This window comes from Urocampus carinirostris, unplaced genomic scaffold (genome assembly GCF_059441175.1).
Source record: "Urocampus carinirostris isolate Australia breed hairy pipefish unplaced genomic scaffold, RoL_Ucar_1.0 HiC_scaffold_42, whole genome shotgun sequence".
NCBI classification, from domain to species: domain Eukaryota; kingdom Metazoa; phylum Chordata; class Actinopteri; order Syngnathiformes; family Syngnathidae; genus Urocampus; species Urocampus carinirostris.
This window is the reverse complement of record NW_028283149.1, coordinates 65,762-202,518: the sequence shown is the minus strand read 5'-3', so window position 1 is coordinate 202,518 and position 136,757 is coordinate 65,762. Positions and strand designations below refer to the sequence as shown.

The 136,757-nt window shown below is 43.5% G+C and overlaps 7 protein-coding genes across 7 annotated transcripts in view; all 7 read left to right on the top strand.

Annotated features, from left to right (window-relative positions):
- Positions 1 to 2,610: 2,610 nt before the first annotated feature.
- Positions 2,611 to 8,504, top strand: LOC148345447 (uncharacterized). The gene is made up of 2 exons (XM_088325894.1): positions 2,611 to 3,403; positions 6,820 to 8,504. Exons 1-2 carry the CDS (start codon positions 2,657 to 2,659, stop codon positions 6,964 to 6,966), a joined length of 894 nt encoding a protein of 297 aa, XP_088182020.1. The 5' UTR covers positions 2,611 to 2,656; the 3' UTR covers positions 6,967 to 8,504.
- Positions 8,505 to 18,531: 10,027 nt separating this feature from the next.
- On the top strand, positions 18,532 to 31,743 carry LOC148345446 (uncharacterized). Its single transcript, XM_088325892.1, has 4 exons — positions 18,532 to 18,758; positions 20,290 to 20,389; positions 24,999 to 25,802; positions 29,851 to 31,743. The coding sequence occupies exons 1-4, from the start codon at positions 18,748 to 18,750 to the stop codon at positions 29,995 to 29,997; spliced, it is 1,062 nt and encodes a 353-aa protein (XP_088182018.1). The 5' UTR covers positions 18,532 to 18,747; the 3' UTR covers positions 29,998 to 31,743.
- Positions 31,744 to 41,542: 9,799 nt separating this feature from the next.
- Positions 41,543 to 54,095, top strand: LOC148345445 (uncharacterized). The gene is made up of 4 exons (XM_088325891.1): positions 41,543 to 41,769; positions 43,301 to 43,400; positions 48,010 to 48,813; positions 52,156 to 54,095. The coding sequence occupies exons 1-4, from the start codon at positions 41,759 to 41,761 to the stop codon at positions 52,300 to 52,302; spliced, it is 1,062 nt and encodes a 353-aa protein (XP_088182017.1). The 5' UTR covers positions 41,543 to 41,758; the 3' UTR covers positions 52,303 to 54,095.
- An 11,522-nt stretch (positions 54,096 to 65,617) lies between these two features.
- LOC148345444 (uncharacterized) lies at positions 65,618 to 78,165 on the top strand. Its single transcript, XM_088325888.1, has 4 exons — positions 65,618 to 65,844; positions 67,376 to 67,475; positions 72,085 to 72,888; positions 76,226 to 78,165. The coding sequence occupies exons 1-4, from the start codon at positions 65,834 to 65,836 to the stop codon at positions 76,370 to 76,372; spliced, it is 1,062 nt and encodes a 353-aa protein (XP_088182014.1). The 5' UTR covers positions 65,618 to 65,833; the 3' UTR covers positions 76,373 to 78,165.
- A 9,752-nt stretch (positions 78,166 to 87,917) lies between these two features.
- On the top strand, positions 87,918 to 100,997 carry LOC148345443 (uncharacterized). Its single transcript, XM_088325890.1, has 4 exons — positions 87,918 to 88,144; positions 89,676 to 89,775; positions 94,385 to 95,188; positions 99,242 to 100,997. Exons 1-4 carry the CDS (start codon positions 88,134 to 88,136, stop codon positions 99,386 to 99,388), a joined length of 1,062 nt encoding a protein of 353 aa, XP_088182016.1. The 5' UTR covers positions 87,918 to 88,133; the 3' UTR covers positions 99,389 to 100,997.
- Positions 100,998 to 110,632: 9,635 nt separating this feature from the next.
- LOC148345442 (uncharacterized) lies at positions 110,633 to 122,835 on the top strand. Its single transcript, XM_088325889.1, has 4 exons — positions 110,633 to 110,839; positions 112,226 to 112,325; positions 116,935 to 117,738; positions 121,080 to 122,835. The coding sequence occupies exons 1-4, from the start codon at positions 110,829 to 110,831 to the stop codon at positions 121,224 to 121,226; spliced, it is 1,062 nt and encodes a 353-aa protein (XP_088182015.1). The 5' UTR covers positions 110,633 to 110,828; the 3' UTR covers positions 121,227 to 122,835.
- Positions 122,836 to 133,416: 10,581 nt separating this feature from the next.
- Positions 133,417 to 136,757, top strand: part of LOC148345441 (uncharacterized) — an 11,677-nt gene continuing 8,336 nt past the window's right edge. The window contains exons 1-2 of the mRNA XM_088325895.1: positions 133,417 to 133,623; positions 135,010 to 135,109. Coding sequence (XP_088182021.1) covers positions 133,613 to 133,623; positions 135,010 to 135,109 — 111 coding nt within the window. The 5' untranslated portion in view covers positions 133,417 to 133,612. The remainder of the gene's footprint in view (positions 133,624 to 135,009; positions 135,110 to 136,757) is intronic.

Sequence of the window (136,757 nt, the reverse complement as noted above, 5' to 3'; positions counted from 1 at the left end):
GTAGAGCAGCTTGAACAGGGCTATGATCTTGGGTGGTGCTCTGAGAGCTTGGAGGATGTTCCACAGTGAAGAGTGGCAGACGGTGTCAAAGGCGGCCTTCAGATCAATGAATCCGATATATAGATGGCGATCTTTACGGAATTCACGGGTCTTTTCTATCAGCAAACGGACGGCAGAGATGTGGTCCGTTGTGGAGCGGTTGGGCATAAAGCCAGCCTGCTGGGGACGGCGGCAGCTTCTGATTGCTGGAAGGGCACGGCTGAGCAAGATCCTGGTAAAGACCTTGCCCGGGATGGAGAGTAAGGTTATGCCTCTGTGGTTTCCACAGACAAGCCTGTCGCCCTTGCATTTCCAGAAGGGCAAGATGACTCCTCTGGTCCAGTCGGTGGGCAGCTGCTCCGATTCCCACACCTGGTTGAATAGGCGGGTTAGCCACTCCACCATGCCATCACCGCCGGCCTTGAGCATCTCGCCGGTAATGGCACAGATGCCGGGGGCTTTCTTGGTGTTCAGCTTCTTCAGAGCAGCTCTCACTTCCTCGGGTGTTACGGGGTCTGTGCAGCAGGTGTCGTTAGGAGGTGCTGTGCTCGCAGCCCGTAGGAGGGTGGGATCAGCCGGGATGGTGCTGTGCTGCAAGAGGAGGCTAAAGTGCTCCTTCCAGCGCTCGAGGCAGTTGGCTTCTGTCATGATGAGGTTGCCGTCTGAGTCCTTTACCAGGGCTGTCTTTATGTGTGGGCCGCTACGGGCTTGGCGTAGTAGACTGAATACGCGGCTCATGTTGTTGTTGTTGGCCGCGGACTCAAGCTGTTGGGCTTCTGCCTGCCAAAACCTCTCCCTATCTTCAGCAATGGCCACATTGCGCAGGCGATTCAGTCTCCGATACTCTGTGAGGTCGCCTCGGAGTCGGGCCTCACGCCGCTGGTCTATGATGTTTAGTGTCCTCTCTGATATCCAGGGCTTTCTCGGGGAGGATCGCGGGCGTCCGAGGACATTGTGAGCAGACTGGAGGACACTTTCCTTGAAGGCCGCCCAGTCTGTCAGCTTGTCAGGAGCCAGGGTATCAAGAGAGCGGCGGATGGAGCAACTGAAGTCTCTGGCGATGTTGGGGTCGCTGAGTCGGGAGGAGTCGGGGCGAGGCAGAGTCTTGTGCTGGTTGGCTCGGAGCTTTAGCTTGAGCTGGGCCACCAGCAGACGATGGTCTGTGTTGCCAAGCTGTGCTCCTCTGAACACCCGGCAGTTGGTTACAAACGACTTCCAGCGTCGTGATATCAGGATGTGGTCCAATCCCTTCCTGGTTCTGCCATCTGGGCTGTACCACGTCCAGTGATGGATGCATTTCCGGGGAAACCAGGTGTCAGCAACACAAAGGTTGTTTTGGTGGCAGAGGAGGAGGAGGCGGTTGCCATTGTCGTTTGTTGTGCTGTCAACGAAGGTGGTGCCGACAGGTGAGCCGGGGGACCGATCAATGCTGGATAGAGTGGCGTTGGCATCAGTGAGGATGATGGTGACGTCGTGTGGTGGGGCTTGGTTGACAGCCTGGTGGAGTTGGTCAAAGAACGCGTCCTTCGCATCCTCATCAGCGACATCGGTGGGGGCGTAGGCGACGATCACTGTCATCTTGCCGTGATGGTGGAGGAATCGAGCAGACAGTAGTCTGTCACTTATTGGTGTCCAGCTGATGAGGGACCTCCGGAGGGCTTTTGGAATGGCAAGAGCCACACCGTAAAGGCCGGTCCGACTCTCGGGGCCACTCCAGATGTAGCAATGGTTGCCAGCTGTTGTTTCACCATTGCCTTGCCATCGTACTTCACAGAGCCCTGCCATGGTGATGTTATAGCGACAGAGCTCTCGGGACAGCAGGGTGGCAGCTCCGGGGCGAAGGAGTGTCTGGACATTCCAGGTGGCGACACGGGTCTTATGACGAAGATCGATCCGTACTCGTTGGTCGGGGGCAGGCTGGGGTCCGTTACCGTGTTGGTCAGTCCGGCTTCTTTCTCTGGTCAGTTTCGTAACAAAGTGTGTTTCTCCTGGGTGAGTTGTTAGCCCTCCGCAGGATAGTCGGTTGGTGGGGCTGCCACCTCACAGCGTACCGACACGCTGGGGTCTTTGTTTGTCTGGAACCTACCCCGGAGACCGGCCCGCCATGGGTGACCCTACCAGGAGCAAGCTCCCGACGGTATCGCTCTCCAGGGTCACTGGAACACGCAAGCCCCCTCGCCGCATCAAGGCCAGACCCATCCGAGGGGGGCCGACTCAATAAGAACCCCAAAATGTTAATATTATGCGACAAAAGATACCAGGAATAAAAGAAATGGAAATCTTGAGAAATAATTGTAAAAACAAATGATGTTTGTAGTCAATTCATTCAAAAGTGAAAAATAATTTTGCATTGCCGAAAACTCAGCAAAATGTAACACGATGTCAAGTTTTGGACATGTTTGATCATGATTTATTTGCCACACTTGGGATTGCTGTTGCTCACTATTGTTTCAAGCGTTGCTCACCGACTTTGTGTCAACGCTCAGACTCGGGGAAAATGACAGGGAACATTGACCAATGTTCCAACTTGAATGCATATTTTTCTCCTTTCTCATTGCAGACGGAGACCATACCGGACTTTACCGATGACTCTTTAGATTGTTCATCGCAGAACCTAATGAACTTCACGATGGACATAACGAATTCTGATCTGCTGGCACTTGACACCTGGGACACAAAAGGCACCGTTCAATGTCGTCCCGAACGCATTGCGGAGTCCGAGAACCCGAATTCGGAGCCCGTTTTACCTGCATCTCTAGAGAGCGTCCCTCCAAAACCAGAAGAGAAGCCCATCTCCGATGATAAAAGTGTCTCCTTGTTGAGTGGACTTCCGGAACAAGATCCAGAGTCTAAAGCCAATCGCACCACAGACGTCCGGTCGGCAGAATCGAGCCTGGTCTCCCGTCACTGCAACACTTTTGACGCCGAACCGGCGCCAAACATCGCCGTCACTCTATCGGAGACCGGTTTGTCCGGGAGTCGGCACAACACCTTCGAGGCGAGTCCTCCTCGGCTATCGAGGACCTACGACCCGGCTGAAACGTTTATCTTTGACCCCACCTTGGAGCAAAGACCTTTTATCGCTTCCACACCCCTGCCCCGCTGCAAAACGGTGGATTTCTGTGCCAGGACAGACGGCAAATTGCCGGGACCTGAGGAACAGCCAAACCTCTGTTCCGAACCAGAAGCCCGGGTGACGGCTGTCGCGACATCGGACGTCTGCCCTTCAAAAACGCTTCCGTCTCAAGCGCCCGCAAAATCGCTCTTGCCTTTCTTGAAACGGTCGCATTTGACGTCGCTTCCCAGGCGCAGCGAGAAACCGTCTTCGGGTTCCAGCTCCACGCAACGGAAGACACTTGCACAGGTAATGAAAATTTGAGTTTCTCGCCGGCACGGGTGGAAGTGGAAAAGTTGACGTCTGGAAATTGCTGAAATCGGTGGTCGTGATTAGAATAGAATAGAATCTAACTTTATTGTCATTGTTACAACATGGGTTGAATATATTGTGACAACGAAATTGGACGTGGCACTCCAGGTCCACGTTTTACAGTGAGGATAAAGAGAACAAAGAAAACGTTTGTACTGTCCTTGTTGCATGCTTTGTTTTCCTCCGGAGGGGGGTGTATGAGGGGGTGAGGGACAGACAGAGATGTCTGGATCCAACTAGATATTTGATCTTACTGTACGCACGGTCCAGTGTTTTTTCCCCCGGTTGCTCAGTCCACGTATTGAATGAATTTGGGAAGTACAGTCCTTAAACATGCCCGATTAAAGTCGCCGGCGACGATAAAAGCTGCGTAGGGGTGTGCGAGCTGCTGTTTATTGATAGCAGCGGGCTGGGGATTTAGCGCTATGCTAACTTTAGCATCCGGTGGAACGTAAACGGCAACCACAATGACCACAGTTAGATCTCTCGGTAGATAGAAGGATCTACACGATACTGCCAGAAACTCTATATCGAGTGAGCAGTGTGTATCAATGATTCGGCTGTTATTGCAGCGCATAGTCCCCCACCCGTTTTTACCGGAGTCTCCGTCTCGGTCGTGCCGGTGAAGCGTGCGTCCTGCTCGTTGGACTGTGGCGTCGGGGAAGCCAAGGCTCCGTAATGACAAAAATATTGCAATTTCGGACAAAGCTGTTGGTAACGATCCGTTAAGGCTACAAACAATGTACCGTAATTTCCACACTATAATTCGCATTGGACTACAAGATGCACCCTCCCAATATTTCTTTTGTCACGTTTTTCGAGTCAATTCCCATTTTTTTGTGACGCCCTTCATCCGGAAATGTCTCAAAGGACCGCACGGGCCTCAATGACACCATCCCCTGTACTGAAACCGACACGCAGGCGAGGAAACTCTCAAAACCTCAACATGAGGAATGAAGAAACCTTGAGAAGTCTCAACCGTGACCCTTATAAAGTCGTCATAAACCTAAAAAGTATCAAGAAGTCCCGTCAGCTTGCTTAACTATACAGATCCATTCTAAGCTAAGATGTGCTAACAATTAAAACAAGAGTACATTCAAGTCATTGCAATATGTTTGCTACTCTCACACAATGTTTGAAAATGAAGCGATGTCAAATATTTCACTGTACTACCTCATATGCAGATCATTAGTTTTGGAGCGATCGTCGTTGGGCGTCGATCCAAAAAATACGCAGAGAGGAGATGTGGCAAAAAGGGAACGCGCTTTATTGCATTCGGGACACATTCAAAGTTCTAGATGTTCAACATTGGCTTTTCAGTGATCTCAAATAAAGTTAAGATATCTCGTGAAGGTCGTCCGCCCCGGCTCCCTCAATCAGCTTGTGACCTCTTGCAACAACGTCATCCCACGACCTCCACCAGATGGCTACATACTGATCATGAGTTGTTATCCACATTCCACAACATTAGTATATAAAAAGAAGAAAATACTACTTAAAATAAAAAAAGAATGATGTGCTTTGTTTTAATTTTTTACAGCGCTATCTTCAACCGCTTTGTTTAACAAATTAAGTTTTTAAATGGAGTGTGCTACCTCATGAGCGGTCAATTGGTATATAAAAATCTACTGCCACCTACTGATATGGATGACTATTTTTGCGGTCTAAGAAGCAGACCACTGACGTGTGGGAGAGCTATAAATTGGCTAACGGTCGAAAAAAAATTAGGCAAGGACTTGTTATGTTTTTAACCAGCTGCAGCGGGGAGAATAGCAGAGAAGACAAGCAACTGACTCGTCCACACTCACTCACTCTAGCCCCCCTCCCCCCCGTCTGCCTCTGTGTTTTATTGAAAATGCAAGACACGGAAAAGTACTGGTATGTTGAGACAAAGACAAACGACCAACCCCATGGAAAAGCACTGACACCTTTAAACAAAGACTGGAAGTCTAAGAGAATGCCAATAGGAGCATCAACTGATTAGAAATACACACTTTGAGCAAATGCGGTTAAGCCTACTTTAACCTATTGCAGTTCCTTGTCTGAAGATGGCAAAAATACTGAATAATGGCCAGATTTTTTTGTAAAGATAAAATTGGGCAAATTCCAGCGGCACACTGGTTGAAAAACACTGGTCTAAGTGGTTGTGCTTCTTTTGTTTCCCTTTTAGCGACAATTAACCACTATAGGACACTCCTAAACTATGTTTCCCAAAGGTAAAACGGTTACCGTACGCAGTACGTTTCATTGTAGCGATGCGTTTCCAATTTTAGCCACTGTATTTGTCAGTGTGCGTATATAAGGCACCGTTTTAAATTTCCGGGAAATTTGGGGTTTTATAGTTACGCTTTATAGCCCGGAAAATGCGATACGAGCTAAAATCTCGTTCACTGCTAGCAAATTTAAACGGTGTAAACGGTGCGGCCGTTTTGGGGATCAACAATGACTTTTTGTCTTTTCGTTTCTTTTTTTTGGGTCTTTTTAGACGACAGCATTGTCCAGTGCAGCTAGTCTGCATCCGACAACATCGGGTAAGACGTTGAATTCTTGCGATTGATGCTTTGTTGCGCCGGTGTCATTTCCCCGTTTTCCGCGACACCAGCCACCAGGCCGAAGACGGGGGTGGAGAAGCCCCCGTTCGGTGGACCAAGATCAGGTCGGGCTTTAGTACCAGCTAATAAAGGTAATGACTCCACCAGGCCGAAGACGGGGGTGGAGAAGCCCCCGTTCGGTGGACCAAGATCAGGTCGGGCTTCAGTTGCAGCTAATAAAGGTAATGACTCAAGATTAAACTTGGTTTCATTTTTTTCTCCTTAGCGTCCACCTCTTCAGTCCACATTCCCCAGTCAAGGAAGCGTGACTTGAGCAGGGATGCAAAGTTGGAAGCAAAGAAGAGCAAGACTGGTAAAAATGGGAAATAGGACATCAATATGACATTGTCATTTTTCTCAAACTTGGAAATGGGATTAGCTCATGTGCGGCCCCTTCTCGAGGTTTCTTCATTTCCTCAAGCTGAGGTTTTTGAGTTTTTCCTTGCCATCGTGTAGGTTTTAGATCAGGGGATGGTTGCAGTTGATAGTCTGTGGTGCACAGGCGGCCCGCGGGCCAGATCAGGCCCGCTATGGGATTGAATCCAGCCCGCGAGACATCACTCAGAGAAGCGCAAGAGAAAAACAAGCTGCAGGTTGCAGGTTGAAAAATGGCAACTTGATGTTGCCAAAGCCAGGTGCCTCGAACAAAGACACTCTACTTGTATTTCTCTCAATCTCTCTTTTTATGAGCTTATGATTGATGCCCACCTCATATTCTGTTTTGTCCTGTCTCTTTCCGACGCCTGCCTGGCTGATACGAAGGAGAAGGATGATTTGGGATGGGTCAGCGGACCGGCGTCTGACCTGCAGCATGTCAACCCCTGCATTTACCGGCTGGCAGAGACGGGAGGCAGCGTCGTGGCCGTCATAGACTTTCTGGACTGGTTTGCAGGCTGGGGGCGTCGTTGATGTCATGCACTTTCCGGACATTTTCATTATCTTACCTTATGTTTACTATTATGTGTACAGTAATGCTAATTGTAATTCACCCTGGTCAATCCTGGAAGGGGGATTACCACATGTGAGGTCCTTTCTCAAGGTTTCTCTTTTCTCCTCACACTGAGGTTTTTGAGTTGTTCCTTGCCCGCATGCTGGTTTAAGATCAGGTCATTGTGTCATTTTGTAACTGTAATCCTGTGCAGTCCTTTGAGACATTTTTGTGATTAAGGGCTATATAAATTGACTTGACTTGACTTGACAATTTGACTTCACCCCTTTTCTCCCACGCTCTGTCTCTTTCACTCTCTGTGTCTCTCTTTTTCTCTTCCTTTGTTGCTCTTTGTCTCTTTCTCTTTGTGTCTTTTAACCTTATTTTGCTCTAACTTCCTTTTTTTCCTTTTCTCTGTTTTCTCTTTCTCCATTCCTACCCTTCTTTTCTCTCCTTCTGTCTTTCTATTTCTCTTTGGATTTCTTCCTCTCCCTTTCTTTTCCCCCTTTCACGACTTTTTATCTCTCTCTCTCTTTCTTTTTCCTGCCCTCTCTCCTTTTCCCTCCCTCTTTCTCTTATTTCTTTGTCTCTCTTTTTCTTTCTCTTGAATCTCCTCGTCCGGCCCCCGACAGAATGTTTGTTCTATCGTGTGGCCCCCGAGTTCAAATGAGTTTGACAACCCTGCTGTAGTGTGTATAGGCTTTTGAGACTACTTGTCGCAAATGAATGTGACTTCGAATCTCAATATTGTTGACCGTATCCTTCCGTGTGACACAGGTGAAAAAAGAAATTTTCCCTACTTTGCTCCCCGACTAGGCTTCTATTAAAAATGGTGCGTCGCTTAGAGGAGTTAGGCAGAATTTCTTACTCTCCGCCACCATCTACTGGCTTGAAGTCACGATTGCACCCTCATTCATGATGTGCGTGCTTTTCTTTGAATCGCTCGAAAAAAAAACATTTTGGGGGTGGTTGGTGTTTGGACGAGGAGCAGGCCAATTCTTACTTTCACCACTTTCATGCTACACGAGCGAATGTAAAGGAAAAAACAAACCGGCGGGAAGAGCTTGCAGTCACTCACCAGCTCTCCCCTGAGCCCCCTGTCTTGGAACCTAATATGTTCGTACAGCTGCTTGAAATCCTTAAATGCTTGAAATTGAATGTTGTGTTTTCTAGGGTTACAGTGCTTGAATTTGGGTGAAGTGCTTGTAAATGTGCGAATAGGTTGCCATGTTGTTTAACAAATCTGACATTCTGACTTCCGTGACACCAGTTTATTTGAGCGCGTCTAAGAAATGCAAACGCATCATGAGGTGACTGGGCCTTCAATGATGACGCAAGCCAGGAGATGGCAGCATAGAGCAACAAAGTTCTAAATTCTGTACAGCTCCTTTAATTTCAAGAAGAATCGGCTTCCTTGGCTATCACCACCAACCTTAAGTACATTTTTAGTTCCGGTGTGATTAATAATAGTAATGATAATGACAATTGATCTTTTATTCTTCATAACTATATAGTAATGTATTATTCTCGTTAGAATGGTACCGGAGAAGTGGCCAAATTGGCTTTGAAACTCCTTTAAAAGTGCTTGAATTTGGCCTTGCATCAAATTGATGAGCCCTTTAAACAGTGTTTTTGAATGGATCAAACTATAAGGGACCCATTTCCATCTCACAAGTTTGTATTATGTTCCATGTTACCTTCAGGTGCCGCAGATAATGGCGTGGCCAAGCTTGGAGGCCTCAAGCCACAAGTGAATCTCCGTCAAGTGGAAAAAGGCTCAGGTAAGTCAGACGAGTGCTTGGTTCTGACTTCTAAAGGCAGTTGTGTGTTGGTACTGTAAGGTTTTAACATGTATTAGCCTGAAATCTGACTCCGAAGACACTTCACGTGTCTTGTCTAAACCCTTCCAGTTGGTGTATAAAATAGTATGTAACTTCAGTACTGAAAAGACAAATGTAGTGAATGAAAATAAATGTGTAATAAGTACATTAATGTGTCACATCTAAGTCAGTAAGGTCATATTTAAAGCCCCAATGTGTAATATTCGACCACTAGATGGCACTGTGTTGTCTTGTAGAAGCAAGGGCCATTGATGCGCGGGGGGATACCGGACATGCATGGCGCCAGAAATTTTTTGACCTATAATTGTTTTCCTGAAAATGAACATGGGTATGACGGTTCACATATTTTGTCTAGTGTTCAACTTTTTTTTTTTTTTTTTAACTGGATGGAAGTTGGAGACACACTGTGCCTTTAAACACTAAAGACTGGGAATATTTCAAGTGGATAATCTTCAGGAAATTTATATCAATCCCTTTTTTTGCAGCTTGCACTAAATGCGCATCAATGGAACAACAGCTTCAACATCAAGTCGCAGAAATCCAGAGACTGAAAGAAGGTACGTCCGTCTTTGCGATCCATTTCAAAAGTGAAGAAAAACGCATCGGTGTATTTTATACATCTTGTTCCAGAGATCCACCGGCTGAAAGAAAAAATACTTGAAGTTCTGCAAAAACAATTGGACTGATTTCCCTGTAAATGTTCTGTAGTTTGTAAAAGAAATAAAAATGTATTCATTTCGGTGATCGCCTATTTGAATATATTACCCAAATCTCTGAAGAGAATTAGCATTGTCTTGTGATTACAATGTCCAGGACATTATTTACAATATGAGATGCAGCACTCCAGGACAAACGTGTTATATAGGCATGGGTTGGTTAGAAGAGCTAGAATTTCCTGTGGTGTGTCATATTTGTCCATTAAATGGCACTGTATTGTCTAAGTCATGGAAAAGCAAATGAACACAGCGTAGCAGCAAGATCCCAGACAAACGTGGGGGTGTGACTACTCAGATTCTGCTATGTAAAAGTAATGCAAATTTCACCACATCATTGGGAAGATAGTTTATGTATTTTTGCCAATCATTCAAATTTGGATTTTTGTACCATTAGGAGGCTCTCTATAATACTGTTGAGAATTTAAAGCCCCAATGTGTAATATTCGACCACTAGATGGCACTGTGTTGTCTTGTAGAAGCAAGGGCCATTGATGCGCGGGGGGATACCGGACATGCATGGCGCCAGAAATTTTTTGACCTATAATTGTTTTCCTGAAAATGAACATGGGTATGATAGTTCACATATTTTGTCTAGTGTTCAACTTTTTTTTTTTTTTTTTAACTGGATGGAAGTTGGAGACACACTGTGCCTTTAAACACTAAAGACTGGGAATATTTCAAGTGGATAATCTTCAGGAAATTTATATCAATCCCTTTTTTTGCAGCTTGCACTAAATGCGCATCAATGGAACAACAGCTTCAACATCAAATCGCAGAAAACCAGAGACTGAAAGAAGGTACGTCCGTCTTTGCGATCCATTTCAAAAGTGAAGAAAAACGCATCGGTGTATTTTATACATCTTGTTCCAGAGATCCACCGGCGGAAAGAAAAAATGCTTGAAGTTCTGCAAAAACCATTGGACTGATTTCCCTGTAAATGTTCTGTAGTTTGTAAAAGAAATAAAAATGTATTCATTTCAGTGATCGCCTATTTGAATATATTACCCAAATCTCTGAAGAGAATTAGCATTGTCTTGTGATTACAATGTCCAGGACATTATTTACAATATGAGATGCAGCACTCCAGGACAAACGTGTTATATAGGCATGGGTTGGTTAGAAGAGCTAGAATTTCCTGTGGTGTGTCATATTTGTCCATTAAATGGCACTGTATTGTCTAAGTCATGGAAAAGCAAATGAACACAGCGTAGCAGCAAGATCCCAGACAAACGTGGGGGTGTGACTACTCAGATTCTGCTATGTAAAAGTAATGCAAATTTCACCACATCATTGGGAAGATAGTTTATGTATTTTTGCCAATCATTCAAATTTGGATTTTTGTACCATTAGGAGGCTCTCTATAATACTGTTGAGAATAAATGCTACACTACCATGATTATTTCAATAATAATATTTGCGTTTGGACAGGATAGTGTCGACCAGGGGTCTCAAACTTCATTCACTTGGGGGCGCCAGAGGTGAGGTCGGGCCTAAAGGATTTTATACATTTGACTATAAAGGATTTTATACGATTGACTACAAGTTACACATATTCAGTTTAATGCAATGAAGATATTCACTGACTGCTTTGGTTCAGTGTACAAAAACAGGTCAGAGCAGGCTGTTCGAAATGCATCATATTTTGTCTAGGAATTTCGATAACGGGACTCATGGATTTGCTGACGCAGAACGACAGGCGCTGTCGTGGAAGAGCCATACCTCAAGGCGCGCAAACAACTGATTGGCACGCCCATGGGAGGAGCCGGCACGCCATAATGCGAGGAGACGTGAGCCAATAAGAGAAAGCCAATAACGGAAAGAGGCTTCCTGCACACTCCTACATGACTTCAGCGGTCTCCTGTATACACTTAGTTCTGCTGTTTGAAATAATAAAATCCGCCCCCGTGTGAAAATGTCGGCCTTCATGGTCATATTTCTCAAGAAACGAGCGCGCATAATTGTTGGAGGAATGTAGGTCGTATTTGGTTAATGGAGTAAGATAACTAATTCAAACAATTTGGTAACCGGTACATTTTGATAGTTGAATTCCAACAGGCCAAACGAGTGAATCTCGGAAAATGAGAATCCAAGAAATGTTCACTGACTTCTATCTGGAATATTCCCTGGAAGATCCCAACTGTTTTCCCAGGGGCAGGGGCGGGAACCCTTTTGACGCAAAAAGCCATAAATCAAAGTAAATTTTTTTGGGGGGGAGAGAGCCACACCATATATCAGAAGACTGCAAACAAAATCGCCATACCGGCCATCCAAACAAAATAAATTCTTCAGCACATTTTATTTCACTGATTTTTTTTCTAAAATGTTCGAAATAAAAATTCCAAAGCCTGTGTCTCATTAATACAAATATGCCACTTAAAATGTGTCTCAATCCCGCGGTTACTTGAGTATTCAGGCACATTTTGACCGTCACCGGTCAGACGAGGTGGCGACGAGGGGAGTTCCTGGCCCGCCCATGGGGGGGTGGCCGACGCCCCGACTTGTGAAAAGACGGGAGACGGAAGGAGAGAGATGGGGGAGAAGATCGTGAGAAGGAGGCTCGACGAAGACTAATTCGACAATAATTCGATGGAATTCACTTAGGTAAATACTTTAAGAAAATAAATCTGCCCCTGTGTGGAAATGCCAGTCTCTTGCCCATATTTTCCCGAAAAGAAACGAGCATGCATTCTTGGGTGAAAGAAGGTTATGTTTGGTTAATGGAGTCAGATAACTACTTAGAACAATTTGTTAATCAATGCATTTAATATGTTTAGTTCCTAACCATTTGTAAATCATATTTACTCCCCCTGGCATGTTTCATAATTTTTCTCTGTATTTGTTCCCTTGTACAATTTGTTTTAATGTTAAGTAACGTTACAGTGCCATTTTTGTATGGAAGTATGTATGCATTTTGTTCAATTACGCATAAAAAAAGACTTGAAAAAGAAATAAGGAGAAATACTGTCAGGATGCATAGGCAAATATATTTACACCGCACTGCATAGAATAGAATAGAATATGCCTTTTTTGTCATCGTTACAACATGGGATATGCTGTGACAACGAAATTGCATAGAAGTTGGCCAAAGATTAAATTGAAAAAGTAGTGCGTCATAACCATAGTGCTCGTTAAAAGTCGTGCAATAACACTTAATGTACTCCTAAAAACGATGCATGTTAGAACTTCAGTTCAAATATTCAAAATCCTGTTCTCAAAATAAAACTGTATTTCTGGGTTTCGCCAAAGGTGGCCGCTGTCGCGCATCTGTGCTATGTGGTTTTTCCGTGACGTCACTTCCTTTCCCGGCGCGTGTGCACACACTAGTAAACGTCGCACGTTTTCTCTTGTCAGCTTAACAGCAAAACTGGATTTTATAACCGCTCACACGAGACAGAATCAACAAGGAGCATATTTTGCAAGGATTTAGGTGCGTTTGTGGTCATTTTGTGTGTTTTACCGGACGGTACTCGTTGGCTTTCCTCTTGTGAGGCCTGCTCATGGAAGCCGACTTAGCATTAGCTTAGCAATATGCTAGCTAGCGTTCGCGGCTAAACCGATATACGTTAGAATCCTTGTGTTGAAAATAAAATAATATTAAAATAAAAGAAATAGAATATAGAAATACCCAATATAACGTGTTGATATAGAGTATTTAAATAGTGCTACATAAAATACACACTGTCATAGAAATAGGGTCATGCAAATGATGGGGTGGGGTTTAATGTGGGCTTTTACTCCTCCGGGTGGAGTTAAAGAGCCTCATGGCATGAGGAAGAAATGGTCTGTCTGTCCGTGGAACAAGACTTTGACGGCAGTTATGTCAAAGTAGTCAGTATCACGTATTCATGCCAATCTAGCTGATGGGATTGCTTTTGTAATCATACCATGCTACTATAAACCGATTTAATATATACATTTCTAAAAACGAATCTACAGTCTTTATACTGATACGTTTTTCAAGCTACCTTTTCTTAAATGGTCTGCATTTCTATAGCACTTTTCAATTCAATGAAGACCTGAGGATGGATGGATATATAATTTAATATAGTCTTATGTTGTAATTTGTGCCAGTTATGTCTTAATTTGCATTTGTTTTGGAACTTTACATAATGTCATGTATCTCACTACATTTTTAAAACTACATTATCTGCATATGTGCAACACTGTATTCAGTATGTTATTCCTGTACATACATGCTGACATTTCTTGTGTAAATTTGGATAAATTATAACTATCATCTTATCCTCCTTGTTTCATAACCTTATCTTCTCTGTTCCTTTATCTTCTTGGGTTTTTTACCTCACTGTGAATGTGTGATACTGGAGTGTCATGCCCAATTTCGTTGTCACAATATGTTAACCCATTTTGTAACGATGACAATAAAGGTATATTCTATTCTACAGATTTGATCCCCAAAAAATCATGACCAAAATAATTTAATGTTTTCATGTTATTTTTTTGCATTAATAGATGCTGCATTAATGATATACATTTTTTCATGTTCTTTAATTTTCTGGGGGTCAATGTAATATTCACATCATAAACATGAATTAATAAGATAAAAATGTATCTGGTTTTGATGTCATCTGTTATGTTTTTGCATTAAATTGAATCAAATTCAATGCTAAAAATATGAAATTGATGTATGTTCTTTTGACTTTTTCGCCATCTTTAAATTTTAATAGCACTTGACTCCCTGTTGGTGTCTGTGTGTGAATGGGTAAGTGTGAAGCACATTGTAAAGCGCTTTGGGAGGTCTTCATTGACTCAAAGTGCTATAGAAATGCAGACTATTTATTTTATTTATTTAAAGCACTTTACAATGTGCTTCACACTTACACACCAATAGGGAGTCAGCTATGCAAGGCGCCTACCTGCTTATTGGGGGTATTAGGGATTCAGTGTCTTGCCCAAAGACACTTTGCTAATCCGGTAATCAAACCTGCGACTTCTTGATCCCGAGACGAGCGCTCTAAATCCTGAGATAACGCCGCCCCGAACGCACATTTAGTCGACTAATAAAAAACAAATGTTCAAGAGCCTCATGGCTCTTTAAAAATGTTTTTTTATCGAGTGTAACTTTCAAAGGAAAACATTTAATTGTTCCATTTTGTGTTTTTTTTTTTTTTTTTTTTAGATTTTCAAATCCATTTATGTCTGAGCTGAAGACCAAATTGAGGAGACCCAACAAAAACTGAGATGTAGATTTATTTGGGGTGAATATCCGCATAGAATATGATGGATTGTGTGAAGTATGAATCGATGATTTTGTGGACATTTTCTAATAAACTTTACGAAAGCAACAGATTTTTGTCTTTTCTGTCATCAAGAGTCAACTCGCAGGAACCAAATCCCATGCCACCAAAACAAGCACGGTGAGTAATATTTGACCACTTGATGGCACTGTTTTGTCTAACGCGAATGAAAAACGCTCCCAAATGAGCACAGCGAGGCAGCAAGATGCCAGACAAACATGGCAGCGACTTTTAGGGATTCCACTATATAAAAAAGAACTGTTTTTAGACCTATGATTGATGTTTTGTACAATTAGGAGGCACTAAATATTACACACTGTCCTTTTAAGGCACACATTTGAATATCAGGTAGATTTGGAGGTTTCGGGTTGAAGGATTTTATACATTTGACGATGTAATTTTAGAATATACTTTAAAGTAAGTACATGTACTCAGTTTGCAGTAGAGATTCACCGACTGCTTTTCTTCAAGGTACATTAGAACGTTAGGTTGTCTGGAATGCATCAGACTTACTTTGATAACAGAATTCCTGTGAGTGCTGACGGGAGAAGGCCAGACGCAAAAGGACAAACATCACGACGCCCTTCGACGAGGAGGTGGTGAAGCTGGCACCTGGCGCACCCATGGGAGGAGTCGGCACGCCCATGGGAGGAGCCAGCACGCCAGCTTGTGAAAAGACGTGGGAAGATCAGAGAAGATCGAGGGAGAACGAGAGGGACACTAATTTGGCTAATTCGATGGAGTTCACTCAAGTCAAATTATTAAAGAAAATAAATCTGCCCCCGTGTGGAAATGCCGGTCGCTTGTCCCTGCCCACTGCCTGAAGATAGCTTGGATGGGCTCCCGTACCCCCGTGACCCTACTGAGGATAAGCGGTGTAGATAATTGATGGATTGATATCGGTTCCCACTACAAATAGCCTAACGGGCGAAACGATCATAAAACCTTTCAAAATGGGTTGATTAACGAGTATTACTTACACTTCTCCTTGAATGTTTTCCCTCCAAAAATATTCTTCCATCAAAGATGGGATGAGTAAAACAAAAGCAATGAAACAGGCGATAATAGGGCTTGCCGTGTAAAACAGAGATTCGCAGACAGACCGACAAAAGGGGACTGACGGGGCAGAGTTTAAATACTGACAGGGAGCCAATCTGTCAACATGCTAGTGTAGCGACCATCGTTCATGCACGACCCAAGGTTTCACAATCTCTGGTTTATTGCCTGCATTCAGTAAATAAAACAATACAAAAGTCAGGGGTCTCTGTTCTCGACTGCAATTATCTTCAACGCTTACAAAAATCACTTCAGCAACGGCAAGCAGACAACATGCGAGCACATTAATAATGAAACTTCGATAATAACAATGAACATAACTTTCCCACGTACCTGCATTCAGTAAATAAAACAATACAAAAGTCAGGGGTCTCTGTTCTCGACTGCAATTATCTTCAACGCTTACAAAAATCACTTCAGCAACGGCAAGCAGACAACATGCGAGCACATTAATAATGAAACTTCGATAATAACAATGAACATAACTTTCCCACGTACCTGCATTCAGTAAATAAAACAATACAAAAGTCAGGGGTCTCTGTTCTCGACTGCAATTATCTTCAACGCTTACAAAAATCACTTCAGCAACGGCAAGCAGACAACATGCGAGCACATTAATAATGAAACTTCGATAATAACAATGAACATAACTTTCCCACGTACCTGCATTCAGTAAATAAAACAATACAAAAGTCAGGGGTCTCTGTTCTCGACTGCAATTATCTTCAACGCTTACAAAAATCACTTCAGCAACGGCAAGCAGACAACATGCGAGCACATTAATAATGAAACTTCGATAATAACAATGAACATAACTTTCCCACGTACCTGCATTCAGTAAATAAAACAATACAAAAGTCAGGGGTCTCTGTTCTCGACTGCAATTATCTAAAACATTGAAGATACAAAAGAACGGGTCATCACTCAACAGGCCGCACCTCGTGGCGTGTTTGCATCAAAACATGTTGCATTTTCATTTCAAGCTGTATTAACTTCTTATTTAGTGCTTTTTTAATACACATCATTTAGAACAACTTATATATCTTCATATACAAAAATAATTTCGAAAGCAGCTCAAATGTCCAGCAAAATATGCATTTTTTTTTATCCAACTGATATTGGGCACAGCTTACCTTCAACGCTTACAAAAATCACTTAAGCTACGGCAAGCGCTGAAGCCCATAAAGTGCCAAACGAAAAAAAACAGTCGCAGACGCCCATGACTTAACAACTGAATGAGGTACCGGAATATTAACAGTAATACAACAAAAACACAGATTTTGTGAGAATTCAAAAAAACATTCAAAACAATCAAATTTCAACTCTGTTACACCAGCTGGCGCCACATGGGCGGGGCCAGTTGGGCGCCATCATTTTTTTCCCAGGTCCTCAACAAATGCTGGTCGCTTGTCCGATTTTTCACAAAAAGAAACGAGCATGCATTGTTAGGTGAATGAAGGCTATGTTTGGTTAATGGAGTCCGATAACTAATTTGAACAATTTGGTAAACGATACATTTTAATAGTTTATTTCCTAACAAGGTACACACAATTGTCTGGAAAATACGGTACTATGATTCTTAATTTTAAATCAAAACATCTTTGTTTTAAAATTTAGATATTCAGTCAGAGCTCAATATGGAAGCCATAATTCAGTTGTTAAAACGAAGATATCATCAATAAATTCTACATGTTTTTTAAATTTGAGCGCAGTATACTTTTTAGGATGATCTAAATTGATTTGATGCAACTGTGCAAAGTACGTTTTTATTTCAATGTTTTTTTTTCAAATGACATGATTATAAAAAAGTAAACGGCTCCTAAAAGTAAAAACTAAAAATCATTTAAAATATTATAAAGGCTATTTAAAAATGACACCTTTTTTTGAATGGAAATTTCGTTTGAATTTGAATTGAATTGTGGCACTCTTGGGCTGCCGTAGCTCAGGACTGAATTGAGCTAAGCCACCCACTTGTTAAAGGTACATTGTCCTATTTGACCACTAGATGGCACTGTATTGTAAAATGCGAACGAAACCATTGTCAAATGAGTACCCCGTAGTAGCATGGTGCCAGAGAATTAATTATTTTGTACCATTCGGAGGAACTGTCCCTTTAATGTCAACACGTTTGCATTTGATGGTTCAGTCATTGTATTGGCCCAAGCGTTGTATATGATATTTGCAGTACACTCATTTCTCCGCTGAGGCAAATAGCGACGCTGTAGGCAGCTTCCGTGTTTAAAAATACACAAAGAAGACGTACACTTTTATAATTGGTTGAAAGAGTGTTTCAGTATTTTGAAATCGGTGTTTCTGGTAAGCGCTTGTCCTCCATAAAGTCATTTGTATTTTTTATTTATTTGCCATCCTATAAAATAATTGGTGTCATTGTTGATGATTTTATTGGATCTTGATTTAGGTCGTAAATCGAACGAACACTTCAAAAGGAAATGTGTGCTGTTAAATGTCAAGTTCTGGGTTTCGGAACCGGACACACTTTGTTTCGTCTAAAATAGGGGTGTCGAACATACGGCCCACAAGGAGGTTTAATCGGGCCTACAGGATAATTCAAAAGTTGAAAAAAATGCTCCAACGATATGGAATTCACATTTGTAACAGGATGCAATTCACAGATTGTCCACTAGGGGGCAGAGTGATCAGTATCTACTACCTGAGGCGTGTTCAGGAGAGTGAGCGATTGCTATCGCGAGCTATCGCTAGCTTCTGAACGGCCAGTGATTATTGAGCGCTCGCGTGCCCGAGTAATCACGGGAGAAAGACCGCTTACTTTGATTTCCAACATGGCGTCGACAGTGCAGAAGATGGAGGATCTCACCCTGACGAGTGCTGTTGGCGATGTATCGTCTTACATTGCCTGGTAATGTTTGTGAACAATGCAAGACAGGTATGACCCTTCCACTGCGTTTAGGATAACCTTAACTGTGTCAATATGCGAACTGTCGCTCATATCAGCCAACTCGCTCAAAGCAAGCTGTAGAACGAAATCCATTGTACTGTCGTCGGCCATTTTGGATCAGTAAGGCAATCACAGTGAGCGATTACAAAACGTTCAGCAGTGCGCGGCAAGCGATTAACAAGCGACTACATGTCTGATTACTCTCCTGAACACGCCTCAGGGTACCCCAAATGAACAAGGCCGCCTGGCTGCTAGAATTTTGTGCATGTTTGGAGCAACCTACCTTTGTGAACAAATCTTCTCAGTAATGACTATTGTTAGGATTTAAACTACTAAAAATGTAGCATTTAACAAATTGTTCGAATTAGTTATCTGACTCCATTAACAAACTTTATTCTCCTAACAACGCATGCTCCTTTCTTTATGGAAAAATGAACAAGAATAGCCGACATTTTCACATGGGGGCAGATTTATTTTCTTAAAGTCTTTAAGTGAATTCCATCCAATTAGCCGAATTAGTCTTCGGTGAGCCTCCCTCTCACGATCTCTCGTCTCTCTTCTTCTGTCTTCCGTCTTTTCCACACGCTGGGGCATTGGCTCCTCCCCCATGGGGCGGGTCAGGTGCCAGCTTCACCACCTCCTCGCCAAAAGGCGCCGCCACGTCTAAAAAACTCACAACAAGAAAGCTTATCAGCCAAACAATGTCTCCTTTCCCGCGTCACAGGCGTCAGCCCTTGTCCCCGTTCTTGCTGTTTTTCTGTAAACATCATTCTTGTCTAGGCTACAATGACCTCGCCCCACAGCTCAGCCAATTAATATCTTTTGTCAAGTCATTTTTATTTGTGACGCCCTTAATCACAAAGAGTCTCAAAGGGCTGCACAGGTTATTGCACAGACTATTATTTCAGACTATGATGACACCATCCCCTGATCTGGAACCAACATGAGGGCAAGGAAAAACTCAAAAACCTCAAGTCATGTTTATTTGTGATGCCCTTAATCACAAAGAGTCTCAAAGGGCTGCACAGGTTATTGCACAGACTATTATTTCAGATTATTATGACAGCATCCCCTGATCTGAAACCAACATGAGGGCAAGGAAAAACTCAAAAACCTCAACATGAGGAAAATGAAGAAACCTTGAGAAGGGACCACACATCTGGTAATCCCCCTGTATTTGTATTTAAATGTAATTTGTATTTGATTGTAAAAAAATCCCTTATAGTCAAATAAATCAAATATAAAATCCTTAAAGGGAAAGGAAAACCTTAAAAACCTCATCATGATAAAAACGCATAAAATATAGCTAAACTTGAAAACAACTGAAGCGGACGGTGTGCCTCCAATTTTTTTTCATGAAAATAAGTCTGCCTCGTGTCAAAAAACACTGCTCTATACAAAGTCTAAGGACAATGTAGTGTGCCCTGAAACAAAACGCTGGTTAACTTGAAAGTAGCTCATATCATTTGAACAGATTTTGAATTCCAACTCGTCATTTTGTATGAAACGTTTCCTGCAGCATTGTTCCGCCACAAGTGAGGAGGAGGATGGACGAGAAACTTTTCCCGGAGATCACACTTCTCGATCTGCCCATCAGTCCATCCTTCCGTGCGATTGAGGTAAATGCAAACCCCAGCCAATGTTCCTCTGCGTGTGTGCGCAATTGCGCACTACCCAGAGCTTTTCCGCGCACAAGAAAATCTAGCCAGCTCACAAAAATCAGGGTTCCAAATTGCTCATTAAGAAGCCAATTCAGTCAAAGTGACAGTGCACGAAGGTCAAAATACACGGGTTCCCCTGACGCTGGGCGGCAGTAGCTCAGGAGGTAGAGCGCTCGTCTTGGGATCAAGGGATCCCAGTTCGAATCCCGGCTCGTCCGTGTTACATGTCGAGGTGTCCTTGGGTAAGACACTGAACCCCTAATACCTCCAATAAGCAGGTTAGCGCCTTACATGGCTGCAAGGCCGCTATTGGGAAATGTGGAACACATTGTAAAGCGCTTTAGGAAGTCATTGAGTTGAAAAGCGCTATAGAAATGCAGATCATTTCATTTCAAATACAGTATTTTGAAGTCAAGGTTGAAGTTGAGTAACGTCAGTAGAGTTTTTTGAGAGCCGGCTTCTTCGGCTTGGCTCACTAAAAAGGACCGGCTCTTTCGGGTCCCAAACGGCTCTTCGAGTTGTTTTTGCTTCTTTATTCCCTACACGAGCAAATGGGATGTAAAATTCTGCACAAAATGACTTAAAGGAAGGGGGGAAATAGAACAAAATGGAAAAAAATACCAAAATGAAAAAGTAGTGAAAAGCTGAGAAAAAAAGAAACAAAATGAGGAGGAAAAAAAGAGCAGGAAAAAAAGCCAGAAGCAAATAAAGGGAAAAAAGGTAATAGAGAACAAAAAAGCAAGAAAAAAGTAACAGCTCGGAAAAAATAAACACAATGAGATTTATTTTAAAAAGGAATTTAAAAAAAAGAAAAAACAGGGAAAAAGAGGAAAAAGTTTGTGTTGCATTCAAATAATTTCCAATGATATCAAGTGAATCTTGTTGCCAACATTGTACTTCCACTAATAAAAGTAATTAAATACTGTTGTGTATCGTGCAACCGACTCAATAGTTAGTTAGTTATTGCTCCAGCGAAGGTCGGGGGGTCCCGTCCCTGTGCGTTGAGCCGACCAGATGAACCAGGTTTTTCCAATGCTGGCGGTCTTGTGCCAGCTGTTCTGCATCCTCTACGGCAACTCCGTGTTGTTGGAGGTCGCCCGCAACGACGTCGAGCCATCGAGTGCGGGGTTTCCCTCGTGGTCGTCTCCAGCCTGCGGCCTTTGGGTCAAACTGGAGAATGGCTCGTGTCGGATGGTCTGGTGGTAGACGAAGGACATGGCCAAACCAGCGGGTGCGGCGTTGTGCGACCAAGGAAGATGCTTGGGGCTGGCACGTGCGGGCTCTGAGCTCTTTATTGGAGACTCGCTGGGGCCACCTGATGTTCTCGATGGTTCTGAGAGCCCTGCTATCAAAACCATCGATTCTTGTGGCCAGGGTGTCGTTCAGGGGCCATGTTTCTGAGCCATAAAGCAGGATAGGGAGTACGGCGAGGTTGTAAATGCGGAGCTTCGTCTTGCGTGCGATGGTCTGGTGCCGCCAGAGTGGTTTCCAGAGAGACTGCAGAGCAGATGCTGCCAGGGCTCTTCTGCGGAGAATCTCTGGTTTTAGGTCCCCATTGTCTGTCACCATGGACCCCAGATATACAAAGCTCTTGACAGGCTCTACGATGTCGCTACCAATTTGGATGGGAGGTGGATCTGGTCCATCACCGACATACATGAACTTGGTTTTCGTCCAACTCACTTGCAGGCCAAGCCGCGCTGCCTCTTCGCTGTAAATGCCCAGAGCGTCTCTCAGCTGGCTGTAGGAAGTGCTGAGAATGATGGTGTCGTCAGCATACTCCAGGTCAGTCAGGTGGTAGTTGCCGAAAGACACTCCGGGGATGCGCTCACTAACCCTGAACATCAGATGGTCGATGATGCAATTAAAAAGGTCGGGAGCAGCCACACAGCCTTGGCGAACGCCGCTGGAGATAGCAAACCAGTCGGAGTCAATGCCGTTGATACGGACACAGCTCTCTGTGTTGCTGTAGAGCAGCTTGAACAGGGCTATGATCTTGGGTGGTGCTCTGAGAGCTTGGAGGATGTTCCACAGTGAAGAGTGGCAGACGGTGTCAAAGGCGGCCTTCAGATCAATGAATCCGATATATAGATGGCGATCTTTACGGAATTCACGGGTCTTTTCTATCAGCAAACGGACGGCAGAGATGTGGTCCGTTGTGGAGCGGTTGGGCATAAAGCCAGCCTGCTGGGGACGGCGGCAGCTTCTGATTGCTGGAAGGGCACGGCTGAGCAAGATCCTGGTAAAGACCTTGCCCGGGATGGAGAGTAAGGTTATGCCTCTGTGGTTTCCACAGACAAGCCTGTCGCCCTTGCATTTCCAGAAGGGCAAGATGACTCCTCTGGTCCAGTCGGTGGGCAGCTGCTCCGATTCCCACACCTGGTTGAATAGGCGGGTTAGCCACTCCACCATGCCATCACCGCCGGCCTTGAGCATCTCGCCGGTAATGGCACAGATGCCGGGGGCTTTCTTGGTGTTCAGCTTCTTCAGAGCAGCTCTCACTTCCTCGGGTGTTACGGGGTCTGTGCAGCAGGTGTCGTTAGGAGGTGCTGTGCTCGCAGCCCGTAGGAGGGTGGGATCAGCCGGGATGGTGCTGTGCTGCAAGAGGAGGCTAAAGTGCTCCTTCCAGCGCTCGAGGCAGTTGGCTTCTGTCATGATGAGGTTGCCGTCTGAGTCCTTTACCAGGGCTGTCTTTATGTGTGGGCCGCTACGGGCTTGGCGTAGTAGACTGAATACGCGGCTCATGTTGTTGTTGTTGGCCGCGGACTCAAGCTGTTGGGCTTCTGCCTGCCAAAACCTCTCCCTATCTTCAGCAATGGCCACATTGCGCAGGCGATTCAGTCTCCGATACTCTGTGAGGTCGCCTCGGAGTCGGGCCTCACGCCGCTGGTCTATGATGTTTAGTGTCCTCTCTGATATCCAGGGCTTTCTCGGGGAGGATCGCGGGCGTCCGAGGACATTGTGAGCAGACTGGAGGACACTTTCCTTGAAGGCCGCCCAGTCTGTCAGCTTGTCAGGAGCCAGGGTATCAAGAGAGCGGCGGATGGAGCAACTGAAGTCTCTGGCGATGTTGGGGTCGCTGAGTCGGGAGGAGTCGGGGCGAGGCAGAGTCTTGTGCTGGTTGGCTCGGAGCTTTAGCTTGAGCTGGGCCACCAGCAGACGATGGTCTGTGTTGCCAAGCTGTGCTCCTCTGAACACCCGGCAGTTGGTTACAAACGACTTCCAGCGTCGTGATATCAGGATGTGGTCCAATCCCTTCCTGGTTCTGCCATCTGGGCTGTACCACGTCCAGTGATGGATGCATTTCCGGGGAAACCAGGTGTCAGCAACACAAAGGTTGTTTTGGTGGCAGAGGAGGAGGAGGCGGTTGCCATTGTCGTTTGTTGTGCTGTCAACGAAGGTGGTGCCGACAGGTGAGCCGGGGGACCGATCAATGCTGGATAGAGTGGCGTTGGCATCAGTGAGGATGATGGTGACGTCGTGTGGTGGGGCTTGGTTGACAGCCTGGTGGAGTTGGTCAAAGAACGCGTCCTTCGCATCCTCATCAGCGACATCGGTGGGGGCGTAGGCGACGATCACTGTCATCTTGCCGTGATGGTGGAGGAATCGAGCAGACAGTAGTCTGTCACTTATTGGTGTCCAGCTGATGAGGGACCTCCGGAGGGCTTTTGGAATGGCAAGAGCCACACCGTAAAGGCCGGTCCGACTCTCGGGGCCACTCCAGATGTAGCAATGGTTGCCAGCTGTTGTTTCACCATTGCCTTGCCATCGTACTTCACAGAGCCCTGCCATGGTGATGTTATAGCGACAGAGCTCTCGGGACAGCAGGGTGGCAGCTCCGGGGCGAAGGAGTGTCTGGACATTCCAGGTGGCGACACGGGTCTTATGACGAAGATCGATCCGTACTCGTTGGTCGGGGGCAGGCTGGGGTCCGTTACCGTGTTGGTCAGTCCGGCTTCTTTCTCTGGTCAGTTTCGTAACAAAGTGTGTTTCTCCTGGGTGAGTTGTTAGCCCTCCGCAGGATAGTCGGTTGGTGGGGCTGCCACCTCACAGCGTACCGACACGCTGGGGTCTTTGTTTGTCTGGAACCTACCCCGGAGACCGGCCCGCCATGGGTGACCCTACCAGGAGCAAGCTCCCGACGGTATCGCTCTCCAGGGTCACTGGAACACGCAAGCCCCCTCGCCGCATCAAGGCCAGACCCATCCGAGGGGGGCCGACTCAATAAGAACCCCAAAATGTTAATATTATGCGACAAAAGATACCAGGAATAAAAGAAATGGAAATCTTGAGAAATAATTGTAAAAACAAATGATGTTTGTAGTCAATTCATTCAAAAGTGAAAAATAATTTTGCATTGCCGAAAACTCAGCAAAATGTAACACGATGTCAAGTTTTGGACATGTTTGATCATGATTTATTTGCCACACTTGGGATTGCTGTTGCTCACTATTGTTTCAAGCGTTGCTCACCGACTTTGTGTCAACGCTCAGACTCGGGGAAAATGACAGGGAACATTGACCAATGTTCCAACTTGAATGCATATTTTTCTCCTTTCTCATTGCAGACGGAGACCATACCGGACTTTACCGATGACTCTTTAGATTGTTCATCGCAGAACCTAATGAACTTCACGATGGACATAACGAATTCTGATCTGCTGGCACTTGACACCTGGGACACAAAAGGCACCGTTCAATGTCGTCCCGAACGCATTGCGGAGTCCGAGAACCCGAATTCGGAGCCCGTTTTACCTGCATCTCTAGAGAGCGTCCCTCCAAAACCAGAAGAGAAGCCCATCTCCGATGATAAAAGTGTCTCCTTGTTGAGTGGACTTCCGGAACAAGATCCAGAGTCTAAAGCCAATCGCACCACAGACGTCCGGTCGGCAGAATCGAGCCTGGTCTCCCGTCACTGCAACACTTTTGACGCCGAACCGGCGCCAAACATCGCCGTCACTCTATCGGAGACCGGTTTGTCCGGGAGTCGGCACAACACCTTCGAGGCGAGTCCTCCTCGGCTATCGAGGACCTACGACCCGGCTGAAACGTTTATCTTTGACCCCACCTTGGAGCAAAGACCTTTTATCGCTTCCACACCCCTGCCCCGCTGCAAAACGGTGGATTTCTGTGCCAGGACAGACGGCAAATTGCCGGGACCTGAGGAACAGCCAAACCTCTGTTCCGAACCAGAAGCCCGGGTGACGGCTGTCGCGACATCGGACGTCTGCCCTTCAAAAACGCTTCCGTCTCAAGCGCCCGCAAAATCGCTCTTGCCTTTCTTGAAACGGTCGCATTTGACGTCGCTTCCCAGGCGCAGCGAGAAACCGTCTTCGGGTTCCAGCTCCACGCAACGGAAGACACTTGCACAGGTAATGAAAATTTGAGTTTCTCGCCGGCACGGGTGGAAGTGGAAAAGTTGACGTCTGGAAATTGCTGAAATCGGTGGTCGTGATTAGAATAGAATAGAATCTAACTTTATTGTCATTGTTACAACATGGGTTGAATATATTGTGACAACGAAATTGGACGTGGCACTCCAGGTCCACGTTTTACAGTGAGGATAAAGAGAACAAAGAAAACGTTTGTACTGTCCTTGTTGCATGCTTTGTTTTCCTCCGGAGGGGGGTGTATGAGGGGGTGAGGGACAGACAGAGATGTCTGGATCCAACTAGATATTTGATCTTACTGTACGCACGGTCCAGTGTTTTTTCCCCCGGTTGCTCAGTCCACGTATTGAATGAATTTGGGAAGTACAGTCCTTAAACATGCCCGATTAAAGTCGCCGGCGACGATAAAAGCTGCGTAGGGGTGTGCGAGCTGCTGTTTATTGATAGCAGCGGGCTGGGGATTTAGCGCTATGCTAACTTTAGCATCCGGTGGAACGTAAACGGCAACCACAATGACCACAGTTAGATCTCTCGGTAGATAGAAGGATCTACACGATACTGCCAGAAACTCTATATCGAGTGAGCAGTGTGTATCAATGATTCGGCTGTTATTGCAGCGCATAGTCCCCCACCCGTTTTTACCGGAGTCTCCGTCTCGGTCGTGCCGGTGAAGCGTGCGTCCTGCTCGTTGGACTGTGGCGTCGGGGAAGCCAAGGCTCCGTAATGACAAAAATATTGCAATTTCGGACAAAGCTGTTGGTAACGATCCGTTAAGGCTACAAACAATGTACCGTAATTTCCACACTATAATTCGCATTGGACTACAAGATGCACCCTCCCAATATTTCTTTTGTCACGTTTTTCGAGTCAATTCCCATTTTTTTGTGACGCCCTTCATCCGGAAATGTCTCAAAGGACCGCACGGGCCTCAATGACACCATCCCCTGTACTGAAACCGACACGCAGGCGAGGAAACTCTCAAAACCTCAACATGAGGAATTAAGAAACCTTGAGAAGTCTCAACCGTGACCCTTATAAAGTCGTCATAAACCTAAAAAGTATCAAGAAGTCCCGTCAGCTTGCTTAACTATACAGATCCATTCTAAGCTAAGATGTGCTAACAATTAAAACAAGAGTACATTCAAGTCATTGCAATATGTTTGCTACTCTCACACAATGTTTGAAAATGAAGCGATGTCAAATATTTCACTGTACTACCTCATATGCAGATCATTAGTTTTGGAGCGATCGTCGTTGGGCGTCGATCCAAAAAATACGCAGAGAGGAGATGTGGCAAAAAGGGAACGCGCTTTATTGCATTCGGGACACATTCAAAGTTCTAGATGTTCAACATTGGCTTTTCAGTGATCTCAAATAAAGTTAAGATATCTCGTGAAGGTCGTCCGCCCCGGCTCCCTCAATCAGCTTGTGACCTCTTGCAACAACGTCATCCCACGACCTCCACCAGATGCCTACATACTGATCATGAGTTGTTATCCACATTCCACAACATTAGTATATAAAAAGAAGAAAATACTACTTAAAATAAAAAAAGAATGATGTGCTTTGTTTTAATTTTTTACAGCGCTATCTTCAACCGCTTTGTTTAACAAATTAAGTTTTTAAATGGAGTGTGCTACCTCATGAGCGGTCAATTGGTATATAAAAATCTACTGCCACCTACTGATCTGGATGACTATTTTTGCGGTCTAAGAAGCAGACCACTGACGTGTGGGAGAGCTATAAATTGGCTAACGGTCGAAAAAAAATTAGGCAAGGACTTGTTATGTTTTTAACCAGCTGCAGCGGGGAGAATAGCAGAGAAGACAAGCAACTGACTCGTCCACACTCACTCACTCTAGCCCCCCTCCCCCCGTCTGCCTCTGTGTTTTATTGAAAATGCAAGACACGGAAAAGTACTGGTATGTTGAGACAAAGACAAACGACCAACCCCATGGAAAAGCACTGACACCTTTAAACAAAGACTGGAAGTCTAAGAGAATGCCAATAGGAGCATCAACTGATTAGAAATACACACTTTGAGCAAATGCGGTTAAGCCTACTTTAACCTATTGCAGTTCCTTGTCTGAAGATGGCAAAAATACTGAATAATGGCCGGATTTTTTTGTAAAGATAAAATTGGGCAAATTCCAGCGGCACACTGGTTGAAAAACACTGGTCTAAGTGGTTGTGCTTCTTTTGTTTCCCTTTTAGCGACAATTAACCACTATAGGACACTCCTAAACTATGTTTCCCAAAGGTCAAGTCAAGTCAAGTCATTTTTATTTGTATAGCCCTAAATCACGAAGAGTCTCAAAGGGCTTCACAGATTGTTACACTATATTACACAAACTATTTTCAACCGACAAGAGGAGTAGGTTATTCGTATGCAATGGAGTAGAAGTGAGTTTTAAGTTTAGATTTAAACATTTCCACTGAGGTTGCAGATCGAATCTCAGGGGGAAGAGCATTCCACAGCACCGGTGCCCGGATGGAGAACGCTCTCGAACCAGCAGAAGACTTCTTTGCTCTCGGGATCATCAGAAGACCAGCACTCTCAGATCGTAGGCTTCGGCCCGGGACATAGTGGCAGATCAGATCTGAAAGATAAGAGGGAGCAAGTCCATGTATGATTTTGTACAATACTAAGAGAACTTTGAAGTCACATCTTTGGCTAACTGGGAGCCAATGCAGGTTAGCCAAAATCGGTGTTATGTGATCGTACTTTTTTGTCCTGGTTAAGAGCCTCGCTGCGGCATTTTGTACTAGCTGAAGAGACTTGATTCTGGACTTCGGGAGACCGGAGAGTAGTGCATTGCAGTAATCGAGACGGGAGGTAACAAATGCATGAATTAATGTTTCCGCATCAGACTGAGACAGTATTGAACGGATTTTAGCAATGTTGCGAAGATGGAAGAAGGCAGTTCTAGTAATTTGTTTTACATGCATCTCAAAGGATAGTTCAGGGTAAAACGGTTACCGTACGCAGTACGTTTAATTGTAGCGATGCGTTTCCAATTTTAGCCACTGTATTTGTCAGTGTGCGTATATAAGGCACCGTTTTAAATTTCCGGGAAATTTGGGGTTTTATAGTTACGCCTTATAGCCCGTAAAATGCGATACGAGCTAAAATCTCGTTCACTGCTAGCAAATTTAAACGGTGTAAACGGTGCGGCCGTTTTGGGGATCAACAATGACTTTTCGTCTTTTCGTTTCTGTTTTTTGGGTCTTTTTAGACGACAGCATTGTCCAGTGCAGCTAGTCTGCATCCGACAACATCGGGTAAGACGTTGAATTCTTGCGATTGATGCTTTGTTGCGCCGGTGTCATTTCCCCGTTTTCCGCGACACCAGCCACCAGGCCGAAGACGGGGGTGGAGAAGCCCCCGTTCGGTGGACCGAGATCAGGTCGGGCTTCCGTTGCAGGTAATAAAGGTAATGACTCAAGATTAAACTTGGTTTTATGGATGTCCTCTTTCATTTTTTTCTCCTTAGCGGCCACTGCTTCAGTCCACATTCCCCAGTCAAGGAAGCGTGACTTGAGCAGGGATGCAAAGTTGGAAGCAAAGAAGAGCAAGACTGGTAAAAATGGGAAATAGGACATCAATATGACGTTGTCATTTTTCTCAAACTTGGAAATGGGATTAGCTCATGTGCGGCCCCTTCTCGAGGTTTCTTCATTTCCTCAAGCTGAGGTTTTTGAGTTTTTCCTTGCCATCGTGTAGGTTTTAGATCAGGGGATGGTTGCAGTTGATAGTCTGTGGTGCACAGGCGGCCCGCGGGCCAGATCAGGCCCGCTATGGGATTGAATCCAGCCCGCGAGACATCACTCAGAGAAGCGCAAGAGAAAAACAAGCTGCAGGTTGCAGGTTGAAAAATGGCAACTTGATGTTGCCAAAGCCAGGTGCCTCGAACAAAGACACTCTACTTGTATTTCTCTCAATCTCTCTTTTTATGAGCTTATGATTGATGCCCACCTCATATTCTGTTTTGTCCTGTCTCTTTCCGACGCCTGCCTGGCTGATACGAAGGAGAAGGATGATTTGGGATGGGTCAGCGGACCGGCGTCTGACCTGCAGCATGTCAACCCCTGCATTTACCGGCTGGCAGAGACGGGAGGCAGCGTCGTGGCCGTCATAGACTTTCTGGACTGGTTTGCAGGCTGGGGGCGTCGTTGATGTCATGCACTTTCCGGACATTTTCATTATCTTACCTTATGTTTACTATTATGTGTACAGTAATGCTAATTGTAATTCACCCTGGTCAATCCTGGAAGGGGGATTACCACATGTGAGGTCCTTTCTCAAGGTTTCTCTTTTCTCCTCACACTGAGGTTTTTGAGTTGTTCCTTGCCCGCATGCTGGTTTAAGATCAGGTCATTGTGTCATTTTGTAACTGTAATCCTGTGCAGTCCTTTGAGACATTTTTGTGATTAAGGGCTATATAAATTGACTTGACTTGACTTGACAATTTGACTTCACCCCTTTTCTCCCACGCTCTGTCTCTTTCACTCTCTGTGTCTCTCTTTTTCTCTTCCTTTGTTGCTCTTTGTCTCTTTCTCTTTGTGTCTTTTAACCTTATTTTGCTCTAACTTCCTTTTTTTCCTTTTCTCTGTTTTCTCTTTCTCCATTCCTACCCTTCTTTTCTCTCCTTCTGTCTTTCTATTTCTCTTTGGATTTCTTCCTCTCCCTTTCTTTTCCCCCTTTCACGACTTTTTATCTCTCTCTCTCTTTCTTTTTCCTGCCCTCTCTCCTTTTCCCTCCCTCTTTCTCTTATTTCTTTGTCTCTCTTTTTCTTTCTCTTGAATCTCCTCGTCCGGCCCCCGACAGAATGTTTGTTCTATCGTGTGGCCCCCGAGTTCAAATGAGTTTGACAACCCTGCTGTAGTGTGTATAGGCTTTTGAGACTACTTGTCGCAAATGAATGTGACTTCGAATCTCAATATTGTTGACCGTATCCTTCCGTGTGACACAGGTGAAAAAAGAAATTTTCCCTACTTTGCTCCCCGACTAGGCTTCTATTAAAAATGGTGCGTCGCTTAGAGGAGTTAGGCAGAATTTCTTACTCTCCGCCACCATCTACTGGCTTGAAGTCACGATTGCACCCTCATTCATGATGTGCGTGCTTTTCTTTGAATCGCTCGAAAAAAAAACATTTTGGGGGTGGTTGGTGTTTGGACGAGGAGCAGGCCAATTCTTACTTTCACCACTTTCATGCTACACGAGCGAATGTAAAGGAAAAAACAAACCGGCGGGAAGAGCTTGCAGTCACTCACCAGCTCTCCCCTGAGCCCCCTGTCTTGGAACCTAATATGTTCGTACAGCTGCTTGAAATCCTTAAATGCTTGAAATTGAATGTTGTGTTTTCTAGGGTTACAGTGCTTGAATTTGGGTGAAGTGCTTGTAAATGCGCGAATAGGTTGCCATGTTGTTTAACAAATCTGACATTCTGACTTCCGTGACACCAGTTTATTTGAGCGCGTCTAAGAAATGCAAACGCATCATGAGGTGACTGGGCCTTCAATGATGACGCAAGCCAGGAGATGGCAGCATAGAGCAACAAAGTTCTAAATTCTGTACAGCTCCTTTAATTTCAAGAAGAATCGGCTTCCTTGGCTATCACCACCAACCTTAAGTACATTTTTAGTTCCGGTGTGATTAATAATAGTAATGATAATGACAATTGATCTTTTATTCTTCATAACTATATAGTAATGTATTATTCTTTTAGAATGGTACCGGAGAAGTGGCCAAATTGGCTTTGAAACTCCTTTAAAAGTGCTTGAATTTGGCCTTGCATCAAATTGATGAGCCCTTTAAACAGTGTTTTTGAATGGATCAAACTATAAGGGACCCATTTCCATCTCACAAGTTTGTATTATGTTCCATGTTACCTTCAGGTGCCGCAGATAATGGCGTGGCCAAGCTTGGAGTCTCCGTCAAGTGGAAAAAGGCTCAGGTAAGTCAGACGAGTGCTTGGTTCTGACTTCTAAAGGCAGTTGTGTGTTGGTACTGTAAGGTTTTAACATGTATTAGCCTGAAATCTGACTCCGAAGACACTTCACGTGTCTTGTCTAAACCCTTCCAGTTGGTGTATAAAATAGTATGTAACTTCAGTACTGAAAAGACAAATGTAGTGAATGAAAATAAATGTGTAATAAGTACATTAATGTGTCACATCTAAGTCAGTAAGGTCATATTTAAAGCCCCAATGTGTAATATTCGACCACTAGATGGCACTGTGTTGTCTTGTAGAAGCAAGGGCCATTGATGCGCGGGGGGATACCGGACATGCATGGCGCCAGAAATTTTTTGACCTATAATTGTTTTCCTGAAAATGAACATGGGTATGACGGTTCACATATTTTGTCTAGTGTTCAACTTTTTTTTTTTTTTTTTAACTGGATGGAAGTTGGAGACACACTGTGCCTTTAAACACTAAAGACTGGGAATATTTCAAGTGGATAATCTTCAGGAAATTTATATCAATCCCTTTTTTTGCAGCTTGCACTAAATGCGCATCAATGGAACAACAGCTTCAACATCAAGTCGCAGAAATCCAGAGACTGAAAGAAGGTACGTCCGTCTTTGCGATCCATTTCAAAAGTGAAGAAAAACGCATCGGTGTATTTTATACATCTTGTTCCAGAGATCCACCGGCTGAAAGAAAAAATACTTGAAGTTCTGCAAAAACAATTGGACTGATTTCCCTGTAAATGTTCTGTAGTTTGTAAAAGAAATAAAAATGTATTCATTTCGGTGATCGCCTATTTGAATATATTACCCAAATCTCTGAAGAGAATTAGCATTGTCTTGTGATTACAATGTCCAGGACATTATTTACAATATGAGATGCAGCACTCCAGGACAAACGTGTTATATAGGCATGGGTTGGTTAGAAGAGCTAGAATTTCCTGTGGTGTGTCATATTTGTCCATTAAATGGCACTGTATTGTCTAAGTCATGGAAAAGCAAATGAACACAGCGTAGCAGCAAGATCCCAGACAAACGTGGGGGTGTGACTACTCAGATTCTGCTATGTAAAAGTAATGCAAATTTCACCACATCATTGGGAAGATAGTTTATGTATTTTTGCCAATCATTCAAATTTGGATTTTTGTACCATTAGGAGGCTCTCTATAATACTGTTGAGAATTTAAAGCCCCAATGTGTAATATTCGACCACTAGATGGCACTGTGTTGTCTTGTAGAAGCAAGGGCCATTGATGCGCGGGGGGATACCGGACATGCATGGCGCCAGAAATTTTTTGACCTATAATTGTTTTCCTGAAAATGAACATGGGTATGATAGTTCACATATTTTGTCTAGTGTTCAACTTTTTTTTTTTTTTTTTAACTGGATGGAAGTTGGAGACACACTGTGCCTTTAAACACTAAAGACTGGGAATATTTCAAGTGGATAATCTTCAGGAAATTTATATCAATCCCTTTTTTTGCAGCTTGCACTAAATGCGCATCAATGGAACAACAGCTTCAACATCAAATCGCAGAAAACCAGAGACTGAAAGAAGGTACGTCCGTCTTTGCGATCCATTTCAAAAGTGAAGAAAAACGCATCGGTGTATTTTATACATCTTGTTCCAGAGATCCACCGGCGGAAAGAAAAAATGCTTGAAGTTCTGCAAAAACCATTGGACTGATTTCCCTGTAAATGTTCTGTAGTTTGTAAAAGAAATAAAAATGTATTCATTTCAGTGATCGCCTATTTGAATATATTACCCAAATCTCTGAAGAGAATTAGCATTGTCTTGTGATTACAATGTCCAGGACATTATTTACAATATGAGATGCAGCACTCCAGGACAAACGTGTTATATAGGCATGGGTTGGTTAGAAGAGCTAGAATTTCCTGTGGTGTGTCATATTTGTCCATTAAATGGCACTGTATTGTCTAAGTCATGGAAAAGCAAATGAACACAGCGTAGCAGCAAGATCCCAGACAAACGTGGGGGTGTGACTACTCAGATTCTGCTATGTAAAAGTAATGCAAATTTCACCACATCATTGGGAAGATAGTTTATGTATTTTTGCCAATCATTCAAATTTGGATTTTTGTACCATTAGGAGGCTCTCTATAATACTGTTGAGAATAAATGCTACACTACCATGATTATTTCAATAATAATATTTGCGTTTGGACAGGATAGTGTCGACCAGGGGTCTCAAACTTCATTCACTTGGGGGCGCCAGAGGTGAGGTCGGGCCTAAAGGATTTTATACATTTGACTATAAAGGATTTTATACGATTGACTACAAGTTACACATATTCAGTTTAATGCAATGAAGATATTCACTGACTGCTTTGGTTCAGTGTACAAAAACAGGTCAGAGCAGGCTGTTCGAAATGCATCATATTTTGTCTAGGAATTTCGATAACGGGACTCATGGATTTGCTGACGCAGAACGACAGGCGCTGTCGTGGAAGAGCCATACCTCAAGGCGCGCAAACAACTGATTGGCACGCCCATGGGAGGAGCCGGCACGCCATAATGCGAGGAGACGTGAGCCAATAAGAGAAAGCCAATAACGGAAAGAGGCTTCCTGCACACTCCTACATGACTTCAGCGGTCTCCTGTATACACTTAGTTCTGCTGTTTGAAATAATAAAATCCGCCCCCGTGTGAAAATGTCGGCCTTCATGGTCATATTTCTCAAGAAACGAGCGCGCATAATTGTTGGAGGAATGTAGGTCGTATTTGGTTAATGGAGTAAGATAACTAATTCAAACAATTTGGTAACCGGTACATTTTGATAGTTGAATTCCAACAGGCCAAACGAGTGAATCTCGGAAAATGAGAATCCAAGAAATGTTCACTGACTTCTATCTGGAATATTCCCTGGAAGATCCCAACTGTTTTCCCAGGGGCAGGGGCGGGAACCCTTTTGACGCAAAAAGCCATAAATCAAAGTAAATTTTTTTGGGGGGGAGAGAGCCACACCATATATCAGAAGACTGCAAACAAAATCGCCATACCGGCCATCCAAACAAAATAAATTCTTCAGCACATTTTATTTCACTGATTTTTTTTCTAAAATGTTCGAAATAAAAATTCCAAAGCCTGTGTCTCATTAATACAAATATGCCACTTAAAATGTGTCTCAATCCCGCGGTTACTTGAGTATTCAGGCACATTTTGACCGTCACCGGTCAGACGAGGTGGCGACGAGGGGAGTTCCTGGCCCGCCCATGGGGGGGTGGCCGACGCCCCGACTTGTGAAAAGACGGGAGACGGAAGGAGAGAGATGGGGGAGAAGATCGTGAGAAGGAGGCTCGACGAAGACTAATTCGACAATAATTCGATGGAATTCACTTAGGTAAATACTTTAAGAAAATAAATCTGCCCCTGTGTGGAAATGCCAGTCTCTTGCCCATATTTTCCCGAAAAGAAACGAGCATGCATTCTTGGGTGAAAGAAGGTTATGTTTGGTTAATGGAGTCAGATAACTACTTAGAACAATTTGTTAATCAATGCATTTAATATGTTTAGTTCCTAACCATTTGTAAATCATATTTACTCCCCCTGGCATGTTTCATAATTTTTCTCTGTATTTGTTCCCTTGTACAATTTGTTTTAATGTTAAGTAACGTTACAGTGCCATTTTTGTATGGAAGTATGTATGCATTTTGTTCAATTACGCATAAAAAAAGACTTGAAAAAGAAATAAGGAGAAATACTGTCAGGATGCATAGGCAAATATATTTACACCGCACTGCATAGAATAGAATAGAATATGCCTTTTTTGTCATCGTTACAACATGGGATATGCTGTGACAACGAAATTGCATAGAAGTTGGCCAAAGATTAAATTGAAAAAGTAGTGCGTCATAACCATAGTGCTCGTTAAAAGTCGTGCAATAACACTTAATGTACTCCTAAAAACGATGCATGTTAGAACTTCAGTTCAAATATTCAAAATCCTGTTCTCAAAATAAAACTGTATTTCTGGGTTTCGCCAAAGGTGGCCGCTGTCGCGCATCTGTGCTATGTGGTTTTTCCGTGACGTCACTTCCTTTCCCGGCGCGTGTGCACACACTAGTAAACGTCGCACGTTTTCTCTTGTCAGCTTAACAGCAAAACTGGATTTTATAACCGCTCACACGAGACAGAATCAACAAGGAGCATATTTTGCAAGGATTTAGGTGCGTTTGTGGTCATTTTGTGTGTTTTACCGGACGGTACTCGTTGGCTTTCCTCTTGTGAGGCCTGCTCATGGAAGCCGACTTAGCATTAGCTTAGCAATATGCTAGCTAGCGTTCGCGGCTAAACCGATATACGTTAGAATCCTTGTGTTGAAAATAAAATAATATTAAAATAAAAGAAATAGAATATAGAAATACCCAATATAACGTGTTGATATAGAGTATTTAAATAGTGCTACATAAAATACACACTGTCATAGAAATAGGGTCATGCAAATGATGGGGTGGGGTTTAATGTGGGCTTTTACTCCTCCGGGTGGAGTTAAAGAGCCTCATGGCATGAGGAAGAAATGGTCTGTCTGTCCGTGGAACAAGACTTTGACGGCAGTTATGTCAAAGTAGTCAGTATCACGTATTCATGCCAATCTAGCTGATGGGATTGCTTTTGTAATCATACCATGCTACTATAAACCGATTTAATATATACATTTCTAAAAACGAATCTACAGTCTTTATACTGATACGTTTTTCAAGCTACCTTTTCTTAAATGGTCTGCATTTCTATAGCACTTTTCAATTCAATGAAGACCTGAGGATGGATGGATATATAATTTAATATAGTCTTATGTTGTAATTTGTGCCAGTTATGTCTTAATTTGCATTTGTTTTGGAACTTTACATAATGTCATGTATCTCACTACATTTTTAAAACTACATTATCTGCATATGTGCAACACTGTATTCAGTATGTTATTCCTGTACATACATGCTGACATTTCTTGTGTAAATTTGGATAAATTATAACTATCATCTTATCCTCCTTGTTTCATAACCTTATCTTCTCTGTTCCTTTATCTTCTTGGGTTTTTTACCTCACTGTGAATGTGTGATACTGGAGTGTCATGCCCAATTTCGTTGTCACAATATGTTAACCCATTTTGTAACGATGACAATAAAGGTATATTCTATTCTACAGATTTGATCCCCAAAAAATCATGACCAAAATAATTTAATGTTTTCATGTTATTTTTTTGCATTAATAGATGCTGCATTAATGATATACATTTTTTCATGTTCTTTAATTTTCTGGGGGTCAATGTAATATTCACATCATAAACATGAATTAATAAGATAAAAATGTATCTGGTTTTGATGTCATCTGTTATGTTTTTGCATTAAATTGAATCAAATTCAATGCTAAAAATATGAAATTGATGTATGTTCTTTTGACTTTTTCGCCATCTTTAAATTTTAATAGCACTTGACTCCCTGTTGGTGTCTGTGTGTGAATGGGTAAGTGTGAAGCACATTGTAAAGCGCTTTGGGAGGTCTTCATTGACTCAAAGTGCTATAGAAATGCAGACTATTTATTTTATTTATTTAAAGCACTTTACAATGTGCTTCACACTTACACACCAATAGGGAGTCAGCTATGCAAGGCGCCTACCTGCTTATTGGGGGTATTAGGGATTCAGTGTCTTGCCCAAAGACACTTTGCTAATCCGGTAATCAAACCTGCGACTTCTTGATCCCGAGACGAGCGCTCTAAATCCTGAGATAACGCCGCCCCGAACGCACATTTAGTCGACTAATAAAAAACAAATGTTCAAGAGCCTCATGGCTCTTTAAAAATGTTTTTTTATCGAGTGTAACTTTCAAAGGAAAACATTTAATTGTTCCATTTTGTGTTTTTTTTTTTTTTTTTTTTAGATTTTCAAATCCATTTATGTCTGAGCTGAAGACCAAATTGAGGAGACCCAACAAAAACTGAGATGTAGATTTATTTGGGGTGAATATCCGCATAGAATATGATGGATTGTGTGAAGTATGAATCGATGATTTTGTGGACATTTTCTAATAAACTTTACGAAAGCAACAGATTTTTGTCTTTTCTGTCATCAAGAGTCAACTCGCAGGAACCAAATCCCATGCCACCAAAACAAGCACGGTGAGTAATATTTGACCACTTGATGGCACTGTTTTGTCTAACGCGAATGAAAAACGCTCCCAAATGAGCACAGCGAGGCAGCAAGATGCCAGACAAACATGGCAGCGACTTTTAGGGATTCCACTATATAAAAAAGAACTGTTTTTAGACCTATGATTGATGTTTTGTACAATTAGGAGGCACTAAATATTACACACTGTCCTTTTAAGGCACACATTTGAATATCAGGTAGATTTGGAGGTTTCGGGTTGAAGGATTTTATACATTTGACGATGTAATTTTAGAATATACTTTAAAGTAAGTACATGTACTCAGTTTGCAGTAGAGATTCACCGACTGCTTTTCTTCAAGGTACATTAGAACGTTAGGTTGTCTGGAATGCATCAGACTTACTTTGATAACAGAATTCCTGTGAGTGCTGACGGGAGAAGGCCAGACGCAAAAGGACAAACATCACGACGCCCTTCGACGAGGAGGTGGTGAAGCTGGCACCTGGCGCACCCATGGGAGGAGTCGGCACGCCCATGGGAGGAGCCAGCACGCCAGCTTGTGAAAAGACGTGGGAAGATCAGAGAAGATCGAGGGAGAACGAGAGGGACACTAATTTGGCTAATTCGATGGAGTTCACTCAAGTCAAATTATTAAAGAAAATAAATCTGCCCCCGTGTGGAAATGCCGGTCGCTTGTCCCTGCCCACTGCCTGAAGATAGCTTGGATGGGCTCCCGTACCCCCGTGACCCTACTGAGGATAAGCGGTGTAGATAATTGATGGATTGATATCGGTTCCCACTACAAATAGCCTAACGGGCGAAACGATCATAAAACCTTTCAAAATGGGTTGATTAACGAGTATTACTTACACTTCTCCTTGAATGTTTTCCCTCCAAAAATATTCTTCCATCAAAGATGGGATGAGTAAAACAAAAGCAATGAAACAGGCGATAATAGGGCTTGCCGTGTAAAACAGAGATTCGCAGACAGACCGACAAAAGGGGACTGACGGGGCAGAGTTTAAATACTGACAGGGAGCCAATCTGTCAACATGCTAGTGTAGCGACCATCGTTCATGCACGACCCAAGGTTTCACAATCTCTGGTTTATTGCCTGCATTCAGTAAATAAAACAATACAAAAGTCAGGGGTCTCTGTTCTCGACTGCAATTATCTTCAACGCTTACAAAAATCACTTCAGCAACGGCAAGCAGACAACATGCGAGCACATTAATAATGAAACTTCGATAATAACAATGAACATAACTTTCCCACGTACCTGCATTCAGTAAATAAAACAATACAAAAGTCAGGGGTCTCTGTTCTCGACTGCAATTATCTTCAACGCTTACAAAAATCACTTCAGCAACGGCAAGCAGACAACATGCGAGCACATTAATAATGAAACTTCGATAATAACAATGAACATAACTTTCCCACGTACCTGCATTCAGTAAATAAAACAATACAAAAGTCAGGGGTCTCTGTTCTCGACTGCAATTATCTTCAACGCTTACAAAAATCACTTCAGCAACGGCAAGCAGACAACATGCGAGCACATTAATAATGAAACTTCGATAATAACAATGAACATAACTTTCCCACGTACCTGCATTCAGTAAATAAAACAATACAAAAGTCAGGGGTCTCTGTTCTCGACTGCAATTATCTTCAACGCTTACAAAAATCACTTCAGCAACGGCAAGCAGACAACATGCGAGCACATTAATAATGAAACTTCGATAATAACAATGAACATAACTTTCCCACGTACCTGCATTCAGTAAATAAAACAATACAAAAGTCAGGGGTCTCTGTTCTCGACTGCAATTATCTAAAACATTGAAGATACAAAAGAACGGGTCATCACTCAACAGGCCGCACCTCGTGGCGTGTTTGCATCAAAACATGTTGCATTTTCATTTCAAGCTGTATTAACTTCTTATTTAGTGCTTTTTTAATACACATCATTTAGAACAACTTATATATCTTCATATACAAAAATAATTTCGAAAGCAGCTCAAATGTCCAGCAAAATATGCATTTTTTTTTATCCAACTGATATTGGGCACAGCTTACCTTCAACGCTTACAAAAATCACTTAAGCTACGGCAAGCGCTGAAGCCCATAAAGTGCCAAACGAAAAAAAACAGTCGCAGACGCCCATGACTTAACAACTGAATGAGGTACCGGAATATTAACAGTAATACAACAAAAACACAGATTTTGTGAGAATTCAAAAAAACATTCAAAACAATCAAATTTCAACTCTGTTACACCAGCTGGCGCCACATGGGCGGGGCCAGTTGGGCGCCATCATTTTTTTCCCAGGTCCTCAACAAATGCTGGTCGCTTGTCCGATTTTTCACAAAAAGAAACGAGCATGCATTGTTAGGTGAATGAAGGCTATGTTTGGTTAATGGAGTCCGATAACTAATTTGAACAATTTGGTAAACGATACATTTTAATAGTTTATTTCCTAACAAGGTACACACAATTGTCTGGAAAATACGGTACTATGATTCTTAATTTTAAATCAAAACATCTTTGTTTTAAAATTTAGATATTCAGTCAGAGCTCAATATGGAAGCCATAATTCAGTTGTTAAAACGAAGATATCATCAATAAATTCTACATGTTTTTTAAATTTGAGCGCAGTATACTTTTTAGGATGATCTAAATTGATTTGATGCAACTGTGCAAAGTACGTTTTTATTTCAATGTTTTTTTTTCAAATGACATGATTATAAAAAAGTAAACGGCTCCTAAAAGTAAAAACTAAAAATCATTTAAAATATTATAAAGGCTATTTAAAAATGACACCTTTTTTTGAATGGAAATTTCGTTTGAATTTGAATTGAATTGTGGCACTCTTGGGCTGCCGTAGCTCAGGACTGAATTGAGCTAAGCCACCCACTTGTTAAAGGTACATTGTCCTATTTGACCACTAGATGGCACTGTATTGTAAAATGCGAACGAAACCATTGTCAAATGAGTACCCCGTAGTAGCATGGTGCCAGAGAATTAATTATTTTGTACCATTCGGAGGAACTGTCCCTTTAATGTCAACACGTTTGCATTTGATGGTTCAGTCATTGTATTGGCCCAAGCGTTGTATATGATATTTGCAGTACACTCATTTCTCCGCTGAGGCAAATAGCGACGCTGTAGGCAGCTTCCGTGTTTAAAAATACACAAAGAAGACGTACACTTTTATAATTGGTTGAAAGAGTGTTTCAGTATTTTGAAATCGGTGTTTCTGGTAAGCGCTTGTCCTCCATAAAGTCATTTGTATTTTTTATTTATTTGCCATCCTATAAAATAATTGGTGTCATTGTTGATGATTTTATTGGATCTTGATTTAGGTCGTAAATCGAACGAACACTTCAAAAGGAAATGTGTGCTGTTAAATGTCAAGTTCTGGGTTTCGGAACCGGACACACTTTGTTTCGTCTAAAATAGGGGTGTCGAACATACGGCCCACAAGGAGGTTTAATCGGGCCTACAGGATAATTCAAAAGTTGAAAAAAATGCTCCAACGATATGGAATTCACATTTGTAACAGGATGCAATTCACAGATTGTCCACTAGGGGGCAGAGTGATCAGTATCTACTACCTGAGGCGTGTTCAGGAGAGTGAGCGATTGCTATCGCGAGCTATCGCTAGCTTCTGAACGGCCAGTGATTATTGAGCGCTCGCGTGCCCGAGTAATCACGGGAGAAAGACCGCTTACTTTGATTTCCAACATGGCGTCGACAGTGCAGAAGATGGAGGATCTCACCCTGACGAGTGCTGTTGGCGATGTATCGTCTTACATTGCCTGGTAATGTTTGTGAACAATGCAAGACAGGTATGACCCTTCCACTGCGTTTAGGATAACCTTAACTGTGTCAATATGCGAACTGTCGCTCATATCAGCCAACTCGCTCAAAGCAAGCTGTAGAACGAAATCCATTGTACTGTCGTCGGCCATTTTGGATCAGTAAGGCAATCACAGTGAGCGATTACAAAACGTTCAGCAGTGCGCGGCAAGCGATTAACAAGCGACTACATGTCTGATTACTCTCCTGAACACGCCTCAGGGTACCCCAAATGAACAAGGCCGCCTGGCTGCTAGAATTTTGTGCATGTTTGGAGCAACCTACCTTTGTGAACAAATCTTCTCAGTAATGACTATTGTTAGGATTTAAACTACTAAAAATGTAGCATTTAACAAATTGTTCGAATTAGTTATCTGACTCCATTAACAAACTTTATTCTCCTAACAACGCATGCTCCTTTCTTTATGGAAAAATGAACAAGAATAGCCGACATTTTCACATGGGGGCAGATTTATTTTCTTAAAGTCTTTAAGTGAATTCCATCCAATTAGCCGAATTAGTCTTCGGTGAGCCTCCCTCTCACGATCTCTCGTCTCTCTTCTTCTGTCTTCCGTCTTTTCCACACGCTGGGGCATTGGCTCCTCCCCCATGGGGCGGGTCAGGTGCCAGCTTCACCACCTCCTCGCCAAAAGGCGCCGCCACGTCTAAAAAACTCACAACAAGAAAGCTTATCAGCCAAACAATGTCTCCTTTCCCGCGTCACAGGCGTCAGCCCTTGTCCCCGTTCTTGCTGTTTTTCTGTAAACATCATTCTTGTCTAGGCTACAATGACCTCGCCCCACAGCTCAGCCAATTAATATCTTTTGTCAAGTCATTTTTATTTGTGACGCCCTTAATCACAAAGAGTCTCAAAGGGCTGCACAGGTTATTGCACAGACTATTATTTCAGACTATGATGACACCATCCCCTGATCTGGAACCAACATGAGGGCAAGGAAAAACTCAAAAACCTCAAGTCATGTTTATTTGTGATGCCCTTAATCACAAAGAGTCTCAAAGGGCTGCACAGGTTATTGCACAGACTATTATTTCAGATTATTATGACAGCATCCCCTGATCTGAAACCAACATGAGGGCAAGGAAAAACTCAAAAACCTCAACATGAGGAAAATGAAGAAACCTTGAGAAGGGACCACACATCTGGTAATCCCCCTGTATTTGTATTTAAATGTAATTTGTATTTGATTGTAAAAAAATCCCTTATAGTCAAATAAATCAAATATAAAATCCTTAAAGGGAAAGGAAAACCTTAAAAACCTCATCATGATAAAAACGCATAAAATATAGCTAAACTTGAAAACAACTGAAGCGGACGGTGTGCCTCCAATTTTTTTTCATGAAAATAAGTCTGCCTCGTGTCAAAAAACACTGCTCTATACAAAGTCTAAGGACAATGTAGTGTGCCTTGAAACAAAACGCTGGTTAACTTGAAAGTAGCTCATATCATTTGAACAGATTTTGAATTCCAACTCGTCATTTTGTATGAAACGTTTCCTGCAGCATTGTTCCGCCACAAGTGAGGAGGAGGATGGACGAGAAACTTTTCCCGGAGATCACACTTCTCGATCTGCCCATCAGTCCATCCTTCCGTGCGATTGAGGTAAATGCAAACCCCAGCCAATGTTCCTCTGCGTGTGTGCGCAATTGCGCACTACCCAGAGCTTTTCCGCGCACAAGAAAATCTAGCCAGCTCACAAAAATCAGGGTTCCAAATTGCTCATTAAGAAGCCAATTCAGTCAAAGTGACAGTGCACGAAGGTCAAAATACACGGGTTCCCCTGACGCTGGGCGGCAGTAGCTCAGGAGGTAGAGCGCTCGTCTTGGGATCAAGGGATCCCAGTTCGAATCCCGGCTCGTCCGTGTTACATGTCGAGGTGTCCTTGGGTAAGACACTGAACCCCTAATACCTCCAATAAGCAGGTTAGCGCCTTACATGGCTGCAAGGCCGCTATTGGGAAATGTGGAACACATTGTAAAGCGCTTTAGGAAGTCATTGAGTTGAAAAGCGCTATAGAAATGCAGATCATTTCATTTCAAATACAGTATTTTGAAGTCAAGGTTGAAGTTGAGTAACGTCAGTAGAGTTTTTTGAGAGCCGGCTTCTTCGGCTTGGCTCACTAAAAAGGACCGGCTCTTTCGGGTCCCAAACGGCTCTTCGGGTTGTTTTTGCTTCTTTATTCCCTACACGAGCAAATGGGATGTAAAATTCTGCACAAAATGACTTAAAGGAAGGGGGGAAATAGAACAAAATGGAAAAAAATACCAAAATGAAAAAGTAGTGAAAAGCTGAGAAAAAAAGAAACAAAATGAGGAGGAAAAAAAGAGCAGGAAAAAAAGCCAGAAGCAAATAAAGGGAAAAAAGGTAATAGAGAACAAAAAAGCAAGAAAAAAGTAACAGCTCGGAAAAAATAAACACAATGAGATTTATTTTAAAAAGGAATTTAAAAAAAAGAAAAAACAGGGAAAAAGAGGAAAAAGTTTGTGTTGCATTCAAATAATTTCCAATGATATCAAGTGAATCTTGTTGCCAACATTGTACTTCCACTAATAAAAGTAATTAAATACTGTTGTGTATCGTGCAACCGACTCAATAGTTAGTTAGTTATTGCTCCAGCGAAGGTCGGGGGGTCCCGTCCCTGTGCGTTGAGCCGACCAGATGAACCAGGTTTTTCCAATGCTGGCGGTCTTGTGCCAGCTGTTCTGCATCCTCTACGGCAACTCCGTGTTGTTGGAGGTCGCCCGCAACGACGTCGAGCCATCGAGTGCGGGGTTTCCCTCGTGGTCGTCTCCAGCCTGCGGCCTTTGGGTCAAACTGGAGAATGGCTCGTGTCGGATGGTCTGGTGGTAGACGAAGGACATGGCCAAACCAGCGGGTGCGGCGTTGTGCGACCAAGGAAGATGCTTGGGGCTGGCACGTGCGGGCTCTGAGCTCTTTATTGGAGACTCGCTGGGGCCACCTGATGTTCTCGATGGTTCTGAGAGCCCTGCTATCAAAACCATCGATTCTTGTGGCCAGGGTGTCGTTCAGGGGCCATGTTTCTGAGCCATAAAGCAGGATAGGGAGTACGGCGAGGTTGTAAATGCGGAGCTTCGTCTTGCGTGCGATGGTCTGGTGCCGCCAGAGTGGTTTCCAGAGAGACTGCAGAGCAGATGCTGCCAGGGCTCTTCTGCGGAGAATCTCTGGTTTTAGGTCCCCATTGTCTGTCACCATGGACCCCAGATATACAAAGCTCTTGACAGGCTCTACGATGTCGCTACCAATTTGGATGGGAGGTGGATCTGGTCCATCACCGACATACATGAACTTGGTTTTCGTCCAACTCACTTGCAGGCCAAGCCGCGCTGCCTCTTCGCTGTAAATGCCCAGAGCGTCTCTCAGCTGGCTGTAGGAAGTGCTGAGAATGATGGTGTCGTCAGCATACTCCAGGTCAGTCAGGTGGTAGTTGCCGAAAGACACTCCGGGGATGCGCTCACTAACCCTGAACATCAGATGGTCGATGATGCAATTAAAAAGGTCGGGAGCAGCCACACAGCCTTGGCGAACGCCGCTGGAGATAGCAAACCAGTCGGAGTCAATGCCGTTGATACGGACACAGCTCTCTGTGTTGCTGTAGAGCAGCTTGAACAGGGCTATGATCTTGGGTGGTGCTCTGAGAGCTTGGAGGATGTTCCACAGTGAAGAGTGGCAGACGGTGTCAAAGGCGGCCTTCAGATCAATGAATCCGATATATAGATGGCGATCTTTACGGAATTCACGGGTCTTTTCTATCAGCAAACGGACGGCAGAGATGTGGTCCGTTGTGGAGCGGTTGGGCATAAAGCCAGCCTGCTGGGGACGGCGGCAGCTTCTGATTGCTGGAAGGGCACGGCTGAGCAAGATCCTGGTAAAGACCTTGCCCGGGATGGAGAGTAAGGTTATGCCTCTGTGGTTTCCACAGACAAGCCTGTCGCCCTTGCATTTCCAGAAGGGCAAGATGACTCCTCTGGTCCAGTCGGTGGGCAGCTGCTCCGATTCCCACACCTGGTTGAATAGGCGGGTTAGCCACTCCACCATGCCATCACCGCCGGCCTTGAGCATCTCGCCGGTAATGGCACAGATGCCGGGGGCTTTCTTGGTGTTCAGCTTCTTCAGAGCAGCTCTCACTTCCTCGGGTGTTACGGGGTCTGTGCAGCAGGTGTCGTTAGGAGGTGCTGTGCTCGCAGCCCGTAGGAGGGTGGGATCAGCCGGGATGGTGCTGTGCTGCAAGAGGAGGCTAAAGTGCTCCTTCCAGCGCTCGAGGCAGTTGGCTTCTGTCATGATGAGGTTGCCGTCTGAGTCCTTTACCAGGGCTGTCTTTATGTGTGGGCCGCTACGGGCTTGGCGTAGTAGACTGAATACGCGGCTCATGTTGTTGTTGTTGGCCGCGGACTCAAGCTGTTGGGCTTCTGCCTGCCAAAACCTCTCCCTATCTTCAGCAATGGCCACATTGCGCAGGCGATTCAGTCTCCGATACTCTGTGAGGTCGCCTCGGAGTCGGGCCTCACGCCGCTGGTCTATGATGTTTAGTGTCCTCTCTGATATCCAGGGCTTTCTCGGGGAGGATCGCGGGCGTCCGAGGACATTGTGAGCAGACTGGAGGACACTTTCCTTGAAGGCCGCCCAGTCTGTCAGCTTGTCAGGAGCCAGGGTATCAAGAGAGCGGCGGATGGAGCAACTGAAGTCTCTGGCGATGTTGGGGTCGCTGAGTCGGGAGGAGTCGGGGCGAGGCAGAGTCTTGTGCTGGTTGGCTCGGAGCTTTAGCTTGAGCTGGGCCACCAGCAGACGATGGTCTGTGTTGCCAAGCTGTGCTCCTCTGAACACCCGGCAGTTGGTTACAAACGACTTCCAGCGTCGTGATATCAGGATGTGGTCCAATCCCTTCCTGGTTCTGCCATCTGGGCTGTACCACGTCCAGTGATGGATGCATTTCCGGGGAAACCAGGTGTCAGCAACACAAAGGTTGTTTTGGTGGCAGAGGAGGAGGAGGCGGTTGCCATTGTCGTTTGTTGTGCTGTCAACGAAGGTGGTGCCGACAGGTGAGCCGGGGGACCGATCAATGCTGGATAGAGTGGCGTTGGCATCAGTGAGGATGATGGTGACGTCGTGTGGTGGGGCTTGGTTGACAGCCTGGTGGAGTTGGTCAAAGAACGCGTCCTTCGCATCCTCATCAGCGACATCGGTGGGGGCGTAGGCGACGATCACTGTCATCTTGCCGTGATGGTGGAGGAATCGAGCAGACAGTAGTCTGTCACTTATTGGTGTCCAGCTGATGAGGGACCTCCGGAGGGCTTTTGGAATGGCAAGAGCCACACCGTAAAGGCCGGTCCGACTCTCGGGGCCACTCCAGATGTAGCAATGGTTGCCAGCTGTTGTTTCACCATTGCCTTGCCATCGTACTTCACAGAGCCCTGCCATGGTGATGTTATAGCGACAGAGCTCTCGGGACAGCAGGGTGGCAGCTCCGGGGCGAAGGAGTGTCTGGACATTCCAGGTGGCGACACGGGTCTTATGACGAAGATCGATCCGTACTCGTTGGTCGGGGGCAGGCTGGGGTCCGTTACCGTGTTGGTCAGTCCGGCTTCTTTCTCTGGTCAGTTTCGTAACAAAGTGTGTTTCTCCTGGGTGAGTTGTTAGCCCTCCGCAGGATAGTCGGTTGGTGGGGCTGCCACCTCACAGCGTACCGACACGCTGGGGTCTTTGTTTGTCTGGAACCTACCCCGGAGACCGGCCCGCCATGGGTGACCCTACCAGGAGCAAGCTCCCGACGGTATCGCTCTCCAGGGTCACTGGAACACGCAAGCCCCCTCGCCGCATCAAGGCCAGACCCATCCGAGGGGGGCCGACTCAATAAGAACCCCAAAATGTTAATATTATGCGACAAAAGATACCAGGAATAAAAGAAATGGAAATCTTGAGAAATAATTGTAAAAACAAATGATGTTTGTAGTCAATTCATTCAAAAGTGAAAAATAATTTTGCATTGCCGAAAACTCAGCAAAATGTAACACGATGTCAAGTTTTGGACATGTTTGATCATGATTTATTTGCCACACTTGGGATTGCTGTTGCTCACTATTGTTTCAAGCGTTGCTCACCGACTTTGTGTCAACGCTCAGACTCGGGGAAAATGACAGGGAACATTGACCAATGTTCCAACTTGAATGCATATTTTTCTCCTTTCTCATTGCAGACGGAGACCATACCGGACTTTACCGATGACTCTTTAGATTGTTCATCGCAGAACCTAATGAACTTCACGATGGACATAACGAATTCTGATCTGCTGGCACTTGACACCTGGGACACAAAAGGCACCGTTCAATGTCGTCCCGAACGCATTGCGGAGTCCGAGAACCCGAATTCGGAGCCCGTTTTACCTGCATCTCTAGAGAGCGTCCCTCCAAAACCAGAAGAGAAGCCCATCTCCGATGATAAAAGTGTCTCCTTGTTGAGTGGACTTCCGGAACAAGATCCAGAGTCTAAAGCCAATCGCACCACAGACGTCCGGTCGGCAGAATCGAGCCTGGTCTCCCGTCACTGCAACACTTTTGACGCCGAACCGGCGCCAAACATCGCCGTCACTCTATCGGAGACCGGTTTGTCCGGGAGTCGGCACAACACCTTCGAGGCGAGTCCTCCTCGGCTATCGAGGACCTACGACCCGGCTGAAACGTTTATCTTTGACCCCACCTTGGAGCAAAGACCTTTTATCGCTTCCACACCCCTGCCCCGCTGCAAAACGGTGGATTTCTGTGCCAGGACAGACGGCAAATTGCCGGGACCTGAGGAACAGCCAAACCTCTGTTCCGAACCAGAAGCCCGGGTGACGGCTGTCGCGACATCGGACGTCTGCCCTTCAAAAACGCTTCCGTCTCAAGCGCCCGCAAAATCGCTCTTGCCTTTCTTGAAACGGTCGCATTTGACGTCGCTTCCCAGGCGCAGCGAGAAACCGTCTTCGGGTTCCAGCTCCACGCAACGGAAGACACTTGCACAGGTAATGAAAATTTGAGTTTCTCGCCGGCACGGGTGGAAGTGGAAAAGTTGACGTCTGGAAATTGCTGAAATCGGTGGTCGTGATTAGAATAGAATAGAATCTAACTTTATTGTCATTGTTACAACATGGGTTGAATATATTGTGACAACGAAATTGGACGTGGCACTCCAGGTCCACGTTTTACAGTGAGGATAAAGAGAACAAAGAAAACGTTTGTACTGTCCTTGTTGCATGCTTTGTTTTCCTCCGGAGGGGGGTGTATGAGGGGGTGAGGGACAGACAGAGATGTCTGGATCCAACTAGATATTTGATCTTACTGTACGCACGGTCCAGTGTTTTTTCCCCCGGTTGCTCAGTCCACGTATTGAATGAATTTGGGAAGTACAGTCCTTAAACATGCCCGATTAAAGTCGCCGGCGACGATAAAAGCTGCGTAGGGGTGTGCGAGCTGCTGTTTATTGATAGCAGCGGGCTGGGGATTTAGCGCTATGCTAACTTTAGCATCCGGTGGAACGTAAACGGCAACCACAATGACCACAGTTAGATCTCTCGGTAGATAGAAGGATCTACACGATACTGCCAGAAACTCTATATCGAGTGAGCAGTGTGTATCAATGATTCGGCTGTTATTGCAGCGCATAGTCCCCCACCCGTTTTTACCGGAGTCTCCGTCTCGGTCGTGCCGGTGAAGCGTGCGTCCTGCTCGTTGGACTGTGGCGTCGGGGAAGCCAAGGCTCCGTAATGACAAAAATATTGCAATTTCGGACAAAGCTGTTGGTAACGATCCGTTAAGGCTACAAACAATGTACCGTAATTTCCACACTATAATTCGCATTGGACTACAAGATGCACCCTCCCAATATTTCTTTTGTCACGTTTTTCGAGTCAATTCCCATTTTTTTGTGACGCCCTTCATCCGGAAATGTCTCAAAGGACCGCACGGGCCTCAATGACACCATCCCCTGTACTGAAACCGACACGCAGGCGAGGAAACTCTCAAAACCTCAACATGAGGAATGAAGAAACCTTGAGAAGTCTCAACCGTGACCCTTATAAAGTCGTCATAAACCTAAAAAGTATCAAGAAGTCCCGTCAGCTTGCTTAACTATACAGATCCATTCTAAGCTAAGATGTGCTAACAATTAAAACAAGAGTACATTCAAGTCATTGCAATATGTTTGCTACTCTCACACAATGTTTGAAAATGAAGCGATGTCAAATATTTCACTGTACTACCTCATATGCAGATCATTAGTTTTGGAGCGATCGTCGTTGGGCGTCGATCCAAAAAATACGCAGAGAGGAGATGTGGCAAAAAGGGAACGCGCTTTATTGCATTCGGGACACATTCAAAGTTCTAGATGTTCAACATTGGCTTTTCAGTGATCTCAAATAAAGTTAAGATATCTCGTGAAGGTCGTCCGCCCCGGCTCCCTCAATCAGCTTGTGACCTCTTGCAACAACGTCATCCCACGACCTCCACCAGATGGCTACATACTGATCATGAGTTGTTATCCACATTCCACAACATTAGTATATAAAAAGAAGAAAATACTACTTAAAATAAAAAAAGAATGATGTGCTTTGTTTTAATTTTTTACAGCGCTATCTTCAACCGCTTTGTTTAACAAATTAAGTTTTTAAATGGAGTGTGCTACCTCATGAGCGGTCAATTGGTATATAAAAATCTACTGCCACCTACTGATATGGATGACTATTTTTGCGGTCTAAGAAGCAGACCACTGACGTGTGGGAGAGCTATAAATTGGCTAACGGTCGAAAAAAAATTAGGCAAGGACTTGTTATGTTTTTAACCAGCTGCAGCGGGGAGAATAGCAGAGAAGACAAGCAACTGACTCGTCCACACTCACTCACTCTAGCCCCCCTCCCCCCCGTCTGCCTCTGTGTTTTATTGAAAATGCAAGACACGGAAAAGTACTGGTATGTTGAGACAAAGACAAACGACCAACCCCATGGAAAAGCACTGACACCTTTAAACAAAGACTGGAAGTCTAAGAGAATGCCAATAGGAGCATCAACTGATTAGAAATACACACTTTGAGCAAATGCGGTTAAGCCTACTTTAACCTATTGCAGTTCCTTGTCTGAAGATGGCAAAAATACTGAATAATGGCCAGATTTTTTTGTAAAGATAAAATTGGGCAAATTCCAGCGGCACACTGGTTGAAAAACACTGGTCTAAGTGGTTGTGCTTCTTTTGTTTCCCTTTTAGCGACAATTAACCACTATAGGACACTCCTAAACTATGTTTCCCAAAGGTAAAACGGTTACCGTACGCAGTACGTTTCATTGTAGCGATGCGTTTCCAATTTTAGCCACTGTATTTGTCAGTGTGCGTATATAAGGCACCGTTTTAAATTTCCGGGAAATTTGGGGTTTTATAGTTACGCTTTATAGCCCGGAAAATGCGATACGAGCTAAAATCTCGTTCACTGCTAGCAAATTTAAACGGTGTAAACGGTGCGGCCGTTTTGGGGATCAACAATGACTTTTCGTCTTTTCGTTTCTTTTTTTTGGGTCTTTTTAGACGACAGCATTGTCCAGTGCAGCTAGTCTGCATCCGACAACATCGGGTAAGACGTTGAATTCTTGCGATTGATGCTTTGTTGCGCCGGTGTCATTTCCCCGTTTTCCGCGACACCAGCCACCAGGCCGAAGACGGGGGTGGAGAAGCCCCCGTTCGGTGGACCGAGATCAGGTCGGGCTTCCGTTGCAGGTAATAAAGGTAATGACTCAAGATTAAACTTGGTTTTATGGATGTCCTCTTTCATTTTTTTCTCCTTAGCGGCCACTGCTTCAGTCCACATTCCCCAGTCAAGGAAGCGTGACTTGAGCAGGGATGCAAAGTTGGAAGCAAAGAAGAGCAAGACTGGTAAAAATGGGAAATAGGACATCAATATGACGTTGTCATTTTTCTCAAACTTGGAAATGGGATTAGCTCATGTGCGGCCCCTTCTCGAGGTTTCTTCATTTCCTCAAGCTGAGGTTTTTGAGTTTTTCCTTGCCATCGTGTAGGTTTTAGATCAGGGGATGGTTGCAGTTGATAGTCTGTGGTGCACAGGCGGCCCGCGGGCCAGATCAGGCCCGCTATGGGATTGAATCCAGCCCGCGAGACAACACTCAGAGAAGCGCAAGAGAAAAACAAGCTGCAGGTTGCAGGTTGAAAAATGGCAACTTGATGTTGCCAAAGCCAGGTGCCTCGAACAAAGACACTCTACTTGTATTTCTCTCAATCTCTCTTTTTATGAGCTTATGATTGATGCCCACCTCATATTCTGTTTTGTCCTGTCTCTTTCCGACGCCTGCCTGGCTGATACGAAGGAGAAGGATGATTTGGGATGGGTCAGCGGACCGGCGTCTGACCTGCAGCATGTCAACCCCTGCATTTACCGGCTGGCAGAGACGGGAGGCAGCGTCGTGGCCGTCATAGACTTTCTGGACTGGTTTGCAGGCTGGGGGCGTCGTTGATGTCATGCACTTTCCGGACATTTTCATTATCTTACCTTATGTTTACTATTATGTGTACAGTAATGCTAATTGTAATTCACCCTGGTCAATCCTGGAAGGGGGATTACCACATGTGAGGTCCTTTCTCAAGGTTTCTCTTTTCTCCTCACACTGAGGTTTTTGAGTTGTTCCTTGCCCGCATGCTGGTTTAAGATCAGGTCATTGTGTCATTTTGTAACTGTAATCCTGTGCAGTCCTTTGAGACATTTTTGTGATTAAGGGCTATATAAATTGACTTGACTTGACTTGACAATTTGACTTCACCCCTTTTCTCCCACGCTCTGTCTCTTTCACTCTCTGTGTCTCTCTTTTTCTCTTCCTTTGTTGCTCTTTGTCTCTTTCTCTTTGTGTCTTTTAACCTTATTCTGCTCTAACTTCCTTTTTTTCCTTTTCTCTGTTTTCTCTTTCTCCATTCCTACCCTTCTTTTCTCTCCTTCTGTCTTTCTATTTCTCTTTGGATTTCTTCCTCTCCCTTTCTTTTCCCCCTTTCACGACTTTTTATCTCTCTCTCTCTTTCTTTTTCCTGCCCTCTCTCCTTTTCCCTCCCTCTTTCTCTTATTTCTTTGTCTCTCTTTTTCTTTCTCTTGAATCTCCTCGTCCGGCCCCCGACAGAATGTTTGTTCTATCGTGTGGCCCCCGAGTTCAAATGAGTTTGACAACCCTGCTGTAGTGTGTATAGGCTTTTGAGACTACTTGTCGCAAATGAATGTGACTTCGAATCTCAATATTGTTGACCGTATCCTTCCGTGTGACACAGGTGAAAAAAGAAATTTTCCCTACTTTGCTCCCCGACTAGGCTTCTATTAAAAATGGTGCGTCGCTTAGAGGAGTTAGGCAGAATTTCTTACTCTCCGCCACCATCTACTGGCTTGAAGTCACGATTGCACCCTCATTCATGATGTGCGTGCTTTTCTTTGAATCGCTCGAAAAAAAAACATTTTGGGGGTGGTTGGTGTTTGGACGAGGAGCAGGCCAATTCTTACTTTCACCACTTTCATGCTACACGAGCGAATGTAAAGGAAAAAACAAACCGGCGGGAAGAGCTTGCAGTCACTCACCAGCTCTCCCCTGAGCCCCCTGTCTTGGAACCTAATATGTTCGTACAGCTGCTTGAAATCCTTAAATGCTTGAAATTGAATGTTGTGTTTTCTAGGGTTACAGTGCTTGAATTTGGGTGAAGTGCTTGTAAATGCGCGAATAGGTTGCCATGTTGTTTAACAAATCTGACATTCTGACTTCCGTGACACCAGTTTATTTGAGCGCGTCTAAGAAATGCAAACGCATCATGAGGTGACTGGGCCTTCAATGATGACGCAAGCCAGGAGATGGCAGCATAGAGCAACAAAGTTCTAAATTCTGTACAGCTCCTTTAATTTCAAGAAGAATCGGCTTCCTTGGCTATCACCACCAACCTTAAGTACATTTTTAGTTCCGGTGTGATTAATAATAGTAATGATAATGACAATTGATCTTTTATTCTTCATAACTATATAGTAATGTATTATTCTTTTAGAATGGTACCGGAGAAGTGGCCAAATTGGCTTTGAAACTCCTTTAAAAGTGCTTGAATTTGGCCTTGCATCAAATTGATGAGCCCTTTAAACAGTGTTTTTGAATGGATCAAACTATAAGGGACCCATTTCCATCTCACAAGTTTGTATTATGTTCCATGTTACCTTCAGGTGCCGCAGATAATGGCGTGGCCAAGCTTGGAGGCCTCAAGCCACAAGTGAATCTCCGTCAAGTGGAAAAAGGCTCAGGTAAGTCAGACGAGTGCTTGGTTCTGACTTCTAAAGGCAGTTGTGTGTTGGTACTGTAAGGTTTTAACATGTATTAGCCTGAAATCTGACTCCGAAGACACTTCACGTGTCTTGTCTAAACCCTTCCAGTTGGTGTATAAAATAGTATGTAACTTCAGTACTGAAAAGACAAATGTAGTGAATGAAAATAAATGTGTAATAAGTACATTAATGTGTCACATCTAAGTCAGTAAGGTCATATTTAAAGCCCCAATGTGTAATATTCGACCACTAGATGGCACTGTGTTGTCTTGTAGAAGCAAGGGCCATTGATGCGCGGGGGGATACCGGACATGCATGGCGCCAGAATTTTTTTGACCTATAATTGTTTTCCTGAAAATGAACATGGGTATGATGGTTCACATATTTTGTCTAGTGTTCAACTTTTTTTTTTTTTTTAAACTGGATGGAAGTTGGAGACACACTGTGCCTTTAAACACTAAAGGCTGGGAATATGTCAAGTAGATAATCTTCAGGAAATTTATATCAATCCCTTTTTTTGCAGCTTGCACTAAATGCGCATCAATGGAACAACAGCTTCAACATCAAGTCGCAGAAATCCAGAGACTGAAAGAAGGTACGTCCGTCTTTGCGATCCATTTCAAAAGTGAAGAAAAACGCATCGGTGTATTTTATACATCTTGTTCCAGAGATCCACCGGCTGAAAGAAAAAATACTTGAAGTTCTGCAAAAACAATTGGACTGATTTCCCTGTAAATGTTCTGTAGTTTGTAAAAGAAATAAAAATGTATTCATTTCGGTGATCGCCTATTTGAATATATTACCCAAATCTCTGAAGAGAATTAGCATTGTCTTGTGATTACAATGTCCAGAACATTATTTACAATATGAGATGCAGCACTCCAGGACAAACGTGTTATATAGGCATGGGTTGGTTAGAAGAGCTAGAATTTCCTGTGGTGTGTCATATTTGTCCATTAAATGGCACTGTATTGTCTAAGTCATGGAAAAGCAAATGAACACAGCGTAGCAGCAAGATCCCAGACAAACGTGGGGGTGTGACTACTCAGATTCTGCTATGTAAAAGTAATGCAAATTTCACCACATCATTGGGAAGATAGTTTATGTATTTTTGCCAATCATTCAAATTTGGATTTTTGTACCATTAGGAGGCTCTCTATAATACTGTTGAGAATTTAAAGCCCCAATGTGTAATATTCGACCACTAGATGGCACTGTGTTGTCTTGTAGAAGCAAGGGCCATTGATGCGCGGGGGGATACCGGACATGCATGGCGCCAGAAATTTTTTGACCTATAATTGTTTTCCTGAAAATGAACATGGGTATGATAGTTCACATATTTTGTCTAGTGTTCAACTTTTTTTTTTTTTTTTTAACTGGATGGAAGTTGGAGACACACTGTGCCTTTAAACACTAAAGACTGGGAATATTTCAAGTGGATAATCTTCAGGAAATTTATATCAATCCCTTTTTTTGCAGCTTGCACTAAATGCGCATCAATGGAACAACAGCTTCAACATCAAATCGCAGAAAACCAGAGACTGAAAGAAGGTACGTCCGTCTTTGCGATCCATTTCAAAAGTGAAGAAAAACGCATCGGTGTATTTTATACATCTTGTTCCAGAGATCCACCGGCGGAAAGAAAAAATGCTTGAAGTTCTGCAAAAACCATTGGACTGATTTCCCTGTAAATGTTCTGTAGTTTGTAAAAGAAATAAAAATGTATTCATTTCAGTGATCGCCTATTTGAATATATTACCCAAATCTCTGAAGAGAATTAGCATTGTCTTGTGATTACAATGTCCAGGACATTATTTACAATATGAGATGCAGCACTCCAGGACAAACGTGTTATATAGGCATGGGTTGGTTAGAAGAGCTAGAATTTCCTGTGGTGTGTCATATTTGTCCATTAAATGGCACTGTATTGTCTAAGTCATGGAAAAGCAAATGAACACAGCGTAGCAGCAAGATCCCAGACAAACGTGGGGGTGTGACTACTCAGATTCTGCTATGTAAAAGTAATGCAAATTTCACCACATCATTGGGAAGATAGTTTATGTATTTTTGCCAATCATTCAAATTTGGATTTTTGTACCATTAGGAGGCTCTCTATAATACTGTTGAGAATAAATGCTACACTACCATGATTATTTCAATAATAATATTTGCGTTTGGACAGGATAGTGTCGACCAGGGGTCTCAAACTTCATTCACTTGGGGGCGCCAGAGGTGAGGTCGGGCCTAAAGGATTTTATACATTTGACTATAAAGGATTTTATACGATTGACTACAAGTTACACATATTCAGTTTAATGCAATGAAGATATTCACTGACTGCTTTGGTTCAGTGTACAAAAACAGGTCAGAGCAGGCTGTTCGAAATGCATCATATTTTGTCTAGGAATTTCGATAACGGGACTCATGGATTTGCTGACGCAGAACGACAGGCGCTGTCGTGGAAGAGCCATACCTCAAGGCGCGCAAACAACTGATTGGCACGCCCATGGGAGGAGCCGGCACGCCATAATGCGAGGAGACGTGAGCCAATAAGAGAAAGCCAATAACGGAAAGAGGCTTCCTGCACACTCCTACATGACTTCAGCGGTCTCCTGTATACACTTAGTTCTGCTGTTTGAAATAATAAAATCCGCCCCCGTGTGAAAATGTCGGCCTTCATGGTCATATTTCTCAAGAAACGAGCGCGCATAATTGTTGGAGGAATGTAGGTCGTATTTGGTTAATGGAGTAAGATAACTAATTCAAACAATTTGGTAACCGGTACATTTTGATAGTTGAATTCCAACAGGCCAAACGAGTGAATCTCGGAAAATGAGAATCCAAGAAATGTTCACTGACTTCTATCTGGAATATTCCCTGGAAGATCCCAACTGTTTTCCCAGGGGCAGGGGCGGGAACCCTTTTGACGCAAAAAGCCATAAATCAAAGTAAATTTTTTTGGGGGGGAGAGAGCCACACCATATATCAGAAGACTGCAAACAAAATCGCCATACCGGCCATCCAAACAAAATAAATTCTTCAGCACATTTTATTTCACTGATTTTTTTTCTAAAATGTTCGAAATAAAAATTCCAAAGCCTGTGTCTCATTAATACAAATATGCCACTTAAAATGTGTCTCAATCCCGCGGTTACTTGAGTATTCAGGCACATTTTGACCGTCACCGGTCAGACGAGGTGGGGAGTTCCTGGCCCGCCCATGGGGGGGTGGCCGACGCCCCGACTTGTGAAAAGACGGGAGACGGAAGGAGAGAGATGGGGGAGAAGATCGTGAGAAGGAGGCTCGACGAAGACTAATTCGACAATAATTCGATGGAATTCACTTAGGTAAATACTTTAAGAAAATAAATCTGCCCCTGTGTGGAAATGCCAGTCTCTTGCCCATATTTTCCCGAAAAGAAACGAGCATGCATTCTTGGGTGAAAGAAGGTTATGTTTGGTTAATGGAGTCAGATAACTACTTAGAACAATTTGTTAATCAATGCATTTAATATGTTTAGTTCCTAACCATTTGTAAATCATATTTACTCCCCCTGGCATGTTTCATAATTTTTCTCTGTATTTGTTCCCTTGTACAATTTGTTTTAATGTTAAGTAACGTTACAGTGCCATTTTTGTATGGAAGTATGTATGCATTTTGTTCAATTACGCATAAAAAAAGACTTGAAAAAGAAATAAGGAGAAATACTGTCAGGATGCATAGGCAAATATATTTACACCGCACTGCATAGAATAGAATAGAATATGCCTTTTTTGTCATCGTTACAACATGGGATATGCTGTGACAACGAAATTGCATAGAAGTTGGCCAAAGATTAAATTGAAAAAGTAGTGCGTCATAACCATAGTGCTCGTTAAAAGTCGTGCAATAACACTTAATGTACTCCTAAAAACGATGCATGTTAGAACTTCATTTCAAATATTCAAAATCCTGTTCTCAAAATAAAACTGTATTTCTGGGTTTCGCCAAAGGTGGCCGCTGTCGCGCATCTGTGCTATGTGGTTTTTCCGTGACGTCACTTCCTTTCCCGGCGCGTGTCCACACACTAGTAAACGTCGCACGTTTTCTCTTGTCAGCTTAACAGCAAAACTGGATTTTATAACCGCTCACACGAGACAGAATCAACAAGGAGCATATTTCGCAAGGATTTAGGTGCGTTTGTGGTCATTTTGTGTGTTTTACCGGACGATACTCGTTGGCTTTCCTCTTGTGAGGCCTGCTCATGGAAGCCGACTTAGCATTAGCTTAGCAATATGCTAGCTAGCGTTCGCGGCTAAACCGATATACGTTAGAATCCTTGTGTTGAAAATAAAATAATATTAAAATAAAAGAAATAGAATATAGAAATACCCAATATAACGTGTTGATATAGAGTATTTAAATAGTGCTACATAAAATACACACTGTCATAGAAATAGGGTCATGCAAATGATGGGGTGGGGTTTAATGTGGGCTTTTACTCCTCCGGGTGGAGTTAAAGAGCCTCATGGCATGAGGAAGAAATGGTCTGTCTGTCCGTGGAACAAGACTTTGACGGCAGTTATGTCAAAGTAGTCAGTATCACGTATTCATGCCAATCTAGCTGATGGGATTGCTTTTGTAATCATACCATGCTACTATAAACCGATTTAATATATACATTTCTAAAAACGAATCTACAGTCTTTATACTGATACGTTTTTCAAGCTACCTTTTCTTAAATGGTCTGCATTTCTATAGCACTTTTCAATTCAATGAAGACCTGAGGATGGATGGATATATAATTTAATATAGTCTTATGTTGTAATTTGTGCCAGTTATGTCTTAATTTGCATTTGTTTTGGAACTTTACATAATGTCATGTATCTCACTACATTTTTAAAACTACATTATCTGCATATGTGCAACACTGTATTCAGTATGTTATTCCTGTACATACATGCTGACATTTCTTGTGTAAATTTGGATAAATTATAACTATCATCTTATCCTCCTTGTTTCATAACCTTATCTTCTCTGTTCCTTTATCTTCTTGGGTTTTTTACCTCACTGTGAATGTGTGATACTGGAGTGTCATGCCCAATTTCGTTGTCACAATATGTTAACCCATTTTGTAACGATGACAATAAAGGTATATTCTATTCTACAGATTTGATCCCCAAAAAATCATGACCAAAATAATTTAATGTTTTCATGTTATTTTTTTGCATTAATAGATGCTGCATTAATGATATACATTTTTTCATGTTCTTTAATTTTCTGGGGGTCAATGTAATATTCACATCATAAACATGAATTAATAAGATAAAAATGTATCTGGTTTTGATGTCATCTGTTATGTTTTTGCATTAAATTGAATCAAATTCAATGCTAAAAATATGAAATTGATGTATGTTCTTTTGACTTTTTCGCCATCTTTAAATTTTAATAGCACTTGACTCCCTGTTGGTGTCTGTGTGTGAATGGGTAAGTGTGAAGCACATTGTAAAGCGCTTTGGGAGGTCTTCATTGACTCAAAGTGCTATAGAAATGCAGACTATTTATTTTATTTATTTAAAGCACTTTACAATGTGCTTCACACTTACACACCAATAGGGAGTCAGCTATGCAAGGCGCCTACCTGCTTATTGGGGGTATTAGGGATTCAGTGTCTTGCCCAAAGACACTTTGATAATCCGGTAATCAAACCTGCGACTTCTTGATCCCGAGACGAGCGCTCTAAATCCTGAGATAACGCCGCCCCGAACGCACATTTAGTCGACTAATAAAAAACAAATGTTCAAGAGCCTCATGGCTCTTTAAAAATGTTTTTTTATCGAGTGTAACTTTCAAAGGAAAACATTTAATTGTTCCATTTTGTGTTTTTTTTTTTTTTTTTTTTAGATTTTCAAATCCATTTATGTCTGAGCTGAAGACCAAATTGAGGAGACCCAACAAAAACTGAGATGTAGATTTATTTGGGGTGAATATCCGCATAGAATATGATGGATTGTGTGAAGTATGAATCGATGATTTTGTGGACATTTTCTAATAAACTTTACGAAAGCAACAGATTTTTGTCTTTTCTGTCATCAAGAGTCAACTCGCAGGAACCAAATCCCATGCCACCAAAACAAGCACGGTGAGTAATATTTGACCACTTGATGGCACTGTTTTGTCTAACGCGAATGAAAAACGCTCCCAAATGAGCACAGCGAGGCAGCAAGATGCCAGACAAACATGGCAGCGACTTTTAGGGATTCCACTATATAAAAAAGAACTGTTTTTAGACCTATGATTGATGTTTTGTACAATTAGGAGGCACTAAATATTACACACTGTCCTTTTAAGGCACACATTTGAATATCAGGTAGATTTGGAGGTTTCGGGTTGAAGGATTTTATACATTTGACGATGTAATTTTAGAATATACTTTAAAGTAAGTACATGTACTCAGTTTGCAGTAGAGATTCACCGACTGCTTTTCTTCAAGGTACATTAGAACGTTAGGTTGTCTGGAATGCATCAGACTTACTTTGATAACAGAATTCCTGTGAGTGCTGACGGGAGAAGGCCAGACGCAAAAGGACAAACATCACGACGCCCTTCGACGAGGAGGTGGTGAAGCTGGCACCTGGCGCACCCATGGGAGGAGTCGGCACGCCCATGGGAGGAGCCAGCACGCCAGCTTGTGAAAAGACGTGGGAAGATCAGAGAAGATCGAGGGAGAACGAGAGGGACACTAATTTGGCTAATTCGATGGAGTTCACTCAAGTCAAATTATTAAAGAAAATAAATCTGCCCCCGTGTGGAAATGCCGGTCGCTTGTCCCTGCCCACTGCCTGAAGATAGCTTGGATGGGCTCCCGTACCCCCGTGACCCTACTGAGGATAAGCGGTGTAGATAATTGATGGATTGATATCGGTTCCCACTACAAATAGCCTAACGGGCGAAACGATCATAAAACCTTTCAAAATGGGTTGATTAACGAGTATTACTTACACTTCTCCTTGAATGTTTTCCCTCCAAAAATATTCTTCCATCAAAGATGGGATGAGTAAAACAAAAGCAATGAAACAGGCGATAATAGGGCTTGCCGTGTAAAACAGAGATTCGCAGACAGACCGACAAAAGGGGACTGACGGGGCAGAGTTTAAATACTGACAGGGAGCCAATCTGTCAACATGCTAGTGTAGCGACCATCGTTCATGCACGACCCAAGGTTTCACAATCTCTGGTTTATTGCCTGCATTCAGTAAATAAAACAATACAAAAGTCAGGGGTCTCTGTTCTCGACTGCAATTATCTTCAACGCTTACAAAAATCACTTCAGCAACGGCAAGCAGACAACATGCGAGCACATTAATAATGAAACTTCGATAATAACAATGAACATAACTTTCCCACGTACCTGCATTCAGTAAATAAAACAATACAAAAGTCAGGGGTCTCTGTTCTCGACTGCAATTATCTTCAACGCTTACAAAAATCACTTCAGAAAGGGAAGGAGCAGTACAGGAGGAAGTTGGAGAAAAAGCTGCTGAACAACAACATGAAGGAGGTGTGGGAAGGGATGAAACAATGATGAAAACAATTACTGGCTGCAGCACCAAGCAGGGTGTGGCTGTTGATATAGATGTGGGGCGAGTCAACCAGTTGAACAACTTTTTCAACAGGTTTGACCACTCCGCCTTATCCTCACCCCTGAGATGTGCAGCTGTCCTTCCCCCTCCCCCTCTGGACACTAGCATGGAAAACATCCCCCCACTAAAAATAACTTCAGCCCAGGTGTGTGGGGAGCTGAGAAGGCTACGAACCAGCAAGGCAGCTGGTCCGGATGGAATATCCCCCCGACTGCTGAAAGCCTGTGCGTCTGAGCTGGGAGACCCTCTACAGCGCATCTTCAACCTGAGCCTTGAACAGGGGAGGGTCCCTCAGCTGTGGAAAACATCCTGCATCATCCCAGTCCCAAAGAAATCAAGACCAGAGGAACTCAACGACTTCAGGCCAGTCGCCCTGACATCACATGTGATGAAGACCATGGAGCGGCTGCTGCTGCACCACCTGAGGCTACAGGTCCGTCACGCCATCGACCCACTGCAATTTGCTTACCAGGAGAAGGTGGGAGTGGAGGATGCTATATTATACATGTTACACCGATCCCTCTCTCACCTGGATAGGGCGAAGGGGGCTGTGAGGATTACATTTTTGGACTTCTCTAGTGCCTTCAATACCATACAGCCTCTGCTACTGAGTAGGAAATTGACAGAGATGGGAGTTAGCTCACACCTTGTAGAATGGATTACTGACTACCTGACAGGCAGACCGCAGTATGTGAAACAGGGGGGCTGTACATCGGACACCGTGGTTAGCAGCACAGGATCTCCGCAGGGGACCGTTCTCTCTCCGTTCCTATTCATTCTATATACATCGGACTTTAAGTACAACTCTGAGTCCTGCCATGTGCAAAAGTTTGCCGATGACACTGCGATCGTGGGATGTATCAGAAACGGGCAGGAGGAGGAGTACAGGAAATTGATTCAGGACTTTGTCCGATGGAGCGACGCAAACCACCTGCACCTAAACACCACCAAGACCAGAGAGATGGTGGTGGACTTCAGGAGAACCAGAACTCACCCGGTTCCTGTAACCATCAAGGGTGAATGTGTAGAATTTGTCCAGACCTACAAATACCTGGGTGTGCAGCTGGACAACAAACTGGACTGGACTGCCAACACAGAAGCTCTATGTAGGAAAGGGCAAAGCCGACTTTACTTCCTCAGAAGGCTGGCCTCCTTCAACATCTGCAAAAAGCTCCTGAAAATATTCTATGAGACAGTAGTGGCAAGCGCCCTCTTCTATGCGGCAGCGTGTTGGGGAGGCAGCGTCAAGAAGAAGGATGCCTCTCGTCTCAATAAACTGGCTAGGAAAGCGAGCTCTGTTGTGGGCAAAGAGCTGGACAGCCTAACAACAGTAGCTGAGAGACAGGCACTGAAAAAGCTGAGGTCAATCATGGACAATCCATCGCATCCGCTTCACAGCATTATCTCCGGACAGAAGAGCAGTTTCAGTGACAGACTGCTGTCACTGTCTTGTACTACGGACAGACTGAAGAGATCTTTTCTTCCTCATGCCATAAGGCTCTTTAACTCCACCTGGCAGAGTAAAGGCCCACATTAAACCACACCACCTACATTGAATATTACCGAATCTTACTGCATTATGTATTCTGTGTAGCACTATTTAGTTACTCTATATAACATGCTAAAGTGGGCATTTGCACGTCACACTGGGTATTTGTATATTGTATTCTTTTGGCTTTATTATTGTATTGTTCTCAGCTCAGGGATGCTGCTGGAAATGTGAATTTCCCTTAGGGGATGAATAAAGTATCTATCTATCTATCTATCTATCTATCTTCAGCAACGGCAAGCAGACAACATGCGAGCACATTAATAATGAAACTTCGATAATAACAATGAACATAACTTTCCCACGTACCTGCATTCAGTAAATAAAACAATACAAAAGTCAGGGGTCTCTGTTCTCGACTGCAATTATCTTCAACGCTTACAAAAATCACTTCAGCAACGGCAAGCAGACAACATGCGAGCACATTAATAATGAAACTTCGATAATAACAATGAACATAACTTTCCCACGTACCTGCATTCAGTAAATAAAACAATACAAAAGTCAGGGGTCTCTGTTCTCGACTGCAATTATCTAAAACATTGAAGATACAAAAGAACGGGTCATCACTCAACAGGCCGCACCTCGTGGCGTGTTTGCATCAAAACATGTTGCATTTTCATTTCAAGCTGTATTAACTTCTTATTTAGTGCTTTTTTAATACACATCATTTAGAACAACTTATATATCTTCATATACAAAAATAATTTCGAAAGCAGCTCAAATGTCCAGCAAAATATGCATTTTTTTTTATCCAACTGATATTGGGCACAGCTTACCTTCAACGCTTACAAAAATCACTTAAGCTACGGCAAGCGCTGAAGCCCATAAAGTGCCAAACGAAAAAAACCAGTCGCAGACGCCCATGACTTAACAACTGAATGAGGTACCGGAATATTAACAGTAATACAACAAAAACACAGATTTTGTGAGAATTCAAAAAAACATTCAAAACAATCAAATTTCAACTCTGTTACACCAGCTGGCGCCACATGGGCGGGGCCAGTTGGGCGCCATCATTTTTTTCCCAGGTCCTCAACAAATGCTGGTCGCTTGTCCGATTTTTCACAAAAAGAAACGAGCATGCATTGTTAGGTGAATGAAGGCTATGTTTGGTTAATGGAGTCCGATAACTAATTTGAACAATTTGGTAAACGATACATTTTAATAGTTTATTTCCTAACAAGGTACACACAATTGTCTGGAAAATACGGTACTATGATTCTTAATTTTAAATCAAAACATCTTTGTTTTAAAATTTAGATATTCAGTCAGAGCTCAATATGGAAGCCATAATTCAGTTGTTAAAACGAAGATATCATCAATAAATTCTACATGTTTTTTAAATTTGAGCGCAGTATACTTTTTAGGATGATCTAAATTGATTTGATGCAACTGTGCAAAGTACGTTTTTATTTCAATGTTTTTTTTTTCAAATGACATGATTATAAAAAAGTAAACGGCTCCTAAAAGTAAAAACTAAAAATCATTTAAAATATTATAAAGGCTATTTAAAAATGACACCTTTTTTGAATGGAAATTTCGTTTGAATTTGAATTGAATTGTGGCACTCTTGGGCTGCCGTAGCTCAGGACTGAATTGAGCTAAGCCACCCACTTGTTAAAGGTACATTGTCCTATTTGACCACTAGATGGCACTGTATTGTAAAATGCGAACGAAACCATTGTCAAATGAGTACCCCGTAGTAGCATGGTGCCAGAGAATTAATTATTTTGTACCATTCGGAGGAACTGTCCCTTTAATGTCAACACGTTTGCATTTGATGGTTCAGTCATTGTATTGGCCCAAGCGTTGTATATGATATTTGCAGTACACTCATTTCTCCGCTGAGGCAAATAGCGACGCTGTAGGCAGCTTCCGTGTTTAAAAATACACAAAGAAGACGTACACTTTTATAATTGGTTGAAAGAGTGTTTCAGTATTTTGAAATCGGTGTTTCTGGTAAGCGCTTGTCCTCCATAAAGTCATTTGTATTTTTTATTTATTTGCCATCCTATAAAATAATTGGTGTCATTGTTGATGATTTTATTGGATCTTGATTTAGGTCGTAAATCGAACGAACACTTCAAAAGGAAATGTGTGCTGTTAAATGTCAAGTTCTGGGTTTCGGAACCGGACACACTTTGTTTCGTCTAAAATAGGGGTGTCGAACATACGGCCCACAAGGAGGTTTAATCGGGCCTACAGGATAATTCAAAAGTTGAAAAAAATGCTCCAACGATATGGAATTCACATTTGTAACAGGATGCAATTCACAGATTGTCCACTAGGGGGCAGAGTGATCAGTATCTACTACCTGAGGCGTGTTCAGGAGAGTGAGCGATTGCTATCGCGAGCTATCGCTAGCTTCTGAACGGCCAGTGATTATTGAGCGCTCGCGTGCCCGAGTAATCACGGGAGAAAGACCGCTTACTTTGATTTCCAACATGGCGTCGACAGTGCAGAAGATGGAGGATCTCACCCTGACGAGTGCTGTTGGCGATGTATCGTCTTACATTGCCTGGTAATGTTTGTGAACAATGCAAGACAGGTATGACCCTTCCACTGCGTTTAGGATAACCTTAACTGTGTCAATATGCGAACTGTCGCTCATATCAGCCAACTCGCTCAAAGCAAGCTGTAGAACGAAATCCATTGTACTGTCGTCGGCCATTTTGGATCAGTAAGGCAATCACAGTGAGCGATTACAAAACGTTCAGCAGTGCGCGGCAAGCGATTAACAAGCGACTACATGTCTGATTACTCTCCTGAACACGCCTCAGGGTACCCCAAATGAACAAGGCCGCCTGGCTGCTAGAATTTTGTGCATGTTTGGAGCAACCTACCTTTGTGAACAAATCTTCTCAGTAATGACTATTGTTAGGATTTAAACTACTAAAAATGTAGCATTTAACAAATTGTTCGAATTAGTTATCTGACTCCATTAACAAACTTTATTCTCCTAACAACGCATGCTCCTTTCTTTATGGAAAAATGAACAAGAATAGCCGACATTTTCACATGGGGGCAGATTTATTTTCTTAAAGTCTTTAAGTGAATTCCATCCAATTAGCCGAATTAGTCTTCGGTGAGCCTCCCTCTCACGATCTCTCGTCTCTCTTCTTCTGTCTTCCGTCTTTTCCACACGCTGGGGCATTGGCTCCTCCCCCATGGGGCGGGTCAGGTGCCAGCTTCACCACCTCCTCGCCAAAAGGCGCCGCCACGTCTAAAAAACTCACAACAAGAAAGCTTATCAGCCAAACAATGTCTCCTTTCCCGCGTCACAGGCGTCAGCCCTTGTCCCCGTTCTTGCTGTTTTTCTGTAAACATCATTCTTGTCTAGGCTACAATGACCTCGCCCCACAGCTCAGCCAATTAATATCTTTTGTCAAGTCATTTTTATTTGTGACGCCCTTAATCACAAAGAGTCTCAAAGGGCTGCACAGGTTATTGCACAGACTATTATTTCAGACTATGATGACACCATCCCCTGATCTGGAACCAACATGAGGGCAAGGAAAAACTCAAAAACCTCAAGTCATGTTTATTTGTGATGCCCTTAATCACAAAGAGTCTCAAAGGGCTGCACAGGTTATTGCACAGACTATTATTTCAGATTATTATGACAGCATCCCCTGATCTGAAACCAACATGAGGGCAAGGAAAAACTCAAAAACCTCAACATGAGGAAAATGAAGAAACCTTGAGAAGGGACCACACATCTGGTAATCCCCCTGTATTTGTATTTAAATGTAATTTGTATTTGATTGTAAAAAAATCCCTTATAGTCAAATAAATCAAATATAAAATCCTTAAAGGGAAAGGAAAACCTTAAAAACCTCATCATGATAAAAACGCATAAAATATAGCTAAACTTGAAAACAACTGAAGCGGACGGTGTGCCTCCAATTTTTTTTCATGAAAATAAGTCTGCCTCGTGTCAAAAAACACTGCTCTATACAAAGTCTAAGGACAATGTAGTGTGCCTTGAAACAAAACGCTGGTTAACTTGAAAGTAGCTCATATCATTTGAACAGATTTTGAATTCCAACTCGTCATTTTGTATGAAACGTTTCCTGCAGCATTGTTCCGCCACAAGTGAGGAGGAGGATGGACGAGAAACTTTTCCCGGAGATCACACTTCTCGATCTGCCCATCAGTCCATCCTTCCGTGCGATTGAGGTAAATGCAAACCCCAGCCAATGTTCCTCTGCGTGTGTGCGCAATTGCGCACTACCCAGAGCTTTTCCGCGCACAAGAAAATCTAGCCAGCTCACAAAAATCAGGGTTCCAAATTGCTCATTAAGAAGCCAATTCAGTCAAAGTGACAGTGCACGAAGGTCAAAATACACGGGTTCCCCTGACGCTGGGCGGCAGTAGCTCAGGAGGTAGAGCGCTCGTCTTGGGATCAAGGGATCCCAGTTCGAATCCCGGCTCGTCCGTGTTACATGTCGAGGTGTCCTTGGGTAAGACACTGAACCCCTAATACCTCCAATAAGCAGGTTAGCGCCTTACATGGCTGCAAGGCCGCTATTGGGAAATGTGGAACACATTGTAAAGCGCTTTAGGAAGTCATTGAGTTGAAAAGCGCTATAGAAATGCAGATCATTTCATTTCAAATACAGTATTTTGAAGTCAAGGTTGAAGTTGAGTAACATCAGTAGAGTTTTTTGAGAGCCGGCTTCTTCGGCTTGGCTCACTAAAAAGGACCGGCTCTTTCGGGTCCCAAACGGCTCTTCGGGTTGTTTTTGCTTCTTTATTCCCTACACGAGCAAATGGGATGTAAAATTCTGCACAAAATGACTTAAAGGAAGGGGGGAAATAGAACAAAATGGAAAAAAATACCAAAATGAAAAAGTAGTGAAAAGCTGAGAAAAAAAGAAACAAAATGAGGAGGAAAAAAAGAGCAGGAAAAAAAGCCAGAAGCAAATAAAGGGAAAAAAGGTAATAGAGAACAAAAAAGCAAGAAAAAAGTAACAGCTCGGAAAAAATAAACACAATGAGATTTATTTTAAAAAGGAATTTAAAAAAAAGAAAAAACAGGGAAAAAGAGGAAAAAGTTTGTGTTGCATTCAAATAATTTCCAATGATATCAAGTGAATCTTGTTGCCAACATTGTACTTCCACTAATAAAAGTAATTAAATACTGTTGTGTATCGTGCAACCGACTCAATAGTTAGTTAGTTATTGCTCCAGCGAAGGTCGGGGGGTCCCGTCCCTGTGCGTTGAGCCGACCAGATGAACCAGGTTTTTCCAATGCTGGCGGTCTTGTGCCAGCTGTTCTGCATCCTCTACGGCAACTCCGTGTTGTTGGAGGTCGCCCGCAACGACGTCGAGCCATCGAGTGCGGGGTTTCCCTCGTGGTCGTCTCCAGCCTGCGGCCTTTGGGTCAAACTGGAGAATGGCTCGTGTCGGATGGTCTGGTGGTAGACGAAGGACATGGCCAAACCAGCGGGTGCGGCGTTGTGCGACCAAGGAAGATGCTTGGGGCTGGCACGTGCGGGCTCTGAGCTCTTTATTGGAGACTCGCTGGGGCCACCTGATGTTCTCGATGGTTCTGAGAGCCCTGCTATCAAAACCATCGATTCTTGTGGCCAGGGTGTCGTTCAGGGGCCATGTTTCTGAGCCATAAAGCAGGATAGGGAGTACGGCGAGGTTGTAAATGCGGAGCTTCGTCTTGCGTGCGATGGTCTGGTGCCGCCAGAGTGGTTTCCAGAGAGACTGCAGAGCAGATGCTGCCAGGGCTCTTCTGCGGAGAATCTCTGGTTTTAGGTCCCCATTGTCTGTCACCATGGACCCCAGATATACAAAGCTCTTGACAGGCTCTACGATGTCGCTACCAATTTGGATGGGAGGTGGATCTGGTCCATCACCGACATACATGAACTTGGTTTTCGTCCAACTCACTTGCAGGCCAAGCCGCGCTGCCTCTTCGCTGTAAATGCCCAGAGCGTCTCTCAGCTGGCTGTAGGAAGTGCTGAGAATGATGGTGTCGTCAGCATACTCCAGGTCAGTCAGGTGGTAGTTGCCGAAAGACACTCCGGGGATGCGCTCACTAACCCTGAACATCAGATGGTCGATGATGCAATTAAAAAGGTCGGGAGCAGCCACACAGCCTTGGCGAACGCCGCTGGAGATAGCAAACCAGTCGGAGTCAATGCCGTTGATACGGACACAGCTCTCTGTGTTGCTGTAGAGCAGCTTGAACAGGGCTATGATCTTGGGTGGTGCTCTGAGAGCTTGGAGGATGTTCCACAGTGAAGAGTGGCAGACGGTGTCAAAGGCGGCCTTCAGATCAATGAATCCGATATATAGATGGCGATCTTTACGGAATTCACGGGTCTTTTCTATCAGCAAACGGACGGCAGAGATGTGGTCCGTTGTGGAGCGGTTGGGCATAAAGCCAGCCTGCTGGGGACGGCGGCAGCTTCTGATTGCTGGAAGGGCACGGCTGAGCAAGATCCTGGTAAAGACCTTGCCCGGGATGGAGAGTAAGGTTATGCCTCTGTGGTTTCCACAGACAAGCCTGTCGCCCTTGCATTTCCAGAAGGGCAAGATGACTCCTCTGGTCCAGTCGGTGGGCAGCTGCTCCGATTCCCACACCTGGTTGAATAGGCGGGTTAGCCACTCCACCATGCCATCACCGCCGGCCTTGAGCATCTCGCCGGTAATGGCACAGATGCCGGGGGCTTTCTTGGTGTTCAGCTTCTTCAGAGCAGCTCTCACTTCCTCGGGTGTTACGGGGTCTGTGCAGCAGGTGTCGTTAGGAGGTGCTGTGCTCGCAGCCCGTAGGAGGGTGGGATCAGCCGGGATGGTGCTGTGCTGCAAGAGGAGGCTAAAGTGCTCCTTCCAGCGCTCGAGGCAGTTGGCTTCTGTCATGATGAGGTTGCCGTCTGAGTCCTTTACCAGGGCTGTCTTTATGTGTGGGCCGCTACGGGCTTGGCGTAGTAGACTGAATACGCGGCTCATGTTGTTGTTGTTGGCCGCGGACTCAAGCTGTTGGGCTTCTGCCTGCCAAAACCTCTCCCTATCTTCAGCAATGGCCACATTGCGCAGGCGATTCAGTCTCCGATACTCTGTGAGGTCGCCTCGGAGTCGGGCCTCACGCCGCTGGTCTATGATGTTTAGTGTCCTCTCTGATATCCAGGGCTTTCTCGGGGAGGATCGCGGGCGTCCGAGGACATTGTGAGCAGACTGGAGGACACTTTCCTTGAAGGCCGCCCAGTCTGTCAGCTTGTCAGGAGCCAGGGTATCAAGAGAGCGGCGGATGGAGCAACTGAAGTCTCTGGCGATGTTGGGGTCGCTGAGTCGGGAGGAGTCGGGGCGAGGCAGAGTCTTGTGCTGGTTGGCTCGGAGCTTTAGCTTGAGCTGGGCCACCAGCAGACGATGGTCTGTGTTGCCAAGCTGTGCTCCTCTGAACACCCGGCAGTTGGTTACAAACGACTTCCAGCGTCGTGATATCAGGATGTGGTCCAATCCCTTCCTGGTTCTGCCATCTGGGCTGTACCACGTCCAGTGATGGATGCATTTCCGGGGAAACCAGGTGTCAGCAACACAAAGGTTGTTTTGGTGGCAGAGGAGGAGGAGGCGGTTGCCATTGTCGTTTGTTGTGCTGTCAACGAAGGTGGTGCCGACAGGTGAGCCGGGGGACCGATCAATGCTGGATAGAGTGGCGTTGGCATCAGTGAGGATGATGGTGACGTCGTGTGGTGGGGCTTGGTTGACAGCCTGGTGGAGTTGGTCAAAGAACGCGTCCTTCGCATCCTCATCAGCGACATCGGTGGGGGCGTAGGCGACGATCACTGTCATCTTGCCGTGATGGTGGAGGAATCGAGCAGACAGTAGTCTGTCACTTATTGGTGTCCAGCTGATGAGGGACCTCCGGAGGGCTTTTGGAATGGCAAGAGCCACACCGTAAAGGCCGGTCCGACTCTCGGGGCCACTCCAGATGTAGCAATGGTTGCCAGCTGTTGTTTCACCATTGCCTTGCCATCGTACTTCACAGAGCCCTGCCATGGTGATGTTATAGCGACAGAGCTCTCGGGACAGCAGGGTGGCAGCTCCGGGGCGAAGGAGTGTCTGGACATTCCAGGTGGCGACACGGGTCTTATGACGAAGATCGATCCGTACTCGTTGGTCGGGGGCAGGCTGGGGTCCGTTACCGTGTTGGTCAGTCCGGCTTCTTTCTCTGGTCAGTTTCGTAACAAAGTGTGTTTCTCCTGGGTGAGTTGTTAGCCCTCCGCAGGATAGTCGGTTGGTGGGGCTGCCACCTCACAGCGTACCGACACGCTGGGGTCTTTGTTTGTCTGGAACCTACCCCGGAGACCGGCCCGCCATGGGTGACCCTACCAGGAGCAAGCTCCCGACGGTATCGCTCTCCAGGGTCACTGGAACACGCAAGCCCCCTCGCCGCATCAAGGCCAGACCCATCCGAGGGGGGCCGACTCAATAAGAACCCCAAAATGTTAATATTATGCGACAAAAGATACCAGGAATAAAAGAAATGGAAATCTTGAGAAATAATTGTAAAAACAAATGACGTTTGTTGTCAATTCATTCAAAAGTGAAAAATAATTTTGCATTGCCGAAAACTCAGCAAAATGTAACACGATGTCAAGCTTTGGACATGTTTGATCATGATTTATTTGCCACACTTGGGATTGCTGTTGCTCACTATTGTTTCAAGCGTTGCTCACCGACTTTGTGTCAACGCTCAGACTCGGGGAAAATGACAGGGAACATTGACCAATGTTCCAACTTGAATGCATATTTTTCTCCTTTCTCATTGCAGACGGAGACCATACCGGACTTTACCGATGACTCTTTAGATTGTTCATCGCAGAACCTAATGAACTTCACGATGGACATAACGAATTCTGATCTGCTGGCACTTGACACCTGGGACACAAAAGGCACCGTTCAGTGTCGTCCCGAACGCATTGCGGAGTCCGAGAACCCGAATTCGGAGCCCGTTTTACCTGAATCTCTAGAGAGCGTCCCTCCAAAACCAGAAGAGAAGCCCATCTCCGATGATAAAAGTGTCTCCTTGTTGAGTGGACTTCCGGAACAAGATCCAGAGTCTAAAGCCAATCGCACCACAGACGTCCGGTCGGCAGAATCGAGCCTGGTCTCCCGTCACTGCAACACTTTTGACGCCGAACCGGCGCCAAACATCGCCGTCACTCTATCGGAGACCGGTTTGTCCGGGAGTCGGCACAACACCTTCGAGGCGAGTCCTCCTTGGCTATCGAGGACCTACGACCCGGCTGAAACGTTTATCTTTGACCCCACCGTGGAGCAAAGACCTTTTATCGCTTCCACACCCCTGCCCCGCTGCAAAACGGTGGATTTCTGTGCCAGGACAGACGGCAAATTGCCGGGACCTGAGGAACAGCCAAACCTCTGTTCCGAACCAGAAGCCCGGGTGACGGCTGTCGCGACATCGGACGTCTGCCCTTCAAAAACGCTTCCGTCTCAAGCGCCCGCAAAATCGCTCTTGCCTTTCTTGAAACGGTCGCATTTGACGTCGCTTCCCAGGCGCAGCGAGAAACCGTCTTCGGGTTCCAGCTCCACGCAACGGAAGACACTTGCACAGGTAATGAAAATTTGAGTTTCTCGCCGGCACGGGTGGAAGTGGAAAAGTTGACGTCTGGAAATTGCTGAAATCGGTGGTCGTGATTAGAATAGAATAGAATCTAACTTTATTGTCATTGTTACAACATGGGTTGAATATATTGTGACAACGAAATTGGACGTGGCACTCCAGGTCCACGTTTTACAGTGAGGATAAAGAGAACAAAGAAAACGTTTGTACTGTCCTTGTTGCATGCTTTGTTTTCCTCCGGAGGGGGGTGTATGAGGGGGTGAGGGACAGACAGAGATGTCTGGATCCAACTAGATGTTTGATCTTACTGTACGCACGGTCCAGTGTTTTTTCCCCCGGTTGCTCAGTCCACGTATTGAATGAATTTGGGAAGTACAGTCCTTAAGCATGCCCGATTAAAGTCGCCGGCGATGATAAAAGCTCCGTCGGGGTGTGCGAGCTGCTGTTTATTGATAGCAGCGGGCTGGGGATTTAGCGCTATGCTAACGTTAGCATCCGGTGGAACGTAAACGGCAACCACAATGACCACAGTTAGATCTCTCGGTAGATAGAAGGATCTACACGATACTGCCAGAAACTCTATATCGAGTGAGCAGTGTGTATCAATGATTCGGCTGTTATTGCAGCGCATAGTCCCCCACCCGTTTTTACCGGAGTCTCCGTCTCGGTCGTGCCGGTGAAGCGTGCGTCCTGCTGGTTGGACTGTGGCGTCGGGGAAGCCAAGGCTCCGTGATGACAAAAATATTGCAATTTCGGACAAAGCTGTTGGTAACGATCCGTTAAGGCTACAAACAATGTACCGTAATTTCCACACTATAATTCGCATTGGACTACAAGATGCACCCTCCCAATATTTCTTTTGTCACGTTTTTCGAGTCAATTCCCATTTTTTTGTGACGCCCTTCATCCGGAAATGTCTCAAAGGACCGCACGGGCCTCAATGACACCATCCCCTGTACTGAAACCGACACGCAGGCGAGGAAACTCTCAAAACCTCAACATGAGGAATGAAGAAACCTTGAGAAGTCTCAACCGTGACCCTTATAAAGTCGTCATAAACCTAAAAAGTATCAAGAAGTCCCGTCAGCTTGCTTAACTATACAGATCCATTCTAAGCTAAGATGTGCTAACAATTAAAACAAGAGTACATTCAAGTCATTGCAATATGTTTGCTACTCTCACACAATGTTTGAAAATGAAGCGATGTCAAATATTTCACTGTACTACCTCATATGCAGATCATTAGTTTTGGAGCGATCGTCGTTGGGCGTCGATCCAAAAAATACGCAGAGAGGAGATGTGGCAAAAAGGGAACGCGCTTTATTGCATTCGGGACACATTCAAAGTTCTAGATGTTCAACATTGGCTTTTCAGTGATCTCAAAGTTAAGATATCTCGTGAAGGTCGTCCGCCCCGGCTCCCTCAATCAGCTTGTGACCTCTTGCAACAACGTCATCCCACGACCTCCACCAGATGCCTACATACTGATCATGAGTTGTTATCCACATTCCACAACATTAGTATATAAAAAGAAGAAAATACTACTTAAAATAAAAAAAGAATGATGTGCTTTGTTTTAATTTTTTACAGCGCTATCTTCAACCGCTTTGTTTAACAAATTAAGTTTTTAAATGGAGTGTGCTACCTCATGAGCGGTCAATTGGTATATAAAAATCTACTGCCACCTACTGATCTGGATGACTATTTTTGCGGTCTAAGAAGCAGACCACTGACGTGTGGGAGAGCTATAAATTGGCTAACGGTCGAAAAAAAATTAGGCAAGGACTTGTTATGTTTTTAACCAGCTGCAGCGGGGAGAATAGCAGAGAAGACAAGCAACTGACTCGTCCACACTCACTCACTCTAGCCCCCCTCCCCCCGTCTGCCTCTGTGTTTTATTGAAAATGCAAGACACGGAAAAGTACTGGTATGTTGAGACAAAGACAAACGACCAACCCCATGGAAAAGCACTGACACCTTTAAACAAAGACTGGAAGTCTAAGAGAATGCCAATAGGAGCATCAACTGATTAGAAATACACACTTTGAGCAAATGCGGTTAAGCCTACTTTAACCTATTGCAGTTCCTTGTCTGAAGATGGCAAAAATACTGAATAATGGCCGGATTTTTTTGTAAAGATAAAATTGGGCAAATTCCAGCGGCACACTGGTTGAAAAACACTGGTCTAAGTGGTTGTGCTTCTTTTGTTTCCCTTTTAGCGACAATTAACCACTATAGGACACTCCTAAACTATGTTTCCCAAAGGTAAAACGGTTACCGTACGCAGTACGTTTCATTGTAGCGATGCGTTTCCAATTTTAGCCACTGTATTTGTCAGTGTGCGTATATAAGGCACCGTTTTAAATTTCCGGGAAATTTGGGGTTTTATAGTTACGCCTTATAGCCCGTAAAATGCGATACGAGCTAAAATCTCGTTCACTGCTAGCAAATTTAAACGGTGTAAACGGTGCGGCCGTTTTGGGGATCAACAATGACTTTTCGTCTTTTCGTTTCTGTTTTTTGGGTCTTTTTAGACGACAGCATTGTCCAGTGCAGCTAGTCTGCATCCGACAACATCGGGTAAGACGTTGAATTCTTGCGATTGATGCTTTGTTGCGCCGGTGTCATTTCCCCGTTTTCCGCGACACCAGCCACCAGGCCGAAGACGGGGGTGGAGAAGCCCCCGTTCGGTGGACCGAGATCAGGTCGGGCTTCCGTTGCAGGTAATAAAGGTAATGACTCAAGATTAAACTTGGTTTTATGGATGTCCTCTTTCATTTTTTTCTCCTTAGCGGCCACTGCTTCAGTCCACATTCCCCAGTCAAGGAAGCGTGACTTGAGCAGGGATGCAAAGTTGGAAGCAAAGAAGAGCAAGACTGGTAAAAATGGGAAATAGGACATCAATATGACGTTGTCATTTTTCTCAAACTTGGAAATGGGATTAGCTCATGTGCGGCCCCTTCTCGAGGTTTCTTCATTTCCTCAAGCTGAGGTTTTTGAGTTTTTCCTTGCCATCGTGTAGGTTTTAGATCAGGGGATGGTTGCAGTTGATAGTCTGTGGTGCACAGGCGGCCCGCGGGCCAGATCAGGCCCGCTATGGGATTGAATCCAGCCCGCGAGACAACACTCAGAGAAGCGCAAGAGAAAAACAAGCTGCAGGTTGCAGGTTGAAAAATGGCAACTTGATGTTGCCAAAGCCAGGTGCCTCGAACAAAGACACTCTACTTGTATTTCTCTCAATCTCTCTTTTTATGAGCTTATGATTGATGCCCACCTCATATTCTGTTTTGTCCTGTCTCTTTCCGACGCCTGCCTGGCTGATACGAAGGAGAAGGATGATTTGGGATGGGTCAGCGGACCGGCGTCTGACCTGCAGCATGTCAACCCCTGCATTTACCGGCTGGCAGAGACGGGAGGCAGCGTCGTGGCCGTCATAGACTTTCTGGACTGGTTTGCAGGCTGGGGGCGTCGTTGATGTCATGCACTTTCCGGACATTTTCATTATCTTACCTTATGTTTACTATTATGTGTACAGTAATGCTAATTGTAATTCACCCTGGTCAATCCTGGAAGGGGGATTACCACATGTGAGGTCCTTTCTCAAGGTTTCTCTTTTCTCCTCACACTGAGGTTTTTGAGTTGTTCCTTGCCCGCATGCTGGTTTAAGATCAGGTCATTGTGTCATTTTGTAACTGTAATCCTGTGCAGTCCTTTGAGACATTTTTGTGATTAAGGGCTATATAAATTGACTTGACTTGACTTGACAATTTGACTTCACCCCTTTTCTCCCACGCTCTGTCTCTTTCACTCTCTGTGTCTCTCTTTTTCTCTTCCTTTGTTGCTCTTTGTCTCTTTCTCTTTGTGTCTTTTAACCTTATTCTGCTCTAACTTCCTTTTTTTCCTTTTCTCTGTTTTCTCTTTCTCCATTCCTACCCTTCTTTTCTCTCCTTCTGTCTTTCTATTTCTCTTTGGATTTCTTCCTCTCCCTTTCTTTTCCCCCTTTCACGACTTTTTATCTCTCTCTCTCTTTCTTTTTCCTGCCCTCTCTCCTTTTCCCTCCCTCTTTCTCTTATTTCTTTGTCTCTCTTTTTCTTTCTCTTGAATCTCCTCGTCCGGCCCCCGACAGAATGTTTGTTCTATCGTGTGGCCCCCGAGTTCAAATGAGTTTGACAACCCTGCTGTAGTGTGTATAGGCTTTTGAGACTACTTGTCGCAAATGAATGTGACTTCGAATCTCAATATTGTTGACCGTATCCTTCCGTGTGACACAGGTGAAAAAAGAAATTTTCCCTACTTTGCTCCCCGACTAGGCTTCTATTAAAAATGGTGCGTCGCTTAGAGGAGTTAGGCAGAATTTCTTACTCTCCGCCACCATCTACTGGCTTGAAGTCACGATTGCACCCTCATTCATGATGTGCGTGCTTTTCTTTGAATCGCTCGAAAAAAAAACATTTTGGGGGTGGTTGGTGTTTGGACGAGGAGCAGGCCAATTCTTACTTTCACCACTTTCATGCTACACGAGCGAATGTAAAGGAAAAAACAAACCGGCGGGAAGAGCTTGCAGTCACTCACCAGCTCTCCCCTGAGCCCCCTGTCTTGGAACCTAATATGTTCGTACAGCTGCTTGAAATCCTTAAATGCTTGAAATTGAATGTTGTGTTTTCTAGGGTTACAGTGCTTGAATTTGGGTGAAGTGCTTGTAAATGTGCGAATAGGTTGCCATGTTGTTTAACAAATCTGACATTCTGACTTCCGTGACACCAGTTTATTTGAGCGCGTCTAAGAAATGCAAACGCATCATGAGGTGACTGGGCCTTCAATGATGACGCAAGCCAGGAGATGGCAGCATAGAGCAACAAAGTTCTAAATTCTGTACAGCTCCTTTAATTTCAAGAAGAATCGGCTTCCTTGGCTATCACCACCAACCTTAAGTACATTTTTAGTTCCGGTGTGATTAATAATAGTAATGATAATGACAATTGATCTTTTATTCTTCATAACTATATAGTAATGTATTATTCTTTTAGAATGGTACCGGAGAAGTGGCCAAATTGGCTTTGAAACTCCTTTAAAAGTGCTTGAATTTGGCCTTGCATCAAATTGATGAGCCCTTTAAACAGTGTTTTTGAATGGATCAAACTATAAGGGACCCATTTCCATCTCACAAGTTTGTATTATGTTCCATGTTACCTTCAGGTGCCGCAGATAATGGCGTGGCCAAGCTTGGAGGCCTCAAGCCACAAGTGAATCTCCGTCAAGTGGAAAAAGGCTCAGGTAAGTCAGACGAGTGCTTGGTTCTGACTTCTAAAGGCAGTTGTGTGTTGGTACTGTAAGGTTTTAACATGTATTAGCCTGAAATCTGACTCCGAAGACACTTCACGTGTCTTGTCTAAACCCTTCCAGTTGGTGTATAAAATAGTATGTAACTTCAGTACTGAAAAGACAAATGTAGTGAATGAAAATAAATGTGTAATAAGTACATTAATGTGTCACATCTAAGTCAGTAAGGTCATATTTAAAGCCCCAATGTGTAATATTCGACCACTAGATGGCACTGTGTTGTCTTGTAGAAGCAAGGGCCATTGATGCGCGGGGGGATACCGGACATGCATGGCGCCAGAATTTTTTTGACCTATAATTGTTTTCCTGAAAATGAACATGGGTATGATGGTTCACATATTTTGTCTAGTGTTCAACTTTTTTTTTTTTTTTAAACTGGATGGAAGTTGGAGACACACTGTGCCTTTAAACACTAAAGGCTGGGAATATGTCAAGTAGATAATCTTCAGGAAATTTATATCAATCCCTTTTTTTGCAGCTTGCACTAAATGCGCATCAATGGAACAACAGCTTCAACATCAAGTCGCAGAAATCCAGAGACTGAAAGAAGGTACGTCCGTCTTTGCGATCCATTTCAAAAGTGAAGAAAAACGCATCGGTGTATTTTATACATCTTGTTCCAGAGATCCACCGGCTGAAAGAAAAAATACTGCAAAAACAATTGGACTGATTTCCCTGTAAATGTTCTGTAGTTTGTAAAAGAAATAAAAATGTATTCATTTCGGTGATCGCCTATTTGAATATATTACCCAAATCTCTGAAGAGAATTAGCATTGTCTTGTGATTACAATGTCCAGGACATTATTTACAATATGAGATGCAGCACTCCAGGACAAACGTGTTATATAGGCATGGGTTGGTTAGAAGAGCTAGAATTTCCTGTGGTGTGTCATATTTGTCATTAAATGGCACTGTATTGTCTAAGTCATGGAAAAGCAAATGAACACAGCGTAGCAGCAAGATCCCAGACAAACGTGGGGGTGTGACTACTCAGATTCTGCTATGTAAAAGTAATGCAAATTTCACCACATCATTGGGAAGATAGTTTATGTATTTTTGCCAATCATTCAAATTTGGATTTTTGTACCATTAGGAGGCTCTCTATAATACTGTTGAGAATTTAAAGCCCCAATGTGTAATATTCGACCACTAGATGGCACTGTGTTGTCTTGTAGAAGCAAGGGCCATTGATGCGCGGGGGGATACCGGACATGCATGGCGCCAGAAATTTTTTGACCTATAATTGTTTTCCTGAAAATGAACATGGGTATGATAGTTCACATATTTTGTCTAGTGTTCAACTTTTTTTTTTTTTTTTTAACTGGATGGAAGTTGGAGACACACTGTGCCTTTAAACACTAAAGACTGGGAATATTTCAAGTGGATAATCTTCAGGAAATTTATATCAATCCCTTTTTTTGCAGCTTGCACTAAATGCGCATCAATGGAACAACAGCTTCAACATCAAATCGCAGAAAACCAGAGACTGAAAGAAGGTACGTCCGTCTTTGCGATCCATTTCAAAAGTGAAGAAAAACGCATCGGTGTATTTTATACATCTTGTTCCAGAGATCCACCGGCGGAAAGAAAAAATGCTTGAAGTTCTGCAAAAACCATTGGACTGATTTCCCTGTAAATGTTCTGTAGTTTGTAAAAGAAATAAAAATGTATTCATTTCAGTGATCGCCTATTTGAATATATTACCCAAATCTCTGAAGAGAATTAGCATTGTCTTGTGATTACAATGTCCAGGACATTATTTACAATATGAGATGCAGCACTCCAGGACAAACGTGTTATATAGGCATGGGTTGGTTAGAAGAGCTAGAATTTCCTGTGGTGTGTCATATTTGTCCATTAAATGGCACTGTATTGTCTAAGTCATGGAAAAGCAAATGAACACAGCGTAGCAGCAAGATCCCAGACAAACGTGGGGGTGTGACTACTCAGATTCTGCTATGTAAAAGTAATGCAAATTTCACCACATCATTGGGAAGATAGTTTATGTATTTTTGCCAATCATTCAAATTTGGATTTTTGTACCATTAGGAGGCTCTCTATAATACTGTTGAGAATAAATGCTACACTACCATGATTATTTCAATAATAATATTTGCGTTTGGACAGGATAGTGTCGACCAGGGGTCTCAAACTTCATTCACTTGGGGGCGCCAGAGGTGAGGTCGGGCCTAAAGGATTTTATACATTTGACTATAAAGGATTTTATACGATTGACTACAAGTTACACATATTCAGTTTAATGCAATGAAGATATTCACTGACTGCTTTGGTTCAGTGTACAAAAACAGGTCAGAGCAGGCTGTTCGAAATGCATCATATTTTGTCTAGGAATTTCGATAACGGGACTCATGGATTTGCTGACGCAGAACGACAGGCGCTGTCGTGGAAGAGCCATACCTCAAGGCGCGCAAACAACTGATTGGCACGCCCATGGGAGGAGCCGGCACGCCATAATGCGAGGAGACGTGAGCCAATAAGAGAAAGCCAATAACGGAAAGAGGCTTCCTGCACACTCCTACATGACTTCAGCGGTCTCCTGTATACACTTAGTTCTGCTGTTTGAAATAATAAAATCCGCCCCCGTGTGAAAATGTCGGCCTTCATGGTCATATTTCTCAAGAAACGAGCGCGCATAATTGTTGGAGGAATGTAGGTCGTATTTGGTTAATGGAGTAAGATAACTAATTCAAACAATTTGGTAACCGGTACATTTTGATAGTTGAATTCCAACAGGCCAAACGAGTGAATCTCGGAAAATGAGAATCCAAGAAATGTTCACTGACTTCTATCTGGAATATTCCCTGGAAGATCCCAACTGTTTTCCCAGGGGCAGGGGCGGGAACCCTTTTGACGCAAAAAGCCATAAATCAAAGTAAATTTTTTTGGGGGGGAGAGAGCCACACCATATATCAGAAGACTGCAAACAAAATCGCCATACCGGCCATCCAAACAAAATAAATTCTTCAGCACATTTTATTTCACTGATTTTTTTTCTAAAATGTTCGAAATAAAAATTCCAAAGCCTGTGTCTCATTAATACAAATATGCCACTTAAAATGTGTCTCAATCCCGCGGTTACTTGAGTATTCAGGCACATTTTGACCGTCACCGGTCAGACGAGGTGGGGAGTTCCTGGCCCGCCCATGGGGGGGTGGCCGACGCCCCGACTTGTGAAAAGACGGGAGACGGAAGGAGAGAGATGGGGGAGAAGATCGTGAGAAGGAGGCTCGACGAAGACTAATTCGACAATAATTCGATGGAATTCACTTAGGTAAATACTTTAAGAAAATAAATCTGCCCCTGTGTGGAAATGCCAGTCTCTTGCCCATATTTTCCCGAAAAGAAACGAGCATGCATTCTTGGGTGAAAGAAGGTTATGTTTGGTTAATGGAGTCAGATAACTACTTAGAACAATTTGTTAATCAATGCATTTAATATGTTTAGTTCCTAACCATTTGTAAATCATATTTACTCCCCCTGGCATGTTTCATAATTTTTCTCTGTATTTGTTCCCTTGTACAATTTGTTTTAATGTTAAGTAAGGTTACAGTGCCATTTTTGTATGGAAGTATGTATGCATTTTGTTCAATTACGCATAAAAAAAGACTTGAAAAAGAAATAAGGAGAAATACTGTCAGGATGCATAGGCAAATATATTTACACCGCACTGCATAGAATAGAATAGAATATGCCTTTTTTGTCATCGTTACAACATGGGATATGCTGTGACAACGAAATTGCATAGAAGTTGGCCAAAGATTAAATTGAAAAAGTAGTGCGTCATAACCATAGTGCTCGTTAAAAGTCGTGCAATAACACTTAATGTACTCCTAAAAACGATGCATGTTAGAACTTCATTTCAAATATTCAAAATCCTGTTCTCAAAATAAAACTGTATTTCTGGGTTTCGCCAAAGGTGGCCGCTGTCGCGCATCTGTGCTATGTGGTTTTTCCGTGACGTCACTTCCTTTCCCGGCGCGTGTCCACACACTAGTAAACGTCGCACGTTTTCTCTTGTCAGCTTAACAGCAAAACTGGATTTTATAACCGCTCACACGAGACAGAATCAACAAGGAGCATATTTCGCAAGGATTTAGGTGCGTTTGTGGTCATTTTGTGTGTTTTACCGGACGATACTCGTTGGCTTTCCTCTTGTGAGGCCTGCTCATGGAAGCCGACTTAGCATTAGCTTAGCAATATGCTAGCTAGCGTTCGCGGCTAAACCGATATACGTTAGAATCCTTGTGTTGAAAATAAAATAATATTAAAATAAAAGAAATAGAATATAGAAATACCCAATATAACGTGTTGATATAGAGTATTTAAATAGTGCTACATAAAATACACACTGTCATAGAAATAGGGTCATGCAAATGATGGGGTGGGGTTTAATGTGGGCTTTTACTCCTCCGGGTGGAGTTAAAGAGCCTCATGGCATGAGGAAGAAATGGTCTGTCTGTCCGTGGAACAAGACTTTGACGGCAGTTATGTCAAAGTAGTCAGTATCACGTATTCATGCCAATCTAGCTGATGGGATTGCTTTTGTAATCATACCATGCTACTATAAACCGATTTAATATATACATTTCTAAAAACGAATCTACAGTCTTTATACTGATACGTTTTTCAAGCTACCTTTTCTTAAATGGTCTGCATTTCTATAGCACTTTTCAATTCAATGAAGACCTGAGGATGGATGGATATATAATTTAATATAGTCTTATGTTGTAATTTGTGCCAGTTATGTCTTAATTTGCATTTGTTTTGGAACTTTACATAATGTCATGTATCTCACTACATTTTTAAAACTACATTATCTGCATATGTGCAACACTGTATTCAGTATGTTATTCCTGTACATACATGCTGACATTTCTTGTGTAAATTTGGATAAATTATAACTATCATCTTATCCTCCTTGTTTCATAACCTTATCTTCTCTGTTCCTTTATCTTCTTGGGTTTTTTACCTCACTGTGAATGTGTGATACTGGAGTGTCATGCCCAATTTCGTTGTCACAATATGTTAACCCATTTTGTAACGATGACAATAAAGGTATATTCTATTCTACAGATTTGATCCCCAAAAAATCATGACCAAAATAATTTAATGTTTTCATGTTATTTTTTTGCATTAATAGATGCTGCATTAATGATATACATTTTTTCATGTTCTTTAATTTTCTGGGGGTCAATGTAATATTCACATCATAAACATGAATTAATAAGATAAAAATGTATCTGGTTTTGATGTCATCTGTTATGTTTTTGCATTAAATTGAATCAAATTCAATGCTAAAAATATGAAATTGATGTATGTTCTTTTGACTTTTTCGCCATCTTTAAATTTTAATAGCACTTGACTCCCTGTTGGTGTCTGTGTGTGAATGGGTAAGTGTGAAGCACATTGTAAAGCGCTTTGGGAGGTCTTCATTGACTCAAAGTGCTATAGAAATGCAGACTATTTATTTTATTTATTTAAAGCACTTTACAATGTGCTTCACACTTACACACCAATAGGGAGTCAGCTATGCAAGGCGCCTACCTGCTTATTGGGGGTATTAGGGATTCAGTGTCTTGCCCAAAGACACTTTGATAATCCGGTAATCAAACCTGCGACTTCTTGATCCCGAGACGAGCGCTCTAAATCCTGAGATAACGCCGCCCCGAACGCACATTTAGTCGACTAATAAAAAACAAATGTTCAAGAGCCTCATGGCTCTTTAAAAATGTTTTTTTATCGAGTGTAACTTTCAAAGGAAAACATTTAATTGTTCCATTTTGTGTTTTTTTTTTTTTTTTTTTTAGATTTTCAAATCCATTTATGTCTGAGCTGAAGACCAAATTGAGGAGACCCAACAAAAACTGAGATGTAGATTTATTTGGGGTGAATATCCGCATAGAATATGATGGATTGTGTGAAGTATGAATCGATGATTTTGTGGACATTTTCTAATAAACTTTACGAAAGCAACAGATTTTTGTCTTTTCTGTCATCAAGAGTCAACTCGCAGGAACCAAATCCCATGCCACCAAAACAAGCACGGTGAGTAATATTTGACCACTTGATGGCACTGTTTTGTCTAACGCGAATGAAAAACGCTCCCAAATGAGCACAGCGAGGCAGCAAGATGCCAGACAAACATGGCAGCGACTTTTAGGGATTCCACTATATAAAAAAGAACTGTTTTTAGACCTATGATTGATGTTTTGTACAATTAGGAGGCACTAAATATTACACACTGTCCTTTTAAGGCACACATTTGAATATCAGGTAGATTTGGAGGTTTCGGGTTGAAGGATTTTATACATTTGACGATGTAATTTTAGAATATACTTTAAAGTAAGTACATGTACTCAGTTTGCAGTAGAGATTCACCGACTGCTTTTCTTCAAGGTACATTAGAACGTTAGGTTGTCTGGAATGCATCAGACTTACTTTGATAACAGAATTCCTGTGAGTGCTGACGGGAGAAGGCCAGACGCAAAAGGACAAACATCACGACGCCCTTCGACGAGGAGGTGGTGAAGCTGGCACCTGGCGCACCCATGGGAGGAGTCGGCACGCCCATGGGAGGAGCCAGCACGCCAGCTTGTGAAAAGACGTGGGAAGATCAGAGAAGATCGAGGGAGAACGAGAGGGACACTAATTTGGCTAATTCGATGGAGTTCACTCAAGTCAAATTATTAAAGAAAATAAATCTGCCCCCGTGTGGAAATGCCGGTCGCTTGTCCCTGCCCACTGCCTGAAGATAGCTTGGATGGGCTCCCGTACCCCCGTGACCCTACTGAGGATAAGCGGTGTAGATAATTGATGGATTGATATCGGTTCCCACTACAAATAGCCTAACGGGCGAAACGATCATAAAACCTTTCAAAATGGGTTGATTAACGAGTATTACTTACACTTCTCCTTGAATGTTTTCCCTCCAAAAATATTCTTCCATCAAAGATGGGATGAGTAAAACAAAAGCAATGAAACAGGCGATAATAGGGCTTGCCGTGTAAAACAGAGATTCGCAGACAGACCGACAAAAGGGGACTGACGGGGCAGAGTTTAAATACTGACAGGGAGCCAATCTGTCAACATGCTAGTGTAGCGACCATCGTTCATGCACGACCCAAGGTTTCACAATCTCTGGTTTATTGCCTGCATTCAGTAAATAAAACAATACAAAAGTCAGGGGTCTCTGTTCTCGACTGCAATTATCTTCAACGCTTACAAAAATCACTTCAGCAACGGCAAGCAGACAACATGCGAGCACATTAATAATGAAACTTCGATAATAACAATGAACATAACTTTCCCACGTACCTGCATTCAGTAAATAAAACAATACAAAAGTCAGGGGTCTCTGTTCTCGACTGCAATTATCTTCAACGCTTACAAAAATCACTTCAGCAACGGCAAGCAGACAACATGCGAGCACATTAATAATGAAACTTCGATAATAACAATGAACATAACTTTCCCACGTACCTGCATTCAGTAAATAAAACAATACAAAAGTCAGGGGTCTCTGTTCTCGACTGCAATTATCTTCAACGCTTACAAAAATCACTTCAGCAACGGCAAGCAGACAACATGCGAGCACATTAATAATGAAACTTCGATAATAACAATGAACATAACTTTCCCACGTACCTGCATTCAGTAAATAAAACAATACAAAAGTCAGGGGTCTCTGTTCTCGACTGCAATTATCTTCAACGCTTACAAAAATCACTTCAGCAACGGCAAGCAGACAACATGCGAGCACATTAATAATGAAACTTCGATAATAACAATGAACATAACTTTCCCACGTACCTGCATTCAGTAAATAAAACAATACAAAAGTCAGGGGTCTCTGTTCTCGACTGCAATTATCTAAAACATTGAAGATACAAAAGAACGGGTCATCACTCAACAGGCCGCACCTCGTGGCGTGTTTGCATCAAAACATGTTGCATTTTCATTTCAAGCTGTATTAACTTCTTATTTAGTGCTTTTTTAATACACATCATTTAGAACAACTTATATATCTTCATATACAAAAATAATTTCGAAAGCAGCTCAAATGTCCAGCAAAATATGCATTTTTTTTTATCCAACTGATATTGGGCACAGCTTACCTTCAACGCTTACAAAAATCACTTAAGCTACGGCAAGCGCTGAAGCCCATAAAGTGCCAAACGAAAAAAAACAGTCGCAGACGCCCATGACTTAACAACTGAATGAGGTACCGGAATATTAACAGTAATACAACAAAAACACAGATTTTGTGAGAATTCAAAAAAACATTCAAAACAATCAAATTTCAACTCTGTTACACCAGCTGGCGCCACATGGGCGGGGCCAGTTGGGCGCCATCATTTTTTTCCCAGGTCCTCAACAAATGCTGGTCGCTTGTCCGATTTTTCACAAAAAGAAACGAGCATGCATTGTTAGGTGAATGAAGGCTATGTTTGGTTAATGGAGTCCGATAACTAATTTGAACAATTTGGTAAACGATACATTTTAATAGTTTATTTCCTAACAAGGTACACACAATTGTCTGGAAAATACGGTACTATGATTCTTAATTTTAAATCAAAACATCTTTGTTTTAAAATTTAGATATTCAGTCAGAGCTCAATATGGAAGCCATAATTCAGTTGTTAAAACGAAGATATCATCAATAAATTCTACATGTTTTTTAAATTTGAGCGCAGTATACTTTTTAGGATGATCTAAATTGATTTGATGCAACTGTGCAAAGTACGTTTTTATTTCAATGTTTTTTTTTCAAATGACATGATTATAAAAAAGTAAACGGCTCCTAAAAGTAAAAACTAAAAATCATTTAAAATATTATAAAGGCTATTTAAAAATGACACCTTTTTTTGAATGGAAATTTCGTTTGAATTTGAATTGAATTGTGGCACTCTTGGGCTGCCGTAGCTCAGGACTGAATTGAGCTAAGCCACCCACTTGTTAAAGGTACATTGTCCTATTTGACCACTAGATGGCACTGTATTGTAAAATGCGAACGAAACCATTGTCAAATGAGTACCCCGTAGTAGCATGGTGCCAGAGAATTAATTATTTTGTACCATTCGGAGGAACTGTCCCTTTAATGTCAACACGTTTGCATTTGATGGTTCAGTCATTGTATTGGCCCAAGCGTTGTATATGATATTTGCAGTACACTCATTTCTCCGCTGAGGCAAATAGCGACGCTGTAGGCAGCTTCCGTGTTTAAAAATACACAAAGAAGACGTACACTTTTATAATTGGTTGAAAGAGTGTTTCAGTATTTTGAAATCGGTGTTTCTGGTAAGCGCTTGTCCTCCATAAAGTCATTTGTATTTTTTATTTATTTGCCATCCTATAAAATAATTGGTGTCATTGTTGATGATTTTATTGGATCTTGATTTAGGTCGTAAATCGAACGAACACTTCAAAAGGAAATGTGTGCTGTTAAATGTCAAGTTCTGGGTTTCGGAACCGGACACACTTTGTTTCGTCTAAAATAGGGGTGTCGAACATACGGCCCACAAGGAGGTTTAATCGGGCCTACAGGATAATTCAAAAGTTGAAAAAAATGCTCCAACGATATGGAATTCACATTTGTAACAGGATGCAATTCACAGATTGTCCACTAGGGGGCAGAGTGATCAGTATCTACTACCTGAGGCGTGTTCAGGAGAGTGAGCGATTGCTATCGCGAGCTATCGCTAGCTTCTGAACGGCCAGTGATTATTGAGCGCTCGCGTGCCCGAGTAATCACGGGAGAAAGACCGCTTACTTTGATTTCCAACATGGCGTCGACAGTGCAGAAGATGGAGGATCTCACCCTGACGAGTGCTGTTGGCGATGTATCGTCTTACATTGCCTGGTAATGTTTGTGAACAATGCAAGACAGGTATGACCCTTCCACTGCGTTTAGGATAACCTTAACTGTGTCAATATGCGAACTGTCGCTCATATCAGCCAACTCGCTCAAAGCAAGCTGTAGAACGAAATCCATTGTACTGTCGTCGGCCATTTTGGATCAGTAAGGCAATCACAGTGAGCGATTACAAAACGTTCAGCAGTGCGCGGCAAGCGATTAACAAGCGACTACATGTCTGATTACTCTCCTGAACACGCCTCAGGGTACCCCAAATGAACAAGGCCGCCTGGCTGCTAGAATTTTGTGCATGTTTGGAGCAACCTACCTTTGTGAACAAATCTTCTCAGTAATGACTATTGTTAGGATTTAAACTACTAAAAATGTAGCATTTAACAAATTGTTCGAATTAGTTATCTGACTCCATTAACAAACTTTATTCTCCTAACAACGCATGCTCCTTTCTTTATGGAAAAATGAACAAGAATAGCCGACATTTTCACATGGGGGCAGATTTATTTTCTTAAAGTCTTTAAGTGAATTCCATCCAATTAGCCGAATTAGTCTTCGGTGAGCCTCCCTCTCACGATCTCTCGTCTCTCTTCTTCTGTCTTCCGTCTTTTCCACACGCTGGGGCATTGGCTCCTCCCCCATGGGGCGGGTCAGGTGCCAGCTTCACCACCTCCTCGCCAAAAGGCGCCGCCACGTCTAAAAAACTCACAACAAGAAAGCTTATCAGCCAAACAATGTCTCCTTTCCCGCGTCACAGGCGTCAGCCCTTGTCCCCGTTCTTGCTGTTTTTCTGTAAACATCATTCTTGTCTAGGCTACAATGACCTCGCCCCACAGCTCAGCCAATTAATATCTTTTGTCAAGTCATTTTTATTTGTGACGCCCTTAATCACAAAGAGTCTCAAAGGGCTGCACAGGTTATTGCACAGACTATTATTTCAGACTATGATGACACCATCCCCTGATCTGGAACCAACATGAGGGCAAGGAAAAACTCAAAAACCTCAAGTCATGTTTATTTGTGATGCCCTTAATCACAAAGAGTCTCAAAGGGCTGCACAGGTTATTGCACAGACTATTATTTCAGATTATTATGACAGCATCCCCTGATCTGAAACCAACATGAGGGCAAGGAAAAACTCAAAAACCTCAACATGAGGAAAATGAAGAAACCTTGAGAAGGGACCACACATCTGGTAATCCCCCTGTATTTGTATTTAAATGTAATTTGTATTTGATTGTAAAAAAATCCCTTATAGTCAAATAAATCAAATATAAAATCCTTAAAGGGAAAGGAAAACCTTAAAAACCTCATCATGATAAAAACGCATAAAATATAGCTAAACTTGAAAACAACTGAAGCGGACGGTGTGCCTCCAATTTTTTTTCATGAAAATAAGTCTGCCTCGTGTCAAAAAACACTGCTCTATACAAAGTCTAAGGACAATGTAGTGTGCCCTGAAACAAAACGCTGGTTAACTTGAAAGTAGCTCATATCATTTGAACAGATTTTGAATTCCAACTCGTCATTTTGTATGAAACGTTTCCTGCAGCATTGTTCCGCCACAAGTGAGGAGGAGGATGGACGAGAAACTTTTCCCGGAGATCACACTTCTCGATCTGCCCATCAGTCCATCCTTCCGTGCGATTGAGGTAAATGCAAACCCCAGCCAATGTTCCTCTGCGTGTGTGCGCAATTGCGCACTACCCAGAGCTTTTCCGCGCACAAGAAAATCTAGCCAGCTCACAAAAATCAGGGTTCCAAATTGCTCATTAAGAAGCCAATTCAGTCAAAGTGACAGTGCACGAAGGTCAAAATACACGGGTTCCCCTGACGCTGGGCGGCAGTAGCTCAGGAGGTAGAGCGCTCGTCTTGGGATCAAGGGATCCCAGTTCGAATCCCGGCTCGTCCGTGTTACATGTCGAGGTGTCCTTGGGTAAGACACTGAACCCCTAATACCTCCAATAAGCAGGTTAGCGCCTTACATGGCTGCAAGGCCGCTATTGGGAAATGTGGAACACATTGTAAAGCGCTTTAGGAAGTCATTGAGTTGAAAAGCGCTATAGAAATGCAGATCATTTCATTTCAAATACAGTATTTTGAAGTCAAGGTTGAAGTTGAGTAACGTCAGTAGAGTTTTTTGAGAGCCGGCTTCTTCGGCTTGGCTCACTAAAAAGGACCGGCTCTTTCGGGTCCCAAACGGCTCTTCGAGTTGTTTTTGCTTCTTTATTCCCTACACGAGCAAATGGGATGTAAAATTCTGCACAAAATGACTTAAAGGAAGGGGGGAAATAGAACAAAATGGAAAAAAATACCAAAATGAAAAAGTAGTGAAAAGCTGAGAAAAAAAGAAACAAAATGAGGAGGAAAAAAAGAGCAGGAAAAAAAGCCAGAAGCAAATAAAGGGAAAAAAGGTAATAGAGAACAAAAAAGCAAGAAAAAAGTAACAGCTCGGAAAAAATAAACACAATGAGATTTATTTTAAAAAGGAATTTAAAAAAAAGAAAAAACAGGGAAAAAGAGGAAAAAGTTTGTGTTGCATTCAAATAATTTCCAATGATATCAAGTGAATCTTGTTGCCAACATTGTACTTCCACTAATAAAAGTAATTAAATACTGTTGTGTATCGTGCAACCGACTCAATAGTTAGTTAGTTATTGCTCCAGCGAAGGTCGGGGGGTCCCGTCCCTGTGCGTTGAGCCGACCAGATGAACCAGGTTTTTCCAATGCTGGCGGTCTTGTGCCAGCTGTTCTGCATCCTCTACGGCAACTCCGTGTTGTTGGAGGTCGCCCGCAACGACGTCGAGCCATCGAGTGCGGGGTTTCCCTCGTGGTCGTCTCCAGCCTGCGGCCTTTGGGTCAAACTGGAGAATGGCTCGTGTCGGATGGTCTGGTGGTAGACGAAGGACATGGCCAAACCAGCGGGTGCGGCGTTGTGCGACCAAGGAAGATGCTTGGGGCTGGCACGTGCGGGCTCTGAGCTCTTTATTGGAGACTCGCTGGGGCCACCTGATGTTCTCGATGGTTCTGAGAGCCCTGCTATCAAAACCATCGATTCTTGTGGCCAGGGTGTCGTTCAGGGGCCATGTTTCTGAGCCATAAAGCAGGATAGGGAGTACGGCGAGGTTGTAAATGCGGAGCTTCGTCTTGCGTGCGATGGTCTGGTGCCGCCAGAGTGGTTTCCAGAGAGACTGCAGAGCAGATGCTGCCAGGGCTCTTCTGCGGAGAATCTCTGGTTTTAGGTCCCCATTGTCTGTCACCATGGACCCCAGATATACAAAGCTCTTGACAGGCTCTACGATGTCGCTACCAATTTGGATGGGAGGTGGATCTGGTCCATCACCGACATACATGAACTTGGTTTTCGTCCAACTCACTTGCAGGCCAAGCCGCGCTGCCTCTTCGCTGTAAATGCCCAGAGCGTCTCTCAGCTGGCTGTAGGAAGTGCTGAGAATGATGGTGTCGTCAGCATACTCCAGGTCAGTCAGGTGGTAGTTGCCGAAAGACACTCCGGGGATGCGCTCACTAACCCTGAACATCAGATGGTCGATGATGCAATTAAAAAGGTCGGGAGCAGCCACACAGCCTTGGCGAACGCCGCTGGAGATAGCAAACCAGTCGGAGTCAATGCCGTTGATACGGACACAGCTCTCTGTGTTGCTGTAGAGCAGCTTGAACAGGGCTATGATCTTGGGTGGTGCTCTGAGAGCTTGGAGGATGTTCCACAGTGAAGAGTGGCAGACGGTGTCAAAGGCGGCCTTCAGATCAATGAATCCGATATATAGATGGCGATCTTTACGGAATTCACGGGTCTTTTCTATCAGCAAACGGACGGCAGAGATGTGGTCCGTTGTGGAGCGGTTGGGCATAAAGCCAGCCTGCTGGGGACGGCGGCAGCTTCTGATTGCTGGAAGGGCACGGCTGAGCAAGATCCTGGTAAAGACCTTGCCCGGGATGGAGAGTAAGGTTATGCCTCTGTGGTTTCCACAGACAAGCCTGTCGCCCTTGCATTTCCAGAAGGGCAAGATGACTCCTCTGGTCCAGTCGGTGGGCAGCTGCTCCGATTCCCACACCTGGTTGAATAGGCGGGTTAGCCACTCCACCATGCCATCACCGCCGGCCTTGAGCATCTCGCCGGTAATGGCACAGATGCCGGGGGCTTTCTTGGTGTTCAGCTTCTTCAGAGCAGCTCTCACTTCCTCGGGTGTTACGGGGTCTGTGCAGCAGGTGTCGTTAGGAGGTGCTGTGCTCGCAGCCCGTAGGAGGGTGGGATCAGCCGGGATGGTGCTGTGCTGCAAGAGGAGGCTAAAGTGCTCCTTCCAGCGCTCGAGGCAGTTGGCTTCTGTCATGATGAGGTTGCCGTCTGAGTCCTTTACCAGGGCTGTCTTTATGTGTGGGCCGCTACGGGCTTGGCGTAGTAGACTGAATACGCGGCTCATGTTGTTGTTGTTGGCCGCGGACTCAAGCTGTTGGGCTTCTGCCTGCCAAAACCTCTCCCTATCTTCAGCAATGGCCACATTGCGCAGGCGATTCAGTCTCCGATACTCTGTGAGGTCGCCTCGGAGTCGGGCCTCACGCCGCTGGTCTATGATGTTTAGTGTCCTCTCTGATATCCAGGGCTTTCTCGGGGAGGATCGCGGGCGTCCGAGGACATTGTGAGCAGACTGGAGGACACTTTCCTTGAAGGCCGCCCAGTCTGTCAGCTTGTCAGGAGCCAGGGTATCAAGAGAGCGGCGGATGGAGCAACTGAAGTCTCTGGCGATGTTGGGGTCGCTGAGTCGGGAGGAGTCGGGGCGAGGCAGAGTCTTGTGCTGGTTGGCTCGGAGCTTTAGCTTGAGCTGGGCCACCAGCAGACGATGGTCTGTGTTGCCAAGCTGTGCTCCTCTGAACACCCGGCAGTTGGTTACAAACGACTTCCAGCGTCGTGATATCAGGATGTGGTCCAATCCCTTCCTGGTTCTGCCATCTGGGCTGTACCACGTCCAGTGATGGATGCATTTCCGGGGAAACCAGGTGTCAGCAACACAAAGGTTGTTTTGGTGGCAGAGGAGGAGGAGGCGGTTGCCATTGTCGTTTGTTGTGCTGTCAACGAAGGTGGTGCCGACAGGTGAGCCGGGGGACCGATCAATGCTGGATAGAGTGGCGTTGGCATCAGTGAGGATGATGGTGACGTCGTGTGGTGGGGCTTGGTTGACAGCCTGGTGGAGTTGGTCAAAGAACGCGTCCTTCGCATCCTCATCAGCGACATCGGTGGGGGCGTAGGCGACGATCACTGTCATCTTGCCGTGATGGTGGAGGAATCGAGCAGACAGTAGTCTGTCACTTATTGGTGTCCAGCTGATGAGGGACCTCCGGAGGGCTTTTGGAATGGCAAGAGCCACACCGTAAAGGCCGGTCCGACTCTCGGGGCCACTCCAGATGTAGCAATGGTTGCCAGCTGTTGTTTCACCATTGCCTTGCCATCGTACTTCACAGAGCCCTGCCATGGTGATGTTATAGCGACAGAGCTCTCGGGACAGCAGGGTGGCAGCTCCGGGGCGAAGGAGTGTCTGGACATTCCAGGTGGCGACACGGGTCTTATGACGAAGATCGATCCGTACTCGTTGGTCGGGGGCAGGCTGGGGTCCGTTACCGTGTTGGTCAGTCCGGCTTCTTTCTCTGGTCAGTTTCGTAACAAAGTGTGTTTCTCCTGGGTGAGTTGTTAGCCCTCCGCAGGATAGTCGGTTGGTGGGGCTGCCACCTCACAGCGTACCGACACGCTGGGGTCTTTGTTTGTCTGGAACCTACCCCGGAGACCGGCCCGCCATGGGTGACCCTACCAGGAGCAAGCTCCCGACGGTATCGCTCTCCAGGGTCACTGGAACACGCAAGCCCCCTCGCCGCATCAAGGCCAGACCCATCCGAGGGGGGCCGACTCAATAAGAACCCCAAAATGTTAATATTATGCGACAAAAGATACCAGGAATAAAAGAAATGGAAATCTTGAGAAATAATTGTAAAAACAAATGATGTTTGTAGTCAATTCATTCAAAAGTGAAAAATAATTTTGCATTGCCGAAAACTCAGCAAAATGTAACACGATGTCAAGTTTTGGACATGTTTGATCATGATTTATTTGCCACACTTGGGATTGCTGTTGCTCACTATTGTTTCAAGCGTTGCTCACCGACTTTGTGTCAACGCTCAGACTCGGGGAAAATGACAGGGAACATTGACCAATGTTCCAACTTGAATGCATATTTTTCTCCTTTCTCATTGCAGACGGAGACCATACCGGACTTTACCGATGACTCTTTAGATTGTTCATCGCAGAACCTAATGAACTTCACGATGGACATAACGAATTCTGATCTGCTGGCACTTGACACCTGGGACACAAAAGGCACCGTTCAATGTCGTCCCGAACGCATTGCGGAGTCCGAGAACCCGAATTCGGAGCCCGTTTTACCTGCATCTCTAGAGAGCGTCCCTCCAAAACCAGAAGAGAAGCCCATCTCCGATGATAAAAGTGTCTCCTTGTTGAGTGGACTTCCGGAACAAGATCCAGAGTCTAAAGCCAATCGCACCACAGACGTCCGGTCGGCAGAATCGAGCCTGGTCTCCCGTCACTGCAACACTTTTGACGCCGAACCGGCGCCAAACATCGCCGTCACTCTATCGGAGACCGGTTTGTCCGGGAGTCGGCACAACACCTTCGAGGCGAGTCCTCCTCGGCTATCGAGGACCTACGACCCGGCTGAAACGTTTATCTTTGACCCCACCTTGGAGCAAAGACCTTTTATCGCTTCCACACCCCTGCCCCGCTGCAAAACGGTGGATTTCTGTGCCAGGACAGACGGCAAATTGCCGGGACCTGAGGAACAGCCAAACCTCTGTTCCGAACCAGAAGCCCGGGTGACGGCTGTCGCGACATCGGACGTCTGCCCTTCAAAAACGCTTCCGTCTCAAGCGCCCGCAAAATCGCTCTTGCCTTTCTTGAAACGGTCGCATTTGACGTCGCTTCCCAGGCGCAGCGAGAAACCGTCTTCGGGTTCCAGCTCCACGCAACGGAAGACACTTGCACAGGTAATGAAAATTTGAGTTTCTCGCCGGCACGGGTGGAAGTGGAAAAGTTGACGTCTGGAAATTGCTGAAATCGGTGGTCGTGATTAGAATAGAATAGAATCTAACTTTATTGTCATTGTTACAACATGGGTTGAATATATTGTGACAACGAAATTGGACGTGGCACTCCAGGTCCACGTTTTACAGTGAGGATAAAGAGAACAAAGAAAACGTTTGTACTGTCCTTGTTGCATGCTTTGTTTTCCTCCGGAGGGGGGTGTATGAGGGGGTGAGGGACAGACAGAGATGTCTGGATCCAACTAGATATTTGATCTTACTGTACGCACGGTCCAGTGTTTTTTCCCCCGGTTGCTCAGTCCACGTATTGAATGAATTTGGGAAGTACAGTCCTTAAACATGCCCGATTAAAGTCGCCGGCGACGATAAAAGCTGCGTAGGGGTGTGCGAGCTGCTGTTTATTGATAGCAGCGGGCTGGGGATTTAGCGCTATGCTAACTTTAGCATCCGGTGGAACGTAAACGGCAACCACAATGACCACAGTTAGATCTCTCGGTAGATAGAAGGATCTACACGATACTGCCAGAAACTCTATATCGAGTGAGCAGTGTGTATCAATGATTCGGCTGTTATTGCAGCGCATAGTCCCCCACCCGTTTTTACCGGAGTCTCCGTCTCGGTCGTGCCGGTGAAGCGTGCGTCCTGCTCGTTGGACTGTGGCGTCGGGGAAGCCAAGGCTCCGTAATGACAAAAATATTGCAATTTCGGACAAAGCTGTTGGTAACGATCCGTTAAGGCTACAAACAATGTACCGTAATTTCCACACTATAATTCGCATTGGACTACAAGATGCACCCTCCCAATATTTCTTTTGTCACGTTTTTCGAGTCAATTCCCATTTTTTTGTGACGCCCTTCATCCGGAAATGTCTCAAAGGACCGCACGGGCCTCAATGACACCATCCCCTGTACTGAAACCGACACGCAGGCGAGGAAACTCTCAAAACCTCAACATGAGGAATTAAGAAACCTTGAGAAGTCTCAACCGTGACCCTTATAAAGTCGTCATAAACCTAAAAAGTATCAAGAAGTCCCGTCAGCTTGCTTAACTATACAGATCCATTCTAAGCTAAGATGTGCTAACAATTAAAACAAGAGTACATTCAAGTCATTGCAATATGTTTGCTACTCTCACACAATGTTTGAAAATGAAGCGATGTCAAATATTTCACTGTACTACCTCATATGCAGATCATTAGTTTTGGAGCGATCGTCGTTGGGCGTCGATCCAAAAAATACGCAGAGAGGAGATGTGGCAAAAAGGGAACGCGCTTTATTGCATTCGGGACACATTCAAAGTTCTAGATGTTCAACATTGGCTTTTCAGTGATCTCAAATAAAGTTAAGATATCTCGTGAAGGTCGTCCGCCCCGGCTCCCTCAATCAGCTTGTGACCTCTTGCAACAACGTCATCCCACGACCTCCACCAGATGCCTACATACTGATCATGAGTTGTTATCCACATTCCACAACATTAGTATATAAAAAGAAGAAAATACTACTTAAAATAAAAAAAGAATGATGTGCTTTGTTTTAATTTTTTACAGCGCTATCTTCAACCGCTTTGTTTAACAAATTAAGTTTTTAAATGGAGTGTGCTACCTCATGAGCGGTCAATTGGTATATAAAAATCTACTGCCACCTACTGATCTGGATGACTATTTTTGCGGTCTAAGAAGCAGACCACTGACGTGTGGGAGAGCTATAAATTGGCTAACGGTCGAAAAAAAATTAGGCAAGGACTTGTTATGTTTTTAACCAGCTGCAGCGGGGAGAATAGCAGAGAAGACAAGCAACTGACTCGTCCACACTCACTCACTCTAGCCCCCCTCCCCCCGTCTGCCTCTGTGTTTTATTGAAAATGCAAGACACGGAAAAGTACTGGTATGTTGAGACAAAGACAAACGACCAACCCCATGGAAAAGCACTGACACCTTTAAACAAAGACTGGAAGTCTAAGAGAATGCCAATAGGAGCATCAACTGATTAGAAATACACACTTTGAGCAAATGCGGTTAAGCCTACTTTAACCTATTGCAGTTCCTTGTCTGAAGATGGCAAAAATACTGAATAATGGCCGGATTTTTTTGTAAAGATAAAATTGGGCAAATTCCAGCGGCACACTGGTTGAAAAACACTGGTCTAAGTGGTTGTGCTTCTTTTGTTTCCCTTTTAGCGACAATTAACCACTATAGGACACTCCTAAACTATGTTTCCCAAAGGTCAAGTCAAGTCAAGTCAAGTCATTTTTATTTGTATAGCCCTAAATCACGAAGAGTCTCAAAGGGCTTCACAGATTGTTACACTATATTACACAAACTATTTTCAACCGACAAGAGGAGTAGGTTATTCGTATGCAATGGAGTAGAAGTGAGTTTTAAGTTTAGATTTAAACATTTCCACTGAGGTTGCAGATCGAATCTCAGGGGGAAGAGCATTCCACAGCACCGGTGCCCGGATGGAGAACGCTCTCGAACCAGCAGAAGACTTCTTTGCTCTCGGGATCATCAGAAGACCAGCACTCTCAGATCGTAGGCTTCGGCCCGGGACATAGTGGCAGATCAGATCTGAAAGATAAGAGGGAGCAAGTCCATGTATGATTTTGTACAATACTAAGAGAACTTTGAAGTCACATCTTTGGCTAACTGGGAGCCAATGCAGGTTAGCCAAAATCGGTGTTATGTGATCGTACTTTTTTGTCCTGGTTAAGAGCCTCGCTGCGGCATTTTGTACTAGCTGAAGAGACTTGATTCTGGACTTCGGGAGACCGGAGAGTAGTGCATTGCAGTAATCGAGACGGGAGGTAACAAATGCATGAATTAATGTTTCCGCATCAGACTGAGACAGTATTGAACGGATTTTAGCAATGTTGCGAAGATGGAAGAAGGCAGTTCTAGTAATTTGTTTTACATGCATCTCAAAGGATAGTTCAGGGTAAAACGGTTACCGTACGCAGTACGTTTAATTGTAGCGATGCGTTTCCAATTTTAGCCACTGTATTTGTCAGTGTGCGTATATAAGGCACCGTTTTAAATTTCCGGGAAATTTGGGGTTTTATAGTTACGCCTTATAGCCCGTAAAATGCGATACGAGCTAAAATCTCGTTCACTGCTAGCAAATTTAAACGGTGTAAACGGTGCGGCCGTTTTGGGGATCAACAATGACTTTTCGTCTTTTCGTTTCTGTTTTTTGGGTCTTTTTAGACGACAGCATTGTCCAGTGCAGCTAGTCTGCATCCGACAACATCGGGTAAGACGTTGAATTCTTGCGATTGATGCTTTGTTGCGCCGGTGTCATTTCCCCGTTTTCCGCGACACCAGCCACCAGGCCGAAGACGGGGGTGGAGAAGCCCCCGTTCGGTGGACCGAGATCAGGTCGGGCTTCCGTTGCAGGTAATAAAGGTAATGACTCAAGATTAAACTTGGTTTTATGGATGTCCTCTTTCATTTTTTTCTCCTTAGCGGCCACTGCTTCAGTCCACATTCCCCAGTCAAGGAAGCGTGACTTGAGCAGGGATGCAAAGTTGGAAGCAAAGAAGAGCAAGACTGGTAAAAATGGGAAATAGGACATCAATATGACGTTGTCATTTTTCTCAAACTTGGAAATGGGATTAGCTCATGTGCGGCCCCTTCTCGAGGTTTCTTCATTTCCTCAAGCTGAGGTTTTTGAGTTTTTCCTTGCCATCGTGTAGGTTTTAGATCAGGGGATGGTTGCAGTTGATAGTCTGTGGTGCACAGGCGGCCCGCGGGCCAGATCAGGCCCGCTATGGGATTGAATCCAGCCCGCGAGACATCACTCAGAGAAGCGCAAGAGAAAAACAAGCTGCAGGTTGCAGGTTGAAAAATGGCAACTTGATGTTGCCAAAGCCAGGTGCCTCGAACAAAGACACTCTACTTGTATTTCTCTCAATCTCTCTTTTTATGAGCTTATGATTGATGCCCACCTCATATTCTGTTTTGTCCTGTCTCTTTCCGACGCCTGCCTGGCTGATACGAAGGAGAAGGATGATTTGGGATGGGTCAGCGGACCGGCGTCTGACCTGCAGCATGTCAACCCCTGCATTTACCGGCTGGCAGAGACGGGAGGCAGCGTCGTGGCCGTCATAGACTTTCTGGACTGGTTTGCAGGCTGGGGGCGTCGTTGATGTCATGCACTTTCCGGACATTTTCATTATCTTACCTTATGTTTACTATTATGTGTACAGTAATGCTAATTGTAATTCACCCTGGTCAATCCTGGAAGGGGGATTACCACATGTGAGGTCCTTTCTCAAGGTTTCTCTTTTCTCCTCACACTGAGGTTTTTGAGTTGTTCCTTGCCCGCATGCTGGTTTAAGATCAGGTCATTGTGTCATTTTGTAACTGTAATCCTGTGCAGTCCTTTGAGACATTTTTGTGATTAAGGGCTATATAAATTGACTTGACTTGACTTGACAATTTGACTTCACCCCTTTTCTCCCACGCTCTGTCTCTTTCACTCTCTGTGTCTCTCTTTTTCTCTTCCTTTGTTGCTCTTTGTCTCTTTCTCTTTGTGTCTTTTAACCTTATTTTGCTCTAACTTCCTTTTTTTCCTTTTCTCTGTTTTCTCTTTCTCCATTCCTACCCTTCTTTTCTCTCCTTCTGTCTTTCTATTTCTCTTTGGATTTCTTCCTCTCCCTTTCTTTTCCCCCTTTCACGACTTTTTATCTCTCTCTCTCTTTCTTTTTCCTGCCCTCTCTCCTTTTCCCTCCCTCTTTCTCTTATTTCTTTGTCTCTCTTTTTCTTTCTCTTGAATCTCCTCGTCCGGCCCCCGACAGAATGTTTGTTCTATCGTGTGGCCCCCGAGTTCAAATGAGTTTGACAACCCTGCTGTAGTGTGTATAGGCTTTTGAGACTACTTGTCGCAAATGAATGTGACTTCGAATCTCAATATTGTTGACCGTATCCTTCCGTGTGACACAGGTGAAAAAAGAAATTTTCCCTACTTTGCTCCCCGACTAGGCTTCTCTTAAAAATGGTGCGTCGCTTAGAGGAGTTAGGCAGAATTTCTTACTCTCCGCCACCATCTACTGGCTTGAAGTCACGATTGCACCCTCATTCATGATGTGCGTGCTTTTCTTTGAATCGCTCGAAAAAAAAACATTTTGGGGGTGGTTGGTGTTTGGACGAGGAGCAGGCCAATTCTTACTTTCACCACTTTCATGCTACACGAGCGAATGTAAAGGAAAAAACAAACCGGCGGGAAGAGCTTGCAGTCACTCACCAGCTCTCCCCTGAGCCCCCTGTCTTGGAACCTAATATGTTCGTACAGCTGCTTGAAATCCTTAAATGCTTGAAATTGAATGTTGTGTTTTCTAGGGTTACAGTGCTTGAATTTGGGTGAAGTGCTTGTAAATGCGCGAATAGGTTGCCATGTTGTTTAACAAATCTGACATTCTGACTTCCGTGACACCAGTTTATTTGAGCGCGTCTAAGAAATGCAAACGCATCATGAGGTGACTGGGCCTTCAATGATGACGCAAGCCAGGAGATGGCAGCATAGAGCAACAAAGTTCTAAATTCTGTACAGCTCCTTTAATTTCAAGAAGAATCGGCTTCCTTGGCTATCACCACCAACCTTAAGTACATTTTTAGTTCCGGTGTGATTAATAATAGTAATGATAATGACAATTGATCTTTTATTCTTCATAACTATATAGTAATGTATTATTCTTTTAGAATGGTACCGGAGAAGTGGCCAAATTGGCTTTGAAACTCCTTTAAAAGTGCTTGAATTTGGCCATGCATCAAATTGATGAGCCCTTTAAACAGTGTTTTTGAATGGATCAAACTATAAGGGACCCATTTCCATCTCACAAGTTTGTATTATGTTCCATGTTACCTTCAGGTGCCGCAGATAATGGCGTGGCCAAGCTTGGAGGCCTCAAGCCACAAGTGAATCTCCGTCAAGTGGAAAAAGGCTCAGGTAAGTCAGACGAGTGCTTGGTTCTGACTTCTAAAGGCAGTTGTGTGTTGGTACTGTAAGGTTTTAACATGTATTAGCCTGAAATCTGACTCCGAAGACACTTCACGTGTCTTGTCTAAACCCTTCCAGTTGGTGTATAAAATAGTATGTAACTTCAGTACTGAAAAGACAAATGTAGTGAATGAAAATAAATGTGTAATAAGTACATTAATGTGTCACATCTAAGTCAGTAAGGTCATATTTAAAGCCCCAATGTGTAATATTCGACCACTAGATGGCACTGTGTTGTCTTGTAGAAGCAAGGGCCATTGATGCGCGGGGGGATACCGGACATGCATGGCGCCAGAATTTTTTTGACCTATAATTGTTTTCCTGAAAATGAACATGGGTATGATGGTTCACATATTTTGTCTAGTGTTCAACTTTTTTTTTTTTTTTTAAACTGGATGGAAGTTGGAGACACACTGTGCCTTTAAACACTAAAGGCTGGGAATATGTCAAGTAGATAATCTTCAGGAAATTTATATCAATCCCTTTTTTTGCAGCTTGCACTAAATGCGCATCAATGGAACAACAGCTTCAACATCAAGTCGCAGAAATCCAGAGACTGAAAGAAGGTACGTCCGTCTTTGCGATCCATTTCAAAAGTGAAGAAAAACGCATCGGTGTATTTTATACATCTTGTTCCAGAGATCCACCGGCTGAAAGAAAAAATACTTGAAGTTCTGCAAAAACAATTGGACTGATTTCCCTGTAAATGTTCTGTAGTTTGTAAAAGAAATAAAAATGTATTCATTTCGGTGATCGCCTATTTGAATATATTACCCAAATCTCTGAAGAGAATTAGCATTGTCTTGTGATTACAATGTCCAGAACATTATTTACAATATGAGATGCAGCACTCCAGGACAAACGTGTTATATAGGCATGGGTTGGTTAGAAGAGCTAGAATTTCCTGTGGTGTGTCATATTTGTCCATTAAATGGCACTGTATTGTCTAAGTCATGGAAAAGCAAATGAACACAGCGTAGCAGCAAGATCCCAGACAAACGTGGGGGTGTGACTACTCAGATTCTGCTATGTAAAAGTAATGCAAATTTCACCACATCATTGGGAAGATAGTTTATGTATTTTTGCCAATCATTCAAATTTGGATTTTTGTACCATTAGGAGGCTCTCTATAATACTGTTGAGAATTTAAAGCCCCAATGTGTAATATTCGACCACTAGATGGCACTGTGTTGTCTTGTAGAAGCAAGGGCCATTGATGCGCGGGGGGATACCGGACATGCATGGCGCCAGAAATTTTTTGACCTATAATTGTTTTCCTGAAAATGAACATGGGTATGATAGTTCACATATTTTGTCTAGTGTTCAACTTTTTTTTTTTTTTTTTAACTGGTTGGAAGTTGGAGACACACTGTGCCTTTAAACACTAAAGACTGGGAATATTTCAAGTGGATAATCTTCAGGAAATTTATATCAATCCTTTTTTTTGCAGCTTGCACTAAATGCGCATCAATGGAACAACAGCTTCAACATCAAGTCGCAGAAATCCAGAGACTGAAAGAAGGTACGTCCGTCTTTGCGATCCATTTCAAAAGTGAAGAAAAACGCATCGGTGTATTTTATACATCTTGTTCCAGAGATCCACCGGCGGAAAGAAAAAATGCTTGAAGTTCTGCAAAAACCATTGGACTGATTTCCCTGTAAATGTTCTGTAGTTTGTAAAAGAAATAAAAATGTATTCATTTCAGTGATCGCCTATTTGAATATATTACCCAAATCTCTGAAGAGAATTAGCATTGTCTTGTGATTACAATGTCCAGGACATTATTTACAATATGAGATGCAGCACTCCAGGACAAACGTGTTATATAGGCATGGGTTGGTTAGAAGAGCTAGAATTTCCTGTGGTGTGTCATATTTGTCCATTAAATGGCACTGTATTGTCTAAGTCATGGAAAAGCAAATGAACACAGCGTAGCAGCAAGATCCCAGACAAACGTGGGGGTGTGACTACTCAGATTCTGCTATGTAAAAGTAATGCAAATTTCACCACATCATTGGGAAGATAGTTTATGTATTTTTGCCAATCATTCAAATTTGGATTTTTGTACCATTAGGAGGCTCTCTATAATACTGTTGAGAATAAATGCTACACTACCATGATTATTTCAATAATAATATTTGCGTTTGGACAGGATAGTGTCGACCAGGGGTCTCAAACTTCATTCACTTGGGGGCGCCAGAGGTGAGGTCGGGCCTAAAGGATTTTATACATTTGACTATAAAGGATTTTATACGATTGACTACAAGTTACACATATTCAGTTTAATGCAATGAAGATATTCACTGACTGCTTTGGTTCAGTGTACAAAAACAGGTCAGAGCAGGCTGTTCGAAATGCATCATATTTTGTCTAGGAATTTCGATAACGGGACTCATGGATTTGCTGACGCAGAACGACAGGCGCTGTCGTGGAAGAGCCATACCTCAAGGCGCGCAAACAACTGATTGGCACGCCCATGGGAGGAGCCGGCACGCCATAATGCGAGGAGACGTGAGCCAATAAGAGAAAGCCAATAACGGAAAGAGGCTTCCTGCACACTCCTACATGACTTCAGCGGTCTCCTGTATACACTTAGTTCTGCTGTTTGAAATAATAAAATCCGCCCCCGTGTGGAAATGTCGGCCTTCATGGTCATATTTCTCAAGAAACGAGCGCGCATAATTGTTGGAGGAATGTAGGTCGTATTTGGTTAATGGAGTAAGATAACTAATTCAAACAATTTGGTAACCGGTACATTTTGATAGTTGAATTCCAACAGGCCAAACGAGTGAATCTCGGAAAATGAGAATCCAAGAAATGTTCACTGACTTCTATCTGGAATATTCCCTGGAAGATCCCAACTGTTTTCCCAGGGGCAGGGGCGGGAACCCTTTTGACGCAAAAAGCCATAAATCAAAGTAAATTTTTTTGGGGGGGAGAGAGCCACACCATATATCAGAAGACTGCAAACAAAATCGCCATACCGGCCATCCAAACAAAATAAATTCTTCAGCACATTTTATTTCACTGATTTTTTTTCTAAAATGTTCGAAATAAAAATTCCAAAGCCTGTGTCTCATTAATACAAATATGCCACTTAAAATGTGTCTCAATCCCGCGGTTACTTGAGTATTCAGGCACATTTTGACCGTCACCGGTCAGACGAGGTGGCGACGTGGGGAGTTCCTGGCCCGCCCATGGGGGGGTGGCCGACGCCCCGACTTGTGAAAAGACGGGAGACGGAAGGAGAGAGATGGGGGAGAAGATCGTGAGAAGGAGGCTCGACGAAGACTAATTCGACAATACTTCGATGGAATTCACTTAGGTAAATACTTTAAGAAAATAAATCTGCCCCCGTGTGGAAATGTCAGTCTCTTGCCCATATTTTCCCGAAAAGAAACGAGCATGCATTCTTGGGTGAAAGAAGGTTATGTTTGGTTAATGGAGTCAGATAACTACTTAGAACAATTTGTTAATCAATGCATTTAATATGTTTAGTTCCTAACCATTTGTAAATCATATTTACTCCCCCTGGCATGTTTCATAATTTTTCTCTGTATTTGTTCCCTTGTACAATTTGTTTTAATGTTAAGTAAGGTTACAGTGCCATTTTTGTATGGAAGTATGTATGCATTTTGTTCAATTACGCATAAAAAAAGACTTGAAAAAGAAATAAGGAGAAATACTGTCAGGATGCATAGGCAAATATATTTACACCGCACTGCATAGAATAGAATAGAATATGCCTTTTTTGTCATCGTTACAACATGGGATATGCTGTGACAACGAGATTGCATAGAAGTTGGCCTAAGATTAAATTGAAAAAGTAGTGCGTCATAACCATAGTGCTCGTTAAAAGTCGTGCAATAACACTTAATGTACTCCTAAAAACGATGCATGTTAGAACTTCAGTTCAAATATTCAAAATCCTGTTCTCAAAATAAAACTGTATTTCTGGGTTTCGCCAAAGGTGGCCGCTGTCGCGCATCTGTGCTATGTGGTTTTTCCGTGACGTCACTTCCTTTCCCGGCGCGTGTGCACACACTAGTAAACGTCGCACGTTTTCTCTTGTCAGCTTAACAGCAAAACTGGATTTTATAACCGCTCACACGAGACAGAATCAACAAGGAGCATATTTCGCAAGGATTTAGGTGCGTTTGTGGTCATTTTGTGTGTTTTACCGGACGGTACTCGTTGGCTTTCCTCTTGTGAGGCCTGCTCATGGAAGCCGACTTAGCATTAGCTTAGCAATATGCTAGCTAGCGTTCGCGGCTAAACCGATATACGTTAGAATCCTTGTGTTGAAAATAAAATAATATTAAAATAAAAGAAATAGAATATAGAAATACCCAATATAACGTGTTGATATAGAGTATTTAAATAGTGCTACATAAAATACACACTGTCATAGAAATAGGGTCATGCAAATGATGGGGTGGGGTTTAATGTGGGCTTTTACTCCTCCGGGTGGAGTTAAAGAGCCTCATGGCATGAGGAAGAAATGGTCTGTCTGTCCGTGGAACAAGACTTTGACGGCAGTTATGTCAAAGTAGTCAGTATCACGTATTCATGCCAATCTAGCTGATGGGATTGCTTTTGTAATCATACCATGCTACTATAAACCGATTTAATATATACATTTCTAAAAACGAATCTACAGTCTTTATACTGATACGTTTTTCAAGCTACCTTTTCTTAAATGGTCTGCATTTCTATAGCACTTTTCAATTCAATGAAGACCTGAGGATGGATGGATATATAATTTAATATAGTCATATGTTGTAATTTGTGCCAGTTATGTCTTAATTTGCATTTGTTTTGGAACTTTACATAATGTCATGTACCTCACTACATTTTTAAAACTACATTATCTGCATATGCAACACTGTATTCAGTATGTTATTCCTGTACATACATGCTGACATTTCTTGTGTAAATTTGGATAAATTATAACTATCATCTTATCCTCCTTGTTTCATAACCTTATCTTCTCTGTTCCTTTATCTTCTTGGGTTTTTTACCTCACTGTGAATGTGTGATACTGGAGTGTCATGCCCAATTTCGTTGTCACAATATGTTAACCCATTTTGTAACGATGACAATAAAGGTATATTCTATTCTACAGATTTGATCCCCAAAAAATCATGACCAAAATAATTTAATGTTTTCATGTTATTTTTTTGCATTAATAGATGCTGCATTAATGATATACATTTTTTCATGTTCTTTAATTTTCTGGGGGTCAATGTAATATTCACATCATAAACATGAATTAATAAGATAAAAATGTATCTGGTTTTGATGTCATCTGTTATGTTTTTGCATTAAATTGAATCAAATTCAATGCTAAAAATATGAAATTGATGTATGTTCTTTTGACTTTTTCGCCATCTTTAAATTTTAATAGCACTTGACTCCCTGTTGGTGTCTGTGTGTGAATGGGTAAGTGTGAAGCACATTGTAAAGCGCTTTGGGAGGTCTTCATTGACTCAAAGTGCTATAGAAATGCAGACTATTTATTTTATTTATTTAAAGCACTTTACAATGTGCTTCACACTTACACACCAATAGGGAGTCAGCTATGCAAGGCGCCTACCTGCTTATTGGGGGTATTAGGGATTCAGTGTCTTGCCCAAAGACACTTTGATAATCCGGTAATCAAACCTGCGACTTCTTGATCCCGAGACGAGCGCTCTAAATCCTGAGATAACGCCGCCCCGAACGCACATTTAGTCGACTAATAAAAAACAAATGTTCAAGAGCCTCATGGCTCTTTAAAAATGTTTTTTTATCGAGTGTAACTTTCAAAGGAAAACATTTAATTGTTCCATTTTGTGTTTTTTTTTTTTTTTTTTTAGATTTTCAAATCCATTTATGTCTGAGCTGAAGACCAAATTGAGGAGACCCAACAAAAACTGAGATGTAGATTTATTTGGGGTGAATATCCGCCTAGAATATGATGGATTGTGTGAAGTATGAATCGATGATTTTGTGGACATTTTCTAATAAACTTTACGAAAGCAACAGATTTTTGTCTTTTCTGTCATCAAGAGTCAACTCGCAGGAACCAAATCCCATGCCACCAAAACAAGCACGGTGAGTAACATTTGACCACTTGATGGCACTGTTTTGTCTAACGCGAATGAAAAACGCTCCCAAATGAGCACAGCGAGGCAGCAAGATGCCAGACAGACATGGCAGCGACTTTTAGGGATTCCACTATAAAAAAAAGAACTGTTTCTAGACCTATGATTGATGTTTTGTACAATTAGGAGGCACTAAATATTACACACTGTCCTTTTAAGGCACACATTTGAATATCAGGTAGATTTGGAGGTTTCGGGTTGAAGGATTTTATACATTTGACGATGTAATTTTAGAATATACTTTAAAGTATGTACTCAGTTTGCAGTAGAGATTCACCGACTGTTTTTCTTCAAGGTACATTAGAACGTTAGGTTGTCTGGAATGCATCAGACTTATATTGATAACAGAATTCCTGTGAGTGCTGACGGGAGAAGGCCAGACGCAAAAGGACAAACATCACGACGCCCTTCGACGAGGAGGTGGTGAAGCTGGCACCTGGCGCACCCATGGGAGGAGTCGGCACGCCCATGGGAGGAGCCAGCACGCCAGCTTGTGAAAAGACGTGGGAAGATCAGAGAAGATCGAGGGAGAACGAGAGGGACACTAATTTGGCTAATTCGATGGAGTTCACTCAAGTCAAATTATTGAAGAAAATAAATCTGCCCCTGTGTGGAAATGCCGGTCGCTTGTCCCTGCCCACTGCCTGAAGATAGCTTGGATGGGCTCCCGTACCCCCGTGACCCTACTGAAGATAAGCGGTGTAGATAATTGATGGATTGATATCGGTTCCCACTACAAATAGCCTAACGGGCGAAACGATCATAAAACCTTTCAAAATGGGTTGATTAACGAGTATTACTTACACTTCTCCTTGAATGTTTTCCCTCCAAAAATATTCTTCCATCAAAGATGGGATGAGTAAAACAAAAGCAATGAAACAGGCGATAATAGGGCTTGCCGTGTAAAACAGAGATTCGCAGACAGACCGACAAAAGGGGACTGACGGGACAGAGTTTAAATACTGACAGGGAGCCAATCTGTCAACATGCTAGTGTAGCGACCATCGTTCATGCACGACCCAAGGTTTCACAATCTCTGGTTTATTGCCTGCATTCAGTAAATAAAACAATACAAAAGTCAGGGGTCTCTGTTCTCGACTGCAATTATCTTCAACGCTTACAAAAATCACTTCAGCAACGGCAAGCAGACAACATGCGAGCACATTAATAATGAAACTTCGATAATAACAATGAACATAACTTTCCCACGTACCTGCATTCAGTAAATAAAACAATACAAAAGTCAGGGGTCTCTGTTCTCGACTGCAATTATCTTCAACGCTTACAAAAATCACTTCAGCAACGGCAAGCAGACAACATGCGAGCACATTAATAATGAAACTTCGATAATAACAATGAACATAACTTTCCCACGTACCTGCATTCAGTAAATAAAACAATACAAAAGTCAGGGGTCTCTGTTCTCGACTGCAATTATCTAAAACATTGAAGATACAAAAGAACGGGTCATCACTCAACAGGCCGCACCTCGTGGCGTGTTTGCAACAAAACATGTTGCATTTTCATTTCAAGCTGTATTAACTTCTTATTTAGTGCTTTTTTAATACACATCATTTAGAACAACTTATATATCTTCATATACAAAAATAATTTCGAAAGCAGCTCAAATGTCCAGCAAAATATGCATTTTTTTTATCCAACTGATATTGGGCACAGCTTACCTTCAGCGCTTACAAAAATCACTTAAGCTACGGCAAGCGCTGAAGCCCATAAAGTGCCAAACGAAAAAAACCAGTCGCAGACGCCCATGACTTAACAACTGAATGAGGTACCGGAATATTAACAGTAATACAACAAAAACACAGATTTTGTGAGAATTCAAAAAAACATTCAAAACAATCAAATTTCAACTCTGTTACACCAGCTGGCGCCACATGGGCGGGGCCAGTTGGGCGCCATCATTTTTTTCCCAGGTCCTCAACAAATGCTGGTCGCTTGTCCGATTTTTCACAAAAAGAAACGAGCATGCATTGTTAGGTGAATGAAGGCTATGTTTGGTTAATGGAGTCCGATAACTAATTTGAACAATTTGGTAAACGATACATTTTAATAGTTTATTTCCTAACAAGGTACACACAATTGTCTGGAAAATACGGTACTATGATTCTTAATTTTAAATCAAAACATCTTTGTTTTAAAATTTAGATATTCAGTCAGAGCGCAATATGGAAGCCATAATTCAGTTGTTAAAACGAAGATATCATCAATAAATTCTACATGTTTTTTAAATTTGAGCGCAGTATACTTTTTAGGATGATCTAAATTGATTTGATGCAACTGTGCAAAGTCCGTTTTTATTTCAATGTTTTTTTTTTCAAATGACATGATTATAAAAAAGTAAACGGCTCCTAAAAGTAAAAACTAAAAATCATTTAAAATATTATAAAGGCTATTTAAAAATGACACCTTTTTTGAATGGAAATTTCGTTTGAATTTGAATTGAATTGTGGCACTCTTGGGCTGCCGTAGCTCAGGACTGAATTGAGCTAAGCCACCCACTTGTTAAAGGTACATTGTCCTATTTGACCACTAGATGGCACTGTATTGTAAAATGCGAACGAAACCATTGTCAAATGAGTACCCCGTAGTAGCATGGTGCCAGAGAATTAATTATTTTGTACCATTCGGAGGAACTGTCCCTTTAATGTCAACACGTTTGCATTTGATGGTTCAGTCATTGTATTGGCCCAAGCGTTGTATATGATATTTGCAGTACACTCATTTCTCCGCTGAGGCAAATAGCGACGCTGTAGGCAGCTTCCGTGTTTAAAAATACACAAAGAAGACGTACACTTTTATAATTGTTTGAAAGAGTGTTTCAGTATTTTGAAATCGGTGTTTCTGGTAAGCGCTTGTCCTCCATAAAGTCATTTGTATTTTTTATTTATTTGCCATCCTATAAAATAATTGGTGTCATTGTTGATGATTTTATTGGATCTTGATTTAGGTCGTAAATCGAACGAACACTTCAAAAGGAAATGTTTGCCGTTAAATGTCAAGTTCTGGGTTTCGGAACCGGACACACTTTGTTTCGTCTAAAATAGGGGTGTCGAACATACGGCCCACAAGGAGGTTTAATCGGGCCTACAGGATAATTCAAAAGTTGAAAAAAATGCTCCAACGACATGGAATTCACATTTGTAACAGGATGCAATTCACAGATTGTCCACTAGGGGGCAGAGTGATCAGTATCTACTACCAGAGGCGTGTTCAGGAGAGTGAGCGATTGCTATCGCGAGCTATCGCTAGCTTCTGAACGGCCAGTGATTATTGAGCGCTCGCGTGCCCGAGTAATCACGGGAGAAAGACCGCTTACTTTGATTTCCAACATGGCGTCGACAGTGCAGAAGATGGAGGATCTCACCCTGACGAGTGCTGTTGGCGATGTATCGTCTTACATTGCCTGGTAATGTTTGTGAACAATGCAAGACAGGTATGACCCTTCCACTGCGTTTAGGATAACCTTAACTGTGTCAATATGCGAACTGTCGCTCATATCAGCCAACTCGCTCAAAGCAAGCTGTAGAACGAAATCCATTGTACTGTCGTCGGCCATTTTGGATCAGTAAGGCAATCACAGTGAGCGATTACAAAACGTTCAGCAGTGCGCGGCAAGCGATTAACAAGCGACTACATGTCTGATTACTCTCCTGAACACGCCTCAGGGTACCCCAAATGAACAAGGCCGCCTGGCTGCTAGAATTTTGTGCATGTTTGGAGCAACCTACCTTTGTGAACAAATCTTCTCAGTAATGACTATTGTTAGGATTTAAACTACTAAAAATGTAGCATTTAACAAATTGTTCGAATTAGTTATCTGACTCCATTAACAAACTTTATTCTCCTAACAACGCATGCTCCTTTCTTTATGGAAAAATGAACAAGAATAGCCGACATTTTCACATGGGGGCAGATTTATTTTCTTAAAGTCTTTAAGTGAATTCCATCCAATTAGCCGAATTAGTCTTCGGTGAGCCTCCCTCTCACGATCTCTCGTCTCTCTTCTTCTGTCTTCCGTCTTTTCCACACGCTGGGGCATTGGCTCCTCCCCCATGGGGCGGGTCAGGTGCCAGCTTCACCACCTCCTCGCCAAAAGGCGCCGCCACGTCTAAAAAACTCACAACAAGAAAGCTTATCAGCCAAACAATGTCTCCTTTCCCGCGTCACAGGCGTCAGCCCTTGTCCCCGTTCTTGCTGTTTTTCTGTAAACATCATTCTTGTCTAGGCTACAATGACCTCGCCCCACAGCTCAGCCAATTAATATCTTTTGTCAAGTCATGTTTATTTGTGATGCCCTTAATCACAAAGAGTCTCAAAGGGCTGCACAGGTTATTGCACAGACTATTATTTCAGATTATTATGACAGCATCCCCTGATCTGAAACCAACATGAGGGCAAGGAAAAACTCAAAAACCTCAACATGAGGAAAATGAAGAAACCTTGAGAAGGGACCACACATCTGGTAATCCCCCTGTATTTGTATTTAAATGTAATTTGTATTTGATTGTAAAAAAATCCCTTATAGTCAAATAAATCAAATATAAAATCCTTAAAGGGAAAGGAAAACCTTAAAAACCTCATCATGATAAAAACGCATAAAATATAGCTAAACTTGAAAACAACTGAAGCGGACGGTGTGCCTCCAATTTTTTTTCATGAAAATAAGTCTGCCTCGTGTCAAAAAACACTGCTCTATACAAAGTCTAAGGACAATGTAGTGTGCCTTGAAACAAAACGCTGGTTAACTTGAAAGTAGCTCATATCATTTGAACAGATTTTGAATTCCAACTCGTCATTTTGTATGAAACGTTTCCTGCAGCATTGTTCCGCCACAAGTGAGGAGGAGGATGGACGAGAAACTTTTCCCGGAGATCACACTTCTCGATCTGCCCATCAGTCCATCCTTCCGTGCGATTGAGGTAAATGCAAACCCCAGCCAATGTTCCTCTGCGTGTGTGCGCAATTGCGCACTACCCAGAGCTTTTCCGCGCACAAGAAAATCTAGCCAGCTCACAAAAATCAGGGTTCCAAATTGCTCATTAAGAAGCCAATTCAGTCAAAGTGACAGTGCACGAAGGTCAAAATACACGGGTTCCCCTGACGCTGGGCGGCAGTAGCTCAGGAGGTAGAGCGCTCGTCTTGGGATCAAGGGATCCCAGTTCGAATCCCGGCTCGTCCGTGTTACATGTCGAGGTGTCCTTGGGTAAGACACTGAACCCCTAATACCTCCAATAAGCAGGTTAGCGCCTTACATGGCTGCAAGGCCGCTATTGGGAAATGTGGAACACATTGTAAAGCGCTTTAGGAAGTCATTGAGTTGAAAAGCGCTATAGAAATGCAGATCATTTCATTTCAAATACAGTATTTTGAAGTCAAGGTTGAAGTTGAGTAACGTCAGTAGAGTTTTTTGAGAGCCGGCTTCTTCGGCTTGGCTCACTAAAAAGGACCGGCTCTTTCGGGTCCCAAACGGCTCTTCGGGTTGTTTTTGCTTCTTTATTCCCTACACGAGCAAATGGGATGTAAAATTCTGCACAAAATGACTTAAAGGAAGGGGGGAAATAGAACAAAATGGAAAAAAATACCAAAATGAAAAAGTAGTGAAAAGCTGAGAAAAAAAGAAACAAAATGAGGAGGAAAAAAAGAGCAGGAAAAAAAGCCAGAAGCAAATAAAGGGAAAAAAGGTAATAGAGAACAAAAAAGCAAGAAAAAAGTAACAGCTCGGAAAAAATAAACACAATGAGATTTATTTTAAAAAGGAATTTAAAAAAAAGAAAAAACAGGGAAAAAGAGGAAAAAGTTTGTGTTGCATTCAAATAATTTCCAATGATATCAAGTGAATCTTGTTGCCAACATTGTACTTCCACTCATAAAAGTAATTAAATACTGTTGTGTATCGTGCAACCGACTCAATAGTTAGTTAGTTATTGCTCCAGCGAAGGTCGGGGGGTCCCGTCCCTGTGCGTTGAGCCGACCAGATGAACCAGGTTTTTCCAATGCTGGCGGTCTTGTGCCAGCTGTTCTGCATCCTCTACGGCAACTCCGTGTTGTTGGAGGTCGCCCGCAACGACGTCGAGCCATCGAGTGCGGGGTTTCCCTCGTGGTCGTCTCCAGCCTGCGGCCTTTGGGTCAAACTGGAGAATGGCTCGTGTCGGATGGTCTGGTGGTAGACGAAGGACATGGCCAAACCAGCGGGTGCGGCGTTGTGCGACCAAGGAAGATGCTTGGGGCTGGCACGTGCGGGCTCTGAGCTCTTTATTGGAGACTCGCTGGGGCCACCTGATGTTCTCGATGGTTCTGAGAGCCCTGCTATCAAAACCATCGATTCTTGTGGCCAGGGTGTCGTTCAGGGGCCATGTTTCTGAGCCATAAAGCAGGATAGGGAGTACGGCGAGGTTGTAAATGCGGAGCTTCGTCTTGCGTGCGATGGTCTGGTGCCGCCAGAGTGGTTTCCAGAGAGACTGCAGAGCAGATGCTGCCAGGGCTCTTCTGCGGAGAATCTCTGGTTTTAGGTCCCCATTGTCTGTCACCATGGACCCCAGATATACAAAGCTCTTGACAGGCTCTACGATGTCGCTACCAATTTGGATGGGAGGTGGATCTGGTCCATCACCGACATACATGAACTTGGTTTTCGTCCAACTCACTTGCAGGCCAAGCCGCGCTGCCTCTTCGCTGTAAATGCCCAGAGCGTCTCTCAGCTGGCTGTAGGAAGTGCTGAGAATGATGGTGTCGTCAGCATACTCCAGGTCAGTCAGGTGGTAGTTGCCGAAAGACACTCCGGGGATGCGCTCACTAACCCTGAACATCAGATGGTCGATGATGCAATTAAAAAGGTCGGGAGCAGCCACACAGCCTTGGCGAACGCCGCTGGAGATAGCAAACCAGTCGGAGTCAATGCCGTTGATACGGACACAGCTCTCTGTGTTGCTGTAGAGCAGCTTGAACAGGGCTATGATCTTGGGTGGTGCTCTGAGAGCTTGGAGGATGTTCCACAGTGAAGAGTGGCAGACGGTGTCAAAGGCGGCCTTCAGATCAATGAATCCGATATATAGATGGCGATCTTTACGGAATTCACGGGTCTTTTCTATCAGCAAACGGACGGCAGAGATGTGGTCCGTTGTGGAGCGGTTGGGCATAAAGCCAGCCTGCTGGGGACGGCGGCAGCTTCTGATTGCTGGAAGGGCACGGCTGAGCAAGATCCTGGTAAAGACCTTGCCCGGGATGGAGAGTAAGGTTATGCCTCTGTGGTTTCCACAGACAAGCCTGTCGCCCTTGCATTTCCAGAAGGGCAAGATGACTCCTCTGGTCCAGTCGGTGGGCAGCTGCTCCGATTCCCACACCTGGTTGAATAGGCGGGTTAGCCACTCCACCATGCCATCACCGCCGGCCTTGAGCATCTCGCCGGTAATGGCACAGATGCCGGGGGCTTTCTTGGTGTTCAGCTTCTTCAGAGCAGCTCTCACTTCCTCGGGTGTTACGGGGTCTGTGCAGCAGGTGTCGTTAGGAGGTGCTGTGCTCGCAGCCCGTAGGAGGGTGGGATCAGCCGGGATGGTGCTGTGCTGCAAGAGGAGGCTAAAGTGCTCCTTCCAGCGCTCGAGGCAGTTGGCTTCTGTCATGATGAGGTTGCCGTCTGAGTCCTTTACCAGGGCTGTCTTTATGTGTGGGCCGCTACGGGCTTGGCGTAGTAGACTGAATACGCGGCTCATGTTGTTGTTGTTGGCCGCGGACTCAAGCTGTTGGGCTTCTGCCTGCCAAAACCTCTCCCTATCTTCAGCAATGGCCACATTGCGCAGGCGATTCAGTCTCCGATACTCTGTGAGGTCGCCTCGGAGTCGGGCCTCACGCCGCTGGTCTATGATGTTTAGTGTCCTCTCTGATATCCAGGGCTTTCTCGGGGAGGATCGCGGGCGTCCGAGGACATTGTGAGCAGACTGGAGGACACTTTCCTTGAAGGCCGCCCAGTCTGTCAGCTTGTCAGGAGCCAGGGTATCAAGAGAGCGGCGGATGGAGCAACTGAAGTCTCTGGCGATGTTGGGGTCGCTGAGTCGGGAGGAGTCGGGGCGAGGCAGAGTCTTGTGCTGGTTGGCTCGGAGCTTTAGCTTGAGCTGGGCCACCAGCAGACGATGGTCTGTGTTGCCAAGCTGTGCTCCTCTGAACACCCGGCAGTTGGTTACAAACGACTTCCAGCGTCGTGATATCAGGATGTGGTCCAATCCCTTCCTGGTTCTGCCATCTGGGCTGTACCACGTCCAGTGATGGATGCATTTCCGGGGAAACCAGGTGTCAGCAACACAAAGGTTGTTTTGGTGGCAGAGGAGGAGGAGGCGGTTGCCATTGTCGTTTGTTGTGCTGTCAACGAAGGTGGTGCCGACAGGTGAGCCGGGGGACCGATCAATGCTGGATAGAGTGGCGTTGGCATCAGTGAGGATGATGGTGACGTCGTGTGGTGGGGCTTGGTTGACAGCCTGGTGGAGTTGGTCAAAGAACGCGTCCTTCGCATCCTCATCAGCGACATCGGTGGGGGCGTAGGCGACGATCACTGTCATCTTGCCGTGATGGTGGAGGAATCGAGCAGACAGTAGTCTGTCACTTATTGGTGTCCAGCTGATGAGGGACCTCCGGAGGGCTTTTGGAATGGCAAGAGCCACACCGTAAAGGCCGGTCCGACTCTCGGGGCCACTCCAGATGTAGCAATGGTTGCCAGCTGTTGTTTCACCATTGCCTTGCCATCGTACTTCACAGAGCCCTGCCATGGTGATGTTATAGCGACAGAGCTCTCGGGACAGCAGGGTGGCAGCTCCGGGGCGAAGGAGTGTCTGGACATTCCAGGTGGCGACACGGGTCTTATGACGAAGATCGATCCGTACTCGTTGGTCGGGGGCAGGCTGGGGTCCGTTACCGTGTTGGTCAGTCCGGCTTCTTTCTCTGGTCAGTTTCGTAACAAAGTGTGTTTCTCCTGGGTGAGTTGTTAGCCCTCCGCAGGATAGTCGGTTGGTGGGGCTGCCACCTCACAGCGTACCGACACGCTGGGGTCTTTGTTTGTCTGGAACCTACCCCGGAGACCGGCCCGCCATGGGTGACCCTACCAGGAGCAAGCTCCCGACGGTATCGCTCTCCAGGGTCACTGGAACACGCAAGCCCCCTCGCCGCATCAAGGCCAGACCCATCCGAGGGGGGCCGACTCAATAAGAACCCCAAAATGTTAATATTATGCGACAAAAGATACCAGGAATAAAAGAAATGGAAATCTTGAGAAATAATTGTAAAAACAAATGATGTTTGTAGTCAATTCATTCAAAAGTGAAAAATAATTTTGCATTGCCGAAAACTCAGCAAAATGTAACACGATGTCAAGTTTTGGACATGTTTGATCATGATTTATTTGCCACACTTGGGATTGCCGTTGCTCACTATTGTTTCAAGCGTTGCTCACCGACTTTGTGTCAACGCTCAGACTCGGGGAAAATGACAGGGAACATTGACCAATGTTCCAACTTGAATGCATATTTTTCTCCTTTCTCATTGCAGACGGAGACCATACCGGACTTTACCGATGACTCTTTAGATTGTTCATCGCAGAACCTAATGAACTTCACGATGGACATAACGAATTCTGATCTGCTGGCACTTGACACCTGGGACACAAAAGGCACCGTTCAATGTCGTCCCGAACGCATTGCGGAGTCCGAGAACCCGAATTCGGAGCCCGTTTTACCTGCATCTCTAGAGAGCGTCCCTCCAAAACCAGAAGAGAAGCCCATCTCCGATGATAAAAGTGTCTCCTTGTTGAGTGGACTTCCGGAACAAGATCCAGAGTCTAAAGCCAATCGCACCACAGACGTCCGGTCGGCAGAATCGAGCCTGGTCTCCCGTCACTGCAACACTTTTGACGCCGAACCGGCGCCAAACATCGCCGTCACTCTATCGGAGACCGGTTTGTCCGGGAGTCGGCACAACACCTTCGAGGCGAGTCCTCCTCGGCTATCGAGGACCTACGACCCGGCTGAAACGTTTATCTTTGACCCCACCTTGGAGCAAAGACCTTTTATCGCTTCCACACCCCTGCCCCGCTGCAAAACGGTGGATTTCTGTGCCAGGACAGACGGCAAATTGCCGGGACCTGAGGAACAGCCAAACCTCTGTTCCGAACCAGAAGCCCGGGTGACGGCTGTCGCGACATCGGACGTCTGCCCTTCAAAAACGCTTCCGTCTCAAGCGCCCGCAAAATCGCTCTTGCCTTTCTTGAAACGGTCGCATTTGACGTCGCTTCCCAGGCGCAGCGAGAAACCGTCTTCGGGTTCCAGCTCCACGCAACGGAAGACACTTGCACAGGTAATGAAAATTTGAGTTTCTCGCCGGCACGGGTGGAAGTGGAAAAGTTGACGTCTGGAAATTGCTGAAATCGGTGGTCGTGATTAGAATAGAATAGAATCTAACTTTATTGTCATTGTTACAACATGGGTTGAATATATTGTGACAACGAAATTGGACGTGGCACTCCAGGTCCACGTTTTACAGTGAGGATAAAGAGAACAAAGAAAACGTTTGTACTGTCCTTGTTGCATGCTTTGTTTTCCTCCGGAGGGGGGTGTATGAGGGGGTGAGGGACAGACAGAGATGTCTGGATCCAACTAGATATTTGATCTTACTGTACGCACGGTCCAGTGTTTTTTCCCCCGGTTGCTCAGTCCACGTATTGAATGAATTTGGGAAGTACAGTCCTTAAACATGCCCGATTAAAGTCGCCGGCGACGATAAAAGCTGCGTAGGGGTGTGCGAGCTGCTGTTTATTGATAGCAGCGGGCTGGGGATTTAGCGCTATGCTAACTTTAGCATCCGGTGGAACGTAAACGGCAACCACAATGACCACAGTTAGATCTCTCGGTAGATAGAAGGATCTACACGATACTGCCAGAAACTCTATATCGAGTGAGCAGTGTGTATCAATGATTCGGCTGTTATTGCAGCGCATAGTCCCCCACCCGTTTTTACCGGAGTCTCCGTCTCGGTCGTGCCGGTGAAGCGTGCGTCCTGCTCGTTGGACTGTGGCGTCGGGGAAGCCAAGGCTCCGTAATGACAAAAATATTGCAATTTCGGACAAAGCTGTTGGTAACGATCCGTTAAGGCTACAAACAATGTACCGTAATTTCCACACTATAATTCGCATTGGACTACAAGATGCACCCTCCCAATATTTCTTTTGTCACGTTTTTCGAGTCAATTCCCATTTTTTTGTGACGCCCTTCATCCGGAAATGTCTCAAAGGACCGCACGGGCCTCAATGACACCATCCCCTGTACTGAAACCGACACGCAGGCGAGGAAACTCTCAAAACCTCAACATGAGGAATTAAGAAACCTTGAGAAGTCTCAACCGTGACCCTTATAAAGTCGTCATAAACCTAAAAAGTATCAAGAAGTCCCGTCAGCTTGCTTAACTATACAGATCCATTCTAAGCTAAGATGTGCTAACAATTAAAACAAGAGTACATTCAAGTCATTGCAATATGTTTGCTACTCTCACACAATGTTTGAAAATGAAGCGATGTCAAATATTTCACTGTACTACCTCATATGCAGATCATTAGTTTTGGAGCGATCGTCGTTGGGCGTCGATCCAAAAAATACGCAGAGAGGAGATGTGGCAAAAAGGGAACGCGCTTTATTGCATTCGGGACACATTCAAAGTTCTAGATGTTCAACATTGGCTTTTCAGTGATCTCAAATAAAGTTAAGATATCTCGTGAAGGTCGTCCGCCCCGGCTCCCTCAATCAGCTTGTGACCTCTTGCAACAACGTCATCCCACGACCTCCACCAGATGGCTACATACTGATCATGAGTTGTTATCCACATTCCACAACATTAGTATATAAAAAGAAGAAAATACTACTTAAAATAAAAAAAGAATGATGTGCTTTGTTTTAATTTTTTACAGCGCTATCTTCAACCGCTTTGTTTAACAAATTAAGTTTTTAAATGGAGTGTGCTACCTCATGAGCGGTCAATTGGTATATAAAAATCTACTGCCACCTACTGATCTGGATGACTATTTTTGCGGTCTAAGAAGCAGACCACTGACGTGTGGGAGAGCTATAAATTGGCTAACGGTCGAAAAAAAATTAGGCAAGGACTTGTTATGTTTTTAACCAGCTGCAGCGGGGAGAATAGCAGAGAAGACAAGCAACTGACTCGTCCACACTCACTCACTCTAGCCCCCCTCCCCCCGTCTGCCTCTGTGTTTTATTGAAAATGCAAGACACGGAAAAGTACTGGTATGTTGAGACAAAGACAAACGACCAACCCCATGGAAAAGCACTGACACCTTTAAACAAAGACTGGAAGTCTAAGAGAATGCCAATAGGAGCATCAACTGATTAGAAATACACACTTTGAGCAAATGCGGTTAAGCCTACTTTAACCTATTGCAGTTCCTTGTCTGAAGATGGCAAAAATACTGAATAATGGCCGGATTTTTTTGTAAAGATAAAATTGGGCAAATTCCAGCGGCACACTGGTTGAAAAACACTGGTCTAAGTGGTTGTGCTTCTTTTGTTTCCCTTTTAGCGACAATTAACCACTATAGGACACTCCTAAACTATGTTTCCCAAAGGTAAAACGGTTACCGTACGCAGTACGTTTCATTGTAGCGATGCGTTTCCAATTTTAGCCACTGTATTTGTCAGTGTGCGTATATAAGGCACCGTTTTAAATTTCCGGGAAATTTGGGGTTTTATAGTTACGCCTTATAGCCCGTAAAATGCGATACGAGCTAAAATCTCGTTCACTGCTAGCAAATTTAAACGGTGTAAACGGTGCGGCCGTTTTGGGGATCAACAATGACTTTTCGTCTTTTCGTTTCTGTTTTTTGGGTCTTTTTAGACGACAGCATTGTCCAGTGCAGCTAGTCTGCATCCGACAACATCGGGTAAGACGTTGAATTCTTGCGATTGATGCTTTGTTGCGCCGGTGTCATTTCCCCGTTTTCCGCGACACCAGCCACCAGGCCGAAGACGGGGGTGGAGAAGCCCCCGTTCGGTGGACCGAGATCAGGTCGGGCTTCCGTTGCAGGTAATAAAGGTAATGACTCAAGATTAAACTTGGTTTTATGGATGTCCTCTTTCATTTTTTTCTCCTTAGCGGCCACTGCTTCAGTCCACATTCCCCAGTCAAGGAAGCGTGACTTGAGCAGGGATGCAAAGTTGGAAGCAAAGAAGAGCAAGACTGGTAAAAATGGGAAATAGGACATCAATATGACGTTGTCATTTTTCTCAAACTTGGAAATGGGATTAGCTCATGTGCGGCCCCTTCTCGAGGTTTCTTCATTTCCTCAAGCTGAGGTTTTTGAGTTTTTCCTTGCCATCGTGTAGGTTTTAGATCAGGGGATGGTTGCAGTTGATAGTCTGTGGTGCACAGGCGGCCCGCGGGCCAGATTAGGCCCGCTATGGGATTGAATCCAGCCCGCGAGACAACACTCAGAGAAGCGCAAGAGAAAAACAAGCTGCAGGTTGCAGGTTGAAAAATGGCAACTTGATGTTGCCAAAGCCAGGTGCCTCGAACAAAGACACTCTACTTGTATTTCTCTCAATCTCTCTTTTTATGAGCTTATGATTGATGCCCACCTCATATTCTGTTTTGTCCTGTCTCTTTCCGACGCCTGCCTGGCTGATACGAAGGAGAAGGATGATTTGGGATGGGTCAGCGGACCGGCGTCTGACCTGCAGCATGTCAACCCCTGCATTTACCGGCTGGCAGAGACGGGAGGCAGCGTCGTGGCCGTCATAGACTTTCTGGACTGGTTTGCAGGCTGGGGGCGTCGTTGATGTCATGCACTTTCCGGACATTTTCATTATCTTACCTTATGTTTACTATTATGTGTACAGTAATGCTAATTGTAATTCACCCTGGTCAATCCTGGAAGGGGGATTACCACATGTGAGGTCCTTTCTCAAGGTTTCTCTTTTCTCCTCACACTGAGGTTTTTGAGTTGTTCCTTGCCCGCATGCTGGTTTAAGATCAGGTCATTGTGTCATTTTGTAACTGTAATCCTGTGCAGTCCTTTGAGACATTTTTGTGATTAAGGGCTATATAAATTGACTTGACTTGACTTGACAATTTGACTTCACCCCTTTTCTCCCACGCTCTGTCTCTTTCACTCTCTGTGTCTCTCTTTTTCTCTTCCTTTGTTGCTCTTTGTCTCTTTCTCTTTGTGTCTTTTAACCTTATTCTGCTCTAACTTCCTTTTTTTCCTTTTCTCTGTTTTCTCTTTCTCCATTCCTACCCTTCTTTTCTCTCCTTCTGTCTTTCTATTTCTCTTTGGATTTCTTCCTCTCCCTTTCTTTTCCCCCTTTCACGACTTTTTATCTCTCTCTCTCTTTCTTTTTCCTGCCCTCTCTCCTTTTCCCTCCCTCTTTCTCTTATTTCTTTGTCTCTCTTTTTCTTTCTCTTGAATCTCCTCGTCCGGCCCCCGACAGAATGTTTGTTCTATCGTGTGGCCCCCGAGTTCAAATGACTTTGACAACCCTGCTGTAGTGTGTATAGGCTTTTGAGACTACTTGTCGCAAATGAATGTGACTTCGAATCTCAATATTGTTGACCGTATCCTTCCGTGTGACACAGGTGAAAAAAGAAATTTTCCCTACTTTGCTCCCCGACTAGGCTTCTCTTAAAAATGGTGCGTCGCTTAGAGGAGTTAGGCAGAATTTCTTACTCTCCGCCACCATCTACTGGCTTGAAGTCACGATTGCACCCTCATTCATGATGTGCGTGCTTTTCTTTGAATCGCTCGAAAAAAAAACATTTTGGGGGTGGTTGGTGTTTGGACGAGGAGCAGGCCAATTCTTACTTTCACCACTTTCATGCTACACGAGCGAATGTAAAGGAAAAAACAAACCGGCGGGAAGAGCTTGCAGTCACTCACCAGCTCTCCCCTGAGCCCCCTGTCTTGGAACCTAATATGTTCGTACAGCTGCTTGAAATCCTTAAATGCTTGAAATTGAATGTTGTGTTTTCTAGGGTTACAGTGCTTGAATTTGGGTGAAGTGCTTGTAAATGCGCGAATAGGTTGCCATGTTGTTTAACAAATCTGACATTCTGACTTCCGTGACACCAGTTTATTTGAGCGCGTCTAAGAAATGCAAACGCATCATGAGGTGACTGGGCCTTCAATGATGACGCAAGCCAGGAGATGGCAGCATAGAGCAACAAAGTTCTAAATTCTGTACAGCTCCTTTAATTTCAAGAAGAATCGGCTTCCTTGGCTATCACCACCAACCTTAAGTACATTTTTAGTTCCGGTGTGATTAATAATAGTAATGATAATGACAATTGATCTTTTATTCTTCATAACTATATAGTAATGTATTATTCTTTTAGAATGGTACCGGAGAAGTGGCCAAATTGGCTTTGAAACTCCTTTAAAAGTGCTTGAATTTGGCCATGCATCAAATTGATGAGCCCTTTAAACAGTGTTTTTGAATGGATCAAACTATAAGGGACCCATTTCCATCTCACAAGTTTGTATTATGTTCCATGTTACCTTCAGGTGCCGCAGATAATGGCGTGGCCAAGCTTGGAGGCCTCAAGCCACAAGTGAATCTCCGTCAAGTGGAAAAAGGCTCAGGTAAGTCAGACGAGTGCTTGGTTCTGACTTCTAAAGGCAGTTGTGTGTTGGTACTGTAAGGTTTTAACATGTATTAGCCTGAAATCTGACTCCGAAGACACTTCACGTGTCTTGTCTAAACCCTTCCAGTTGGTGTATAAAATAGTATGTAACTTCAGTACTGAAAAGACAAATGTAGTGAATGAAAATAAATGTGTAATAAGTACATTAATGTGTCACATCTAAGTCAGTAAGGTCATATTTAAAGCCCCAATGTGTAATATTCGACCACTAGATGGCACTGTGTTGTCTTGTAGAAGCAAGGGCCATTGATGCGCGGGGGGATACCGGACATGCATGGCGCCAGAATTTTTTTGACCTATAATTGTTTTCCTGAAAATGAACATGGGTATGATGGTTCACATATTTTGTCTAGTGTTCAACTTTTTTTTTTTTTTTTAAACTGGATGGAAGTTGGAGACACACTGTGCCTTTAAACACTAAAGGCTGGGAATATGTCAAGTAGATAATCTTCAGGAAATTTATATCAATCCCTTTTTTTGCAGCTTGCACTAAATGCGCATCAATGGAACAACAGCTTCAACATCAAGTCGCAGAAATCCAGAGACTGAAAGAAGGTACGTCCGTCTTTGCGATCCATTTCAAAAGTGAAGAAAAACGCATCGGTGTATTTTATACATCTTGTTCCAGAGATCCACCGGCTGAAAGAAAAAATACTTGAAGTTCTGCAAAAACAATTGGACTGATTTCCCTGTAAATGTTCTGTAGTTTGTAAAAGAAATAAAAATGTATTCATTTCGGTGATCGCCTATTTGAATATATTACCCAAATCTCTGAAGAGAATTAGCATTGTCTTGTGATTACAATGTCCAGAACATTATTTACAATATGAGATGCAGCACTCCAGGACAAACGTGTTATATAGGCATGGGTTGGTTAGAAGAGCTAGAATTTCCTGTGGTGTGTCATATTTGTCCATTAAATGGCACTGTATTGTCTAAGTCATGGAAAAGCAAATGAACACAGCGTAGCAGCAAGATCCCAGACAAACGTGGGGGTGTGACTACTCAGATTCTGCTATGTAAAAGTAATGCAAATTTCACCACATCATTGGGAAGATAGTTTATGTATTTTTGCCAATCATTCAAATTTGGATTTTTGTACCATTAGGAGGCTCTCTATAATACTGTTGAGAATTTAAAGCCCCAATGTGTAATATTCGACCACTAGATGGCACTGTGTTGTCTTGTAGAAGCAAGGGCCATTGATGCGCGGGGGGATACCGGACATGCATGGCGCCAGAAATTTTTTGACCTATAATTGTTTTCCTGAAAATGAACATGGGTATGATAGTTCACATATTTTGTCTAGTGTTCAACTTTTTTTTTTTTTTTTTAACTGGTTGGAAGTTGGAGACACACTGTGCCTTTAAACACTAAAGACTGGGAATATTTCAAGTGGATAATCTTCAGGAAATTTATATCAATCCTTTTTTTTGCAGCTTGCACTAAATGCGCATCAATGGAACAACAGCTTCAACATCAAGTCGCAGAAATCCAGAGACTGAAAGAAGGTACGTCCGTCTTTGCGATCCATTTCAAAAGTGAAGAAAAACGCATCGGTGTATTTTATACATCTTGTTCCAGAGATCCACCGGCTGAAAGAAAAAATACTGCAAAAACAATTGGACTGATTTCCCTGTAAATGTTCTGTAGTTTGTAAAAGAAATAAAAATGTATTCATTTCGGTGATCGCCTATTTGAATATATTACCCAAATCTCTGAAGAGAATTAGCATTGTCTTGTGATTACAATGTCCAGGACATTATTTACAATATGAGATGCAGCACTCCAGGACAAACGTGTTATATAGGCATGGGTTGGTTAGAAGAGCTAGAATTTCCTGTGGTGTGTCATATTTGTCATTAAATGGCACTGTATTGTCTAAGTCATGGAAAAGCAAATGAACACAGCGTAGCAGCAAGATCCCAGACAAACGTGGGGGTGTGACTACTCAGATTCTGCTATGTAAAAGTAATGCAAATTTCACCACATCATTGGGAAGATAGTTTATGTATTTTTGCCAATCATTCAAATTTGGATTTTTGTACCATTAGGAGGCTCTCTATAATACTGTTGAGAATTTAAAGCCCCAATGTGTAATATTCGACCACTAGATGGCACTGTGTTGTCTTGTAGAAGCAAGGGCCATTGATGCGCGGGGGGATACCGGACATGCATGGCGCCAGAAATTTTTTGACCTATAATTGTTTTCCTGAAAATGAACATGGGTATGATAGTTCACATATTTTGTCTAGTGTTCAACTTTTTTTTTTTTTTTTTAACTGGATGGAAGTTGGAGACACACTGTGCCTTTAAACACTAAAGACTGGGAATATTTCAAGTGGATAATCTTCAGGAAATTTATATCAATCCCTTTTTTTGCAGCTTGCACTAAATGCGCATCAATGGAACAACAGCTTCAACATCAAATCGCAGAAAACCAGAGACTGAAAGAAGGTACGTCCGTCTTTGCGATCCATTTCAAAAGTGAAGAAAAACGCATCGGTGTATTTTATACATCTTGTTCCAGAGATCCACCGGCGGAAAGAAAAAATGCTTGAAGTTCTGCAAAAACCATTGGACTGATTTCCCTGTAAATGTTCTGTAGTTTGTAAAAGAAATAAAAATGTATTCATTTCAGTGATCGCCTATTTGAATATATTACCCAAATCTCTGAAGAGAATTAGCATTGTCTTGTGATTACAATGTCCAGGACATTATTTACAATATGAGATGCAGCACTCCAGGACAAACGTGTTATATAGGCATGGGTTGGTTAGAAGAGCTAGAATTTCCTGTGGTGTGTCATATTTGTCCATTAAATGGCACTGTATTGTCTAAGTCATGGAAAAGCAAATGAACACAGCGTAGCAGCAAGATCCCAGACAAACGTGGGGGTGTGACTACTCAGATTCTGCTATGTAAAAGTAATGCAAATTTCACCACATCATTGGGAAGATAGTTTATGTATTTTTGCCAATCATTCAAATTTGGATTTTTGTACCATTAGGAGGCTCTCTATAATACTGTTGAGAATAAATGCTACACTACCATGATTATTTCAATAATAATATTTGCGTTTGGACAGGATAGTGTCGACCAGGGGTCTCAAACTTCATTCACTTGGGGGCGCCAGAGGTGAGGTCGGGCCTAAAGGATTTTATACATTTGACTATAAAGGATTTTATACGATTGACTACAAGTTACACATATTCAGTTTAATGCAATGAAGATATTCACTGACTGCTTTGGTTCAGTGTACAAAAACAGGTCAGAGCAGGCTGTTCGAAATGCATCATATTTTGTCTAGGAATTTCGATAACGGGACTCATGGATTTGCTGACGCAGAACGACAGGCGCTGTCGTGGAAGAGCCATACCTCAAGGCGCGCAAACAACTGATTGGCACGCCCATGGGAGGAGCCGGCACGCCATAATGCGAGGAGACGTGAGCCAATAAGAGAAAGCCAATAACGGAAAGAGGCTTCCTGCACACTCCTACATGACTTCAGCGGTCTCCTGTATACACTTAGTTCTGCTGTTTGAAATAATAAAATCCGCCCCCGTGTGGAAATGTCGGCCTTCATGGTCATATTTCTCAAGAAACGAGCGCGCATAATTGTTGGAGGAATGTAGGTCGTATTTGGTTAATGGAGTAAGATAACTAATTCAAACAATTTGGTAACCGGTACATTTTGATAGTTGAATTCCAACAGGCCAAACGAGTGAATCTCGGAAAATGAGAATCCAAGAAATGTTCACTGACTTCTATCTGGAATATTCCCTGGAAGATCCCAACTGTTTTCCCAGGGGCAGGGGCGGGAACCCTTTTGACGCAAAAAGCCATAAATCAAAGTAAATTTTTTTGGGGGGGAGAGAGCCACACCATATATCAGAAGACTGCAAACAAAATCGCCATACCGGCCATCCAAACAAAATAAATTCTTCAGCACATTTTATTTCACTGATTTTTTTTCTAAAATGTTCGAAATAAAAATTCCAAAGCCTGTGTCTCATTAATACAAATATGCCACTTAAAATGTGTCTCAATCCCGCGGTTACTTGAGTATTCAGGCACATTTTGACCGTCACCGGTCAGACGAGGTGGCGACGTGGGGAGTTCCTGGCCCGCCCATGGGGGGGTGGCCGACGCCCCGACTTGTGAAAAGACGGGAGACGGAAGGAGAGAGATGGGGGAGAAGATCGTGAGAAGGAGGCTCGACGAAGACTAATTCGACAATACTTCGATGGAATTCACTTAGGTAAATACTTTAAGAAAATAAATCTGCCCCCGTGTGGAAATGTCAGTCTCTTGCCCATATTTTCCCGAAAAGAAACGAGCATGCATTCTTGGGTGAAAGAAGGTTATGTTTGGTTAATGGAGTCAGATAACTACTTAGAACAATTTGTTAATCAATGCATTTAATATGTTTAGTTCCTAACCATTTGTAAATCATATTTACTCCCCCTGGCATGTTTCATAATTTTTCTCTGTATTTGTTCCCTTGTACAATTTGTTTTAATGTTAAGTAAGGTTACAGTGCCATTTTTGTATGGAAGTATGTATGCATTTTGTTCAATTACGCATAAAAAAAGACTTGAAAAAGAAATAAGGAGAAATACTGTCAGGATGCATAGGCAAATATATTTACACCGCACTGCATAGAATAGAATAGAATATGCCTTTTTTGTCATCGTTACAACATGGGATATGCTGTGACAACGAGATTGCATAGAAGTTGGCCTAAGATTAAATTGAAAAAGTAGTGCGTCATAACCATAGTGCTCGTTAAAAGTCGTGCAATAACACTTAATGTACTCCTAAAAACGATGCATGTTAGAACTTCAGTTCAAATATTCAAAATCCTGTTCTCAAAATAAAACTGTATTTCTGGGTTTCGCCAAAGGTGGCCGCTGTCGCGCATCTGTGCTATGTGGTTTTTCCGTGACGTCACTTCCTTTCCCGGCGCGTGTGCACACACTAGTAAACGTCGCACGTTTTCTCTTGTCAGCTTAACAGCAAAACTGGATTTTATAACCGCTCACACGAGACAGAATCAACAAGGAGCATATTTCGCAAGGATTTAGGTGCGTTTGTGGTCATTTTGTGTGTTTTACCGGACGGTACTCGTTGGCTTTCCTCTTGTGAGGCCTGCTCATGGAAGCCGACTTAGCATTAGCTTAGCAATATGCTAGCTAGCGTTCGCGGCTAAACCGATATACGTTAGAATCCTTGTGTTGAAAATAAAATAATATTAAAATAAAAGAAATAGAATATAGAAATACCCAATATAACGTGTTGATATAGAGTATTTAAATAGTGCTACATAAAATACACACTGTCATAGAAATAGGGTCATGCAAATGATGGGGTGGGGTTTAATGTGGGCTTTTACTCCTCCGGGTGGAGTTAAAGAGCCTCATGGCATGAGGAAGAAATGGTCTGTCTGTCCGTGGAACAAGACTTTGACGGCAGTTATGTCAAAGTAGTCAGTATCACGTATTCATGCCAATCTAGCTGATGGGATTGCTTTTGTAATCATACCATGCTACTATAAACCGATTTAATATATACATTTCTAAAAACGAATCTACAGTCTTTATACTGATACGTTTTTCAAGCTACCTTTTCTTAAATGGTCTGCATTTCTATAGCACTTTTCAATTCAATGAAGACCTGAGGATGGATGGATATATAATTTAATATAGTCATATGTTGTAATTTGTGCCAGTTATGTCTTAATTTGCATTTGTTTTGGAACTTTACATAATGTCATGTACCTCACTACATTTTTAAAACTACATTATCTGCATATGCAACACTGTATTCAGTATGTTATTCCTGTACATACATGCTGACATTTCTTGTGTAAATTTGGATAAATTATAACTATCATCTTATCCTCCTTGTTTCATAACCTTATCTTCTCTGTTCCTTTATCTTCTTGGGTTTTTTACCTCACTGTGAATGTGTGATACTGGAGTGTCATGCCCAATTTCGTTGTCACAATATGTTAACCCATTTTGTAACGATGACAATAAAGGTATATTCTATTCTACAGATTTGATCCCCAAAAAATCATGACCAAAATAATTTAATGTTTTCATGTTATTTTTTTGCATTAATAGATGCTGCATTAATGATATACATTTTTTCATGTTCTTTAATTTTCTGGGGGTCAATGTAATATTCACATCATAAACATGAATTAATAAGATAAAAATGTATCTGGTTTTGATGTCATCTGTTATGTTTTTGCATTAAATTGAATCAAATTCAATGCTAAAAATATGAAATTGATGTATGTTCTTTTGACTTTTTCGCCATCTTTAAATTTTAATAGCACTTGACTCCCTGTTGGTGTCTGTGTGTGAATGGGTAAGTGTGAAGCACATTGTAAAGCGCTTTGGGAGGTCTTCATTGACTCAAAGTGCTATAGAAATGCAGACTATTTATTTTATTTATTTAAAGCACTTTACAATGTGCTTCACACTTACACACCAATAGGGAGTCAGCTATGCAAGGCGCCTACCTGCTTATTGGGGGTATTAGGGATTCAGTGTCTTGCCCAAAGACACTTTGATAATCCGGTAATCAAACCTGCGACTTCTTGATCCCGAGACGAGCGCTCTAAATCCTGAGATAACGCCGCCCCGAACGCACATTTAGTCGACTAATAAAAAACAAATGTTCAAGAGCCTCATGGCTCTTTAAAAATGTTTTTTTATCGAGTGTAACTTTCAAAGGAAAACATTTAATTGTTCCATTTTGTGTTTTTTTTTTTTTTTTTTTAGATTTTCAAATCCATTTATGTCTGAGCTGAAGACCAAATTGAGGAGACCCAACAAAAACTGAGATGTAGATTTATTTGGGGTGAATATCCGCCTAGAATATGATGGATTGTGTGAAGTATGAATCGATGATTTTGTGGACATTTTCTAATAAACTTTACGAAAGCAACAGATTTTTGTCTTTTCTGTCATCAAGAGTCAACTCGCAGGAACCAAATCCCATGCCACCAAAACAAGCACGGTGAGTAACATTTGACCACTTGATGGCACTGTTTTGTCTAACGCGAATGAAAAACGCTCCCAAATGAGCACAGCGAGGCAGCAAGATGCCAGACAGACATGGCAGCGACTTTTAGGGATTCCACTATAAAAAAAAGAACTGTTTCTAGACCTATGATTGATGTTTTGTACAATTAGGAGGCACTAAATATTACACACTGTCCTTTTAAGGCACACATTTGAATATCAGGTAGATTTGGAGGTTTCGGGTTGAAGGATTTTATACATTTGACGATGTAATTTTAGAATATACTTTAAAGTATGTACTCAGTTTGCAGTAGAGATTCACCGACTGTTTTTCTTCAAGGTACATTAGAACGTTAGGTTGTCTGGAATGCATCAGACTTATATTGATAACAGAATTCCTGTGAGTGCTGACGGGAGAAGGCCAGACGCAAAAGGACAAACATCACGACGCCCTTCGACGAGGAGGTGGTGAAGCTGGCACCTGGCGCACCCATGGGAGGAGTCGGCACGCCCATGGGAGGAGCCAGCACGCCAGCTTGTGAAAAGACGTGGGAAGATCAGAGAAGATCGAGGGAGAACGAGAGGGACACTAATTTGGCTAATTCGATGGAGTTCACTCAAGTCAAATTATTGAAGAAAATAAATCTGCCCCTGTGTGGAAATGCCGGTCGCTTGTCCCTGCCCACTGCCTGAAGATAGCTTGGATGGGCTCCCGTACCCCCGTGACCCTACTGAAGATAAGCGGTGTAGATAATTGATGGATTGATATCGGTTCCCACTACAAATAGCCTAACGGGCGAAACGATCATAAAACCTTTCAAAATGGGTTGATTAACGAGTATTACTTACACTTCTCCTTGAATGTTTTCCCTCCAAAAATATTCTTCCATCAAAGATGGGATGAGTAAAACAAAAGCAATGAAACAGGCGATAATAGGGCTTGCCGTGTAAAACAGAGATTCGCAGACAGACCGACAAAAGGGGACTGACGGGACAGAGTTTAAATACTGACAGGGAGCCAATCTGTCAACATGCTAGTGTAGCGACCATCGTTCATGCACGACCCAAGGTTTCACAATCTCTGGTTTATTGCCTGCATTCAGTAAATAAAACAATACAAAAGTCAGGGGTCTCTGTTCTCGACTGCAATTATCTTCAACGCTTACAAAAATCACTTCAGCAACGGCAAGCAGACAACATGCGAGCACATTAATAATGAAACTTCGATAATAACAATGAACATAACTTTCCCACGTACCTGCATTCAGTAAATAAAACAATACAAAAGTCAGGGGTCTCTGTTCTCGACTGCAATTATCTTCAACGCTTACAAAAATCACTTCAGCAACGGCAAGCAGACAACATGCGAGCACATTAATAATGAAACTTCGATAATAACAATGAACATAACTTTCCCACGTACCTGCATTCAGTAAATAAAACAATACAAAAGTCAGGGGTCTCTGTTCTCGACTGCAATTATCTAAAACATTGAAGATACAAAAGAACGGGTCATCACTCAACAGGCCGCACCTCGTGGCGTGTTTGCAACAAAACATGTTGCATTTTCATTTCAAGCTGTATTAACTTCTTATTTAGTGCTTTTTTAATACACATCATTTAGAACAACTTATATATCTTCATATACAAAAATAATTTCGAAAGCAGCTCAAATGTCCAGCAAAATATGCATTTTTTTTATCCAACTGATATTGGGCACAGCTTACCTTCAGCGCTTACAAAAATCACTTAAGCTACGGCAAGCGCTGAAGCCCATAAAGTGCCAAACGAAAAAAACCAGTCGCAGACGCCCATGACTTAACAACTGAATGAGGTACCGGAATATTAACAGTAATACAACAAAAACACAGATTTTGTGAGAATTCAAAAAAACATTCAAAACAATCAAATTTCAACTCTGTTACACCAGCTGGCGCCACATGGGCGGGGCCAGTTGGGCGCCATCATTTTTTTCCCAGGTCCTCAACAAATGCTGGTCGCTTGTCCGATTTTTCACAAAAAGAAACGAGCATGCATTGTTAGGTGAATGAAGGCTATGTTTGGTTAATGGAGTCCGATAACTAATTTGAACAATTTGGTAAACGATACATTTTAATAGTTTATTTCCTAACAAGGTACACACAATTGTCTGGAAAATACGGTACTATGATTCTTAATTTTAAATCAAAACATCTTTGTTTTAAAATTTAGATATTCAGTCAGAGCGCAATATGGAAGCCATAATTCAGTTGTTAAAACGAAGATATCATCAATAAATTCTACATGTTTTTTAAATTTGAGCGCAGTATACTTTTTAGGATGATCTAAATTGATTTGATGCAACTGTGCAAAGTCCGTTTTTATTTCAATGTTTTTTTTTTCAAATGACATGATTATAAAAAAGTAAACGGCTCCTAAAAGTAAAAACTAAAAATCATTTAAAATATTATAAAGGCTATTTAAAAATGACACCTTTTTTGAATGGAAATTTCGTTTGAATTTGAATTGAATTGTGGCACTCTTGGGCTGCCGTAGCTCAGGACTGAATTGAGCTAAGCCACCCACTTGTTAAAGGTACATTGTCCTATTTGACCACTAGATGGCACTGTATTGTAAAATGCGAACGAAACCATTGTCAAATGAGTACCCCGTAGTAGCATGGTGCCAGAGAATTAATTATTTTGTACCATTCGGAGGAACTGTCCCTTTAATGTCAACACGTTTGCATTTGATGGTTCAGTCATTGTATTGGCCCAAGCGTTGTATATGATATTTGCAGTACACTCATTTCTCCGCTGAGGCAAATAGCGACGCTGTAGGCAGCTTCCGTGTTTAAAAATACACAAAGAAGACGTACACTTTTATAATTGTTTGAAAGAGTGTTTCAGTATTTTGAAATCGGTGTTTCTGGTAAGCGCTTGTCCTCCATAAAGTCATTTGTATTTTTTATTTATTTGCCATCCTATAAAATAATTGGTGTCATTGTTGATGATTTTATTGGATCTTGATTTAGGTCGTAAATCGAACGAACACTTCAAAAGGAAATGTTTGCCGTTAAATGTCAAGTTCTGGGTTTCGGAACCGGACACACTTTGTTTCGTCTAAAATAGGGGTGTCGAACATACGGCCCACAAGGAGGTTTAATCGGGCCTACAGGATAATTCAAAAGTTGAAAAAAATGCTCCAACGACATGGAATTCACATTTGTAACAGGATGCAATTCACAGATTGTCCACTAGGGGGCAGAGTGATCAGTATCTACTACCAGAGGCGTGTTCAGGAGAGTGAGCGATTGCTATCGCGAGCTATCGCTAGCTTCTGAACGGCCAGTGATTATTGAGCGCTCGCGTGCCCGAGTAATCACGGGAGAAAGACCGCTTACTTTGATTTCCAACATGGCGTCGACAGTGCAGAAGATGGAGGATCTCACCCTGACGAGTGCTGTTGGCGATGTATCGTCTTACATTGCCTGGTAATGTTTGTGAACAATGCAAGACAGGTATGACCCTTCCACTGCGTTTAGGATAACCTTAACTGTGTCAATATGCGAACTGTCGCTCATATCAGCCAACTCGCTCAAAGCAAGCTGTAGAACGAAATCCATTGTACTGTCGTCGGCCATTTTGGATCAGTAAGGCAATCACAGTGAGCGATTACAAAACGTTCAGCAGTGCGCGGCAAGCGATTAACAAGCGACTACATGTCTGATTACTCTCCTGAACACGCCTCAGGGTACCCCAAATGAACAAGGCCGCCTGGCTGCTAGAATTTTGTGCATGTTTGGAGCAACCTACCTTTGTGAACAAATCTTCTCAGTAATGACTATTGTTAGGATTTAAACTACTAAAAATGTAGCATTTAACAAATTGTTCGAATTAGTTATCTGACTCCATTAACAAACTTTATTCTCCTAACAACGCATGCTCCTTTCTTTATGGAAAAATGAACAAGAATAGCCGACATTTTCACATGGGGGCAGATTTATTTTCTTAAAGTCTTTAAGTGAATTCCATCCAATTAGCCGAATTAGTCTTCGGTGAGCCTCCCTCTCACGATCTCTCGTCTCTCTTCTTCTGTCTTCCGTCTTTTCCACACGCTGGGGCATTGGCTCCTCCCCCATGGGGCGGGTCAGGTGCCAGCTTCACCACCTCCTCGCCAAAAGGCGCCGCCACGTCTAAAAAACTCACAACAAGAAAGCTTATCAGCCAAACAATGTCTCCTTTCCCGCGTCACAGGCGTCAGCCCTTGTCCCCGTTCTTGCTGTTTTTCTGTAAACATCATTCTTGTCTAGGCTACAATGACCTCGCCCCACAGCTCAGCCAATTAATATCTTTTGTCAAGTCATGTTTATTTGTGATGCCCTTAATCACAAAGAGTCTCAAAGGGCTGCACAGGTTATTGCACAGACTATTATTTCAGATTATTATGACAGCATCCCCTGATCTGAAACCAACATGAGGGCAAGGAAAAACTCAAAAACCTCAACATGAGGAAAATGAAGAAACCTTGAGAAGGGACCACACATCTGGTAATCCCCCTGTATTTGTATTTAAATGTAATTTGTATTTGATTGTAAAAAAATCCCTTATAGTCAAATAAATCAAATATAAAATCCTTAAAGGGAAAGGAAAACCTTAAAAACCTCATCATGATAAAAACGCATAAAATATAGCTAAACTTGAAAACAACTGAAGCGGACGGTGTGCCTCCAATTTTTTTTCATGAAAATAAGTCTGCCTCGTGTCAAAAAACACTGCTCTATACAAAGTCTAAGGACAATGTAGTGTGCCTTGAAACAAAACGCTGGTTAACTTGAAAGTAGCTCATATCATTTGAACAGATTTTGAATTCCAACTCGTCATTTTGTATGAAACGTTTCCTGCAGCATTGTTCCGCCACAAGTGAGGAGGAGGATGGACGAGAAACTTTTCCCGGAGATCACACTTCTCGATCTGCCCATCAGTCCATCCTTCCGTGCGATTGAGGTAAATGCAAACCCCAGCCAATGTTCCTCTGCGTGTGTGCGCAATTGCGCACTACCCAGAGCTTTTCCGCGCACAAGAAAATCTAGCCAGCTCACAAAAATCAGGGTTCCAAATTGCTCATTAAGAAGCCAATTCAGTCAAAGTGACAGTGCACGAAGGTCAAAATACACGGGTTCCCCTGACGCTGGGCGGCAGTAGCTCAGGAGGTAGAGCGCTCGTCTTGGGATCAAGGGATCCCAGTTCGAATCCCGGCTCGTCCGTGTTACATGTCGAGGTGTCCTTGGGTAAGACACTGAACCCCTAATACCTCCAATAAGCAGGTTAGCGCCTTACATGGCTGCAAGGCCGCTATTGGGAAATGTGGAACACATTGTAAAGCGCTTTAGGAAGTCATTGAGTTGAAAAGCGCTATAGAAATGCAGATCATTTCATTTCAAATACAGTATTTTGAAGTCAAGGTTGAAGTTGAGTAACGTCAGTAGAGTTTTTTGAGAGCCGGCTTCTTCGGCTTGGCTCACTAAAAAGGACCGGCTCTTTCGGGTCCCAAACGGCTCTTCGGGTTGTTTTTGCTTCTTTATTCCCTACACGAGCAAATGGGATGTAAAATTCTGCACAAAATGACTTAAAGGAAGGGGGGAAATAGAACAAAATGGAAAAAAATACCAAAATGAAAAAGTAGTGAAAAGCTGAGAAAAAAAGAAACAAAATGAGGAGGAAAAAAAGAGCAGGAAAAAAAGCCAGAAGCAAATAAAGGGAAAAAAGGTAATAGAGAACAAAAAAGCAAGAAAAAAGTAACAGCTCGGAAAAAATAAACACAATGAGATTTATTTTAAAAAGGAATTTAAAAAAAAGAAAAAACAGGGAAAAAGAGGAAAAAGTTTGTGTTGCATTCAAATAATTTCCAATGATATCAAGTGAATCTTGTTGCCAACATTGTACTTCCACTCATAAAAGTAATTAAATACTGTTGTGTATCGTGCAACCGACTCAATAGTTAGTTAGTTATTGCTCCAGCGAAGGTCGGGGGGTCCCGTCCCTGTGCGTTGAGCCGACCAGATGAACCAGGTTTTTCCAATGCTGGCGGTCTTGTGCCAGCTGTTCTGCATCCTCTACGGCAACTCCGTGTTGTTGGAGGTCGCCCGCAACGACGTCGAGCCATCGAGTGCGGGGTTTCCCTCGTGGTCGTCTCCAGCCTGCGGCCTTTGGGTCAAACTGGAGAATGGCTCGTGTCGGATGGTCTGGTGGTAGACGAAGGACATGGCCAAACCAGCGGGTGCGGCGTTGTGCGACCAAGGAAGATGCTTGGGGCTGGCACGTGCGGGCTCTGAGCTCTTTATTGGAGACTCGCTGGGGCCACCTGATGTTCTCGATGGTTCTGAGAGCCCTGCTATCAAAACCATCGATTCTTGTGGCCAGGGTGTCGTTCAGGGGCCATGTTTCTGAGCCATAAAGCAGGATAGGGAGTACGGCGAGGTTGTAAATGCGGAGCTTCGTCTTGCGTGCGATGGTCTGGTGCCGCCAGAGTGGTTTCCAGAGAGACTGCAGAGCAGATGCTGCCAGGGCTCTTCTGCGGAGAATCTCTGGTTTTAGGTCCCCATTGTCTGTCACCATGGACCCCAGATATACAAAGCTCTTGACAGGCTCTACG

Bases quoted from the DNA above. Each gene is read 5' to 3' on its own strand.
- LOC148345447 (XM_088325894.1), top strand. From the start codon at position 2,657: ATGAACTTCACGATGGACATAACGAATTCTGATCTGCTGGCACTTGAC. The intron at 3,404-6,819 runs GTAATGAAAATT...GCTGATACGAAG, and splicing joins AACGGAAGACACTTGCACAG to GAGAAGGATGATTTGGGATG.
- LOC148345443 (XM_088325890.1), top strand. The intron at 89,776-94,384 runs GTAAATGCAAAC...TTCTCATTGCAG, and splicing joins CATCCTTCCGTGCGATTGAG to ACGGAGACCATACCGGACTT. The intron at 95,189-99,241 runs GTAATGAAAATT...GCTGATACGAAG, and splicing joins AACGGAAGACACTTGCACAG to GAGAAGGATGATTTGGGATG.
- LOC148345444 (XM_088325888.1), top strand. The intron at 67,476-72,084 runs GTAAATGCAAAC...TTCTCATTGCAG, and splicing joins CATCCTTCCGTGCGATTGAG to ACGGAGACCATACCGGACTT. The intron at 72,889-76,225 runs GTAATGAAAATT...GCTGATACGAAG, and splicing joins AACGGAAGACACTTGCACAG to GAGAAGGATGATTTGGGATG.
- LOC148345446 (XM_088325892.1), top strand. The intron at 20,390-24,998 runs GTAAATGCAAAC...TTCTCATTGCAG, and splicing joins CATCCTTCCGTGCGATTGAG to ACGGAGACCATACCGGACTT. The intron at 25,803-29,850 runs GTAATGAAAATT...GCTGATACGAAG, and splicing joins AACGGAAGACACTTGCACAG to GAGAAGGATGATTTGGGATG.
- LOC148345442 (XM_088325889.1), top strand. The intron at 112,326-116,934 runs GTAAATGCAAAC...TTCTCATTGCAG, and splicing joins CATCCTTCCGTGCGATTGAG to ACGGAGACCATACCGGACTT. The intron at 117,739-121,079 runs GTAATGAAAATT...GCTGATACGAAG, and splicing joins AACGGAAGACACTTGCACAG to GAGAAGGATGATTTGGGATG.
- LOC148345445 (XM_088325891.1), top strand. The intron at 43,401-48,009 runs GTAAATGCAAAC...TTCTCATTGCAG, and splicing joins CATCCTTCCGTGCGATTGAG to ACGGAGACCATACCGGACTT. The intron at 48,814-52,155 runs GTAATGAAAATT...GCTGATACGAAG, and splicing joins AACGGAAGACACTTGCACAG to GAGAAGGATGATTTGGGATG.